General features: G+C 38.2%; 1 long non-coding RNA gene and 2 pseudogenes across 11 annotated transcripts; all 3 read right to left on the reverse strand.

Annotated features, from left to right (window-relative positions):
• Positions 1-27,024: 27,024 nt before the first annotated feature.
• LOC140620566 (peptidyl-prolyl cis-trans isomerase NIMA-interacting 4 pseudogene) lies at positions 27,025-27,477 on the reverse strand (annotated as a pseudogene).
• A 13,701-nt stretch (positions 27,478-41,178) lies between these two features.
• On the reverse strand, positions 41,179-106,753 carry LOC140620897 (uncharacterized). Of its 11 annotated transcripts, none has more exons than XR_012020627.1 (6): positions 106,528-106,753; positions 62,977-63,076; positions 62,329-62,428; positions 59,376-59,621; positions 58,189-58,319; positions 41,179-41,321 (listed from the first exon to the last, which is right to left on the reverse strand). It is a non-coding gene; the product is annotated as an uncharacterized lncRNA (long non-coding RNA). The 11 variants fall into 11 exon arrangements; XR_012020628.1 differs by having other exon boundaries at positions 59,376-59,601; positions 106,528-106,590; XR_012020632.1 differs by lacking the exon at positions 62,977-63,076 and adding an exon at positions 103,408-103,473 and having other exon boundaries at positions 59,376-59,601; positions 106,528-106,542.
• Positions 106,754-116,655: 9,902 nt separating this feature from the next.
• LOC140620899 (probable ATP-dependent RNA helicase DDX43 pseudogene) lies at positions 116,656-118,738 on the reverse strand (annotated as a pseudogene).
• Positions 118,739-144,179: the final 25,441 nt, after the last annotated feature.

Raw genomic sequence — 144,179 nt, forward strand, 5'->3', positions numbered from 1 at the left:
ATTGTTGTATGTTCCCTGGAGTAAAATAAACAATGGTATCCAATTATGACCGTCTATTTATAATAATCACACTGATGTTTAGAATAATATGTGGAGCATAGCAAACACTATATGAGTATATACACACAGATTTGTTATGTAATACTAATATAATACAAGTCTCTGAGGAAGGCACTGTAATTGTCTCCATGTTAAATATATGAAAACCAAAGCACATGTAGTTTAAGAGATTTCCCCATGGTAATGCAGCTAATCCATAGAAAAACCAAGAGGAGAGGCCAAGTAAGCTGGCTCCAGATTCTATAATTCTAACTAGAAGGCTATACTCCTGTATTACTAAGTTGTTTGGAATAGATAATGCTTTAGGACAGTGGTTCTATCAGTAGGAATTAATCAATTACCATCTTTATTGTTCTCTTTACCATCTCATCCCATCAACCCTACTAAGATAATTTGCTGTGAGTAGTATCTGGGAGTTCTATAGCCCCACAGGGCTACACACATAAGATACACAGAGTACGAATTTGTTGATTGTTTAAAATTCAGATACTCTACAGGGACTAATCTTAACAGCTACTTAAGCTATGTCTTTATTGACTCCTGGTTGAGAATAGAATCCTTAAAAAAACAAACCCAGAATAAGCACCTAATTATGGTACAAGAAGAAAGGATATGTGAATATGGAAGGGAAGAGAGAGTACTTAGGGCAAATTTGATATCCTTTACAAGTTTGCTTTTTAGAGTTTCATTTCCTTTTCTCTCTCTCTCTCTCTCTCTCTCAACACAAAATGGGGCAACTTCTCTCTTTTGAGACAAATGTACCTGGAGTCAGAGTTTCTGGAATGGTAGAAAACATTGCAAGTAATTCATATTTATGTATTAGCACCTTCTCATGCTTCTGTGAACTAGGAGTCTGCTTCCATCATGGATTTTCTTCACTATTCCATTTGCCTGTGACAACACCTTGCCAGACATTAACATTATTTGTATCTTCAAAATCTATTCTGAAAGAGTAGTTTTTCATAGAAAATGTTTGCAATAACAAATGCTCAATAATCATTTTCACTCTCTTGCTGAAATATCTAAAACGGTGACATAAATTGAATTAGTCACTTATAATACTATTCAGATTATGTTTTTTGACCTTTCCTATTTGGTATAAGGTTCTTTTATTTGAAAGGAATTGCAATGGCATTTATTGGACAATACAGAGGTCTGTTAGAACTAATTTTAGCCTTTCCTCCTATTTAAGCAGCATAGAAAAAATGTTTCTTCTTGGGAGCTAAAGTATTCCATTAGATTAACTTGCCTTCCTTCTTCTGTGAGCAAATGTTATATTCTGTTTAGGAGGTCATGAGTCAGAGATCCGGAGATCTCAACTAATCCTGATGTGAAAATTTTTGCTATGACCCCAGAAACCTTCCTCAAAATGTCTTGCCTCGATAGTTGCAAAAGATATCCAGGATAAGAACTGAATTCACCAGCAAGGACCTCTTTGGTTGCCCTTAGCTTCTGTGTGATTTGCAGAAGCAATGTGGTTTTTTGTTTGTCTGTTTGTCATGTTTGTTTGTTTTATTTTCCCTGAAGGTTTCTTGTTTCTCTTTTTTTTCTTACCGTATTCACAATCCTAGTCCTTGGCATTTCTCCTCCTGCCTTCCCTTCACTTTCTACCATCTCAAGTAGAATAAACTTTATAAATAGCAATTTGACTCAGTCTCCCCTGGCTTAAGCTGAGGAAATAACAGAATACACCAAGTTTCACCCTGAGAATGTTAAATATGTTTTTAAAATATTGTTATCTCTAAAATAATCAGATAGCTAAGTGCTAAATATTGAGGGAAGATTGGATGTGTGCATATTGTATATGTGTGTGAATATATATAATGAATATATCATATATTATGTATATTATATATGTATCTATATAATGCCATACACACACACATAAAACACACACACACACATACTTATCTTGCCTTGGCTTTGCCTTTGTGAATGTATAAAGCCTAGTCATGTAGTACAATTTAGATAAGCAATGCCCTCTTTAAACACCTGGGGCCTTCTCTAAATGATGCCACCACAAATGTTCAATTGAGTCAATTAAGTGAGAAAATCAGGCAAAACAGCTATTTGGTACCACACAGACAAAATATGGGCTAATTAACTTTTCTCACTTAACTTGTTTGAGGATCATATGGATTTGATCCTGTAGCAACAATCTAGGAGTATAGCCTTTCTGATATTTACCAAATATCTATTTTTAATTCTGTGAAATCCTGTATATTATCACAATACTTTAAACCTATTTTCCAGCGAAAGCTCTATGGCATATCATTGTTTAAAGACTTTCTCCAAGATTAAATGCACAAAATATCAAGTTATGTCTTAAAAAATACATGATTCTCTTGGTATGTACCTGTGGGGATTGCTGTGCCTTCTCCGCTCCATCAGGCTATAAGCTCCATTTTCCTGACTACATATTGAAATAGTCATCTACATTCTCCACCTCATATTTTTCACCTCCCATTTATTCCTTAGCCAACTGAAATCTAGTTTCTTCTTTCATCATCCCTCTAAGACGGCTCTCTCAAAGGTTAGCAATAATCTTTGTATTGTCAGATGCAATGACTTTTGCTCACCCTTTATCTGGTTTCAAGTCTACATAAGTTGACTGTTTTGAGTACCTCCTATTTGAAACTTTGGCATTTATGCAATCACACTCTTCTCTTCTAGTTTTGTAGGCAATCTCTCAGAATCTTTCACCGGTTCATTTATCTCAACCTGTTCCTTAAGAGTAGGTGTCAAGATAAAGTCCTGTTCTTTCACCCTCATCTTTCCTCACACAACACAATTTTTGCTCATAGCTAAGTTTAGCTATTTCTAGATATGAAATCTCTGCCTATGTGGGTAGCCTGACAAATATAAGCCTTCAGCCTGGATCTCTCTGAGAACTATAGTTGAAGTTTTGAACTGCCTGCTAGGCATTGCTATCTGGATCTCATAGGAAGACTAACTAGGAGGCCATATCAAATTCTTTATCTCTTTTCTCCAGATGTGATCTCCTACCTCTTCAGGGTAAATGGATATTAATATGTTCTATATTAATTATACTCTTACGAGTTAACACATACTAAGTTGTCCCACTATTTTAAGAGCTTCAGTATAATGCCATTGAATCCTTGTAGCTACCCTTCAAGGTAAGTACTATCATTATAATTTTTTTAATGAGACACAGAAAATTCTCTAAGGTCAACTACAGAGAGGCGACCTACCTAGAGAGAACAGAGCTCATATTAGGGGAGACCATATGTGCAGTGTGGCTGAAAAATAAGGAGAGAAAAGGAGAGAGAGCTCAAGTTGGCAGCTCTACCTCTTCTATGGCGGAGTCAATCCCAGATGGTGCAGGTACACGGAATGGGCCCTGTCATGCTTGAGGAAAGAGAACCATGCATTAGTAGCTTCTAGCTGACCTGGTATATCTCTGGCTAAGGCACCCATTCTTCAGAGCCTCACATGGGAGCAGTTAACATCCTACATCTTGTATATTCGATAATGACCCACTCTCGCAGAGTCTATGCATTTGACCTGTACAAACTTTAAAACAGGCAACTACCATTAACACCTGATTTTTTTTTAAAACTCTCTACATTGCTTTTAGTGGATCAGTTTTGTGGTATACAGTGCCCTTTTATGAATTTCTTTTCATTTGATCCCTTTAAGAGCCAAAGACTTAAAGTAGAGCATGAGCTATTTTTCCATCTACGGATAAAGAAACTGACTGAGCTCTTGCATTTGCCTGATGGTCAAAAAAGACAGAGCTGATTCTAACTTTACCACTATTTAACTAATTAACTTTAGCAAACCACTTACTCTTTGGAATCACCTCTTCTTTTCAGGGTGCCTTTTTATCCTAACATTCTGAATCTAAGATTCTCAAGTAGATGGTATGGTTGTGATACTCTTACCCATTCCCTCTACTTTTATTGAGGTGGAGGAGGAAGTAAAGACAAATGTCTAACAATCTTCATCACTATTTGACCTTATCTAATTTTTGAGTTCTTGTCCAAAGACAACATTCTCAAAAGATGTGAATATTCCATTCCTCTTCTGAGAAGAAAGTCAGATGGAAGCAGCCATTGTTCTGAAGCTGTACTTAAACTAGGGACAGATTTGCGACCAAGTCTGCAGGCATTTAAAAACATTATATTAAAAAATAAAACATTGTATTTATAGCCTCGACATCATTCTTTGCTTCTCATAACTGGTTTTGGTAGTAGGCACAAAGAATACAGCCATTTTGATAGATCATTTTGATAGATCAGGTTGCCCTGGATGTGCCAAATTCTAGCACTTTCAGGGTGACTTGCTCTCCCAGACAGGAAGAAATGTGTCAGACAGAAAAACAAAAATACAGGTCCCTGTGGTGAGAAGCTATCATGTTGTTCAGGAAATGTCCACTGGAGCTAAAAATAAGATTAGAGAGGGAAGTGGATGTGGGACAGGTTGTGGACAGTGAAGCTACACACCTGGGGGTAAGGACCTTCTGCTAACATTGTTCCACCCAGAGGAAGAATGGATCTAAGGACCATGCTCATTCCTCTGGGAGTTTACCAAGACTAAAGCAAGTCCTAGGAATTGTACCATGGTCAAAAGTATAAGAGCTCTTATGTTATAGAGTTAATATAAATGTAAATATATCAATGGAGCCATGGAGCTGGGAATAAGATTTTGGTTCACTGAATTTTCAAGTTTGACAAAAATACATACATACATAAATAATTCTGGTGTTAACACTTGATGAAAATAGTTTTCTACAGTCTGAGTAGCTTTATTTGTATCAATGAGAATAGTCCGGTAAATGTGAATAAATAGATGTTTGATACTTAGGACTTTGTAAGGCATTAAAATAACCTTTCTGAGAGTTAATTTTCCTGATATATGGGCTAAAGATAAAAAAAAATACATGGGAATCTGAGTTGAATGTAAATTTAGTCCAGGATATACACTGACTTTTTAAAATATCCTTAACAAATCTTCCTTTACTGATTTTTGTTAAATTTTTTTAAAAAAGAAAAATGTACAGACATGAGTAAGGATAACTGAGAAATCATGCTTTTTCATATTGTACTCCTTTAGGTTTTTATCCTGCTGAGTTAATAAAATATGGAAATACTTGGAACTTCAGCTATTCTCTGAGCAGGATTCCAAAGATAAATTAGAACAGTTAGTAGAAACAATGTGAATGAAAGAGGACAGTTTTTTGGCTTGAGCAAATTAGACTAAAAATATGCAACACATTAGAAAAGAGATAACTTTGTCTAATAGAAGGGAGATTAGTCCTAAAATAATTACACAAAAATCATAATCACAAGATAAAAGTTGGCTGTACCTCTCCAAGCTCTATGAGGGCAGAGGGAATTTAGGTCAATGAAATGTGAATATTACATGGCTGTTTAAAAGGCTATCCCTGCTGTGGAGATGGACAGATCAGGCTGTTTTTGTCTCACATCATTAAGCCTAAAATCATCTCACTCACTCTCCTGTCTCTAATTCCATACTAATCAAGCAATCCTTCTGATTATAATTTGGTTTCCCGCATTGGTCTGCCTACAGGGTGAGAATGCATTGGCCATGCTTAAGCAAGTATTCCAGTCAGGGCAACTATACTTCTTATTGCAAAATAATGAATTAGTATCCATTTCCACATAATTTTTATGAAAAAAATGGAGCCGTCTTGTGATTCTATAATCTAGTTTGTATACTCAGAAGATGAAGGCCCATAGATATTGTTTCGTCACAGGGTGGTTTCTCTGTGCAGTTTCTCAGAGCAGAGCAAGTTACCCCCATTCCCTTTAAAAAAATTATTCTATATGTTGGCAAATTGAACACCAATAAAAGATAAATTAAAAAATAAAAAAATAAAATAAAATAATTTGTCAGAGAGAGAGACAGAGACTTAGAAAGAGAGCACAAGCAGGGGGAGGGCCGGAAGGGGGAGAAGAAGACACCCCACTAAGTAGGGAGCCTGATGCGGGACTCAATCCGAGGACTGTGGGATCATGACCTGAGCCAAAGGCAGATGCTCAGTGGACTGAACCACACAGGCACCCCTGAACCCGACTTCCTAAACTTCAACAACACTCTTTGTGAAGTCTTCCCATTTAAGACATTTTTTTGCTATTATTCCTGACGATTAGCCCAAAAATTCTCACAGGTAAAATTTTCTAGTGAGCCCTCAAAACTTCAACTATAAAAGAATCCAAAAGGTTGATGTCTCTCATTATTGCTTATTTCGATACTTCACTGATGAGATGGAAAGAAAGGAAAGGATGATTCCCGCCCCCCCCCCTTACTGAACATCATTTCTGAGATTATTCAGCAATCTCACACAAAACCCAGCTCTAAACTTCCTGAAAAGAGGAAAGATCAGAGACAGAGGGGCATGAGACAGATCATGCTGTAGTTTGGGGTTGTGTTTATTGTCAGAAACTCTGGGCTATCACTACGTACATTTGAATTCTGGCTAAGTTCTATATGATCTACAACAAGATGCATAGGTTTTTCTATGCTTTAGTTTCTACATTTGTAAAATGGGGTCACTGATAACACCTACATCACAGGATTGTCATGGTAGTTTAATTACATAAAAAGTTTAAGTTAAATGACCACATACTCTTTGCACATTAAAAAAAAATTATTGCACTTACCAAATGTGTTAGATGAGTGGCAAAAAAACACTATTTTTAAAAAAAGAATCTATTTATTTGAGAGAGAGAGAGAACATGCATGTGCACAAGCAAAGGAAGGAAGGCGGGGGGAGAGAATCTCAAGCAAATTCTGTGCTGAGCATGGAGCTGGGCATGGGACTCCATCTCACAACCCTGAGATCATAACCTCAGCCAAAGCCAAGAATCTGATGCTTAACCAACTAAGTCACCTAGGAGCTCCTAGAATAAAATTCTAGACCCTGGAAGAGTGGCCTAAAATTCCAGACACTAGTACTTGATCTACAAGATTTATAGACCTTTGGTACCAATCTGCAACTTCTGGGTGTCTGCTGGAACACAGTAGTGAATTTAGGCCCTGTTAAACCCACATTAGAAGTCTCCTCAATTCATTCGCTAGGGTTTCCATGAAGCAAGGGCAGTGTATATGGACAGAGGATTTGTCGCTGTGCAGTGCTGTTAGACATGTTAGTTCTGCCGACATTTTCTTCCTAACTTGTCTTGATCCACAGACACTAGTCTACTCTACTGGGTCCAGCAGAAGAGCCAGAAAGGCAAGTAACAGATGAATGTGTTGATTTCTAAGATTCTTCCAATTCTCAGATATGGACTGTGAATCGTGTCTCTTCATGAACATCCAAGCAGTTGACCTTCCCCCTCACTGATCACTGGTCTCAGAGAAATCCGAATGCTTATGCCAACCAGTTGATATTCTTCCAGACAATGGAAAACCTGATGGCCTGTTGTTGCTCTGTGTTATGATGTCAGTTCCCACAACTTTGGAACAAAAGGCCCAAAGTTTTAGACTTGTGCTATTTAAGCATTTTATTATCTGTGGGCAAGAAAAGCTTGAGATAAGTTTTATCTAATCTGTACAATTTTATTGTCACATACTAGTAGACCATATTTGAAGAGGAAGTGTTCAAAAAATGATAACTTCCTTAGCATTATCTGGACTTGTCTGCATCTTAACATGTCAGCAACTGTTATTTTACACATCTTCAATGAAATAGAGATAGCCTACTTGGGCATTTTCCAGGTGATAGAAGGTGAAATGACCAAAAATAGAAGTATCCTGTCTTTCCAAATTACTACATCTTGCATATAGTCTGTCAGCAGAGTTGCCCTGGTCTTAAATATTAAAATTGGAAGAATGTCAGCTGGACTGGATGTTTGCTAGATTCGGGGTGATGTAAAGTATTTTAAAATTTGTAGTGATAACTCTTGCTGTAATGTGCTATTTTGTCTCAATTGGGGGAAACAATTACATTTCAGTCGTATGTATAAGACTTCAAACGTCTTCTCACGTTACCATAACTCATACTTGTGCACCCATCTTTACAACTTGTAATACTACTTTTGTGTAGTAAAAGTGAATCTCTTCATTATTTCCTGATATACAGGCAGGTCTGGAAGCCCCACTTTAAAAAAATATGCAGTGAATGCCAAAATTGTTTTCAAAAAGGTATTTATTCTTACTACTCGGGTTACAGAAGAGCATCGTGCTTGCTTTCTAGCATGCCCGGCTTTTACACTTGATAAATCTAAGTCATTCTGTAAAATTCACAGGAAGTGCAAATTTATTTTTGGAAGAATAGTGGTTTGGGAGTAAGAAGGTGAGCCAGAGGTATTAGCTCTTCATCCTAAGCATCTGTGATTCTAACATCTTCCCAACTCCTGCCAACCTCCTCAAATTCTTGGTCCTCCAGGATGTCTCTCTTCCATAAATAGAAATGATCTTGCATATAAAAATCTATCTAGCAGTTCAATAACGACATAAGAGCATAGTTCTTGTTTTTATTTGGAGTCAGTGGCCTCTTCAAACAGTGTTGGAATGCACCTGTAGTTTCCAAAAGCATCCGAAAATTCTATTATCCAGATAGTTTCATTTGTCTAAACATTGCTGTTCCTTATCAAAAGCACACATCACCCAAGGGACCAAACACTGCTAGTAACATCTTGGTGAGGGTATTAGTTTATTCAGTTAACACTTGTTGAGTGTTCATTATCTGCCAAGCATTGAACTAGTGGAAAGATGGCTTTCTTAGGTGGTGTATGCATGTCTTTCCCTGAAACATCCTGTTCATATTGCCTGAAGAAGCAGGATTCATAGTCAAGTTTATGCACAGAAGTTTGCTCTGGGATAGTGACAGAGAAGGCCTTATTTAAATCCAACTCATGAACTATTTAACAATCAGCAGTTCCATGAATTTAACTCCTTGACCTCCTTGGCTCATTTATAAATAATTTGCATGGCAGCTTCAGTTCTGTGTTTGGGGAGTAAACTGAAATCTATTTACCAAAATGATTAATGTCCACTCCTATTCAGTGATATAAATATATATTTTAAAAATTTATGTTTTGTAAATAACTTGCTCGCTTGAAAATTCAGGTGGCTGGAACAAGACTGAGAAGATGTGATTTTGTTATCTGTGTTCAATGAGTCCTGAAGTAGAAAGGCCAGTAAAGGTATTCAAGTTCACCCCCTAACTCTATATGTAAGGCTTGAAAAAGAACTGGGGGCTGACACTCCAGGAACTCCTTCAACATCCTCCAACACAAGGTTCTCTAAGATATTTGTAAATATCAGTTTCTCCTAAGATTGTTTCATTCCTAATTTTAGCCAAAGGAGATGGGGTAGGTGATGGGAACAATAACATAGATGTCAAAAATAAGGGAATGGTCTTGTCCAAGTCGAGTTCATTACAAAAAAAAAAGGAAATTTGAAAGTTCCTTAAGTGCAGTGTTAATAATTACTAACATTTGTACTGCTACTTTTGTGTTTTGTTATGATTGCCATATCTGTGTTCTACTTTGCATACTAACGGACAGCTTGTCTTCTCTGCCATGGATATGAAACCCAACAGCTAGAATTTTTATATCATTTTACATTTTTTTTCATTTTTTCATTAATGAGTAAATTGTTTGAACTTTGTGCTAAGTGAAGAACGATGTTTTTGGGACCTGAGTCTTCTCTGTGTCACCAATGGACTTACTGTGTGATCCTAGATATATCCTTCCCCAGCTCTGTGACTCCATATCCTCTTTGGTATAAAGAGAGAGAGAGACAGTGGTCTCTAAAATTCCTTCCACCTTGGACAATTCAGACTTGTGATACTCAGGCACCAAGGCCCCTCATTGGTGGTTTGATACAAGGCTGAGGACAGTCTCAGGGACTTGTATTTATTCATCTCTGTGTGCAAATATCAGTAAGACTTTTTGAGTTGTTTGATAGGGTCAATTCTCTGAAGAAAAAAAAAAAAAGAATTGAAAATAAAGGTTCAAATCCTTCTCCCCTGCCTCCAGCTATGCTGCTGCCAATTCATTTTTAAAATAAAATTTAGATATTCTACTCCTGCTTTAAAAATATTTTTGATTTTTTTGGGGGGGGAAAGTCAAAATTTGTAAACAAGGCCCCTGAGACCCATTGAATGCAGTTTCAGAATATCTTCAGAAGCTCACTTTTTTTGTTAAGAAATTCACATTTTTCAGAGTCCTCTAGTAAATTCTCCCCTTTCTTTTCACATTCCAGATATACTTAAATGTTCTCAGTTCCCTTTTCAGGTTTGCCATGCTGCCTTCTCCATTTTTCCAAGGACTCTCTTGTCCCCTGTACCTGGCCAGGGTGACTCCCACACATCCTCTACATTTCAGTTGCTTTGAGGTATGAATACCTTACTCTCTAGAGAGACTGCTTCAGGTACCTGTCTTACTGTGGTCCTGCAGCTCTCTGTATTCCTGTCCCTTAGGTCCTATCTCTTAGTGCAAGGGTCACCTACATTTATTCATTTCTATTTTATTTTCTGATGCAGCTGTTAGTTCTTAATATAGAACAGGATGTACAACAGGTGTTCTGTAATATGTGTGGCATGAATGAATGAAGGAATGGAAGTAGAAAGACACTTATAAGGCTTCGTAGTCCAAAAGATATCTTTTTCCATATCCCAACCATCCAAGGTGTTCTATGGCCTCCCCTAGACACAAAAACAAGGACACCATCTCCAAAATGGCTCAGATCACCATTTTGGGTACAGCTTCCTGAACACCTCTACTAAACACTGCTTGTATTAGGTCATTCTTCTGTTCCAATATGTTCATTGTCACCCTGTTTCCACCCATTTCTATTGCATTTCTTTTCCTTTGGCTGGCATGAACCATTCTTCATTACAGCCCCTACAGCCCATTCTATAATCCTTTTCTTCTTTTCAGTTTGTACCATTATACTCCAAACATTGGAATACTCTACCATCACATCCACATATTAATGGTTATTCCCATTTCTCTATATTCTCTATATTCAGATATGATCTTCTATTTGGCATGAGAATTCCCTTCCACCAATTCTAACCCTTTTCACTAACAAGAACCATTGTGAAACTTTCGTAGATCATTTTAACTAAGCAGCTTATTAGAATCATTTTGGATGTTAACAATCCAAAATACCTCTACATCTGGGATCTCAAGTATTGTGTTTGTCCAAATTCAGTTTACAAAATTTTTGTTTGACCCATAATATGCTTTTTTAATTTTTATTTTATTATTATTATATATTTTAGAGAAGGAGAGAGAAGAGGGGCAGGGGGAAGGATAGAGGGAGAGGAAGAGAGAAAAAGAGAGAGAGATAGATAATTAAGCAGGCTCTACATCCAGTGTGGAGCCAGACATGGGGCTCGATCTCGTGACCCTGATATCATGGCCTGAGAAGAAATCAAAAGTTGGACACTTAACTGACTGAGCTACTCAGGTACCTCATAATATGCTTTTAGAAAAGTGAGATTACCAAACGATAAATAGAAAAGCATTTGCACAAAAGTAAGGATTTGGTTTAGTAAGGATTAGGGGGTAAGGATCTCTACAAAAACATCAGGACATCTGGCAACAGTGGATAGGACCAGAGTAATAATCATTTGATGCTGAGATGCCTCCGTCCACTGTTAGATGGCCTGTGACCTATTCAGTTTCACCTATCCTCAGATAGCCCTTCTTACTCATGGATGTTAGTTGCCTAGCCCCTGTGAGAGCTTGAGACACTTATATAGGGTAGTTTGGGGAGTGGTGTAAGAAGAGAATTACCCATTGAGTGAAGGACAATGCTCACTATGAACTCCCAGCATAAGTTTATTTCCCCTGACTTTTTTTCTCTTAAGATTATTCAGGGGACACTAGTACCAAAAGAATTTATGATCTGTGTTTTGTTTGTACAGAGAATTCACATACCCTTGGTTGCCACTGAGATAACAGGGAGGTACAATCAGAGAGAACTTTCAAAAGGCTTCAAGCTACTGCCTAACAACATATGTTCTCTTAAAAATACAGGAATTTATAAAAATGCCAACTGTTGGAATTTCAATTTTCTGTTATAAATCATTCTCTCTTTCTTTTAATTTTTTTGACAGCTCAAAGCTAGCACACATAATTATTTCTTGTTAGATACTGAATAGAAAAGCCCAGAAGATATTGGGGGGATGACAGGAGACCCATAAGTAATGAAGGCTTTCCTGCATAATAGCAATATTGTTGTTCATACTATGTGATAATTACTAGTTATTACTTTTTTTCCAAAACACAACACAGTTCTGATCTATCTGTGTACAATTTAGAGTGGCTAGAATTCCCTTTTTTTTTTTTATTGGAGTTCAATTTGCCAACATATAGCATAACTCCCAGTGCTCATTCCATCAAGTGCCCCCCTCAGTGCCTATCACCCAGTCACCCCATCCCCCCCACCCACCTCCCTTTCCACCACCCCTTGTTCGTTTCCCAGAGTTAAGAGTCTCTCATGTTCTGTCTCCCTTTCTGATATTTCCCACTCATTTTCTCTCATTCCTCCTATCATCCCTTTCACTATTTTTTATATTCCCCAAATGAATGAGACCATATAATGTTTGTCCTTCTCCAATTGACTTACTTCACTCAGCATAATACCCTCCAGTTCCATCCACGTCGAAGCAAATGGTGGGTATTTGTCGTTTCTAGTGGCTGAGTAATATTCCATTGTATACATAGACCACATCTTCTTTATCCATTCATCTTTCAATGGACACCGAGGCTCCCTCCACAGTTTGGCTATTGTGGACATTACTGTTATAAACATCGAGGTGCAGGTGTCCCAGCGTTTCACTGCATCTGTATCTTTGGGGTAAATCCCCAGCAGCGCAATTGCTGGGACATAGGGTGGCTCTATTTTTAACTCTTTGAGGAACCTCCACACAGTTTTCCAGAGTGGCTGCACCAGTTCACATTCCCACCAACAGTGCAAGAGGGTTCCTCTTTCTCCACATCCTCTCCAACACTTGTTATTTCCTGTCTTGTTAATTTTCCCCATTCTCACTGTGTGAGGTGGTGTCTCATTGTGGTTTTGATTTGTATATCCCTGATGGCCAGTGATGCGGAGCATTTTCTCATGTGCTTTTTGGCCATGTCTATGTCTTCCTCTGTGAAATTTCTGTTCATATGTTTTGCCCATTTCTTGATTGGATTGTTTGTTCCTTTGCTGTTGAGTCTATAGAATTCCTTTCATCATATGATTGCTGCAAGTCTTATTTGTGAATACTTCCCAGAGTATTCAGTGGACAGTGAACAGTGGCTCAGTCAAGAGACAAAGAAGGGAAAAAAGAAGCCTCATAAACCTCACAGTTGTAAGATTTAATTTATTCTTGGGGCACCCAGAATCAGGGAAATACATGAGAACTGAGAGGTGGAAGATTTAGACAATAGTACATTGAAGCTTTTTCCAAATATATTAAATCTCTGAATATAGTCCGGATTTCCTTAGGAGTTAGTGAGTTCTCCGTCACAGAGATGACTGAGAAGACAATGGATGGCCATTTGTAGGTGAAAAGGTACTGAAGCATTTAATATAGGTTGGAGTATACCTTCTCATGTTACTTCTAGACCATTCATAGTTGTGTAAGGCAATTCTGCCTCTCAGACTCTAAAAATAAATCCATCATATTTATCTAAATTTTAATAGTGGTCTATACAAGCTGGTGGGGTTTGGATTACCTTTAATTTCTCAGACTTGCTGAATTTTTCATATAGGCACTTACAATTTCTAAACAGAAAAAAAAAATACAAGTCCTAAAGAGAAATCCTCACTGTTTTTGTTGGGTTGCTGAAGGAAGCCAGCACCGCTACTTGAACTTAGAACATCAAAAATAAAACTTCAAATTTTGGGAATAGCTAAATGTTACAAAAAATAGATGAGATAACTAATGCAGCCTCCAAACATAATTTAAATACCAGCTTCATCATCCAGTATGTCCTGGTTATCTCACACAAAAACCCAGCTTCGCTCCTTCCAGCATTTTCTATAGCATATCCTTGAGCTACCACCTGCTTAGCTACTTATGACCTAGAATTAATTAGCATCTTCTGTGTATTTATTCTGCCTTCTCAACTAGACTGTAAACTTTGAAAAAGCTTTCCCATGACAGCAATTAGCAGAACACTTAATGGACTTGTACGTATATAATTTAAATGCTTCTAGTGTGTGCATGGCCATTTTCCAAACAAACATGGCCATGTCTTTGTCAGTTTTTTTCATCTTTATAATATAGATCTCATCCAGTTGCAAACAATGCCTAATGACAGATACATTAAAAGGTATTTGCAGAAAGTTTATGCAGATATATTGACATTTTTTCCAACAAAAGCTTTCTGATGTTAAGTCATCTTTCCATAAGGTGTGTTGTCTGTGTGCGTGTGTGCGTGTGTGTGTGTGTTTCCCCAATATACAATAATGGAACAACAACCCCCACACAATAATCAGGAACTTATTTGCATTACCTTTTAGAATTAATTATATTTATTTCTAATTTTCTCTTGCCTCTCTCAAGCTAAACAACTAATTTTTGGTTAAGTTTAATGTTCTTTCTGTCTTTGCTATTATTATTTTCTTTTTCACTTTCCCAGAACACACACTAATGAGAAAAGGAGGCATAATATGTATATCAAGGGTATATTGGAGATCAGGGTTGTCACTCTTCAGAACTGATGATAGACTGATAGATGATAGATCATAGATAGATAGATAGATAGATAGATAGATAGATGATATATACAAATTTAAGGAATGTTTTATGAACTTATGTTTAGGGGTATAGTCAAAAGATACTTAGAAATGTCATTTGTTTCTATTAAAATATCTTTTTCAAAAAGTATATTTTTTAATAAAAAGTTTTAAATCCAGTCTACTTAACATACAGTGTTATATTAGTTTCAGAAGTAGAATATAGTGATTCAACAGTTCTATACAATACTTAGTCTTCATCATGGTGTGAGTGCTCTTTCTTAATCCCATTTACCTACCTACCTAGATTTTAAATGAAGGGCATTGTGCTAGACCAGGGTTAATGCTAATATTGGTCTTTCTTGGTGTGCTTACATCTTCATAATCACATTCATTTTGAGATAAAATAATTGAAGCCAATAAAGCTCATCCAAATTTCTTTGGAGAAAATGTAAAGAGGTATTACAATAGAATCTAGTGGTACAATTCAGTCTAGCCAAGTTTCCACCTTCACCCCAGTGACACTTAGGTAATGACTGACCAGTGTGGGCACAAATGCCCAGTATTTGCTTCAAAGCTGGACTATGCAGGGATCCCTGGGTGGCGCAGCGGTTTGGCGCCTGCCTTTGGCCCAGGGCGTGATCCTGGAGACCCGGGATCGAATCCCACATCGGGCTCCCTGCATGGAGCCCGCTTCTCTCTCTGCCTGTGTCTCTGCCTCTCTCTCTCTCTCTGTGACTATCATGAATAAATAAATAAAATCTTAAAAAAAAAAAAACAAAAAACAAACAAAAAAAAAAACAAAAAAAACAAAGCTGGACTATGCTTATGGTATAATTTATACTTCAGAGCTTCCCAAGGGATCAGCCTAAGGCTAGACCTCATCTGAACCCATATATTTGCTGTTTCTTCCCCTTCTCTAATCTGCTTCCCTCCCTCACAGATATCTCTAGGGAGCAGTCCTTTGATAAATTGCTTGCACACAAATCCCTATTTTGGGCTCTTCTTCCAAGAAATAAAACCTAAGACAAATAACATTAAAATTAGATTGAAAAACTGAACTCTGTTTCTTGACAATCAATCTTTGATAATAACATCCATAGTAGATAAGCATGTTTAGGATAGTCATAATGGAGAGATAATTGAGATTTTTACTTTGGACCGGTGTCTCTCAACCAGAGCAATTTTACCCAACAAGCAACATTTGGCAATGTCTGGAAACATTTTTATTTATGAGAAGTGGGGTGAGGGGAAGGATGCCACTAGCATCTAGTGCACAGAAGTGAGAAATGCTGCTAGATATTCTGCACGGCACATGACATCCTCTTCCAACAAAGAATATTGGGCCCAAAATATCAATAGTATTACTATTCAGAAACCCTGCTATAGATCCAACACACTTTTTAATCCTGTGCACCTGCCTGTGTGCATGTGAATGTGTCTATATAGCCTTTAAGTTACACTACAAATCTAAAGAGAGTGTATCCATTTTTGCTTCCCTTACATCATGGGTTTTTATTAAAGCCCTACAATTTAGAAGTACAAAAAAATCTACCCAGACATAGCTTGGGATGCATTCAAAAAATATATAGGGACATGTGATTGACCAAGTCAAATTTTCTTTTTGAGCAGATACTTAATTTTCTTCACGGAGATAATTGCTACTTTCCTCTTGCTTTGCATTTCCCATCCTGTGTGAAAAAAAGGATTAACTCATATCTAGCCTGCTTTGAATCCTGTACCTATAAGGCAATTATCTGGATGTGGGTTTTGTATTGTTTTTATTTGCAGGGCACAATGAAGTTAGGATATTTTGTTATAAATGTACTTATGTAACTATTATGAATTTATGCATATATATAAATATGCCCACTTATACATATGTGCTTATTTTCTATGATTATGGTCATTAACATTAAAAGTCTTAAATAATTTGAATCCTTTCTTTTGTCAAGAGGAAATGAATTAAGTTTGAAATTCTATTTTGTGATTTCAGAACTGGCACCCTCCTTTTATATACCCTTAGTATGCCAGGGCATATAGACCTCCCTCATGCCCAAAATGCAACAGTGAATGTGATTTCTGCCACCATAATTCTGGTCCATGACAAAGCCCATTCTCATTGTGTTTAAAATATATCCTTCAGCTCATCCCATGCAGGGGTGGTTTGAAAGGGCTGGCTCTTCTTTGTGTTGGTTCTGAATCCATCTGGCACTCCAATGTAACAGATTCCTTAGATTATCTGAATGCCAACTGATAAAGGAGGTGCTGGTGGACCCGCAGCTAACAGCTACCTCATGGCTTTTAGTGGGGCTGCACAGAATCCAGTAAAGACTTGGCTTGTGGGAAACGGGGAACTGCAGATGCAGCTTAGGCAAAGTCAATTTATAAAAATCCAAGTTTACACAAATGCTGAATAATGGACAGATTATAGAAAATAATTCTTCCTTTTGTGGATTTAATGATAGAGTTCCTTTAAATTGCATTATCCAAGTACATTTACAATATAACTTCATTTTTTTGAAAGAAATCATACAGAATATTCCAGGAAATGGTTCCTTTTCTGCACTAAAATTATAAATCATAGAAAGTGTTGAGAGAGACCTTATTGATCATGCAGCTTAAATTTTAACATTTTAACTGTGGAGAGAAGTACTCAGAGAGGTTCAGTACTAAACAGTCCAGATGCCTTCAACCTCATGGAAATTTTGATTTAATAGCATCTGTTTTATAAAGTGGTCACACACATCAAGGGTCTTGGCCTGAGCTAATGCTGACTTTCCTGTGCAGAACTTTTCTTCCTCTGGTGAATTTACACAGCCATTGTTGACTCTGGGAATCATGACTCCCTAAGGGCTCTTTCACAACTCTTGAGTCTGTTATTACCTTCAATGCCACAATTATCAGCCTTTCTAGGGAGATAATCAATCAACTTGATGGTTCAATAAGTGCTTGTTAAATTACACTGCACCAAGTTTGTTCACCCATCCATCCACCTGTGCTAGACTCTGGGGAGCATGGTGAAAAAATATAGAGGTTTAAGTAGATCAGATACTCTCTTGATGAGTTTTTGTGTCACAATTATAATGCAAAAGCTAGCTATGGCCACAGAACTCCAAAACATTGCCTTTATCTGCTCTCTGAAGCTTGAAGCTCTTTAAACAGTAATGAGCATCCTTGAGAGGCAACAAGTTTTTAGGAAAACCAAGTTGTTTAAGCATTTAACTGGAGTGGAGACTGAGGGTTGACTCAAGTACCAGGATAAATTGCTGGTTACACATCCATTGTTCTGGGCCTCAATTATGCTTGTCTGCAATACAGCTCTTTCTCCTTCTTTCTAGCAATAGATCCAGTCTACTTGGTTATGGTGGTTGGCCAGAACCTAGTCTAAGCCAAATTGAATATCTCTACCCTTGGACCATATTGATTGATTAAAAATCAGCTCATTATACATGTTGTACCAGCTCAGGCATTCTCTAAGACTTTTGCAATGGGATCTGGGATTTTTCTCTGAGCCTGGAGGTGCCAGTGGCTCTGCTTCTTGCCAAAAGAAGGAAACAAAATTCCTAATCTCCAAGAAATAGAAAGAGCTTCCATTCATGAGAAAGTCTATGTCTAGAAATGATTAAGGATGATCAAGTGCTTAAAAATACACATTTTAAAACCAGTCTGCCTCATTTCAAATCCATAGTTCTCCATGAATTCTGAAACCTCGAATGTTATGTATCTTCTCCTTAGCTCAGTATGACTCTAGGTGTGATGAGGATACAGTATCCACCTCATAGGACTGTGGTAGATCAAAGATGGCCTCAAATTCTTTGATATTCCTTTCACTGAGAATTGGTAAGACTCTGTGATTGTTTTAGAATCCAGCAAAAGTAGCATTGCACCAGTTTTGTGGCTCAGGCCTTAAGAATCTAGCAACTTCCACCTTGTCTCTCTTGTAACATTCCCTTTCATACTCCTGAGCCACCTTGTAAGAAATTCAACATCTTACTGGAGACATCATGCAGAAAAGTTCTGAAATTGTATGGAAAGTAAAGGGGACCCCACTGAGTCCAGTTCATCACCAAGTGAATGTTCATGGAACCATATTGGATGCTCCAGATTAGCCCTGTTTTAGTGGACAATTACCCATGCCTTATGGAGCCATGACCTACCTGAATTCCTGACCCCTACACACTCAAAATATAATAAGATCGTTGTTGTTTTTAGCTCCCAAGATGACCAAAACAATAATTTTAAGATTAAACAAAGCTCTATGAATAACGCCTGCCAATAGCAATGTTCGATAAACTAATTATCATTGCCATGGTTCTGATCTGTTCTGAATTCGATTAATTCACTCCTTAGTAGTTAGCTATTCTTTTTTTTTTTTTTAAATCCCCCTATTTATCTGTAATCAATTTAGAGTTAGGGTCTTATCATTTGTGTTCAAGTGGGTTCCTACTAATTCAGTATTTAAGATTCCTGAGATTCTCATTCTATGTGGATGATCCATCACACAAGTTACACAGAGATAAATATTTTTTTCACTTTTGTTCTTTTTAAATCACTATTTTTTCTGTTACTGGCTACAGATCTGTGACTTCATAATAAAACCAAACATAAAAACAAACTACCCCCCACCTTACAAGGTCATAAGTTCTGCCTTTTACTTTTGTCTTATTTTTTTCCCATTAGTATATAATTTGTGGGAAACAGAACTGTCCATGTTATCAAGTATGTCAATGAAGACTACATCTTTCACATTCCTCTGTACCAAAACAATGAAACAGAGAAAGAGAAAAAGAGGAAGAAAATAGTAATTTGCTCAATGGAGAACAGATAGTAGTGACGGTGGTACGCTGATGGAACCAAATAGTAGTCCTTAAGGTTTTGAGGAAATTGAGTAAAGTGAGGTTATACACACCTATTATTAGCAGATCTCAGATGGTATGTCCAAACCCTATCCTTGTTCATAAGCAAGAGTAGCAGGGAGAGAGGAGATTTTATCCTACATTTTTAGAGGAATTAAATGCTGTATTTTTCTGGATGGGTTTTTGACAAATGTTTTCTTAAAAATGCATCAACTTGTTTGCTTTGGTTTGTTGTCTTTTCTAAGTGAATCTGAGAGATTGGGGTGAGAAGTGGGGCATGGGGAAAAGGGAAGGTATAAGAGCTGTACTGATTGAGAGTGATTCAGGCCAGAGACTGGCAAAAAAAAAAAAAGTATATATACATATATGTATGTATACTGTCTTTATGTGCCATTTAAACCCATTTAAACCCATATGAAATGGATATTCTTCATGATAGGCACAAAAACTCCTGGTTCTCTGCTAGGCACATGTATACATATCTTGCAAAGGAGGGGACTCTACCATCCTCCCAATTAACCCTATTACTTGTTCACTGGAACATGAAAGCTCTTTCATGGAAATAAGTAATTTTTAGGGGAAGAAGGAGATGTATATTAGACATGAATAGTTATCTAGATAGCATCATTTCCCCATTCTTCCTTCTTAACAAAGTCCCTTAGGTAGCCTGTGTGCCTGGAGGAAGATGATCTCATTCAGAATTCTCAGGGTAGAGCTGATTGGCAGAAAGGAAGGTAATACTTTTAAAACAGTGCTTGTTCTAGAATGGGGCATCTGACTTGGTCCAATAAGGCTGGAAGAAAGATCATTTACTCCTTAATGATGAAAAATGACGTTTAATTTTAAATTTTTAGCTGCTTGATGGGAATAAACAAATAGGTAATCCAAATTATTACTGGCAACTATGTTTCCATAAGTGCAACTATCCCAATGTTTAAGCCAGTAGTGTAATTGGAAGAACAAAGAAACAGGACCCTAATAACACTAGTGAGCTGTAGAATTTACATACCCAAATCCTTCCCTGATACAGGACTTATTATACTTAAAATGTCATTTCCATAATCTTTAAGGCAGTCAAAGAAGGTGCTTCTGATACTTACAAACCAAAATCTTCCTAAACTCGGAAGGAAATGACACTGGAACATTAAGAAATCATTCCTTATTTCCTGCAATTAAATTTATATAAAGAAGAGAAAGTGAAAGAACATGTAAGGACTCAGGATGACAAAAGACAGGACAGAAAAAAGGAGATCTAAAAAGTCACAGAAAGTGGAGACTGGCTGAGCTCAAAGAAAACCTCCATAAATTCACAATTTCCCCACAAGCTGTTTTAAAACTAGCTAACTCTAGACTAGAGGGCTGCTGCTTTTATTCTGTAATAATTTCTTAAATCCCTATCATGCACTTAGAGTAGTCAAAATTATAGAGACAGAAAGTAGGATGGTGGTTGCCAGGAGCTGAGAGGAAATGGAGGGCAAGGAAGTTAGTGTTTAATGGGTATAGAGTTACAGTTGTATGAGACAAAAAGAGTTCTGGAGAATGAAGGTGGTGATGGTTGTACAACATAACGAATGTATTTAATACCACTGACTGCACACTTAGAGATGGTTAAACTTGTAAATATTATGTTATGTGTATTTTACCACAATAAAAAAGTATAAGAAAAAAATCCACACCATGTATTAAGCCAATAGAAATGCAAAAGATACATACTTAGCTGTCAAGAAATTTTCAATATTAAAAAGTCCATAATAACCTCTAAATTTTTTATAGTTTCTTCTACTTACATTATTTCATTTAATGCTTAGAATAACATTGTGGGCATGTATATATTTCCCCATTTTATAGTCAGTGACTCAGTTTCTATAGTCATATAAAAAGGAATCTGTGAAGTTAGGGTTTCAATCCACCTTGTTTTTTACACTGCACTACCATCTTTGGATATTAAGATTCTCTATCACATTGGGTATTGTAATCCATTTTGTAGAGGAAATTTCTGGGCAATACAGTAATAACAGTACTCCCCCAAGACCCAACACTTTGATACCAAGAAAGAGAATGATATTTTGGTATGACCACATTGTTTGTTAGATGGAGGGGTATAATCCAACATATGATCAGCAGTCACAAGAACTGGAAGAGAGAAAATGGTCCAAATTGTGATTGAATCCCTTAGCTTCAGATTCTAAAGACAGTACTACACCAGAACTAGCATCTTAGTGCCTGGAAAGGGACCAGACCAAATCCTTTGCTTTATCATGTGTCACATCTTTTCTCAGAGGAGAAGTAAAAGACACAATTTTGAATCACAATTCCTGAGAGTTATTAGTGCACTAAGTATCAGTGAATGAGCTCTGCTGGTTGCAAATAAGACTGACAGGAAGCTGTACTAATTGCAGCACAATTAGCTAAATAATGGAGGAAAGGCAAGGTAATGAGTTGGAGAGTGAAGAAAAGAGTAGGCAAAGGTACCATGGATCATTATTAGTGGATCATTTGTGATTTTTTTTTTTTTGCATGGTTCCATTTACCTGTCATGCTCCATCTAAGACTTTTGTATAGTTGACAATTGCCCATAGGTTAATATTTAAGCAATATAACATGTGATATATAATCTCTTATAATCTGGCACATATGAAACCTGTCTCTTCTTATCATCTCCTTCTAGCATTATATGTAGTTCCCTACATTTATCAGATCTCTTATATCTTTAAGTTTTCATTAATTACTATTTTTTCTGGCTGGAACATTCTCTTTACATCTCTTGGAAATATTAACTATTAAAATGCTTCAAATTCTTATCATTCAGATAATGGTAAATAATCCACTTCTAGATTTACCTGCTGTCAACATTATCGAAGCTCTTTTAAATATTCTATTCATACTTTTTTTTTAAATTTCTTGTCCATATGGGCAATTCCTGAAGATAGCACTATGTGTTGCTCACTGTTTCATTCCCAGTACCTGATTTGTCATAGTTATTAAATATTTGTTGGATAAATTCTGAATGACTTTATACAGTCCTCTAAATATTTATGCACTTACTTTCTCATGAATAACTTGGCTGTCAGAAAGGACAGAGTTTTCTGCACTGGTTTAAGTTAGAGCTCATATAATTCAAGGAATATTTTTGTATTATAAGTCTATGATTCAGTGTGTTACTAATAAAAAATTAAATTGCATGCACCTTATTGTTAGAGATGGCAGAGTGAATACATATATTTCTATTTAATCCATTCCCTAAGCCACATAAAGATGACAGAAATGTTTTAAAGCATGAAATACTATGGAATAAAACAATGGGGGATAAGACAATAAAAAGATTTCAGAACCTGGAAACAAATGGAAAAGTGAAAACTGACTTAGCAGATCCCAGAAATCTGAATTCTGTGCTTAAAGTGAGAAAACCAAGAAGAAGCCTTATGTATAAACCCCTAAAAGATGTAGGACTTGGGGAAAACAAATAACTTAGAAGTGGGGTTTAGCATGGGAATAAGTGTCTTGTCTGAAGATCTCATTAGGAAAGAGTAAAATCCATAGATAATCTACCTCATAATGTGTAGTGACATGGCTGATGAGTTGATGGCTAGAAGTCTATTTTCTACAGCGGGCGAAGTAGGTAGTGTTTTCATTTGGGATTCCAGACACGTTTTTTTTTTTTTTTGTTTTTTTGTTTTTTTTTTCCAGACACATTTGAATGAAAAAATTCATTTCTGGGAAAATTTTAAAAGAGGGAGAGAGAGAAAATAAGTGAAAGTTTCACAGTAAATGTTGAATGTCTTTTCCAGTCTTCTCCTATATGATTCCCAGAAAAGTAGCAGCCAGTTTATACCCACCAAATGGGAACACTGAAGCAATTCTTGGGGATCTGACCAACTGGAGCTAAAAGACTGAAAAATACTGACATTAATGATTCTCAAAAAAACAGCCAATTCAGATATGCTAGAGTTAGGATCATACTGAATAGCTCCAATCAAATACACAGGGTTTCTGATCAACTCTATTCAAGCAAAGACAAGGCTTACTAGACATTTGAAACAAGCATTGGCTATGGAAAACAGATACCAAAGCTAAATGAACAAGTAACTCTTCTCCATTTTAGTTTCTTTAGTGTATTACTGTCCATAGTTTCTTTATTAATATTCTCAAAAAGATTAAGTAGCTATATTGCATCTGTGCAACAAGAACAGAAAGCTACCTAAAGGAACATGCATAGGATGTACATGAGATCTTAATGATAGAAAAAAAATAGAACATTTAGAACATAAAGTAAGGAAATAACCTTAATTAAGGAGAGCAAAGCAGAAGAAAAGTGACAAAGAATAGAAGGTAAATGATTCAGAAACTGCAATGTCTGAATAAAAAGCAGTCCAGAAAAAAGAGAGAGAAGAAAATAGAGGGATGATATCATCAAAAATGTAAACTTTTTTTTCTAGAACCGAGAGGCATGAATATCTAGAAAAAAAGACACCAAAGAACATTACTGAGAATTTGAAAACATGAGTGATAAAAACAAAGTTCTAGAAGCTTCCAGATAAGGAGAAAAAATATTTACATAAAAATTATGAATAATAATGGCTTGGAATTTCTCCCAAATTAGCAACTTCAGCTGTTAAAATGGGATAGAAAAATGTCTTCAAAATTCTGAGAATTTTTTTTCCAAAAGAACTGTATATTCAGAGCGTCAAGATACTTTCAGTTGTGCCAAAAAATAAAAAAAAAGTTACCTGCTATACACTCTGTCAGGAAGTTACTGGAAAAATCTTATACTAATCTGAGGGAGAAAACTGAGAAAGACCAAATGTAATGCAGGAAATAGAAGAGTCAGCAAAAGAGGTAAAACATTTCCCTATAATGTCTTAAGGGGTTTGCACAATGACATTTGTTCACTAGATTTAGCTATTTTTTTTTAGAATGGAAATGGCTGGAAAGGAGATATTTCTCTAAGAAAATTAAATTCATAAAAATTTAATTTCATTGCAGGTATTGAGAAACAATTAGCTCAGCTAGTAAAGAATTTGGGATTGGATCACTGATTTCCTCTTATACAGGAAAGGAAACCAGCCATATCAAATACTACATGTCTCATTTATGAGCAGTGTTAACATGGTAAGAATAATTTAAATAATAAACATTGACCGATTTTCACTTTACAACTATGTCAGAAGGATGTTGGGGCAGGGATAGTCAGGATAGTGATGAAATAAGTACATTATTATCTTAGTCTACAGACAATTTTTTTAAAAGAACTAACAATATAAGCTTTACTTAGAGATTTTTTTTCCTCGTATGTTGGTAATGACTCTTCTGTGTATTCAATCAGGAAGAAACACTACATTCTTCAACTTGATCTCTCAGCAATGTTTATCACTCTCTGAGTCAGTCAAGGAGCATAGAGGAACACCTATGGGAAGTTCTGAAGGAACATGGCAAGTGTGAGAGAGTCATATCATTTCTGTCCCAACTGGAGTGATAGAATTCAGTCACATGGCCATTTCTAGTTGCCTCAGAGGTTGAAGCCTAGCTGTGTATCAAGGAGAAATAGGAAACAAATTTTGATGAACAGTTAGTATTTCTGTCACAATTTGTGAAACTATTTGATTCTTTAAGTCCATGTACAGCCTACTGTTTCAGCTATGATATTTTTCTTTCTTTCTTTCTTTCTTTCTTTCTTTCTTTCTTTCTTTCTTTCTTTATGATAGTCATACACACACACACAGAGGCAGAGACACAGGCAGAGGGAGAAGCAGGCTCCATGCACCAGGAGCCCGACATGGGATTTGATCCCGGGTCTCCAGGATCGAGCCCTGGGCCAAAGGCAGGCGCCAAACCGCTGCGCCACCCAGGGATCCCAACTATGATATTTTTCTAAAACGATAAGTAGACCAGAAGGAGTCTGGCATTGTTTTAATTATAAAATTTCATGGAAGTTACAAAGTACTTCTTGTCTGGAGTAACTTTGTTCCGTGCTTCCTATAGGGGAAAGTCAATGGTCTTTCCTAAGAAGACAAACTATAAATTAAACAACCTAATCCTAAAATAAAGACAGAGAAGTGGAATTATCTCTATTTTACATAGGGAACAACTGGATTCTTGAATAACTGACAGACACAAAGTTGGTCATTTACTCATTCACTTCTCTGATATTTATTAGAGCGTCTACCATAGGCCAGTCATCATCTATGTGCAACAGATATGGCAGCAAACAATCCAGACAAGCTTTCTGCTCAGATGAAATGTTAATCCTAGAGAGGTTGTCCAGTGGCAGAATGAAGATTCTAATTCAGGTCTTCATTCTGAAAGTTCAAAAGAGCCCCACCAACTCCTGAGGTGCTTCTTTGGCTCATACATTTCCTATATCGCATCTCATCAGTTGCACTGAAATAAATTATCTGCAGCTATACAATCAGAGGGAACTTCTCCTACTTACACAGTCAACAAAAGATGCAAATTCTCTTTGGGAGAATTTCTGTGAGTCAAAATCACACCCCTTTTTTCCCCTTACCAGCTTTTGAATGATGCTTCACACCAGTGAGAAAAAAAAGACATGCACATTCTCTTTCTGGACCTCCATTGCTTTCCTCCAGCAATTACAGAGGCACTTGTGACAGGCACTTTTTTTTTCTGGCTGCCTCTAAGACATGTTAGGCATGTTCTTCTATTCAAACAGACCTGGGATAGTCTAGTTTCCTGTTATGATGTCTGTAACATATTTATCTAGCTGCCTGAAAATTCACCAATTGTTTCTGTTTACTTCATTTGGGAAAACATCACCCTCCAACATCCCTACTTGCACTTACATGGTGTATGCTTAGTGTATTAGTTAGTGTTAAGTTTAGTGAAAGAGAATCTTTTACAGAAGAGTTCTAAACTTGCACTGAACATAAGAACAGTTACAGGAAACACAAAAATTCTAGAAGAGCTGTCCTTAGGGGATAATCATTCAACTCATTGTTCAAAGCAGGATAATTTTGAGAATGAGAGATGATGCTGTTAATGTCAGTGATATTGAGATCACAAATATAAATAGTATCTTGGACCAAAAGGAAATGTGAGCATTCAAGAGTAATTTCACTTTCTTTATCCATTGATGAATGAATGGGTAAACAATATGCGGTACATACATCAATAGAATATTACTTAACCTTAAAAAGGAAGAAAATTCTGATACATGCCACGGCATTATGCCAAGTGAAATAAATCCGTCACAGAAGGGTAAATGCTATATGATCCCATTCACACGAGGGTGGTCAAATTCATAGAAGCAGGGAGAAAAATATGATGGTTGCCAGGCACTGAGAGGAGGGGGAAATATGGACTTAATGTTCAATGAATATAGAGTCTAAGTTTAAAAAGATAAAAATGTTCTGTAGATAGATGGTCGTGATGGTTACACATGTAAATTTATTTCTTTTTTTTTTCAGTCTTTCATACCGTTTTATTTTCTCCCTTCAACCATAATAATATGATATCCAAATTTTGTCCTGATTGGAGGGTCGGTAAACACAGGCTTATCTGGACCACTTACAGGCAAGGCAAATGCTGCTTCTTGAAATGGTCCCACCATGGAACCTCTGGTCATCCAACCCAAGTTTCCCCCTTGCCTGGCTTTATCTTCACTATACTGTGTGGCCACTTCATTGAATCTCATTCCAGACTTTAACTTTTCCATGGCTTCCATGATTTTCCCACGTTTTTCACACAGAATGTGTCCAACTTTTATTGTATTACCACCACCTTTGGGACCCTGGACCTTCTTGTCAGAACTGTCACTCCCAGAGGTGGCTCCCCCTTTCCCCCCTTTCCTGGAACCGCTCTTTCCCTTGGGCGGCATCTCCGAAAACTGAGACCGAACCCTCAATGGCTTCCTTCGCCGCACAAAGTCCCTGTAAATTTATTTCAAGTCACTGAACTATATACTTAAAGATGGTTAAAATGATACATTTTATGTTGCATATATTTCACCACAATAAAAAAATGATTGACTTCACTTTATCTATTGGGAAAATGTTAAAACTAGGACCTTCATCCCAGGCATAACACATCATGATCCTAATTAAGAGTCATAGAAGTTAGGGTGTGGTTGAATTACCCAGTGTTCCCCTCTGTTATCATCATTTGAAGGACAACATGAAAAATCCAATGGAGATTTACTCCTGGCAAAGCTGGTCAGAGAACTCAGACAACCTTCTCACCTCCCTCCTCAACCTAGACTTGAGTACAGACCAGATATTAGTGACCATGGCAGGCAAAAAATCTGTAACTAAGACAGCAGATTTGCTGGCTGCTCCAAAGCAAACTCTTTGGTTTGGCTGCTGGCTCCCCCAAAGCAAACTGCTTGATTTGCTTATTAAAGGAAGCAAGGTGTACTCTCTCTTCCTGAGAGTCAGAGGCCCAAAAAGCCAAGAGGGAAAAGATCTAGGCGATCAAGAGGAAGCTGATCTTACACCATGTGAGTTTCAGATAGTGGCCCAATCTGCCTTTCTATTAATGCCTCACAGATGTCAGGTTCTTCCCAGGCTCAACAATCACCCCAGAAGCCCCCATATGCTATATAGCTATATCAAGTGAAGAGGAAAACATAAAGGGGTGAAAGAGAACTGAAAACAGATTCCTCTCCAACAAAAAACACTTTTAACCTTTGCTTTTCCTGTAGCCTCGTAGACACACAACAAAAACATTTTCTATCCCTTTAACATCCAACATTGGAAAGTATCACATTTTCTTCTTCACCTTGTGGCCCATCATTTTCTACGCATGCCATTCTGTTTCCCATTTACTCCTGAGGTGGTACACAAAAGAAAGAACCATTTGGAGTGCACATCACAAAGAGGGAGGGGGGTCATGGTCCTTAGATGCAAGGTGGACTGTTCTGGCACTGTGTCAATCCTGCAATCTACTTTCCTTTCTCCTGACCTACACTGATTAACTGATTCATATATCTATGACCTCTAATCCTTAAGCCCCAACTTTAGAGCAAGCTAAAGTTGGGGCTGAACACAATGGTGTTAACTTCTGGTTCCTGTTTTCCATAAGAATCCATGCCACCTGCTTCTCCCTCTGCCTGTGTCTCTGCCCCCCTCTCTCTCTCTCTGTGACTATCATAAATAAATAAAAAATTTAAATTTAAAAAAAAAAAAAAAAAAGGGATCCCTGGGTGGCGCAGCGGTTTGGCGCCTGCCTTTGGCCCAGGGCGCGATCCTGGAGACCTGGGATCGAATCCCACGTCGGGCTCCCGGTGCATGGAGCCTGCTTCTCCCTCTGCCTGTGTCTCTGCCCCCCTCTCTCTCTCTCTGTGACTATCATAAATAAATAAAAAATTTAAATTAAAAAAAAAAAAAAAAAAAGAATCCATGCCACCACAGCTTAGGGGTTCCATAAATGCCAGTGCTCCTGAGAATGTCCAGGTTCCTGCCCCAAGGGATCCTATTCTATAATAACAATCTATAGATTCTGGAACAGCTGGTGTCAGGAATGCCTCCTCACAGGCCCTGTGGGGCCTCCGGGAGGAAAGAATTTCAAGAAGATTAGAGGATGAACATGTTCTGAAAGACAGCACACAGTTAGCCTTGACTGCAAATTGGGTATTTTATTGCATTTGTCTGATGGATAATCACAGATAAAGACTTTGATCTTTATCCCCATGGCTGCAATAAGAAAAAAGGCAGGAACTCTGTGTACTACCGTTTATTTCTTTTTTCTGCAGTTCCTGGAAAACAGAACCCATTAAAATGCTCAGAAGAATCTCTCTGTTGTCTTCTTAAGCATCAAATCAAGTGCTGCTGTGTGTTACTGCCCCCACCTCCTTCCACTGCCATGGTAAGAAGGAGAGAAGGAAAGAATATGAGAGTCTTCTCCCTCAGCAGAGAGACTCATGGATAGGGAAGAGGAAGAATGTTAAAGGGGAGAGAAGAGAAAGAATGGAGGATTAGATGCTGAGTATCAGAGAAAAGAGGAGGAAGAGAAATCACTCTGGCCATTGTTGCATGGCAGCTGGAATGCCATGATCAGATCAGGGCTTTATTTCTCGCACACAGGACTCTGAGGGCCTATGGCCTGGAGTGGCAATGTCAGGAAGGTTTTTCCTCCCTCTGTAATTGTACCAAGTGGTGAAACATTCCACAAATTTGAGAACTGAATCCAAATCAATCAATCAATCAGCATGTAGGGAAGCAGTAGCAGAGTTCCAGGAGCCTGATAGCCTAGCACGGTGCTCCTTCCATCCCGCGATGCATTTAACTGAGTCCACTTGTTATCTAATCAATATGATTAGTGATGATGTTCATTAAGGACAAAAGGGTAACTTTCATCATAAAATGAAGATTAATGTTAACTTTTATGTGCCCTCACTAAGAAATCAGCCAAAGACCAAATGCTTCAAAGCTTGAGATAAATTCTGGTGTGCTGGAGCAGATGTGTATGGTTGCACAGGGCACACTGATGTGCTAGCACCCAGGGCCCAACCCCGAGGGAGGGTGTGGGTGCAGGACCACACATATTTCATCCTGTTTTGACAGACTTCAATGTAATCATGTACCATTGTATCCAAAGAGGACAACACACAGAATCATTTAGTTTTAATGTGAGTTTGTGGAATATTTTACATGTTTAACATATTTAAAGTCTTAATTCTGTATCTTAATTTTCTCATGTTTTAATGTACTGGCATACCTCAGAGAGATTATGAGTTTGGTTCTAGACCACTGCAGTAAAGCCAATATCATAATAAGGAGAGTCAAATAAACTTTTTGGCTTCTTAGCATTTATAAAAGTTACATTTACACTATACTGTAGTCTATTAAATGTGTAATAGCATTATGTCTAAAAACAATGTATATACCTTAATTACAAAATACTTTACTGGTAAAAAAATGTTAAGTATCACCTGAGCTTTCAGTGAGTCATAGTCACTGACCATAGATCTCACCTTGTTTTACTGTGTTTCACTTTATTGTGCTACACAGATAGTGCATTTTTTACAAATTGAATCTTTGTGGCAGCCTTGCATTGAGCAAGTCTGTCAGTGCCATTTCTCTGCATGCATTTGCTCACTCCCTGTCTCTGAGACACATTTTGGTAATTCTCAAATTTGAAGCCTTTTCATTATTATTATATTTGTTATGATAATCTGTGATGTTATTATTTTGATTGGGTGCATCACCAACCACACCCATATAAGATGGTGAACTTAAATGATGAATGTTGCATGTGCTCTACTATACTTCTTATTCCCTGAGATATAACTATATTGAAATTGTAAAAACCTTACAATGGTCTCTAAGTGTTCATGTGAAAGAAAGAGTCACACATCTCTCACTTTTAAAGCAAAGGCTAGAAGCGATTAAGTTTAGTGAGAACGACACGTCAAAAACCAAAGCAGGCTGAAAGCTAGGCCTCTTACACTAGTTAGGCAAGCTGTGAATGCAAAAGAAAAGTTCTTGAAGGAAGTTACAAGCGTTATCCTTGTGTACACACAAATGATAAGAAAGTCAAACAGCCCTGTTGCTGATATAGAGAGAGTTTGAGTGGTTCAGATAGAAGATCAAGCCAGCCACAATATTCCCTTAAACCAAAGCCTCATCCAGAGCAAGACCCTGACTCTCTTTAATTCTATGACAGTTGAGGGATAACAGGAAACTGGAGAAAAAAAGCTTGAAGCTAGCAGAGGTGGGGTTCACGAGGGTCGAGGAAAGAAGCCATCTCCACAATGTAAAAGTGCAAGGTGAAGCAGCAAGTGCTGATGTAGATAGAACCTGCAGCATGTCATCCAGAAGATCCAGCTAAAGGTAACTACACTCGACAACAGATTTTCAATGTAGACAAAACATCCTTCTATTAGAGAAGATGCTGTAGGACTTCCATAACTAAAGAGGAGAAGTCAGTGCTTGGTATAAAAAAGGCAGGATGACTGATTCTCATATTAAGTGCTATTGCAGCTGGGGACATTAAATTAAAGCCAGTGTTTGTCTCCAAGTCAGATGAGAAGAGGGAGAGGGAAGGGGAGAGAAGGAGGAAGAGTTTATGTGTGTACACCACATTTTAAAAATAAAGATATAAGAACAAAAACAAAACAAAACAAAACAAAAAGCCAGTGTTCACTGATCATTCTGAAAATCCTAGAACCCTTAAGAATTATGCTAAATCTACTTTGCCTGTGTACTATAAATGGAACAACAAAGCCTGCATGATACCACATCTATTTACAACATGGTTTACTGAATATTTTAAGCCCATTATTGAGACCTCTGCTCAGAAAAAAAGATTCCTTTCACATTCCTACTGCTTACTGACAATGCACCTGATCACCCAAGAACCCTGATGGAGATGGACAATGAGATTAATGTTGTTTTCATGCCTGCTAACACATTATCCATTCTGCAGCTCACAGATCAAGGAGTGTTTTTGAATTTCAGTCTTAATATTTAAGAAATACATTTTGGCTGTAACTGCCAAAGATACTGACTCCTCTGATGGATCTGGATAAAGCAAATTGAAAGCCTCCTGGAAAGGATTCAGCACTTCAGATGTCATTAAGAACACTCGTGATTTGTGAGAAGAGGTCAAAATATCAACATTAACAGGAGTTTGGAACAGGTTGATGCCAATTTGAGAGGTTCAAGACTTCAGTAGGGGAAGTAACTGCAGATGGGGTGGAAATAGTAAGAAAACTAGTATTAGAAGTCCAGTCTGAAGATGGGGCTGAATTTGTGCAATTTCATGATAAAACTTTAATAGATGAGGAGCTGCTTCTTATGGATGAGCAGAGAAAGTGGTTTCTTGAGATGGAAACTACTCTTGGTGAAGATGTTGTGAAGACTGTTGACATGACAACAAAGGATTTAGAGTATTATATAAACTTAGTTGATAAAGCAGCAGCAGGGTTTGAGAGGATTGACTCCAATTTTGGAAGTTCTGCTGTGGGTAAAATGCTATCAAACAGCATCACATGTTACAGAGAAATCATCCGTGAAAGAAGTCAATCGATGCAGCAAACTTCATTGTTGTCTTACTTTACGAAATTGCCATAGCCACCTCAATGTTCAGTAAATGCCACCGTGATCACTCAGCAGTCATCAACGTCCAGGCAACAACCTCCACCAGCAAAAAAATTATGACTTGCTGAAAAGTAGAATAATGGTCAGCATTTTTTTAGGGATAAAGTATTTCTTAATTAAGGTATATACACTGTTTTTTTTAGATGTAATGCTATTGCATATTTGATAGACTCTAGTAGAGTCTATCAAATATGTACTGGGAAACCAAAAAATCATTCAACTTGCTTTTTTTGTCATGGTCTGGAAATGAACTTGTATATCTCAAAGGAATGTCTGTAACCTTAACATTGCATGTACCCTAAACCCCACTTGATTTTTGAAATGCCCTGTGTGTGTGTGTGTGTGTGTGTGTGTGTGTCTTAATGGTAGAGAGGGAAAGTCTTAAGGTGAAAAGAATCCTAGGTTGAAGATTAAATTGCATGAAATGTTAAGAATTGCCAGGTTTGTTCACCAGCCCTTTACTTATTTACTTTTGGATGGCAACATAAGTCCCAGAGCAATTAATTATGGGCCTAGTCACTGGAATCACATATTTACCAGGTACAATTTGTAGAAATAGTTAAAACTTCTGGAAAGGAAATAAACCCTCTAAGGTTGTCTCAGAATCAGGTACATCGGGCATGGTTTTTGAATGACACATGTAAAAGAACGACCCCTAGTGGTAAGAAGCCAAAGCTACAGGATGTAATTAAAGAACCTGCTCTGCCTGGGTTTGAATGGAAACGTATTGAGTTATAAAGCAACGTGAAGCATCCTCGAGGAGAGCACACAGCTGCCTGGATTTATCTCTAATAGTTTAGCAATCCCACTGGAGTAATTCCAAAGGCCCCGTTCCCCATAGAAGCCTAGACTTAGACCATCAGCTTGTAGGGAACTTTTCTTCTAACTTCTCTTTCCAAAGAGCAACACTATGCACAGTATTACTTTCAGTTATCCATCCAACGTTTACCTGAAAGGTTCCAGTCACAAAACACATTGTGGTCAGCATTTATCTTCCCCTTCCTCTCCCCCCCCCCCCCCGCATAACAACAAACTCTATTTCTTGGGGTGGGGGTGAGGCTTCCTTCATGTGCCTAATTTTGGGGAAGGGGTAGGAAGCAGAGATTACTCTACTTCTTAATATAGACATGGGATGTAGAAGATCTTTCCTTTCTCAGCTCCTTTACATCTAGGATCTAAGCATGAACTAAGAGTAGATAGTTGTATATTCCTGCTCAGGAATGTGGAACTAGAATGAGGCAGTGATTTACAGTGGCAGTGGGAGCATGCAGAGTTCATGTCTAGCAGATGGGGTGTGTCTGATGCATTTAACATATCGTGCCATGGCCAGATTATATCATCCCCAAATTTTGTACTCCCTTGATTCCACTCCTTTCCAAACCTCCTCCTCCAAACTTTCAACATCTTATAACATCCTAGTAAACCTCCTGCTTAGGCAAAATTGGTTTCTCTTACTTGCAACCAAGAATCGTAATGTCCCTTGTCTACTTCATCACTGGGATGATGAACAACTTCATGTTATATATTCCCATCAGACCTGGTGCTGCATTCTTCTGCAATTTGATATTCCTTTGGTCTAACGTGAAATTCTTCTTCAAGTGTTCACATTATTTTTTCAAAGCCTTAGTATCTTCATATTAACATTTCTGTAAGGATAGAAAACCATCTATATAAAGTTGAATAACTAGAAGACAATTGCCTAGATATTTTCATTAGTCTGAGGTGGTGGTGCTATTATTGTTGAGACAACGATCTTCCTCATAGTATCTCATAAAACTTGTTGACCTTATGGTGCCCCCTACCATCTTGGAAGTAGACAATGTAGTGGCCTTAGTCAAGCTCAAAGGTATAAGATGTCTTATTTTTCCTTCCTTGAAGGAATCTTCTCTAATTATCCAGTTATCTAACCAACCTTCATCTACCTCCCACCTACCCTTAATCACCATGCATTCCATATTTCACAGCCAAGGACATTAAAAGGAAAGACGGAAAAAGAAAATTTGTCTATTTTTCTTCTAATATATGCCTCCAGAATCCCTGACTTTCTTGTGTCAACTAGAACTTTTAAACTTTCCAGATTCATCAGGACACGTACACTACCTTCGAGAAAGCTTCCCCACCTCAGTTAATGATAGTCCCCTCTAAGTATCTCCACATAAAAATGAGACTGGACAAATTATATAAATCTTCCATAGTAAATAGAATACAAATGGATCATGGAATTATAATTAGATTTCAAACACCAAAAAGGCCCAAAACTCATCTTGGAAATATAGGAAATTAGAGGAGGTACCATACACCAAGAAGGACTTCTAGCCAGGAGAGAAGCAGGCTCTGACCGGCTAATAATCTTTAGTCCTACAAGCTAGAGAGTCAGCATGGCTCATTCCAACTCAATTTGACTCTTTTTTTCTAAGATTTTATTTATTTGAGAAAGAGAGAGAGAGACAGTGTGAGAGCATGAGCAGGGAGGAGCAGCAGAGGGAGAGAGAGAAGCAAACTCCCTGCTGAGCAAGATGCCCAACACCAGGCTCTGTCCTAGAACTCTGAGATCATGACCTGAACCAAAGACAGACACTTAACTGACTGAGCTACCCAGGCACTCCTTTCTCATTTCTCTTTCTTTTTAAACCTCATTAAAATTCTATAAAATTTCTATCCAGAGTGAGACATCTTAAATTCTCGTTATGAGAATTTGCATTCGAAAATCAATAGTACCCAGAATTGTCAGAGAAAGACTCCATGCACAGTTGTATCCTTACTATCTCAAGAAAAAGAACTTGAGCAATGTAAGTTTTTGGTGTTCTACAGCAAGGAGAGGTTAACCAGAAGATGAGTGTAAGCCTAAGTTATTTGCCTGAATTTTCAGATTACCAGTGCTCCCATGTATTTCCTTTTCCAATTCTATAACAGGAAATGAACAGCCTCCAAACATCTTCCTTTGAACAAACAGTGCTTTAATTGCTTCAAATGCATCTTTACGGCAATTACGGTGGATCTGCTAAAAACCTACAACGCATTTAAACAAAGCTTTCAGAAGCAATCAGTTGTCCTATTGAACAAATATGGACAATAACTTTTTTGTAGCTGGTTGTTACTACTGTACATTCATCAGAACACAAAATAGTATATCACACTGAACTATTCTAGAAATTAGCATCAGATTGAGCTATGTGGGGGAAAAAGTTATCAAAAAACTCAAGTGGCCTTATAAGTATAACAACATACTGGAAATTTTGATAGCAAGATATTTCCAAGGAGTCAAATTATCTGTAGAAGGCAAAAAGGAGACAGACTATACATAAATGCTATGCATAAATGGTCCCACAGCTGCTAGACTATGTCTCCCTCCTACAGTGCTTCAAATGCACACATTAACACATAACCTCAAATGATATTTACCTTCATGGTAAATAACCATGACTCAAAACATGCACACACCTACACGTGATTTAATCCTACAATTTAATCCAGTTTAATATGTTCTTTTTTTTTTTTTGCCTTGATATCCTCTACATAATTTCCCCCCTTTTGCTATTATTGAGGAATAAAGTAAATATGTAAATTTGTACATCACACAATCCATCGATTTTGAGTGCACAGTTGGCTCAGGCTTGACAAATGTTTACACCTAGGTCATCACCCGAATCAGGATATGTCCAACATACCAAAGCTTTCTTTGGGCACCTTTTTAGTCAGGCTTCTCTCGTACCCAGACAAATACTGCTCTGATCTCTTTGACCATACATGAGATGTGCCTGTTCATAAACTCAATATAAATAGAAGCATACAGTGTGAGTTCATTTGTGTTATCTGATGCATTCAACTAAATTCATTTTACAGCTCACTAACGGGTTGCAACCTTCAGTTTGGAAAAAAAAATGCTGTAATGCATACCATCAACTGGTGTGCATCTGATTGCTTGGTGTGTTTTTTAAAAAAACAAACCACTCAGGCCTCTCCCACAGAGTTTCTGATTAAAATGTAGATTACCGGGACCTACTCCAGGCCAACTAACGCATACATCCTAGCGTGGTTCTGATGCAGGTTTGTTCAAGGACTACATTCTAATATGTTTTACAACCAGGTTTTTCAATCACTCTAAACAATGCTTTCACCATGTCACCACCTCTATCCCATCTAAGAAAATACAATGACTCCTTGTTTACTGCCTACTGAATCAAACCAAAGTACCTTCACCTGCCACATAAAGCCCTCCATCAAAGGGTCTTGCTTTCCTGGCTGATGCAGCTTCCTATTACACAGCACCGAGGATCTCCATGGTCATCAGTCTCCTTAGTGACCCCTGCTGCCCATTCAGCCCCGCACTGCAAAATCTAATGCTAATTTTTTCCTGCATTCAAGAATCTATCCATGCTCTTTAAATTGAATAACAGTCTCAGATTTGTATTCCCTGGAACCCGTGTTGGTGGTGGGTAGGTCTGTAATAGTCAAGTATGTAAGGCATTGGAGCTTCCTTCAGGCGATTGATTGACTTGTGTTAATTCTCCTCCACAAAACTGTGCTCTGTGTGATTTCTCTGTCAGAGAGAGCATCCTTTGGCCCTATCACCTTGTTAGAACAATGGTGCTATATGGTCTCCTGGGTATATTTGGAAACAGTTTGGTCTCATTTCTCCTTATGCTTTTGTACTCTGCAAATAGAAGAAGTAAAGGCCCTTAAGTTATGGCTAAAACAAAAGCTGTAGAAATCTATCACTAAAGGTAAAAAAAGAAGGAGCAGACTAAAAGAGAGAAGCCTGGGGAAGCTAAAGGCAAATTTCAATTTATGATCCTATGTTCTAGTCTCTGCTCTCTGACTCATATGAAACACAGTACAAATGCATGTTGATACCAGAGTTCAAAGCACTCTCTCAGTTATGTTCATTCATATAGTCATTCATTCATTCATTCTCGCTTTTATTCACCCAACATGTATTCTTGAGAGTACAATCTATGGTCTCTCAGGCACTTGTCTAGGCACTGAGACCCCAGCTATGAGTAAAAGAGTCTTTTACATTCAAAACAAAGGCTCTTACATTCTAGCAGGAACATGCAGAGAATAAACCTGTAAATATATCGAGTGACAGATCATAAATTTAGGTGAGAGGAAAAAAAGAATGCATTATTTACAAATGGTGATAATAGAAATTCTCCTCAATAAGGTAACATTTTAACAGACTTGAAAGAGGTGAGAGAGCAAGCTATCCAACTACCTAGAGAAGAGAAGGTCGGGCAGGAAAAAGAGGAACTGCAAAAGCCTTAAGGTGGAAGCCCTATTAGTGTTTGATGATCACCAATGAAGCTGTTATGAGGGAGCTCAGAAAAATACCATGATGCTAGAACACAAAGATCCTGGTAGGGCCTTGTGAGAACACAGCCACTTACTCTGAGCCAGTTAAGAATGAAATGGAGGGTTTTGAGGTAAGGCACACATGGTACATTTTGTATTTTCATAGATTTACTCCTGCTAGTGTGTTGAGAGAATAGAACACAGGGAAATCAAGGAGTAATCAAGGGAGGCTGTTACAGTAAACCGAGTATACAATGATGATAACTTGCATCAGGATGGCAGGATTGAAGGGGCTAAAAAAATGAGAACTATGAATATATTCTGAAGGCAGCAGTGACAAGATTTGTGAAAGTGTGAGGCACAAGTACAAGAGGGTAATCTAAGATAATTCCAAGGCTTTTGGTCTGAGGGGCATGAGAGATGGGCTCACCATTTCCTAACACTGCTGGAGCAGGTGGCAGAGGGTCTAGAAAGTAATTGTCCAACATGTTAAGTTTGAGGTGCCTTTCAGACATCCAAGTGGTGGTATCCAGAAGGCAGGGTACATAAAAGCATGGAGTTCATGTGATATGTTCAGTTCTGCAGTTCATGTGATATGTTCAGTTCTGCAGTTTATTTGATATGTTCAGTTCAGAGACAGGTCTTGGATTTGTCACTGCATAGATGGTATATAATAGTCATGAAATGGGATGGCTGTACAAAGAGAAGGAATGATATCTATGGAATGAGCCATTACCAATATATGACTGTCAGACAGGTGCGGAGAGGCCAATAAAGGAGATGGAAAAGTAATGTCCAGTGATGGAAGAGGACAAACAGGAAGATGTGGTGTCCCAGGAGCCAAGAAAAAAAAAAAGTAGTTTAACAAGGAACATGTTAATAAGGTCAAATACTCCTATAGGACAGTAGGATGAGGACTGAGAATTAACTACTGAATTTACAAATATAGAGTTCATTAGATTTTAACAAGAGAAGGTTCAGTGAATGTGTAAATACTTACAGAAAGGGGTTGAATAGAGAATTTCAGGAGGTAATTGGAGATAAAAATTATAAATAACTCTCTCAAGGATATTTGACACAAAGCAGATGAAAAAATGGTGGAATGCTTGAACTACCCAAACAAGTAAGTAGGAACAAGATACATACACATATATCTCATCTCTCTGTCTCTCGGTCTCTCTCTCTCTATATATATGTGTGTGTGTGTGTGTGTGTGTGTGTGTATGTATCTGTATATATATATATATACATATATATACAAATATATTTGTAAGCTTAGAAAATCCAGTTGAGGGACGCCTGGGTTGCTCAGTGGTTGAGCATCTGCCTTTGGCTCAGGGTGTGATCCCAGGGTCCTGGGATAGAATCCCACATCGGGTTTCCCACAGGGAGACTGCTTCTTCCTCTGCTTGTGTCTCTGCCTCTCTCTTCTGTGTCCCTCATGAATAAATAAATAAAATCTTAAAAAAAAAAAAAAGAAAATCCATTTGAGAGAAAAAAAAAAAACTGAAGATGCAAGAGAGGAAGAGAGAGAATTCTTGAAGTGGTGTACCTAAGGAGGAGACAGGAAATGGGATCTGGGTAACAAGAGAGTTGCTAGCCTTTGGAGCATGAAGAGCTCACCTATAACATCAGGAAGGAAAAGTAAATGCATGGGTGCTGATGATAGATTTATGGTTGGGGGATTCTATAGAACTTCTCTTCTAATCGTTCCTGTTTTCTCTAGGAAATAAAAATCAAGGCCATCAACTGAGATTGAGCATGAGAAAGAAATGTTGGAGGAGCAAGAGGAAGTGTGTCTCCAACAGGAGAATGACAGAGTAAAAGGATTTCCAGGCAGCCCTGAAGGCCTATAGGACAGTCATGAGTGTGCAATGTCAGTGGTTGCAAGACTGGATGACCTTGTGTCAGTTCATCCTTATCATTCCCATCTTGCAGATAGAATATATTCTATGATGAGATGTAAGTTGCTAGAAGGCATATTGGCATCAGAGGTACCCCAGGTCCCAGTTCACTGCCCCCTGCCTATATACTGTTTTGTTTTGTCTTCAGTTTTGCACATGTTAGTTTTATTTCCCTAAGCAGACTTGAAACTCTTCTGGGATGGTAGTGTGTCTCCAATGCCATTGAGACTTTTATGGGACCTCATACCGTAAATGGCATAACATGTGTAATTCCACTATTTATGTCCTTAGCAAGTTTTTATTTTCTAGCTGTAAAAACTATGGCAGATGGGAAGCTTCCTGGAGCCTATTCCCTTAGAGAATGATATAAAGTGACTATTCCTTAATTATGGAGAAAATCAATTTAGGAAAAGGAGAATCAGTATATGTAAAGGATAGCATGAGTGTTCACCCCTTTCCATCTCTAAGAGTCTGCATCAAAGAAGAAGGAGACTCCAGATGAGCACTCCCTTTGTTTTAGATAGAAATAGCAATGGGGTATTATTTTAGTAAACTTCAAAATGTTGCAGCTGGACTTTATAATTACCTCAAAGGAAAATAAGTCCAAAGGTTTCAGAGTCACTGATAGCAGATCCCATTGGAGCCTATGTGCTTGATTCTAAAAGCAGTATATATTTTTTCTATAATGTCAACTAAAGATCTTCTCCCTCTGCCCCTTTAGTTAAGCCAAACTACTTACCTCTCTCCTTCTCAGGCTTGAGCTTGAAGGAATGGACAGGCTCTTAACTACAGAGAACAGACTGGTGGTGACCAGAGCAGAGGTAGGTGGAAGGATGGGTGAAATATAAGTGATGGGGATGAAAGAAGGCATTTGTCACAATGAGCACTCGCTGGTGTATGGAGGTGTTGACTCACTATATTGTACACTTAAAATGAATATAGCACTGTATGTTAACTATCCTGGAACTAAAATAAAAACTTAATAAAAAAATAATACATTTCTGAAGTCTCTAACTCGGCACACTAACTCTCAATGAACTGGAAAGCAGTTGTTCCTAAGAGATGGTCTTTCAAGGTCCTTAGCATTATAGATGTGATAGGCCTTGCAATAATAATATAAACATTAATTGGAAAAAATAAGAGTCTGAGCTTTTGTCTCCATTGTGAATAAACAATTTACTCATGGGACTGAAGGAAAACCAGATACAACCTCATTGGTATCTCAAAAGAAACTCAAAATTTATAATCTGACTGGCTTTATTTTGAAGTTGATCAAAAACTATTTTTTAAAAAACACATCTAATTCAAGTCACTGGGCTAAAACAGGCAATATATAACAATGAATTTTCATATACTCCATTGTTCAAAAAGCACTGGTTTTGGAAGAAGTAGTTTTAAAACTGAGTCTCTGTGCCACCTACTCATTCCATGCTCCAGCACAATGTAGTTTACTCCTCTGAGCCAAGCTTCATAACCTGTGAAGTAAAGATAATAATATTAGGCTCTGATTTCTGGTCTAGCATGTAAGAAGCCTAAAAGTCTTCATTTTGTCCTAACAACAAGTAAAAGGCTGAACAAATTGAAAAAAAAAATCAATAATTCTTCTTAGCTCTGGCAAAGAAGACAGGTCACAGGGCAATCCACTCACCCCCAAATTGGAAAGACACACAGGCAGATAATAGAGATTTATAATTTATCAAAGCAGAAACCTCTTGCAGAACCAGTATGGGAGTAGAATAACATGAAATGTAATTAACAAATTGCTGGAGGCTTAGCATGAATAAACCTGAGATATAAAAATTTCAGGGGATCCTTTTATTAGGCGGGGGGGGGGGGGGTGGATCTTGGCATTGAGGAGTTTTACCTCCAGGAGTTTCTTGCAGTGAAACAAAGAAAAATCACCTCATGTTTCCATAAAGGGAGGGGTGGGGGGGGAAAGGAACAATTTTGAAATATACAACATTGTATTCTTAACAAGGCCTGTTCCAAGCAAAAACTATTTTACCAGAGTCTAACATGCTGGAGTTTATCAGAGCCTAAACAACTTGGAGAAAGGAAATACCTAAGTCAAGCTCTCTCCAGCCATCCTGTCTCACCTAAAGGTTGGTGGTGGGGTAGTGGGGAGAGGCATGAGAAACAGAAACGAAGTTCACAGTCCAGGGGCACAGACTTACCAAAAGACTGCTAGCACATCAAAGGACCAAAGAAGTCTTCCTCTCCCCCTACACCTTATCACTACATTACTAAAGGTCAATTTACTTCAGTTCATTTTACCCAGCATATCATGTCCACCTTTCAATAAAAAATTACAAGGCAAGCTAAAAGATTTAAAACAAAAAGAAAAACACAGCTTGAAGAGACTGAAGAAGCATCAGAGCCAGAGTGAGATGGCAGGAATGTCGGAAGAATCAGATCAGGATTTTTTTAAAACTATGATTAATATGCTAAGGGATTTAATGGAATAAGTGGAAAACATGAAAGAACAGATGGATAATGTGAGCAGAGAGATGAAAAGTCTAAGAAATAAAAAGAAATGCTGGAGATCAAAAACACTAATAGAAATGAAGAATGTCTTTGATGGGCTCATTAGTGGCTGGACATGGCTTTTTTCAAAAAATAAAATAAAACAAAAACCAGCTCTTTGAAAAGATCCATAAAATCAATAAGCCTCTAGCTAGGCTGTGAAAAAGAGAGAAAACACAATTTACTAATATCACAAATGAAAGAAGGAATTACTACAGATCCCATGGACATTAAAAGGATAAAAAAAGGAATTTATGAAAAACTCTATGCCTAAAAAATTGATAACCTAGATAAAATGGGCCAATTCTTTAAAAGACACATCTTTCAGAACTCACACATAAAAGAAGCCAATCTGAATAGACCTATCACTATTAAAGTAATTGAATAAATAATAATCTTCCAGAACAGAAAGCACTAGCTCTAGATGGGTTCACTGGTGAGTTCTATGAAACATTTAAGGAAAAAATTATATCAATTCTCTACAACCTCTTTCAGAAGATAAAACCAGAGGGAATGCTTTCTAATTCCTTCTATGAGGTCAACATCACCAAAACCAAAACCAGACAAAGACATTACAAGAAAAAAAAAAAAAACCTGCAGATAAATATTTCACAGGAACACAAATAAAAAATACTCATCATAATATTAACAAATTAAACCCAATAATGTACACAAATTATGCAAATCACTGAGTATAATACATTGCAAGTATACAAGACTGGTTCAACATTCAAAAATGAATTACTGTGATATATCATATCAAAAGCCTAAAAAAGAAAAAGACATTCCTGTTTAAATAGCTGCAGAAAGAGCATTTGACCTATTCATGATAACAAAAATAATAAAAAAAAAGACTGTCAGCAAATTAGGAATAGAGAGAAACTTTCTCAACTTGGCAAAGAATACTTATAAACCTATACATAATATCACCCTTATTGGTAAGAACTAGAAACTTTCTGGCTAAGACCAGGAACAAAGAAAGGATGTCCCTTCTCACTACTGCTTTTTAACATTGTACTAGAAATCCTAGCTAATACAATAAGACAAGAAAAGGAAATAAAACCTGTGCCAGTTAGGAAGAAAGAAAACTGATTTTGTTTGCAAATGATACAATCATCTGTGTGGAAAATATGAAAGAATTGAAGAAAAAAAACCTCTTGAAACTAGTAAGTGACTAATAGCAAGTTTTTGAACTATAATGTTAATATACAAGAGTCAATTATTTTCCTATTTACTTGTAATGAACAAGTGTTATTTAAAATACAAAACACAATACCATTTATATTAGCGTCCCCCAAAATAAAATGTTTCAGTATAAATCTAGCAAAATATGTATAAGATCTACATGAGGAAGACTACAAAACTCTGAGGAAAGACATCAAAGAAAAACTAAATAAAATGGAGAGACATTCATATTCATGGATAGAAAGATTCAATATTGTCAAGATGTCAATTCTTCACAATTTGATCTACACATTCAATGCAATTCCAATCAAAATCCAAGTAAGTTATTTTGTGGATACTGACAAATTGATTCTCAAGTTTATTTGGAGAAGAAAAGGACACAGAACATCTAGCGCAATACTGAATGAGAACAAAGTTGAAAGACTAATACTACCCAACCTCAAGACTTAGTATAAAGCTACAAAAATCAAGTCAGTGTGATATTAGTTAAAGAATGGACAAATAGATCAATGAAACAGAATAGGGAGCCAGAAAGAGACCCACATAAATATAGGCAACTGATCTTTAACAAAGCAACCAAGTCAATACAAGATAGTCTTTTCAACAAATGGTGCTGGAACTCTCAACATCCACATGCAAAAAATGAATCGAGATACAGACTTTAAACCCTTAACAAAAATTTACTCAAAATGGATCATAGACTTAAAACTAAAATGTAAAACTATAAGACTCCTAGAAGACATAATAGGAGAAAATCTCAATGATCTTGGATATAACGATAAATGACCTTGGCTATGGTAATGACCTTTTCAATACAACACCAAAGTCAAAATCCATGAAGGAAATAATTGATAAGCTCCACTTCATTAAAATTTTAAAATTCTGCTCTGCAAAAGATGATGTCAAGAGATGAGATGATAAGCTACAGACTGAGAGAAAATACTTACAAAAGAGACATCTGATAAAGGACTATTGCTCAAAATATACAAGGAATCCTTAAAACAATAAGAAAACAACCTAATTTAAAAATAGGCTAAAGATCATAAAAGACACTTTACTAAAGAAGATATAAAGTTACAAGAAAGTGTATTAAACGTTGCTCAACCTCATATGTAATTAGGGAATTGAAACTTAAAAACAATGAGGCACAACTACACACCTACCTATTAGATGACCAAAGCCTTAGACACTGACAATACTAAATGCTGGTGAAGATGTGGAACTCTCATCATTATGCATATGAATACAAAATGGTACAATCACTTGGAAGACAGTTTTACAGTTTCTTACAAAACTAAGCATACTGGGCAGCCCCGGTGGCGCAGCGGTTTAGCGCCACCTGCAGCCCAGGGCGTGATCCTGGGGACCCGAGATCGAGTCCGGCATCGGGCTCTCTGCATGGAGCCTGCTTCTCCCTCTGCCTGTGTCTCTGCCTCTCTCTCTCTGTGTCTCTATGAATAAATAAATAAAATCTTAAAAAAAAAAAACAACTAAGCATACTTTACATAATCCAGCAATCACACTGTAATTACCCAAATGAATTGAAAATATAAGTCCACACAAAAACCTGCATAAGCATGTTTATAGTATATTTACTTGTAATTCCCAACATTTGAAAGCAACCAAAATATCCTTCAGTAGATTAGTGAATAAATGGTACACTAAGACAATGGAATATTACTCAGTACCAAAAATTAATGAGTCATCAAGCCATAAAGAAACATGGAGAAAACCTAAATGCATATTACTAAGTGAAAGAAGCCAATAAAAGGCTACTTACTGTAAGATTCCAAACAGAAGGCATTCTAGAAAAGGTAAAACTATGGCAATTATAAGATTAATGGTAGTCAGTGGTTAGGCAGGAGGGAGGGATAAAACAGAGTGAACAGAGTGTTTTTAGGGTGCAGTGAACAGAGAATTTTTAGGGTAGTGAAACTATTCTGAACAATAGTACAATGATAGATACATGTCCTTATACATTCATCAAAATCCATATAATGCACAACACCAAGATTGAACCTTAATGTAAACTATGAACTTTGGTTGATAATTGGTTCTAGAATTTCTGCTCCAGAATCCCTACTAGGCTAGAGGATCTTGTTTCCAATTAATGATTTAATATGTAATGCCCTAACTAGATTCAAATTCCATGAGGACAGCAATCTAATCTGTTTTGCTCATAGCTGAATACTCATCATCTTGCATAGTATGAACAAAATAGGCATTTGTTAAATAAAACATATGGAAAGTAACAGGCAGATAAAATAAATAATAGCACAATCAGATGTTTTTTTAAAAGAGAATTTAATGAAAGAACCACTAAAAGTGTGGGCAGGTTTAAAGGAGCCACCAAATTATCTTAAGGTACCTAGCAATTAGCAGCAGTGAGAAACCATTGCTACATCTAGACCTGGAAAAGCAGGGGAGAAACAATATGATCAAAGCATAATAATAAGTGAAGCAGTGGAAGAGTTGCCACCTGCAAGGGAATGAAGTTATAGAGGGCAGAAGCCAGTGCCGGAAATGTGTGCCAATGTAGGGAGGAAGTAGGTAAGAAAAACCCTCCTCTCTCCTGCATTAGTATCCTTCTTGTGTATACCAATGGTAAACCAGAAGTCAAGAATGCATAATAGAGTTCATAGAAGTCAGTCTCTCGGGGTCCCAAGGCATGCAGAGAACAAATATTAGTGAACTGGGGGAAGGAGAGGTTGGCGATGGACAATAATCAACACAAGGATGATGTTATTTAGAAAGGATCTTTGATATCTTAATATTGGATAAGAATAAAATGCAAATACATGGAAAAATTTGACAAAGGAGAAGTTTCCATCTGTTCATTATTCAAGCAACTCTGAAAAATAAGATGCTAGTAAATCTGAAAGAGTTGGAACACCATCCGGAATATACAGAATTAATAACATTTTGCTGTAAAGAATTGTCGTTCTAAATTGCTAAAGGTGTGAAGAAGCAGTTTGTCCTTTGGCATCCCCTTTAATCTAAATATACTCAGTAAGAAAATGATACAGCTCAAACTTCCTTCTTCCACCTCAGAAGCCCAGCCCAACCACTGCTCAGTTCAACCAATTAGTAATTTGCAGGGGGAAACATGAACCAATTAATGCTGATGATTGCAGGCCACTAATTGGCTACTGGGCTGTCGGAGCGGCTTTGCAGTTGCTAAATCAAATTGATAGCTAAGGGCCATGAGCTGTTCAGCTGTTTGCTCTTCTCGTTTGGGACTTCAAGGCCAGGGAGGAGGAGTGGTTTCCCATGACATTTCAGTCACTCTGTCATGACCAGCCCATCATCTTCATGGCTGTGCATGGTCAGTATATTTACCCATAATTGTGGGGTTGGTTACAAGACTGTGGCTCTGGAAAGGCACGAGGCTGCCACTCTTGGGGAGATGTTCTCATCCTGTCTGACAGGCAGCAAGGCATGTGAGGTGAACTGTGAAGTCGATGCACTTCTGGAGAAACAGTGTGACTTTTTTGGAGGCCACACAGTTGGAGGCTAGAGCAAAAGTGTAATGGGTCACCAAAGAAGGGGAATCCATCAGGGGAGCTGCTCAGACCCCTTAGAGGCAGGATGCCTGGGGCTGAGTATAGCCAATACGTCCAAGTCACTGCTTGTCTCATGGATACCTTGTGCCATCTCTGATAAATGAGAGGATTCATTAATGAGCACTGCTGGACTTGACAGAAGAATATGTGCTATATGACATTGATGTAAGGATTCCAGTTTTATAAACATATACAAACTCACAAGAAAGTAAACATCAAAATGTGTGCTGTTCCTTTCAAAATAGTCCTCTTTGAAGGCATGTTACTTACTCCAAAGATGCTGTAACGTCTCCAGTTATGTCTGAGCATCTTTTTGGAGCATAAAAAAACAAATATTGGCAGCTCTAAAAACAAATACAAAACAAAAACCAACCAACCAAATAAAACAGCTCTTAATGGTTTACAACAGTGTTTCTTAACCAGGGACCCTGCTCCACCCAGCCCTTTTGTCCCAGCCCTTATTCACCCTGGGACATTTGTCAATGAATGGTGACATTTCTGGTTACTACAACTAGGAGTGTGGAGGGGGAAGATGCTATTGACATCTAAGGAGTAGAGAGACCTAAGGGGTGCTACTAAACATCCTACAATGTACAGAACAACCCCCAAAACAATGAATTATCCAATCCAAGATGTCAATAGTGTCAAGGTTGAGAAGCCCTGATTTACACTGATTTCTTTCAAGAGGAAATTTGGTTGATTTTGTGGAACTATCTAAAGGTCAGTCAGAGATAAGTCTGGTGATTAAGGAGGTCCACCAAGCTGGAAAAGCCATTCCTGGACTAAAATAAGGGTAATTATAGAGTAATGAGACTGATTTTCTTACATGATAATTTCTAACATGGAGTCCACACAAAGAAAGGTTTCAAGCAATATTGCCACTCATTTTTTAATCCTTCAATTCATTAAATATTTATTAAGTATTTAATATGTGCTAGGAACCAATTAGCAAAACAAAATTCTTATGTTGAAAGAACTCTTAGTCTAGAAGCAATACAGGGTAATGTACCAGGCCTGTCTGATAAAGTAAACTCTTTTAACTCTTTCATTATTCTTTCAAAAGGTTGTTTCTTTTTTTTAAGACTTTATTTATTTATTTGAGAGAAAAAGCAAGAGAGAGAGAGAGAGAGAGAGAGAGAGCATGAGCAGGGTGAGGGGGAGAGGAAGAAGCAGATTCTCCACTGAGCAGGGAGCCCAATTTGGGGCTCAGTCTTGGGACTCCCAGATTATGACCTAAGCTGAAGGCAGACACTTAACTGACTGAGCCACCCAGGTGTCCCAAAAGGTTGTTTCTTATGAGGATTATATAAATTAAGAAACACAAAACCTTTCTCACAGTTACTTGGCACATAGTAAATACTCAATATTTGCTAAATACAAATTATTAATATTAAAAATGCAAAAAACATATATGATTTTCCAAATGGATTCCTTTGAGGAATAAATATTCTTTAGAAGCATACCTTCAGTTATCCTTGTAAATACACACATACTGCCAATTGTATTTTTAGGCCATGATTAACAATGTTTTCCACCAAGAGAAATATGACTACATCCTCATTGGATTTGATGTAACAAATCAGAAAACAACAGCAACAAGCATCTTGTAGATACTTGTCTAGCCTTTCTAATCTGGAAGGCGCTATACAGGTAATGTCCTAGATATAAAATAATACATGCAACTATCTCTGCCTTCATCTGACTTTTAATAATCTTGAGGAGACAAACCACAAGATAATTAACCAGGAAAAATTAGCAGGGGCCACAAATGGCAGAGAAGTTCAAAAGAGGGCAGGATCCTTATAGGTTCCTAAGAGGAACATGTCCAGAGGACAGTATCCAAATAAGAATACAACAGACAGACAGACAGACTTTGGCCTCTGTTTTTCTCATCCATAAAGGTCTCAGGAAAATAGAAGTGTATCAAACCATGACTTACAAAGAAGGTGCCAGAAAATTCTGCAATAAGATGATTTTGTAATGGTGTTTTTAAAGGGAGAAGAAAGGAAGGGCCTGAACCAGTTGGAAGCTAAGAAGTCAGTCTCACTATTAAAATTAGTAGTTAAAAATTACTATTTATTTATTTATTTTTCATTTATTTATTTATTTTTAAAAGATTTTATTTATTTATTCATGAGAGACACACAGAGAGAGAGAGAGAGGCAGAGACACAGAGGGAGAAAGAGGCTCCATGCCGGGAGCCTGACGTGGGACTCAATCCTCCAAATCTCCAGGATCACACCCTGGGCTGAAGGTGGCACTAAACCACTGAGCCACCCGGGCTGCCCTAAAAAATTATTTTTTAAATGGTAGTAGTTAAAAATTATTTTAGACTGAGCAGATGGAGTCAGGGAGGGCCCCCAGTGACTCACTGGAGAAGCTCAGGGCTCCACGTGTTATGAACCTCAACATTATCATAAAAAATGCAGCTTCTTTTCTGAGCAAGAAGCACCTTGCTGATACTTTCTGAGACTGGACCTACATTGAATATTCATGAGTGTCTCCTGGAATGCCTGTTTAGTATTAAGCAAAAGAAGGGCTAGAAAAGGTGGTATGTAAATCAAATCTCTGCATACCAAATTCTACTTGAAATGAACGAAGGGGGTTCATTATTCAAAGGAACTTTGTAATAAATCCTTATGAAAAGCAAGTAAGGGATTTTTGGGATTGTCCCAGCTTGACCATCTTCTAACTGTGGGACTCAGAATAAGTCATTTCAACCCACTGAAACCTATTAGGACTCCACATTATAAATGAAGAGACTCTCACCTCAGCCTCTCCCAAAAGGTTGTAGTAAGCCTCAGGGGAGTTAGTTAATGTATGTGACAGTACCTTGTAAACTTTTAAATTGTGAGCCACTTCAATTTCTTGAAGACCTCTGATTTCATCTAACAGGCTGTTTTACAATGACTGCTTCCTACTAAGCTGAGACACGTTTTAGGGTAAGAAAAGTTTGAATTTGCCAACATCATATGATAAACCTAATTATTTCAGCCTTCTCTGTTTATGAAATGGTATCCCTGAACTAATCTTGGATCAGGAGCTTAAGACCTAAACGCTGTGAGCCAGTTGTCTCACCTTGAAAACACCAGGAAAATTACGACAATTTGCTCTATAGAATGTTGGTACAAAAGAACAGGCTAACAAATGGGAAGATATTTTTAAGTGAATAGTATTATGCTCTTAATATATAGGGAAGCAATGTTAATTTCTTGTCTTCTACTGGAGTTATAAATTTGAGTTAAACTTGGTGTTTACATGGAGGAGGCACATCTTGGCAGGAATTCACATTGCTTCAGGAGAACCTCTTCCCATCCCTGACCACACATGCTCCAGGGTGTGTCTCAGGGATTGAGTAGGTCCATTTTAAAGAACCTTGTGGCACATCTTCATGAAAAGCACATAAAAAGTTATGGATTTTCCCACCTTTACTGTTTTCTGAGTATGAGAAAACAGAAACAAAAATATTCTGTGCTGCCATTTATCTATCAGGGACTATGCAGTGATAAAATTCTATAGCTGATAGAAGCCTTATCTGAACAAAACCTGTATGTTTATGCTTTGAGGTTTCCAGGAAGTAAGGAACTCAAATAGTGATTATTCTTAATAGTGTTCTATTAAACTAGACTATTAAACCAGACTATTTGGTCCCTAACAGGAATTGCTTGATGAAAAGGATGAACCCAGGATGGCTCTAGCAGACCAGCAGACTAATTGCTTTATAAGTGTTTTAACGGAGTTTCAAGAGGCAGTGCAAACCAATGGTCCATCAGAGAGAAAAGTAAGACTTTCTCCTCTATCTTCATTCTCACTGATTAAGCTCTCTGCCCATAGGCTAGCTGTAGGCTCCATGTCCAAAATGTACCCAAACTTCTCTCCATTTCATGTCTTAGTAGCTTCCAGACAACAAATGTCTGGAACAACAAATGTCCCAAACAGCATGTCTGGTTCTTCTTCATGATGAATTTCAATGTTTACTTTTTAGTTTCAAATATATGCTTATTTGTGAATCTGTGTTTGATTAAAAAAAAAAAAAAACTTCTATAATCCAAAACTACCAAATACCATAAACTGAAGGAGAAGATATAAAGTCAAGCCAAAATCCAAGTCGATCATGAATACAAGGGACAATGATTAACCACCTCAGCATGTTGAGGAAAATCACAATATCACTGATAATGAAAGAGTATGTTATGCAGAGATCTTGAAATCCATTCCTTCTCTCTTTTGTTCATTCAACCTATGAATCACTCCTGTCTCAGACACTGTTCTAGGTTCTGTGTTGCAGTGGTAGTGAGCACATTAGCAGACTCAGTGCTTTCTGGAAGCTTAAAAATGCAGCTAGAACCAGTTGGGGAGGTGGGGGCAATACACGAATGAACATGCAAGGAAATATGGGTGGCAAGAGCTGTGTTGAACCCAAGCAGGCTAGCAAGAGTTGTTCCTCTATCAAAAGGCCGTGAAACAATGGAATATCACTCAGCCATTAGAGATGACAAATACCCACCATTTGCTTTGACGTGGATGGAGGGTATGTGGAACTGGAGAGTATTATGCTGAGTGAAGTAAGTCAATCGGAGGAGGACAAACATTATATGGTAATTAATTTGGGGAATATAAAGAATAGTGAAAGGGAATAAAAGGGAAAGGAGAAAAAATGAGTGGGAAATATCAGAAAGGGAGACAGAACATGAGAGACTCCTAACTCTGGGAAACGAACAAGGGGTGGTGGAAAGAGAGGTGGGTGGGGGGTGGGGGTGACTGGGTGATGGGCACTGAGGGGGGCACTTGATGGAATGAGCACTGGGTGTTATGCTATATGTTGGCAAATTGAACTCCAATTAAAAAAAAAAAAAAAAAAAAAAAGGCCGTGAAACAGCTCAGTGAGTAGCTGGGTGGCCTACCAGCACAAAGTTCACAAAATATCTGATTTCAGCAAGGTATCATGGCCAGGGAACTCTGAATCAGGGATTGGCACCTGGTCCAAGCCTCTCTCCTCTATGCCATGCTGTGTTGAAGAGTCTTATTTTTGTCATATTCACATGACCAGACACATGCACGTTCTGATGCATAACCTATGGTATCAGCAGGATATTAACAGTGACACTCAGGGCAGCAATTCACCGAAGAAAGATGGAAGGGTCTAGAGCTATATGGAGTCGAATTTGAATTCTAGCTTTTTCTGCTTACTGTCCCTGTGAACACTGATCTCTCTTGTGCCTCTGTTTCCCTTCTGTTAATAATAATCCATAGATGATAGGTTGTTGAAGGGGGTCCAAGGAAGATTTAATTTTTGTTTTTAAAATATTACCTCACACAAGATTGCAGGATTGGTTGAGTAAGGAAAATCCTATTTGGTAGAAAGCAGATTGTGGTAATTTGCAAAGAGTGTTTTCTATTAACCATGATATGAGAGGCAATTAAATCCCAGAAGAAAAATGTTGAAAGCTCAATATCAGCTCTTAATATGCTGGAATGTTAGTTAATGACTTGGTTAATTTGTGGGAATTTTTGTTCTTATTTGTTTTTTAATTCCAGTATGGTTGACATACTGTGTTATATTAGCATGCAATTACTGTGTTATATATTGAGCTGTGCAATATAGCGATTCAACAATTCCATATATTACTCAGTGCTCACCATGCTAAGCATCCTCCTCCCCCTCCTCCCCCTTCTCCTTCTCCCTTCTTCTTCTTCTTCTTCTTCTTCTTCTTCTTCTTCTTCTTCTTCTCCTCCTCCTCCTCCTCCTTCTCCTTCTACATCCTCCTCCTCCTCCTCCTCCTCCTCCTCCTCCTCCTCCTCCAGTGTACTCTTCAATCCCCATCACTGATTTCACCCAGCCTGCCACCTACCTCCCCTCTGGTAACCATCAGATTGTTCTCTATAGTAAAAAGTTTGGTTTTTTGTTTGTCTCTTTTTTTTTTTTTCCTTTTAGTGTGTTTTGTTTCTTAAATTTGATTTGGGGAGAATGTTCAGCTTTGCCTCTCCTTTATAATCTTATGGTCAAATTATAATAAATATGTATAAAAATATTTCTATCTTTAAAAATTGAATTATAAGTGTTTCTGAAGCTATAGCTGAAAAAAAAGAAGCCAGAACTAACACTAATCTTAAAATATCAGTCACACTAATTCTGAATGATAAAAATCTGGTCTCAGGGGATTTTTATAGACCTCCAAATCAGTTTGAAGGTCAGGTCACCTACATCTAAGAAGTACTAAACAAAATCAGCCAAGTTTCCAACATGGTAGAAAGTGTCCTTCCAAGGAAATAGGAAGAAATGAAATTGAGTTTCACCACACAAATGTCTGCTTATTTTTTGGAATTTTATGTATATCCGTTGTCAGCTGAGGTTCTGAAAAATAGTTTATGCATGACTAAATGTTCATGGGGAATCAGTAATTTATTTTAATTTCTATGTTTTAGGCTCTTTAATTAAAGGAAGTCAGCTATAAGCCTCAATTTGTAAGGTTGTTTTGAAGTTTTAGAAAGACACCTTAATTCATGTGTCATAGGACTCGCACATAATAGGCACTCAATAAAACTTAGATATCATTATCATGATTGTTCCTCCCAAGAAATTTAGTTCATAAAATCATAAAATAACACTGGCACTAAAAGAATACTTCATGAAAGCAAGAACTGTTCTGCTCATAGTTTTTAGAACCTTCTTTGGCCAATGCCTGGGAAGTAATGGGAGGGAATCTGTTTCTAATTACAGTATTTTCTGTATGTCATTTGCTTAAAAAAATTACCTCAAACTCATTTACAAGTATTGAAGAAATATTTAAGAAATATAAATTTGGAAAGGAACTCTTGTATTGGCTAGCTTAGGACTGCCATGTGTTCTGGCCAGCCTTGATCACACAGAATGCAAGGTTAAGGTATCCAGCATTTTGCTCATTTTAACTGACGCTGTCTCTCCCAATTCTCCAATTCCTAAATAAAAGGAATATCTTCTAACCATATGGTCAGTGTTTACCAGGAAGCCTGTTCTGGCAATAATTTCTGTATCTATATGGATCCAGGACGTCAAGGAACATTCACCGGAGAAATGAAGACAAGCCTCATGCATGTCCATCACTACCATAGAATGTAGCAGTGTTTCCTCCACATTGTAGGTTTCTTTTTTTTTTTTTTTAAGATTTTATTTATTTATTCATGAGACACAGAGGAACAGAGACAGAGACATAGACAGAGGGAGAAGCAGGCTCCTCACAGGGAGCCCGATGTGGTACTTGATCCCCAGACCCGGGATCACACCCTGAGCCGAAGGCAGATGCTCAATCGCTGAGCCACCCAGGCGTCCCCACCTGGGAAGGTTAAATGAATGCTTGACACAGGAGCAGTTCTGTGTGTTCACTCTCCAGGGAGTGAACAGAGCGAGGAGAAATTATATGGAACTTCAAAAGTATTTTTAGATACCTTTCCTATGCCCTTTTACTGATTCAAAAGTATATGAATTGTTTTTTCTTCCTTGACCACAGGGTCTAGAGAGTTTTTCTGTATTTTACAGTAATACTCCTGACTTGTGAACACACATGTAGGTTTCTGGATGGTGACTCAATAACTGTAGAAATTTTAAATCGGCAAGTCTTTTTGTCCTGAACTTTATTGACCTGGGATCTTGAATGGATATCTCTTGTTTCTCTGAACATGAAGCCAGGAGAGCATCTTCCAGTAGTTTATTCGCTGATTGCTTACGTGTATCACTCAGAAGCAAGCTGAGATACTGCTGAGTGTTTCTTTTTGCTTTGCTACTTCTGTTTCGTTTCTCCTTTCTGTTTATTGTATTTGTTTAATGTGATTCCTACTAACGATATTATGGGATGCAAATTAGCTTTGATTGAAAACTCCTACAGATACACATTTGCCTAAATATATAGTCCATTCCTGTAAGACTCTTCCTCAGAAAGGAAGAGAATGGGAGGATGTATACTGAGTTAATCGCAGCCTTAGTTACCTTTCTGCTTTAAGAGTTAATAACTATGTGGGAGCAGGATTGGGGGTGGGAGGAGTTGTTCTATTTTCAGCACCTTCAAAACACACAGCATAGTGCTGGCTTTGGCAGCACTTATACTAAAACACACAGCATAACCTCCATTCTAACAGCCCCCAGTCCTTGAACCTGCCCACTTCCCTGAACAGGCAGGGCTTTTCCATGCACTGCATTCCTCAAGAACTGCCAGTGGAGTGCAGATTGGTTTTAATACCCTATTAGCAGTTAGGGCAAAGCCAGCCTCTCTTCTCAGCCTACACACTCCATACCTCTAGACTCGTTTTTAATCAATTACATTTTACCTTAAACTTTGCAATTTTCCAGCAAAGCTGCCGCGTAGAGTCAGAAGCTAAGGGGTTTACATCATGAATGTTAGTCAGAAATCGATGTCCTGTACAGATACTATCAGCCCTGTTAATATCTACTAGCATCATATAAATCTTAGTTAATGGGTTGTCTAATCTGTATACTTTTTGCAGTGTGTTCTACTCTAAAGTGGTGCCCTGGCAGCATTTTCTCTGGTCATTGGAGCAATGTCACCCATATAGAACAGTAGGACAACCCCCACCTGCACCCCACCCCACCCCACAGACTGTTATACACAGAGCGTGGCCACCACCATCTAAAATGGTTTGGATTAATAGTTTTTTCGTTAAGAGTCAATAAACAAGCTCCTATGTCCACGCAAGCTTCTTACAGCAAAAGCTCAATGTTGCCATTCATCATTGCCACCAGAGAACCAGAAATTCCATTTGTTTTCTCTGCTGCTGACAAATGTAATTTATAGGCTTTAAAGACCTAATTATTTTCTGCGACGCAGGATTAAATCTGAACACTTCTTACTGGAGGGGTGAAAGAGGTAGTGGATATCTTAGAAATCTGGAGCCTCCAAATTCTAGGTCTCAGATTCTCAGGTGAGAGGAATTAATGGTGATAAAATTGCAAGTTAAGACCAATAATACAAAAAGAGGGCAAAAAATAATGTTCTCATACAACCAGTACTCTGGAAGCATTTACTGCTGGTGTCCATCCCAGGCCCCTTATACCTTTTCGGGGCATCCATCCCCTGATGTCCGTGTTCTTTTGAATCTTGTCTCTGGCTCCTTTTCAGGGGGGCTGCTTTATCTTCCAGCACAGAGCTAGAAGTACCTGGAAGTTTACTTTCTTACTTCTTCCCCAGGCATTCCTTAGCCAATGACTACTTGGCATAAGGAAATTAAAACCCATCTCCCTTGCCTTGATGAATTCACAATGAGCTCAGGTGTAATTTACACCCCAGAGTTCCTCTGCAGGATGACTGGGGCTGGTTCTTTGCCTGAAATAGATTCCTTACTTGGCTTCTTCCCTTTCCTTGTTTTTGATTCTCCACTTTGACCAGTATCTCTGGAGAGCATTTCCTTAATAAAGCACTTGACTATCTCTCATAGTCTCAGAAACCTGCTTCTGGGCCACCCGTCCTAAGACACCCCCCAACTAACCCCATTATGAACAGAGTACCAGTGGGATGCTGAAAAGGAATGTTAGAAGAAGCTATTATTGTCCAAGAAGATAGCAATGACAATAAGCCCTCACAATCTGTGTTTATCCTATTTAGAATTTCAATTTGGCCAATTATCTTCAAAGTTGGTTTGATATGTGAAAGCTTCCTAGAGAAGCAGACTTTGGTCTATATCTCCTGTATCTGAGCTATTGCCTAAGTGGGCTGGCTAGCACAGCACTGCTTAAACACAATTTCTGGCACCACCTGGGTCCCCACCAGAGCAAGTATAAGCATCATTCCCTGGCCTTGAAGATCTCCCGATATCCTCTTACCTCCCACCTAGCTAATTTCGATTTCTACATGTTTCAGCTTATGTCTTCTATGCCCCAGTCTATTCTGACTCTTTGCCCCCAAAATGTTTCAGCTTCATTCCAACCTCAGTACCTTTGTTCATAGTCTTTGTCTACTTAGAATGCTTTCCCTTCTACCAGCTACTAATCTACCATAATTTAATTTTGATCTTCAGCTCTTGAATTCTTCTAGAATATATATATCTCCTTTCTCATTGGCAAAAACTCCTTTGCCAATTTCTTTCTTTCCAAGATTGTAAGCTTCTCGAGTGTATTAAACACCTATCTTTTTTCTTTCCTTTACTGACTAGCAGAAGGCTATTAGCACTAGTCATATTTTTAAAGTACAGTTACATCTATAATATTATTTATAAATTATACTAAATGATGTAAAAACTTACATCTGTATTTGTATAAAATAATTACACACATAGGATGAAACAAAATTTTAGGCTTCTGTGGGTTTTTGTTTCCAGAAATGTCCATAATCTTAGGATATAACCCTGATCCCACTAAATTATCTTCTACTCCACTTTATCCTGAATCTGATGCCTAAAAATCTACCCCCCTCATTCATGACTTGGGGTTAAGCATGGTGTTCTGCTGATTTTCTGTCAGGTGCAGCGTTTCTGAGTTGGGTAACACATTGAGCCACCTACATTAATAATGACTCTCTTATATGTTTGTCATTCTATGATATGAGGTGTACGGAGTCATGTGGGATGACTTGTGCCTTAAAGATTGAGACAAGGAAATAAGTAAATGGGAACAAGGAGAACACAATACGATAATGTCAGATTACAGAAACCTCACATTACAAAACCACCTACCAAATTAATAGAGTTGACATTCAAGCACACTAGTCTTGTAATATGAGGTTTTTCTCCCCACCAAATGTTGCATACATTCTTGGTGTTATTTACTTGGAAAACACTTTACTTAAGTTTTCCTTTGATTTTAGATTAGCTCAATTTCAGAAAACCAAGTTAGGAATGAGTGTGCTAATTTAAGATGTCAAGCCAGTGGGGAATTCACTGGAGACCAGGAAACGGACTCAGACAATATCAAATACTTGATTTTCTCCACCTCTGCAACTGCAGAAAATAAAAGTCTAGCTAAATCCCTTTGTTGGTCACTTGAACTTAAACTGCAAAGGTATAAGAGAAACGTACCATAAGCCTTAATAAGCAGGTAACATTTATCTACAAACAAATTGAGAAAAAGGAAATAGATCAAACTCACCATTCAAATCCCCTGTCACTCTATTCACATTGATAGTACTGGTTTGCAATTTTAGGGGTGCATCACTATACCATGAAAAGTTTGTATCTTGTTTGGGTTGGATAACTTTACCATGTCTCCAACATTCTTGTCTGGAAAAGTGGGGGAAATCATATTCGATTAATTCCTTTCCTTCTCAATTCTATTAAGAGAGACTAATTTTTAAAGGTTTCATTTTAAGCAATAAAATATGTTATAAATTTAAATATAATAAAAATCTTAAGGAATTATGGTACTCTGATAGTCTTGGATGACAACTACTCTTTAAATACTAATTTCCTGTCTTAGATTTTCTGTATCTTTATATTGTGGAGAAATATATTTCTCATGTAGGAGACTGGCATATATGCTTGCTTTTTATATGTGAGGAGAAACAATTAAGAATGTCTTTTATCTTTCTGAAAAAATATATGGATACGGTGAGCTCATTGCATCATTTTAAATGACAACAACTATCTCTCAGTAACTTGTTTTGGGGAAGCTAAGTAATACCTTAAATGTTAAATATGCTCTTTGGCAAAGTGAGCTGATGTCCACAGTGACTCGAGCACTAGTTATGATCACAGACTAAGCTGCTTACACCTCACTCCAGTTATGGAGATATAGGGATGTTAAAAAAAAAATGGCACTCCCAGCTTCAAAATCAAAAAGAGCCAATATTTACTGAGCACCTGCTGTATGCCAGCTTTTATAGCTTATCTCATTTGATTCCTACAATGCCCCTCTATACAATCATGATGATTGTCTCCATTTTATGTAAGAGGAAATGAGGCCTCCAAAATTAATTACTTGTTTAAAGAGTCATTGCCAGCAAAGGTCTGAGTGAGAATCCAAACTAAGCAGTAATGACACCACAGAGTTCTCACCCCTTACCACTGGATGGCACAGCCTCTCCTGAGCAGCTGCCTTCACCTGCCCACAGGGTAAAGGAGTCAGATGTTCTACACAAAGGACTGTCTTATACAAAAACATGTATCCAGTCATGTCTTAGTTTAGGGGAGAGCAAACTAAAAATAATGGGATTGGACAGAAAAGGATCTATTACTCAGAATGTCAAAGAGTAGGTTTGTGGGAAGTAAGAACAAGTCAGAATATATGGAGAGGGGGAGAAAGACTAGTATGAGAGTATCTCATGGCCAATTACTTACCTGGAAGAAGAGAAGTCAGTTTGAGGTATTTACGAGACAAACTTTCCAGAACATAATGATCCAATTAGGAGAAGGAGAATCCATAACTATTGGATGATTTGCCTTATCAAGTTCAATAATTATATCTGAGAAACTTCCAAATCCTCAAGATTCTCTCCTGGTCATGTTCCTTTCACATTATGATTAGATGTAGATATGGCAGAGGTAACCATTTTTGAAGTAAGCCCTGAAAGATATTAATAAGATCTGCCAAAAAGGATTATTTATTGTTTTATCATTTACTCTTTAAGGAAGGAAAACTTCTATTTAAAATGAGTGGTCCATTAGATGAGCTCTGGATTTAAGTTACGCTGTGTTTAGAATCACCTGGACAGTGTAGGATGCCACTACTTTGAGATATAGACGAGGTACGTGATAGTTTAAGAGCAGATATGCCTTGAGGTAATGTGGGGAGAGAGCAAGATGAAGTCTGGCTTCACATAATTTTATTCCACTTCTCGGTACAGGGTAGCGATATAGAATGGGAAGGCTATACAAAGGAAGGGACATTTAATTGAACATGTACATGTTTGCCCTAGGCTGAATATGCTCCCCTCCCCCAAATATGTCCATGTCCTAAACCTCGGAACTGGCACATGTTGCATTATGGGGGAAAAACAAGGAATTTGCAGATGTGGATTGAGCTGAAGATTTTGAGATTTTGAGATGAGATTATCCTGGGTTATGCAGGTGAGTCCAGTGTAGAAGAGAAACATAGGCGAAGTCAGATTCAGAGAAAGAGATGTGCTGCAAGCAGAGAAAGAGTTTAAGGAGATGCCTTTTGAGATGAAGTAAGAACCCCAAGTCAAGGAATCCTTGTAGCTGGTTGCTAGATTCAGGAAAAGGCAAGGACATGGCTTCTCTTCTCAGATCCTCAGAAGGAACCAGTCCTGCAGACACCTTGACTTCAGTCCTGTGAAACAGATTTTGGTCTTCTGACCTCCAGAATAGTTAGGGCATAAATTGATGTTGTGCTTATTTATTTTTTAAAGGTTTTATTTATTTTTTATTCATGAGAGACACAGAGAGGCAGAGACACAGGTGGAGGGAGAAGCAAGGCTCCCTACAGGGAGCCCCACATGGGACTCGATCCGGAACCCTGGGATCAGGCCATGAGCCGAAGGCAGACGCTCAACCACTGAGCCACCCAGGTGTCCCTGATGTTGTATTTAACCCACTAGGTTTTGGTCATTTGTTACAGCAATACTAGGAAACTAATACAGTGTTCAAGGGGTTGCCTAGTCTTTACTCCTTACCAGCCCCTTTGCCTCTCTGGCCACCTTTTTAATCACCTCCTTAAATCAAACCCTTTTAAATCAGCAACTTCTGCTTCTGCTCACAACAATCTCCTTCCAGCCCACAACTTCCCTTTCCTAGACCCTTGCTACATGAAGCTGATCCTTGGATCAGCATCACTTGAGAACTTGTTAGAAAAACAAATTCCCTGGTCCTCATTAAATGTATTGGAAGTCTAAGTGCTTTTTATAACATGACAGGCTGTAGCCAGCCTTCTCCGTAGAGTGCCTGGTGTGGGAAAGACAGGCAGGCAGGACTCCATTTTTAGAGTAAGAAATATTCCACTCAGGATTGGTGGTATTACCAGCCTCCACCCTCACTGATCTCTTTCCCTTCACCATGGTTTTATTTTGTTTTATTTTTTTAATATTTTATTTATTTATTTATGAGACACAGAGAGAGAGAGAGGCAGAGGGAGAAGCAGGCTCCATGCAGGGAGCCCGACATGGGACTCGATCCAGGGACTCGATCCCGGGACTCCAGGATCACCCCCTGGGCGGAAGGCAGGTGCTAAACTGCTGAGCCACCCAGGGATCCCCTCACCGTGGTTTTATATGAAGGACTAGATTGTTTGCTGAGACATCATCACCCACCCTTGGACTCTCCTCCAGAAGATCACACGTTTTCCTTTGGCAAATAATGTTAAAGATTTCTCTCCAAGGGCCCACTTTCTCTGTGCAGGAGCACACAAGTAGTGAAAGGAGGTAGTTGGGAGTGAGCTACCCAACTAGCTCAGCTGTTTTGGAAATAGTTCACAGGGCACCTGGGCGCTCAGTGGTTGAGAGTCTCCTTTGGCTCAGGTTGTGATCCAGGGGTCCTGGGATCTAGTCCTGCATTGGGTTCCCTGCAGGGAACATGCTTCTCCCTCTGCCTACATCTCTGCCTCCCTCTCTGTGTGTGTCTCTCATGCATAAATAGATAAAATCTTTAAAAAAGAAAGAAAGAAGAAGAAAGAAAGAAAGAAAGAAGAAGAAGAAGAAAAGAAAGAAAGAAAGAAAGAAAGAAAGAAAGAAAGAAAGAAAGAAGAAAGAAAGAAAGAAAGAAAGAAAGAAAGAAAGAAAGAAAGAAAAGAAGGAAGGAAGGAAGGAAGGAAGGAAGGAAGGAAGGAAGGAAGGAAGGAAGAAAGAAAGAAAGAAAGAAAGAAAGAAAGAAAGAAAGAAAGAAAGAAAGAAAGAAAGAAAGAAAGAAAGAAGTTCACAATCAGTTACTCTGAGCATGGCCCCAGGCCCTGCCTCCACATTTCACTCTCCCTGAGGGTTAATCTCATCTCATCAGGGCATCTCATCAGGTGACCATGAGCTGTTCCTGCTTTATTTTACCTTTCAGGCTGACACCATTGGCTCTCTGTCTTCCAATATTTACTCAAAGTAATCTGCTGCTGGCTGCCTCTCTTGATTTGTGGCACTATTATAGGGTCATTATTTTTACATGTATCTTCTTACTTTAATATCTTCTCTTTTCACATGTAATAGTCATCACTAGACCTTCATCCGCATCCCCCAAACCCTATAAGAGAGGTAGCCCAGTATGCTTTCCTTTGGTGGTGAAACCTTTCTAGCTTCAGCTTTGTCCTGTTGAGGAACCCTAAATATAAATTCATGGTGTGGCCAGCTCTTACCCAAACTCCACATCTATTCATCCAGTTTCTGTTCCACAGCCCTGCATGCATCCAGAGGGTCTTTCCTCATATCTCCCCTTCTTCCCATAACCTCCATTTCCTGACCACAAGGATGAGTGAGTAAGAAAGGATTATTAATAAATCTTGGAAATTATGTCATATCCTTCCCTCCCTCTTCTCTCTGAACTTTCAGTCACCAAAACAGTGTTTTTTCTCCTTCGCCATGTCTCCATTCCCATATTATTCCTAAGCTTTGACCACCAGTCCTTCTTGCCTGAAATACTATATGTGCACTTGACTGCTAAGACATCCTATCTCTAGCTCCCATGTTCTCTTCTCACGGTCAAGCTCTGATCTCACTTACATCTTTAAGTTTTCTCATCTCTTGCTGGCCTCAGGTGAATATACACTGCTTAGTCCACCATTCATTATCAAATCTCTACCTGGATGGTCTTAAATGTGGCCATTATATGCAGCACACTGGAATTTTTTAATTAAAATATATCATCGTTTCACTTTCATACCTGTGGTGTTCCCATCTGAGAATTTCTTATACATTCCTCCCCTGTTCCACCCGGAACAACCCACACTCTTCTTTCAAAGCCCCTAAAATATCTTATCTTTCATTTTATATTTTTTTAATCTTACCAGCTGGAAGCCATGTTTCCTTTCTTTTCATTTCCAGAGCTCTCTACACGTCTTGTTTAGTTCTGATTCTATTTTTCCTTGAATTATATGTATACATACCCTAGGGAATAAATTTCTTTAGGACAGGGACCATTCTTTCACACTTCAGTACATTGCACATTTATAAGAGTTCAATAAATTTAGACTGAATTAATTAGAATCGACAGTGCTTTTTAGGGTTCCTGAAAGTACAATTTAGAATAGTAGCTAGTATGTGCTTCCTTTTCACAGGTCATGAGCATATGGGAGTTAACACATTACTTAATACATTCAGCAACAAGAAAGTTATAATGACAAATTAAAAATACATTCCCAGAGTTAACATATGTACTGAAGGGAGTGAATTGTTATTCCAAAAGTGAGCTTGTGTCTTTTCCTCTGCAAATTGTCCACTGTACATATTCTAGATTATTTATGTTAGATCAGCATTTGAATTTATAAGTTGGAAGTTCTAGATGATCCAACATATCATCTAAGTCCCTGAAGGTACAAGTTATTAAAATAGGGTTGATTTAAATTATTGTATTCTCAGTATAAGTGTCATTTATTTTAATATAAATAAGATAGATTTTCATCTTAATTCCTGGTGGATGCTTAAGGCTCAAATTTGAGGGTTTTCATTTAATCTCCCCAAAATTAGCCCCCAAATTTCATCACCGTCAACAGCATATATACACTTTTCTAATAAGCAAGGGGCTGATTGTTTTATAGGCATTAGCTTATTTAGTTCTTAAAACAGTCCAACTTTATAGATGAGGAAACCAGGACTTCCAGAAGTTTGGGTATTACCCGAGATATCAGAGCTAATAAATTTTAAAGCCAGGATTCAAAGTGATGTTGTGGTTTGTTTTCTTTTTTTTTTTTTTTTTTTTTTTTTTATCTGTTTGCAGAGCACATAATCTATAAAATTGGACTTAATTCACTAGAATTCCCTTCCTTCTTTGATGTCCCCTTATAATTTTAGAGACTTCTCAGGTAGTTGTAAGCCTACCACTGTCTAGGAAAATTTAAAAGCACTGTTAGAATTTCAGTTGATTGACCTGGAGAATCAATGAATCAAACAGACACACATCTCCATGTTCTATTTATGTGATATGGAAATATATCTGGATTCTCTTTCTCTCCTCTCATCATTAGAATAGTTTCAAATACCTAGTGAAAGGAACCATATATGGTGCAATTCTGTTAGATTTTTGCTTTTGCTTCTATTCTTCAAAAGGAGACCCAGGGGGCTCTTGAAATGTCTACACCTGCAGCTTGAAGAAAGCATCTCAGCCTGGATGAGTTCCTCTGAGAGATTATGCTCACCCATCTGTTTTCATAAAATTTTAACAGCAGACAGCAAATTCATATATTGTTTTAACTTAATTTTTATTCAATCTGTTGTCAGAAATCTGACTTCTACAATCTGGTGGCAGGTGCGTAGTAACAAACACACAATGTGGTCTCCCCATGCTTCCCCAAGGAACCGTTCATGAACACACTGACTCTACATGTGGCAGTAATTAGGACTCTTGCTCAATGCAGGCATTGATTCCTGGAGCTTCCCTTTTATTCTGCAAGAGCCCAGAGGTGAAATATTCCCTTCCTAAACACCACAGTTCTCATTACTCAACCCAGGCCAACAATCAGGGGTTTGGCCTCCCATTGGCTTCTAAAATCTAGAGCCCAGGAGGCTACGGCCTTATACCACCACTTCACTGCCCCCAGCCAACAACAAGAACAACATCTAGAGTTCTAGTCCTTGCAGTTAAAGCCCCTGTAGTGAACTCTTGAAATTGATAGTAACTATAGTAACTATTCCATTATCATTATAATTCATTTTAAGCAGGAGGTAGGGATGCCACTAGCTCACATAGGAGACCAAGATTACCATAGAGGTAGAAGTTACATGATCCTAGTTGTAAAGGTTAGAGAAATAGTTTTCAATGCTGGGAAGTCTTTAAAAAAAAAAAAAAAAAGTGCCCAGACTCAGACTCTACCAGTACCAATATTTCTAAATAACAGTGAATGGCAAAGAAACAGAGCAACCCATGGTTCTCCTGCTGTGGTTCTCAAACTTCACTGTGCCTCCAAATGACCAAATGGACATGAATTTCTGGGTCCAATCCCTAGAGTTTCTGATTCAGCAGGTCTGGAGTGGAACACAATAATTTTTCTGGACAAGTTCCCAGGTGGTACCCATACTCCTTGTCAAGGCCCACACTATTCTTGGGGTCCTCCAATTCAGTTGCACATTGGAATCCTCCAGGAAAACAATGAAAAGACATAGATCCCACCCCAGGGCAATTGAATCACAATGTCCATGGCTGGATTTAAAAATTTAGTGTCTTGAAGAGCTTCTTGGGTGACTCTAAAGTGAACCAAGGTTTGAGAACCACTACCATTGAATCATATAGCTCCCACTTACTGTTGGACCTATTCTCACCCTGTTCCTTCCATTTCCAAGGAACAGGGCAGGCCACTTTACTCAAGCTTGGATCTTACCAGGTCAGGCACCTGCTCTAATCAACTTTTCAACTTCTAGGCAAGAATTTTAGAGAAATATAGCACTGTACATGGTGTTTCACGCAATGGATAGTGTAAAAAGACATCAATCTCTCTTAGGAAGAGAAATATCTTCTCTATCTATCCCCATAGCACTATCTTCCTCTCCTCCAGCCGTTCCCTTGGAGATACTATGTCCTTTGGAGCTCAGTGATGGATCTGTCAGAGATCAGGCAAAGACTGAAGTCGCTGCTGTGTGACACACAGAGGAGTGCATTCACAGCCCTCCCAGCAGCAAAGGGCTTCAGCTAATTGCTCTATACTAAAGAGGTACCTCGAGTCAAAAATTCCACTGAATTAATTGGCAACTCCATTATTTCTGCTGAAAATAATGGCTTGTTGTGGTGCTGAGACTCAGCTGGAGAGAACATACCACAACAGAGTAATTAACTGTGTCCCAGCACTCACTGTTGTGCCTTCCCCTCTGTAGCTACGCAACGCTTCTTACCTGCCCACTTAGTGTGTCTGAAATAGAAGTAAGCAGCACTGGTGACATTGCTTGAGCAATGCTCCTTATATATTTTCAAATGAGATGAGAAATGGCTTGAGCTTGGGCATGTGGATGGTCAACCAAATAAGCAAAATAAATCATGTTGTCCAAAGGACTCAAGAGATTCCCCTGTTTTCTTCAAAAGCCTAAGAGCTAGAAATTAAAGATTAGAGGACTACAGAACTTCTGGGGAAAGTTGGTTTTGGAGACTTCCTCATTCTCTGGCTGATTATGAAGATCATTTAACTTAAACTACATATTCCCTGAGTTCATTTTGGGTATCCATGCAATTTAAATTTTTCTGACTCTGAATGTGTTAGCTTGACACAGTTCTCTTATTTACTTTGGAAAGGAATTGGAGAGGAGTGGAAATGAGATAAAACTCGTTAGAAGGGTTTTCTCTCTCTCTCTCTCTCTCTCTCTCTCTCTCTCTATTTTCTAGCCTATTTGTCTAAACCAGGGATTTCCAACCTCATAACTTTTGACACTTTGAACCATGTAATTCTTTATTTGGGGGGTTTGTCTTGTGCATTATAGGATGTTTAGCAACATTCTTGCTCTCTACCCACTAGATCCAGTAGCAGACAATACCTGCCCACTCCCACTCCTCTCACCATCCCCCACCAGTCTGACAGCCAAAAATGTCTCCAAGGTTGGAGGGAGGTGGGCAATGGGAAATTGTCACTGTTGTGAATCAATGATCTGAAACACCACCTATCCTTGACAAGTTTCTTGTGGGTTTGTAAGTGCTGGCACTCGTAAAGAGTTTTATACTTTAAATGTGCTCTTGTGTGCATTGGTCTAGTTGAGCCTTACAAAGTGATATTCAAGGTTGAGAAGAGAACAGATGATTCTGAAAATCATACCTCAGATTCATGACAGAGATGGGATAAGAACTTGAGTCTCTATATTTACAACTCCACACTCTGTTACTGCTATCATTATAAGTGGGGCACAAAACTAACCTGTGATGTCAAATTGACATTGAGGATTGTGACTCTTCAGACCCTCTAAGCTGCAATAACATTCTGTATGACACAACTGATCTCATTCCTATGGACTTTCATACTAACTAGAATCTGCAGTGGGTAGTCAATTTCTCTGGCCATGTTGCCCTTGTGGCCTGGCAAGTATTGGAAAGAAAAACATAAGCTGAAGGGAAGTGATGATACATTATCCAGTCTTTACTAGCAGGTCTGTGTCAAATTTAAGTGCTTTCTGAAGTTATTACTAGTATAGTCTCAAGAGTCAAAGCACATTCCCATACCCATGATCTCTGAACCTTAGTTTCCTCATCACATAGCTATTTTATTTTAAAGATTTATTTATTTATATCAGAGAAAGAGTACACCCATGTGCAAAAGTAGGGAGGTGGGCAGATTTCTGCTGAGTGAGGATCCCAATGTGGGGCTTGATCTCAGGATCCTGATATCATGACCTGAGCTGAAACCAAGAGTCAGACACTTAACCCACTGTGCCACCCAGGAGCCCCTCAGATAGCTATTTTAAAGATTAAGTATGATTGAGACACTTATCCAAAAGCCCTGATTTCATCAGATTAGTTGTTCACTCTGGGCTTGTCAACAATCAACCCTAAGGCTATAAAAGTTAAGTGAGTTGCCTAAGGTCACAAAAGCAGTCAGGAAAGTTACTGACTTCCTACACAACCTACATAAAGCTCTAGTTCCTCTCTGCTCAGGCTTTTCCCATGCTATCATTTTAATGAACTAATATAGAACTTAAATCAGGTCTCCTCTCTTTCCTAGAGAAGACAGTACCAATGAATGGAATAAGCCCAGTTAAATGGGTTACTTACTGTATTCAATAAACTAGTATTGGGCGTCTTCATTGGGCAAGTCATTGTACAATGCTGCCTCTCTCTCGAGTTCTCTTTTATAAACGACTTCTAGATGATACCCAAAGTTTACAAATGTATCTGGGGAGGCAGGGAGGAATCTGGTACATGTGTGCCCACGATGTGCATTTACATTCCTACATTTGAATTGTTATGCTATTACATGTGTAAGCTTTATTTTATTAACTGTCCAGACTATGCAGACACACACCCAACCACAGCTCTCATTTTTCTAATTTTCAAGTAGTCTGTTCAGTGCTTTAGTCAATTTACAGAGACTGATAACACCAAAAGAGTTGAACTTTCTTTTAACTTCAAAGATATAGCTTTTGGCTTCATTACTATGATTGGTTACTTCTCCAAGTGAAAGAAAGAGAGTAGCTGATTATGTTGATGAGTAGGAGTTTTTGGTTTTTGAAATAAAAATCTAGGATTTTATGTGAAAGAATTATTTATTCTCATTGGATGTGGCTTGCCTAGATCTAAAAAATGCACAATGCTTTCACTTTCCAGAGGCTATAAGGAGGCCTCCTTAAACTTGCCTTATATTGATTGGAAGAGACTTGAATAATGCCAGGATAGGTCATTAGAGAGGTGGCTTTAATTTATGAAGAGATAGCGATCAATGGGTCAACTGTCAGCCCCAAGTCTGATTTACATGTCCCAGCTATTTGGGACCATTATGTTGATCAAGCTGTACATTTAGACTTATGCAGATTTTTCTATCTTTTACTATCAGAGTTGTCTGTTACACTGTTTCATTTATTATTTGTCCTTCAAGCCTTCACCTAATCCCTCATCCCAAGTGGAAATATCAGTCAACAAGCCACTAAATATTACATCATCTTAAAAATTTTTTTCAAACTTCAAACACATCTGTTGAACCTGAATTTTAAAAGCCACAGTCCTCTGAAAAGAGTGTTGGTGTTGGCAGGAGTGAAATCTTTTCTTTTTGAAGAGGTATTTGTTTTGCTGTTGTTGTTTTTATAACCCAAATGAAAACATGGGCAACAGTCTCTGTGTTACTCAGCAAATAAAACTTTCATTCTTCAGCGTTAGCTACAAACTAGAAATGAAGAAAATTCGTATTTACCTTCTTCCTCTGGTTATTATAGACCAACAGGGTTTTCACTTTGAGAAATGTCAAACTGTTCTAATCCCTCATTGCATATTTTAATTTACAAATCTTTTATTTATTTGCATGTTTTTCTTACCTTTCTTTAGACTACTAGACTACTGTAAGCTTTGAGGTTTGTATTTACCTACTTAGCCCCAAATCTTTTTCTGTCTTTCTTTTTTTTCTTTAAGAACTTCACTGGTGCTTTTTACCATTTTTAGTTGGGAAAACAAACAAAGCCTTTGTAGATTGTGTCAGCCCCATGTTAAGCTTTAATTTATAGAGTGACTTTGAGATTTGAAACAAGGTAATTGGCAGAGTACTGAACACTGTGGGAAATGTTTTACATGAATAAAAAGAAGGGAAAGTTAGTTAACAAATATTTGTTTAACAACTGCTGTGTTCAGAACCTTGTGTTCAGCAGCTCAGAGGTGGTGCAAAGAAAACAGAAGTGCTGAGAGGCCTACTGCATAAGTGGGAGCCTGAGGACTGAAAAGACATGGGGAAATGATTTACAAAGACACATAGCAGAAGTCCTGAGTTATTTAAAACAAGCAGAACAAAAGAAACAAAATATAATGGTAGGATGAGTATCAGATTTATGCCCCTACACCTGTGCTCAGAACATGGCTTCATCATCTAATAGCCACATGAACTTGGGAAATACACTTAGACTCAAAAAATATCACTTTCTCATAAGTAATATGGGCTTCATATTCTTTATGTAACAGGGTCAGAGGTAATATCTGTAATGTATTGTGCATAGTGTGCTGGCACACAGGCAAAGAGAGCATGGTACCTGGTAGTGGCCATGGTGGGTATAATCTCTGTCACTGTTGTTGGCGCTGCTACTACCAGTGCCATCACTGCTTTCATTACTACAATTGTGATTTTAACTGCTTTATCCTTCCAATCATTGCCCATTCATGTAGAAGGAACTAGAATACTTCACTTTTGGCTAAGGGATATGCAACCACACATGTGGGTTTTTTAAATTAATTAATTAATTAATTAATTAATTAAATTTTAAAGATAGCAGACTTTTAAAAAAGATTTTATTTATTTATTCATTAGAGACACACAGAGAGAAAGGCAGAGGGAGAAGCAAGCTCCATGCAGGGAGCCGGATGTGGGACTCAATCCCAGGTCTCCAGGATCAAGCCCTGAGCCAAAGGCAGGTGCTTAACCACTAAGCCACCCAGGCATTCTGCACATGTGGGTTTTAAACTCCACCTAAGAACCAATCTGAAGATTTAAGTTTACAGTGTTCCATTCTGTAATTCTAGAAGTCCTACGTAGAAAAGTGGTCTGGCTTTCTAAGTAAAGGAGGAAAAAAGAAAGCCAACACACAAAAATTCAAACTAAGCTTGTTGCAGGTACAATGCCAAGGGTGTCAGTAGTAGTGTCTCCTATGGAGCATCAGGATAGTCACCATTATTGAGACCTTTGAATGTGACATGCTCTCTGTTAAGCAATTTACAGAAACCATCTCAGGTATCTCAGAGCAATCTTCTTCTTCTTCTTCTTCTTCTTCTTCTTCTTCTTCTTCTTCTTCTTCTTCTTTCTTCCTCTTTTTAAGATTTTATTTATTTATTTATTTATTTATTTATTTATTTATTTATTCATGAGAGACACAGAGAGGGAGAATGGCAGAGACACAAGCAGAAGGAGAAGCAGGCTCCTTGCAAGGAGCCTGATTTGGAACTCCATCCCAGGACCCTGAGAACATGTCCTGAGCCGAAGGCAGATGCTCAACCACTTGAGCCACACAGACATCCCATCAGAACAATCTTCTAAGGCAGAAATTATAGTTTTTCCCATTTACTAATAAGAAACTACGACTGGGAAAGCCTACTCTACTGAGGTCATTATACTGACCCACAGAGCCAGAATTTTAAAATCAGTATCCATCCACAAAATATTTAAATGCTACTCTAGCACCCCCATGACTAATCTCCAATCTCTCTTAAATAAATAATAAATATAGTGTTATGTGAATTACTTCTGAAGAAAGCCAGTTTCATTCTTCTCTATTGATTTGTCTTGTTTTACATTCATGATATGGCTTTCTCTGGACTTTATCCTCAAATCCCTGAAGTTTTTGTCATCTCACAAGAATCAAAGGGATCTAAAGCAGGGTCCTAGACCACTGCTTCTTTATTATTCTGAAGAACCTAGTCATTGGATTGCTCCCTAGCAAAGAGAGTTACACAAACAGCATCTAGGATGTTTTCGATGGCCCTTCCTTAACGGCTGAATGCTTGATTTTGCACTAACAGCAACTACCATCAAATCACCCAAGTGGTATTATATCCCCAAGCTATGGTAGAAAGGGAGATTTCACTGGGCTTTTTACATCATGGAGAATTGTATGGTTTGTCTTCACAAGAAGAGATATATTTTTTAAATTGGTTATTCCTTTCCTGCCTGCCATGCTTCTGTCGACATTATTTTCCATGAGATTTCAGGATACTTCACTCACCGTGACAGTATCCAACACTACACAGGTTCTGACCAAGAAAACTACAAACAGTGAAAGATGCAAGACATTGGGTACAGTCTCTCATGAACAGAATACAAGTGTAGAAGAGAGAGTGCAGTTCTTACTATTTTAGATGAAGATGTGCTTACAATGTATATTTTTAAGTTATTCCTGTTCTTTAATTGGACTCTGTTGGCTTAAAAATATCCATAGTCAAGAAAGAACACTTCCACCATGAGAAAGAAGGAACAAAACAAAACAATATCCCATTGAAATGAAGCTGAGACTGCCCCAGTCCAGGTACTCTCAACCAAGGGAAATGGAAGTAGCGGAGGGGTTGCAGTATTGCCTAGAACGGTTGACTCTCACTATCAAGGGAGATAGATACATAGTGGAAACAAGAAAGAGTATGGCAAATCTTAGAGGATCCCCTTACACATTAGAACTGTTTTTTTCAAGGATAAATATTAAGGGAAGACTGCAGGAATCCCATATAAACACCACCATCACAAGCTCACATCCCTCAGGAAAACTTCCAGTTGCTGTACTTGCTGAGGGCAAGTTGAATGTGGACTCAGGAGTGGAGAAAGTTATCATAAATACCAATTATGCCCTCGGTGCCAATGACAGAAACAAAAATTATAGCACTGACCTATTTATTTTGTTTTGGTGTTTGCCATGTATATACGTACCTATATATCCATCAATTTTTGTAGTCATCTTATAAACGAATTTTCCTCTTCATTCTTCCTTGGCCCCATTATTTGACATGTGATGGTATACTGATGGTTGACTATACAATATAGCCCACAGGTTACAGAACATTAAGACAGGATCATTATAATGGCCGTGAGAACACTCCCCACAGATCCCTAACCACGAGGTGTGTAATTGACCAAGGTCCTCAGCTACTGTGCTCTAAAATCCAAAGCTGCATTAGTGCTGAGGCCATGCCTTGCATGAAGTGTTCCAATCCAATGACTGAACATGACAGCAGTGCTAAAATAGGTTCTTTCCTAGGCGACATGCAGAATTTTGGCTCAGGACTCGTCATAGGCCTCCTGAACTTTCCTTGGACAGCACAGCAGCTCAGGGTGCTCCCACTCAACTTCCCTTCCCCCTGTCCTTCACTGAGGTGTGGGACAGGATTCATACCTCCATCATATCCTGACACCACTCCCAAGTTCTCCTAGCTCCTTCATATTGTTTTACAGGGGTTTCCTGGGAAATCTCTTGAAAATATAATCTATAAATGGTTTAATACGCATAGAATTATTGCATATTTAATCCCATCTTGTTTTCTGCTTTCTAGACTAACACAATCATCATAAAATAAGAATAAACATCATGTAGCAAGTCTGGGTTTAGAATAGGATAAAATAGCCATGAATTTCTGGGCTAAACTTTTTTGATAAGGAAGTAAAAGAGGCATATGAGGAATGGGATATTAAGTTAGGAAAGAACTACCGTTCCTTACATTTCTTTTAAGAACTAGAAGTTAGAAAGAAAGCAGTTGTGGGTAGTCAAAGTGGTAGATTTTACAGATGACTGTGAACATCTTTCACCTATTTTCCCTCGGTCTTGTCCATGGTCAGTGGTACAGAGGGTCTGACGTTGGTGGTGTCATCAGTACAAACTGTGTGTATGTGCTTAGCAATAGCAGCTTGAGAGTTTTCAGCGACCATTTGTCAGCAGCAGAGTTGGTATCATTCGTGCTACCTAGCCAGTATCCCCGGCCTTCCAGCATTCTCAGATTGTGTGAGCTTTCATAATTCCTGCTTTGCTTCCGACTTCTATCATTACTTCTTCCTATTCACAAGTAAGACCATATCAGTCTAGGTTTTTATAGGAAACAGATGATGGGATCAGTAGGATGGATAATCAAGGGTAGTTTAGAGAAACACTGTTGACAAAGTGTGGGCAGCATTAAGAAAAAAACTGCAAAGAACAGAGGAGTGCTCTGCAGCGAGCAACAGCAGAGTCAGCATCTCTACTCTTCTGAGGAAGCGAGGGTAGGAAAGATCACCAGGAGTCAGAAAGAAGGCTTTAACTACTGGAGACAGCTCCAGCAAGAAGCATCAACACGCGTGGAGGAATATAGCCAGTGCAACTCACAGCTTATCTGGGAAGGAGCAGGGGCTTTAAACAGTGATATTTTCTTCTCAACTTCTACCCTCCTTCTAGTACTGTCCATTGACTGAACTCAGCTGGAAATCGAAAAGCAAGTGAGACTGTTGATGTATCCCACAGCAAAAAGGATGAAAAATGGTAGACAACAGGTCTGAAGAAAGAGACCAAATTCACCCAGTACACTGACTGAGGAGGGCAAATGTTACTGCTTTTGGTTGAGCTTCATTTAAAACGTGAACATATTTTCCTTGACACATCTACAAGCAAAACCCTCTGGCAGCTTTGACCTGGTTCATTGATTATGAAATGGGCTTTTTAAAATGTTTAATAATGTATAGTTTATACCATAGTATTCAGAAAGATGAGTGAGGCTATTACTTTTACCATTACTTTGAAAAATATGTTCACCAGACAGAGAATTCTGTATTGACTGTTTTTCTAGCACGTTAAAGATGTCATTCTTGGGTCTTTGGTCTGCAGAGTTTCTGAGGACAAGTCAGCTATTTTTCATATCATCATTCTTCTGTATGTAATATATTTTTTCCTGTTTGCTTTTAATATATTCTATTTATCTTTGGTATATGTAGAAATATATATAATTAAATATATATAAAATAAATGTATTGAAATATATAATTAAATATATATTGAAATATATTTATTGTAATATGTGTGTATACATATATTATATATAATTTCAATTTTAAAGCTGTGTTTTAAAGTTCAATTTTAAAGTCGTTTTTGGAAGAAACACATATCCAGAGCAAGTTACTTCTTTATGCAGAAAGTGGAATATCCATTTGTAATTTATTTTGTAAGAATACAAATTCTTGCCAAGTGTTTTAGGAATTGTTCCAACATTGCTTTTGAATAAACCATTCTTCTAAATCTAGAAGTTCATTTTATCATATAAACAAAAAAATTTATTTGAATCTCTTTCTTATATCTAAACTTTGCCATTGGTATAATATACGTGACTACATTCTTTTAGTTACTACCTGTAACTACCTGTGCTACCTGTGTTTTTAATATCTGGTACTAGGTATCATTACTGCACTTTTACTAATTAATGCATGTATATATAACATATTTCTTCACAAATTTACTTCTAGATAGTATATTTTGTTCTTATACATTACATATTCTGTTACATTATATAACAAGGTGTTCATTGTAGTCAGAAAGCTACGGAATATTTACATTAAGTGTGGGTGATATGAAATTATGATTTCATTTTTAATATCTTTAGTTGTATCATCCAGTTTTCCATGTATATTATCATATCATCTGCAGGAAATGATGGTTCTTAATTCCTGTTTTCCAATTTTAACACCTCTTATTTCTTTATAAAAATGTAATCTACAGGGCAGCCCTGGTGGCTCAGCGGTTTAGCGCCACCTTCAGCCCAGGGCCTGATCCTGGAGACCCGGGATTGAGTCCCATGTTGGGCTCCCTGCATGGAGCCCGCTTCTCCCTCTGCCTGTGTCTCTGCCTCTCTCTCTCTCTCTCTCTCTCTCTCTCTCATGAATAAATAAATAAAATCTAAAAAAATGTAATCTACAGAATGGGAAGAAATAGTTGCAAATTATATATCTGATAATTCATACCCAAAATGTATAAGGAATTCCTACAACTCAGTAAAAAGAAACTGATTAAAAAAAAAAAAAAAAGAAACTGATTAAAAAATGAGTAAAACAAGTAAACAGATATTTCTCTAAAGACATATAGATAGCCAACAGATAAATGAAAAGGTGCTCAACATCACTAATCATGAGGGAAATGGTAATCCAAAACACAGTGAGTGACCATTCCACCTGTCAGGATGGCTATTTTCAAAATAACAAAAAATAACATGTTGGTGTAGATGTGCAAAAAAGGAAACCCTTATGCATTACTAGTAGGAAGGTATATTAGAGCAGGCACTATGGAAAATAATATGAAGTTTCCTCAAAAAATTAAAAATGCAACTACCATATGATCCAGCAATTTCACTTCTCGGTATATATCCAAAAGAATTGAAATCAGGATCCTGAAGAGATCATCTGCACATCCATATTCATTTGTGAAGAAATATGTTATTTACAATATCAGGGACATGGAAACAACCGAAATGTCTGCGAACAGATTAATAGATACAGAAAATGTGGTATATACATACAATGGAATATTTCTGTCTTTTTTTTTTTTAATTTCTCAGTCTTAAAAGAAAGAGATGCCACTGTTTGCAACAACATGGATAAAGCTGGAAAACATTATGCTAAACTAATAAGCCAGGCACTGAAGTACAAATACTGCATGATACCATTACACGAGGAATCCAAAATAGTCAAACTCCTAGAAGTAGAGACAGAATGGCAGTTGCACACACCTCATGTGGAGGGGAAACAGGCAGGTATAAAGTTCTGGTTACACAAAACGAATTAAGTCTTAGACATCTACCATATTGCCTATAGTTAACAGTGTATTGTGTAGCTTAAAATTTGCTAAGAAGGTAGATATTATGTTAAGTGTCTAAGGTATAGACTGTAGAGATGATTTCATGGGTGTACCCTTATCTCCAGGTTCATCAAGTTGTATACATTAACTATAGATAGCTTTTTGCATGTCAAAAAATTTTAATTAAAAAACTACACTGGTTATTTAAATATTTTCTGATAGTATGCTTTAAATTATTTTGATAACTTGGTATTCATTAATTCTCCTCTTCTATTCATATGAAAAACTGCCCTTTGTTTTCCATGTTTTGTGTGATATCTTTGTGGGGTTTTAGTATCTATATTATACTAGGCTTCAGCAAAAGATTAGGAAACTCTTCTTTTTCTGTGCTCTGAAACAGGGAATCAGGGAAGCACAGTTAAAAAATACTGCAAAACATTTCACACATATCAGATAGGAACAGTAATTAAAATGTTAACAGTAATTAAAAATATCAATTCTGTACTTGGAGAAAGATGTGGAACCTTGTTCTCTGCTAGTAGGAATATAAATTTATAGCACCAATTTGGAGAAGTTAGTCAATCCTAGTAAATATTAAGATGCACATGCACTCCAAGCAATCAATTACACTCTCAGGAATACAACAGAGGACTTTTTACATTTGCTTGTAAAAAAGACTTTATAAAGGCATGTTTTTAGCACTATTGTCATAAAAGAAGTTCCTGAAACAAATGTCTATCAATAAGGGAGTGGATAAATCAATGGTACCATAGTTATAGTTGAAATAATTAAGGTAAAGCTCTGAGTAGCAACATAGTTAAATATCATAATGTGGAAAATTTTTAAAATGTTACAAAAAGATATGCACAGTTTAATTTTATTTACATAAATTATTTAAAATATGCAAAAATCATATATTTTTGGAATAAAAATGTAGTTAATCTATAAAGACATGCACTGAATTAGGAATAGATGTTGGGATTTAATGCCTTGTTGAATTTTTAATGCCTTTCAAACATTTATGGAAATAGCTTTCTTCTTTTTTGGACTACAATTGTGAAATATACCATTTGATCTGATTTTGAAAGATCATTACATTCTTGTTCTGAAACACATTTTAATTGCAAGTGTTATTTTAACACGTTTCTATATTTTACTTATTTGGAATTTTTGCACTGACATTCATAAGAACAAATAGACTATATTGTTGCTTTTTTTAACATTTGTTTTAGCAATAAATATTATACCAACTTTATTTTATTTTATACCAACTTTATTTTAAAGAGTATTGAAATACTCCTTCTCATCTATGTTTCAGTGAGTTTAAATAATATTTCTCTATCTCTTCCTAATGTTTCGGTAGTATATACCTAAAAAGCCATTGACTCTGGTACTCTTTTAAGGATAGCATTTGAATAATTGTCCACTATTTCTCTCTTTAGCTATTTTGTCATTCTCTTCTGCAGGTAGATTTACTAATTTATATTTGCTAAGAACAGCACTTCTTCTACGTGGATTTTGAATCTATTTGCACAGTCTTGTGCTAAGACATTTCAGTTTAGTAACATTGTTTGTCTCAATATTAATTTCCCTATGCCCATTTCTTATTTTATATGTGTGCTTTTTCCCTACTTTATTTTTAATTCAATGTATAATTTATTTTATTTTCTTTGGGTTTTTCAAGTGACAAGTGAATAGATTTATTATTTTCACTACTTTCTCTTTTCTAATTCATTTTTGTTACACCCTTATTATAGTTCTTCAACTTTTTATAGGTCTTTATTATTGGTCATTTTCTAACTTATTGATATGGGTTAAACTTAATTTGGGTTAAACTTAATTTGGGTTAAAACTTCATTTGTTTTTACTTTTGTTTGAATAAATATATTTTTGCATTTGCTTTAGCTATATCTCATAGATTAGAATATAAGCATTTTAAAATTTTGCTTTCTATAAATTCTGTGATTTCAGTTTTTTTCTCTGTTGTTTTGTAGTTTTATTAATTTATTAATAGTTGATTAATTAATTTTGACTAAAGATGGTCAGTCTTCTGTGCCATCTCCACTTTTTTGGAAAGCATTGAGATATTCTTTATTACTCATTATAAGATCAATTTTACTAGTACTCCAGGGCACTTGGAATGTGGTATATTTTCTTTTTCCATAAAATATATCAGATGAAAGTAGCTAGATTCTTTAAGACCATACTAATCTTTTCCCCTTTTTTAACTACAATCTCTAGTGGATATAGATGTGATTTGACCTTATGTTGGCTATGCCCTCTAAATAGTGTTTATTGATAAAAGAGTTTTAAAGAATTATATAATAAATATTATGGTAAGAGGAAATAATGTGTTCTTCTTTTTAGAGCATCTGAGATCAGTCAATAGATTTACTCCTTGTTTGTCACCTGTGGAGAGTTGTGTTTAGAGAAAATCTGGGAGACCGGCATATTCAGTAATTCCTAGTACTTACTCCAATGAGAATGAGCAGACTTGTTAAAAATAATAAACAGCACACAATTATACCCATATGCATACAATTATCCTATTCCCTGGATCCGTTCCCATTTGTATAAAGCAGTCTGTAAAGGGTAGTAAATGCCATCATTATTTATAAGACTAGCTTATATGCTGTTTTAAGTCAGAATAAGCAAGCTTTAAAAAATTCCTTTCTATTTTGGTATTGTGTATATAAAATGAAATGAAATGTACATTTTTAGACTCACAATACATTTCTTTTTCAAGATGTGCTCATTTGATCTGGAAAGGGCTCAAATGTGATTGCATATTTCAAATATTCCTGGAGCACCAACACATATTTAACTACCATTTGGAGAGTGTAAGTGTGGAAAATAAGACATTTGGTGTTTAAAGAGGAAAACCCTTGAACTCAGAGTCTGCAGAGCAGGGCTGTATCTCATCACTATAACTATCTGAGTGACATTGCAAAAATGAGACACTGTCTTGGTTTTGCCATCTGTATAACAGGAGTGATTGCCATTTCCCTATATACCTTAATGAACTAGTTCACAAACAGAATGAGATTAATTTTGACAACTCTGAAGCCAAAAAAAACTTCTAAATTCAAAATGGTGGTATTGATGTTTTCCCAAACCCCTTTCCTCAGAAGAGATGAATTTGTCTTCTGCTCTGCTTCCAAATTCTTTATGAATGAGAATTTCTAGTGAAATAAATGTGTATTTATCTTTTATACATATTTAGAGGCTTTTCCTTAACATTTTGGTTACCCACTCAAAATCAGAAAGTTTACATTCCAAGTTTATCTTCATGGAACTACAAATGCATCCTGTGATAGCTAAAGTCAGGTTGTCTGTACATGTATTTCCATTCATTTCAGCAGGAATGCACTCCTCACATGTTATTTTAAAAAATATAACTTGTGTTATGTCCCAGGGGTATTCAAAGTTAAACTGTGTCCTCCAAGAGCTTCCAGTCTAATGTAGCTAATCTTGATATTTTTCTCTTCACAGAAATACCCTATAATAAGCACAGGCATGCAGGGTCCCCATATGAGAGCCAAGAAGAAAATGGAGTCTTCTAGGGTAACATTCATGGTATATTAGCCTTAAGTTAAAATAATTTTAAAAACTACTGAGACATGATGAGCCCATATGATGGGAGAAGCCTCAATTCTCAGAATTAACTGCCTTAAAGAAATGGAAAGGCAGTTTCTGTCAAGCCTTCTCCAAGGTAGTGACTGGGATATAGGAAACGTGCAGGCAAATAAAGCCAACATTAGGCATGAAGGAACGATCTGCCGAGGACACACTAACACGTATTAATCTTTCTGAGTGATTAGCTTACAAATACAGGGTGAGAAAAGCATTTTATTTCCTTTCCTATGTTTAAGTTTATTTGCTTTGTAAAATGCAACACAACCATATCCAAGAGCTGAGGTTCTGCTTTAAAGCAATCTCCTGTATATCGTATTATTGTAACGTGTTTATTTTAATATAAAAGTTTCCTGCTGAGTGTGTGTGGCTAGGGCTGTGTTTATCCAGGATTTACATTAAACCTTCATGTCATAAACAAAACACAAAGCAGATTGCTATATGCTAACAGCACAGACATCACTCTTTTCATGTTTTTTTTTTTTTTTTTTTTTTTTTAATCTCTCACAGCCAAGTTACAAATGGTAGAGTTTTAATTCCCCTTCCTTGGTTGGGATCACCATCAAGCTATAGGACCCTCCTGAGTGCGCCCTCGTGGTGTTCATCAGCAGGAGAGCTTATAAATATCAATGCATTTTCAGCTACTGTGTCTGAGCAAAAAGGATCTGGAAATATTTAGGTGTCCAAATGCACAGTACAATAGCATTCTCCATCTCTGTCAATTATGATTTGGGAAAATAAATCCCTTCTAATTCTGAGCAGCTTCAGAAAAGCTATTTATTGTTAACAATTATTCTGGGGCTCCAGAATATCTAGGCAGCTGCACTGTCCTCATATGCCTCTCCCATGTGCCAGTATCTGTGACGTGGGTGCTACAATTGGGTTCTTAATACCAAGTCTCATTAGATCCACTTTTTGTTTGGGGAGTTATTGTATTCATAAGACTATTTTCTTTAACATGCATTCACTCATACCCAAACCTGAGTGTTTAATGGAACACAGGTGACTCTGTTAACTATCATACTCATTAAATGGAATAATCCATAAATAAATAACATGAAAACAAGTCATTTTTACACTCAGATGCTTTTTTCCCCTAACCTCTTTCTCCCATTTCTGTTCATAGTTGCTGTTGAACATTACCCTGTCAACTCTTCAAGTATTTGACTACAAAATATGCTTGGTAAATAATGTAGGGAGATTAACTAAATGGTACATAATTACCACAAATTTAGAGTCCTGTAAAAGAATATATTTTATCCATGATTAGAAGGCTTACAGACTTTCCAAATCCATTTTAATATATTTGACAGTAAGCCATGGGAAATTTTAAACAGCAGACAACGCTTATTCAGAATTCATAATAACTCAGCCTTAAATTATTGTATTATTAAAGACCGCAGCACATGAAGCTACTAATTTGTTTCCTTTTCCTGAACACACATTCTTCCTCCTAGCACATTGTCACCACCCCCCACCACCACCAACTATAAACTTTCCTATGCCGAAAGCTGCATGAAATTGGAATTTAAGTTGATTTTCAAACTTTGCCACTCTAACAAGATATATCCAGTTCTGGCACACAAACAGGTCAATTAAGTAAAGCAATGAAGCAGTACAGGAAACTCTAAATTTTTTTTTTTCGTCTTTACTTAATTGGTACCAAGGAAGGCTGGGTACACTATCTCTAGCGGGGAAAAATGTCCATGCAGTAATTGTCTGAACAGCTTTGAAATGTCACTAGGAAAAAATAGAAAACAAAAAACAACTTGATCTTCTCATAACAGGGCCAAGACCCACAAAACTGATAAGGAAACTGGGGAAATTTGAACTATTCTTTTAAAAACTGATCATCAAAAGGATCAGAATTGATGAATATATTGTATCTCTAACCACTCTTTTTGTCCAAAAATGTATGTTCATTTTGGAGCAGCAGATACCATCCCTACCCCACTCATGACTCCTTCTTGATGCAGATGCTTCCACTAATAATTTGTGGCAGTGATCCCCTGGGACTCTCTGCTGAGCACTTCCTCTGGCCATGGGGTTGTGCTCAGTCTCCACGCAGGGAAAACTAGGCCTGCTGCAGAGTTGACATCCCAGGAGCTGCGCTCAACAAGTGAATCAGCCTCCTTGCTAATTGAGTGATACAGCTCTGACCGTGTCCAATATCATCTCCCAAAGAGCCCCAGCAGTGTGCTACTCATTCATGTATCCTATCTTTGGCTTCCTCCCCTTTCCTGCCTCATTCTCCACTTCTCCTACCAGTACTTCCTGGATCATTCCTCGAATAAACTATTATTTGCAATCAAACAGATCTCAGTATTAGGGAATCTTCTTCGGGAATCCCCTATACATGAGAAGAACAAGAGTATGGATTCTGGAGTCAAAATATCTGGGTTCAAATCTTTGTTTCCATCAGAATAGTTGTGCGATTTGGAGAAATATATCTATCCTTGCTATGTTTTACATCAGTTTGTTCATTGTTGTGGTTATCACATGGAATGATGCACGTAAAGCACATCTAGAAAAGGACCTGGCACATAGCAAATATCAAACAAGTTTTTAATATTAACTACTTTTATTACTATTACGTTATAGCCAAGCATTGGGCTAAATGCTAAAAATAAAACACACAAACAATGATAAATAAGATAGGTATTCTGACTTCCATTCTCATGTTGCTCACAATCTAAAGGAAAGGCAGAAAAAAAAAAATTAAAAAAAAAAAAAAAAGGAAAGGTAGACACACAAGAGACTAAAATCAGTTAGACCTTTTTAATAGTTGTTTATAAAATATCATTTCCTTTTATCTTCTGTGAATATTTAGATGAATTTCTATTTGACATGCACATATGCTAATCTCAAGGGATGGCTGAGTATAAATATAATCTTTGTTATTCAAGTAATATACTCTACAACCTTTACAAAACTAACACTTAAAGAATCTCTACTTTAAATTAAATTTAGGAAATGTAGATGCCCTGATTAGGTGATTTACATATTTTATGTGTCAGATTTCCTTAAAATAGAGCTAGCCCAGATTGAAACAAGTTTTCTAAGCACCCGTTGTAGCCTCTATTCATGTCGTGGTCTTCCATTCATCTAGTAAGTAAAGATGCTCTAAGGGGAAAATGACAAGGATGCTATCTATTAGATTAATTGCTAAGCTAATTCTATCATTCTATTCTATCAGAACATTTTCCTCATTTATTCCTGGAAATACTGAAAGACAATTCTCAAAGGAACCCTTCATATCCCCACGGACAGCACTGTTACAGGATGACAAGGAAGAGATGGACAGAGGAGCAGGACTGCTGACATCAACGCAGATAAAGCAGTGCACCGGCTACGCCTCCGCATGTGCCCCATTTTCTCTTTTCTTATTTAGAGAGAAACACACCTAGTGCAAAAATCTTAATGAGGAGACTTTGTTATCCATTGGGCCAGGACCCAATCGGCTTCATGCTGAACCTATGCTCGTTTCTGGGATGGAGTCCAGCGTCAGATGCCATGTCAGTATTTTAGGAGAAAAGTATAACTGGTCCCTGGCCCAGATCCAGAAATGAGTCAATGACAATAAGAGCACCAGCTCTAATTAGAAGGGAAAGCTGTTTGTTCCCCCTCTGTGCTGTCTCCTTCACTTCCTCCAGTCCCCTTAAATAACGATAACATTAATAATAAATTTTAAAAGAAAAACAAAGGTTTTATGACCCTGGTTCTCACCAACATCTTGGAGCTGAGTGCCTATAAGGCATCAGACACCAAAAAAGGACAGGGTGCTTGCCCCTTATGAGGTGCCTTTCTTTTCTAAAGCATGTTTATAGACCGACTAAAGCTAGTGTGAACTCACAGGTGTGACTGGCTCTATAGATGATCAGTCCCTTTAGTCCCTTTGAAAAACATATGCATTTGAAGCTTTTCTTCCCTTTGAACATGGAACGCTGATAAAAGAAATTTTGTTGTTGGTAACACGGAGACCTGCCGTTCTAGAACTTGAAAGCCCACCTGCACTTTAAAGTTGAAACCTCAGCCTAGCCCCTGGGGGGAAAAATAATAAATTAAAAAGAGCAGTTCTGTTCTGCTTTGAGAAAAATCTCAAGTTTCAAGAGTGAATAATTAGAGAAAATCACAGTTCTGCCTTGCTGCTTTTTCCATTTCTGTGTTCTCCTTGCAAGACCTTGACATTATTGGAAACCATGGTCTATTCTTTCCTTCTAAGATTATGCAATTCAGCTTGTGGACACTCCCTCACGGCTGTGGCTCAAAAACCTCTGAGCATGGCATCTGTGACACATGGCTCTAGAAACTCATGGTTAGACCATTCATTCTCAATTTATGTTACCTCCCACGTGCATCCTAAGGTGACTTTGTCAGGACTTAAGGCGACTCACAAAATCGTTTTTCCTTCAAATTATGACAGTATTTATTTCTCAAACTTCTCATTTTGAAAAATAATTAACTCATCTTGGATCCAACCCAGACAGAACAGTTCAGCATTCATTGACCATGTGCCCTGGGCCCTTCTCTCTTTGATTCTACTCTTTTTTTTTTTTTAATTTTTATTTATTTATGATAGTCACAGAGAGAGAGAGAGAGGCAGAGACACAGGCAGAGGGAGAAGCAGGCTCCATGCACCGGGAGCCCAACGTGGGATTCGATCCCAGGTCTCCAGGATCGTGCCCTGGGCCAAAGGCAGGCGCCAAACCGCTGTGCCACCCAGGGATCCCTCTACTCTTCTTTCCACTTAGAGTACTTGACCCAAATATCCATTCTTTTGTTTCAGTAATGTTATAGTTTTGTCCTTCAAAATCCAAATCATCTGATTCTTTTTTTTAAATATTTTATTTATTTGAGAGAGGGAGAGAGAGCACCAACAGGAGTGGGAGCAGGGCTGGGGGCAGGGCAATGGGAGTAGACTCCCCACTGAGCAGGGAGCCCTTCTTGGGTCTCAATCCCAAGACCTGAGATCATGAACTGAGCCAAAGGCAGGTGCTTAAGTGACTAAGTCCCCTAGGCATCCCCAAATCATCTGATTCTTATTCCAGGAAGCCTTCCTGATTTTCCCACCTAGTGGGATCTTTGCCTCCTCACTGAACTCTAGCACACTCTCTTTTCTTTCTTTTACACTGAACCCCATTCCCTTTCCTATTTGTAGAAGCCTCCCTGTTGAGGATCTCTCAGGGACAGACTGTCCTGAAATACTTCTATTGTGATCTGAAAACCAATCATTATTGTTGCACTCGCTTATTAGAATATTTATGTATGAGGAAGCTGTTTACCTATGGTCATATTTCCCAAGGTTAAGAGATATGCAAAACCTCAGTGAAGAGCAGCTTGGTATCTCTATGATTTATGGGATATTCATGATTTATCTTTTTTGTTTGTTTATTGGTTGTTTTGTTGTTTGTGTGTTTCTTTTCCTTTTGGAGGACTGAAAACATTGTAATGTGCGTGTGGTGTCCAGTATCACACCCACCCAGCCCATATCTGGTTTGTGTCCTGGGGTTGTGAACCATTCTGTGCAGGGTGATAATGCTATCCTTCAAGGCCCCACTGTGGATCTCTCTCTCTCTGCCACATAGTCTCTAGCATCTAGCTCAACCCAAGTGAAGGCAGAACCTGCAACTGTAGGCCTACTAAAACCTTTGAGGATAAATCTCAAAAAATGGGGGATGGGAGCCAATGGATAAATATCTGAGCCTCTTATTCTCTGTCAGGTAACTCTAGGAGGTACCTGTAATAACTCTTAGAGTTCTCTGTGGAATCAAGTCTTCATTTCCTATAGAAGCAACCTTGACAATGACAATCTTACTTGTTTTCCTCACTTTTTTGTCTCATTCTTCTCTATTCCTTTACTCCTGCTTAAAAGGATTTCTATCCAAATGAAATACCTATAACCAATCCTTTGTATAAGGGAAAGCCAAACTTGGAATGTAGAAATGGCCCTAGGAAACAGACCATCATAATAGAATTCTGATACCAGATCAATTTGATGCCCACAGAGACCCCACTGCTGATGGTAGTGTAATGATAACATCTGATGTGTTGAAATATCGCAACTATTGAGCTTCTAACTCTTGGTAGAATGGTATATATCACAGATATAAAGGCAAACATTAGTTTAAGCAGTAGTTTTAGCATTTGGACAGTTTGGGTAAATTAGCAATTTACAGCATAGTGGAACTGGTTGGCTTTTAATACCTTAAAGAATGAAAATGGTAGGATCCCTTCAGATAACTATAGCCTCAGGGTATGCTGTGAAAGCAGGAAGTTTTCTTGGCAACATTAAAAAAAAAAAAAAAAAAAAAAAAAAGAAGGAAAACAAAAGAAAAATATTTCCTGCAGCTGGTGAGCAGCTGATTTTAAAAATCATGCCAGAAGTGGGGCACCCAGATAGCTCAGTTGGTTAAGTGTCCGGCTCTTGATTTCAGCTTGGGTCATGATCTCAGGGTCCTGAAATTGAGCCCTGTGTTGGGCTCTGTGCTGGGTATGGAACCTGCTTAAGCTTCCTCTCTCCCTCTGCCCTTCCCTGCTTTCCCTCTCTTTCTTTCTCATAAAAAAAAAAAAAAAAATCATGACAGGTAATAAATGTAGTCCTGGCCTAAATTTTTTTCCACATGTGTTCTTTTCCAATGCCTTTGTGGACTCATCAAGTGAACATTTTCCTGGTTCATTATGTTGTTCATCAACTTGATATGGAAGGAAAAACAGACTTGAGTAAGGATTCCATTGACTCCATCTCCCAGCTGAACCAAGGACCTGGAATAAGCAACTCCAGAAGACAGAAAAAGAAAGGTCTAGGGGATAGGCATACGGATGAATCTAAAGATATGGCACAGAGTATGCCAAATTTTGTGTCTTACTTCAATGTCCAACAGAGAATTTCAACTGTGGATGAGGCACTCAAGAATCAGGTGGATTAAATAGCTCATCCAGTAGATGTCAGCCAGCTTCTGTCCTCAGCCATTCTAGAGCTTATGCAACAGTGCTATGAGGGGAGCAGCCGTGGTGGAAGGCGTGGGGGCTCTGCATGAGCTCTCCCATCAAAGCTGATCTACGCACAGCTGCTGATAAATGCCCAACCTGTAAACAATAGTAGCTGAAGCTGTGTGCTTAATATGGGACTATAACTCGAGAAGGCCAGACAGTCTCTTGGTAGCCAGTTGATTTCACTGAACTTATTCAACCTTGAAGAAGCAGTAATTCTTCCTTATTAAGAATGACAATTACTGGGGCACTTGGCTGGCTCCATTGGAAGAGCATGTGATTCTAGATCTCTGGATCATGAGTTGGAGCCCCACACTGGGTGTAGAGATTACTTACAAATAAATAAATAAACTTTTAAAAATGACAACTACTTCGTGTATGGGTTTGGCATCCTATCCTACACTATTCCACCAGCCGCATCATCAATGGGCTTATAGATTAGCCTAATTTCGTGACATGATCCAATAAAATATTGCTTTGAACCAAGTGACTCATTTTATTTTATTTTATTTTATTTTATTTTATTTTATTTTTATTTATTTATGATAGTCACACAGAGAGAGAAAGAGAGAGAGAGGCAGAGACACAGGCAGAGGGAGAAGCAGGCTCCATGCACCGGGAGCCCAAGGTGGGATTTGATCCCGTGTCTCCAGGATCGCGCCCTGGGCCAAAGACAGGCGCCAAACCGCTGCGCCACCCAGAGATCCCCATCATTTTAAAGCAGATGAGATGTGACAATGGACTCATGACTAGAATATTAACTCTTCCCACTATATACTTTGTCACCTCAAAGCAGATGTCCTGATAGAATTTTAGTAAATTATTTTTTTAAAGATTTTATTTATTTACTCATGAGAGACAGAGAGGGAGACAGAGAGAGGCAGAGACTCAGGCAGAGGGAGAAGCAGGCTCCATGCAGGGAGCCCGATATGGGACTCGATCCCAGGACTCCAGGATCACACCCTGAGTTGAAGGCAGTCGCTCAACCACTGAGCCACCCAAACATTCCAGAATTTTAATAAACTATTAAAGGTTCAGCCAAGGCACCAGCTAAGGGATGATGCATTATGGGGTAGAAGTAGTCCTCAAGGAGGCTCTGTATGCACTATACTAATAGCAGAAACCATAGCTAGACTATATCAGATAGGAAACTTCAAGATGGGTATATAATTGGCCCTTCTTATTATTCTCAGAAACCAATTACAGAATTTGTTCTTTCTGGCACCACAATGTTACACTTTGCTGGATTAAAATTCCTGTTTTCTGGCAAAGAATATTTCCACTGAGAAACACAATGAGAATTCTATTGAACCCGAAGTTACAAATATTGCCAGATCCCCTTGGGCACCACACTCAAGTAGCACAGAAGGCAAAGAAAGATTGGGGTTATCAACCCTGCATATCATGAGAAGCTGGCGCTGCTATTATAAGATGAGAACTTACTAAAATATAATTTCAGGCATTACGCTTGGTCTTAACAGTGAGTAGGAAATTACAACAAACACAGTCTGACAAGTGCAAGAGAATCAAGGGATTATCTCTCAAGGATGAAGGATTGGTCATCATAGCATGTAAGCAATCCTTATGGACAGATTTTCTCCTTGGAGGTGAGGAAAATGTAGAATGGATAGTGAAGGAGGTACATCATGAATATCAATTTCACTTTCAGAACCACGGAGCAGGAAAGCTTGTAACATATTCAATTAAATTCTTTGCCTTTCTTTTCTTTTTCTATTTTCTTTCTTTCTTTCTTTCTTTCTTTCTTTCTTTCTTTCTTTCTTTCTTTCTTTCTTTCTTTTTTCTTTCTTTCTTTCTTTCTTTCTTTCTTTCTTTCTTTCTTTCTTTTCTTTCTTTTTCTTTCTTCTTTTTCTTTCTCTTTCTTTCTTTCTTTCTTTTCTTTCTTTCTTTCTCTCTCTCTCTTTCTTTTCTTCCTTTCTTTCTTTCTTTCTTTCTTTCTTTCTTTCTTTCTTTCTTTCTTTCTTTCTTGTTTCTTCTTTTTTTTTCTTCCTCCTCTTAGAGGTCCTTGCCAAATTCAGCTCTCGTTGCTGTGAGAACACAGCAACTCAATAGTGAATTTTCATAACATGCCTCTATTGAAATGTTTACCTTTTCTGCCTCACTGCTCTTACTCTCACTGTTGCTTCCTGAAATTATTTTCCAAAGAAATCATCCCAAATCAAGTCTTGATCTCAGGTTCTGCTCTTAGCAGCATCGTAACCAAGGCAAAGATGTTTACATTTGATAAGCACATATATTTTGAAATATGACACACATGTGATTTCAAAATAAAATTTTCTTCCTGGAAAATCTATTGTGCTTGTGGCAGGTTCCCTCTAACAATGCTCTAATCAAGTTGTCTTTAACATTTTCCTCAGCTTAACCAAACTTTAGACAGGCTTCTGCCTGTCTCTAGGCCCCTGACCTCCCTTTCTTTAGATTATTTACTACAGAAAACTTGTAATTTCAAATTATTTATCTGTTCCTTGGAGATATATATATATATATATATATATATATATATATATATATATCTTATATCTTATATATTACATATGAGTATGTATATTATATATATTTTTAATATTTTATTTATTTATTATGAGAGACACAGAGAGAGAGAGGCAGAGACACAGGCAGAGAGAGAAGCAGGCTCCATGCAGCGAGCCCAATGTGGAACTCAATCCCAGGACCCCAGGATCACGACCTGGGCCAGAAGGCAGACGTTCAACCGCTGAGCCACCCAGGCATCCTGAATATCTATATCTATATCTATATCTATATCTACTCTTTCTTAAAATATATGCTACACTCAGAAAGGTAGTTGCACAAATTCCTTGTCTTAGCACATATTGCTCTTTCCATCTTGAAAACTTTCCCTTTCCAGTTTTCATTTGAGTCTCATCCTTTAGGTCTCAATAAAGACATTACTTCCTTTGAGAAGTCTTTTAAATGGCAAGTCTGAATTAAATGTTCTCTATGTATTGTACTTCCCTGTGTATCTGTTTGTCTCCCTACCTCTACCACCCTTCCTTCAAACTGTGAGGATCACAGTTCCCAAACTACCTAGACAAGAAATAAATAGCTGCCAAATGAGTGATTAAAACATCTGTCTCCTTATCATAGTCATATATTACCTTCAGCTGATTAATATTTTATCAAAAATAACAGAGGATAAAAAGAAGATTTACTTTATAAAATATATTTCTGATCTAAAGGAAACTTAAGAATTTGAGGAGGCTTTATTTTTGTTCCATTGCTATGCCTTTCAAGAAATTACCACAAACATGGACATCCACTTTCTGGTCTCTGATTTATGTCTTTTCTCTTAATACAGGAAAAAATAGTCCTCAAAGGATAAATTACCCAATGATTCAGAATGATAGCCAAGGCTCTGAAAATACAGCAATCTGTTAAGGTCAAATGTCATAAAAATGATTTCCATTGGCACACTCATATACCTAATGTCTTCATGCCTCAACACCATGAGATTTACATTATCATTCCCATTATACAGATGAGGAAATGAGGCTCAAAGACCTGTGAAGTATGGCCCTGAGTCAGCTAGCTGCTCTGCAAGTCTCATTATTTAATGTCATTATGTTGCCTTTTATTTAATAACAATTGCTCACCCTGGTGTAGGGTGAAGGCTGAGGAACTGCCATACCATAGTAGGCTACAAGGGTATTATATTTTCCCACAAATGAGTGTATACACATATATGCATGTATAGTCAGAAGAACCCAATATGTCCAAAGCTAAGATAAATTAAAAATCCACATTTCATCTCTTTTTAAAGCTGTATTGAAATATAATTGATATTTTAAAAATCACACACATTTAATATGTACACATTGATGAATTTGAATATAATGCTTAGAACTGATACCATCACCACAATCAACATAATAAACACAACCATTATCTCCAAAAATGTTCTTTATTGTGTCTACATGTGTTAAGAACACTTAATCTTAACATGTGTTAAAATCGATCCTCTTCACATATTTTAAGGTGCACAAAAGCAGAGGCACTGAGGTGGCTCAGTTGGTTAAGCATCCTAGCTCTTGGTTTCAGCTCAGGTCATGATCTCAGGGTCATGAAGTCAAGCCCCACAACAGGCTCCACACTCAGTGTGGAGTCTGCTTGGGATTCTTTCTTCCTCCCCTTCTACTCCTCTCCCTACTCATTCTCTCTCTCTCTCTCTCTCTCTCTCTCTCTCTCAAATAAATAAATAAAATATTTTCAAAATTAAAAAAATTAAAAACATAAAGTACACAATACCATATTGTTAACTATAAGCACTACATTATATAGCAGATCTCTAGAACTTATTCATCTTGCATTACTGAAGCTTTATATCCATTGAGCAACAATTCTCCATTTCCCTCTTCCCCAGGCCCTAGCAACCACCATTCTCTTCTCTGTTCCTGTGCATTTGACTATTTTAGATACTTCATATAAATGTAATCATATAGTATTTGTCCTTCTGTGGCTGGCTTATTTCATTTGGTATAATATCCTACAGGTCTATATCTATGTTGTCACAAATGGTGAGATGCCCTCTTTTCTTTTTAAGGATAAATGATATTCCTTTTTTTTGATAAATAATATTCCATTGTAAGTATATGCAACACTTTATTCATTCATCTGTTGATGGATATTTAGGTTACTTCAAGGTCTTGGCTATAGTGAATAATATTGCAATAAACATAGGAGTGCAGATATCTCCTCAAGATCCTGATTTCTACTCTTTTAGCTGTATGCCCAGAAATAGGTTTGCTAGATCCTACGGTTGTACTATTTTTCATTTTTTGAGGAACTTCCATTCTGCTTTCCATAGTGGCTGCACTCAATATACATTGTCACTAACAGAAAATAAAGGTTTCAGTTTCTCCACATCTTCTCCAACACCTGTTATCCTTTGTTGTTGTTGTTGTTGTTTTTTATAATAGCCATCCTAATAGGTGTGAGGTGATATCTCATTATGGTTTTGATCTTCATTTTCCTTCTGGTTAGTGATATTGAACACACCTATTCAAAAACCTGATAGCTATTTATATGTCTTGTTTGAAGAAATGTCTGGGTTTTTTAAAAGATTTTATTTATTTATTCATGAGAGACACAGAAAGAAAGGCAGAGACATAGGCAAAGGGAGAAGCAGGCTCCCCATGGGGAGCCCAATGTGGGACTCAATCCCAGGACCTCGGAATCATGACCTCAGCCAAAGGCAGACACTCAGCCACAGAGTCGCCCAGGTGCCCCAGGAGAGATCTATTCTTTTTCCCATTTTTAATTGGATTATTTGTGGCCTTTGTTTTGTTTTTGGTTCACTATTGAGTTGTAGGAGACTCTTACACATTTTGGAAATTAAACCCTATCAAAAAGATGATTTGCAAACATTTTCTCCAATTCATAAATTGACTTTTAACTCCTTTGATTGTTTCCCTTGCCGTGCACAAGCTTTTAGTTTGATATAATTCCACCTATCTTTTTTGCTTTTGTTCCCTGTGCTTTTGGTGTCAAATCCAAGAAATTATTGCCAAGATCAATATCACGATTTTTTTTTAATTTTTAAAAATTTTTTATTTATTTATGATAGTCACACAGGGAGAGAGAGAGAGAGAGAGGCAGAGACACAGACAGAGGGAGAAGCAGGCTCCATGCACCGGGAGCCCGACGTGGGATTTGATCCCTGGTCTCCAGGATCGCGCCCTGGGCCAAAGACAGGTGCCAAACCGCTGCGCCACCCAGGGATCCCAATATCAAGATTATTATCCCCTGCATTTTTTTAGGAGTTTTACACTTTCATGTCTTATGTTTAAGTTTTCAATACATTTTGAGTAGATATTTCCATCCAACAATTTCTTTGATGGCTTTCTACTGTGTCTTATATTTATATCCCCTTTTTCCCTTTCTCCTTGCTTCCTACAAATTCTTATTATATACAAACTTTCTTGAAAATTAAAAATGCTATATCATTTATTGGATTCTCAGTGTGTGCTGGGCACTCTGATAAATATTATATATGTGAGATATATATATATATATATATGATAAATACATTGTATTTGGTAAGTATACAATGTATATGTGACATATATATGTACATTTCCAATTAAATCCTCCACAATCTTAGTGGGTATTAATAAACCCCTCACTTTATAGAAAAGGAAATTGAGGTTTAAGATGTTTGGAAAACTTGGTTATGATATATAATTATGTAAATATTAGAGAAGGGTTAAAAGAAGCAAATTCTGGCTAGGATATTAGTGATTACAAATGATGTGTTTTTCCAACAAAATAGGATTTCATTTTAATAGATGAAAATTAATTTCCCTCCCAGAAAAATATTTATATTGGTTAGAATCTAGGCATTGTAGTATTAGAGGCAGGAACTCTGTCTGGTTTCCTTCAACATAACGCTAGAGCATACTGATGCCTCTTTGTATGGTGGAGGTCTAATGCTCAAGTTGTGATGGTTCAAAGCACCCATCACCAAAGCTGGATCTAGAACTGTTACTTAGACCTCAGTTCAGTGCTGATGCACAACAATGAACTGCATCTTATAAAGAGCAGTGAATTTTCAGGGAAAAGTAGTCCTACTTTTGAAGCCATGTTTGTAATCAGTGAAGCACTGGTTTGAGAACTATACTGATCTTAAAATCACTCCAGGATCCTCAACCTACAGTTTATGTAAAGTAAAACAAGTTACTTAATCTCATTGTGCTACTATCTCCCTATCTATAAATTGGAGATAAAATTCATTCTTTATGTTGGAAATATTTATTAAAATCATTATATACATCTACTATGCCTAGAGCATAATAATAATATATACAAATCTAGCGTGGCCCATGGCATACTGTTAGAACTCTGTAAACAGTGCTTCCTTTCCAACTGTGATATAAGGGAAGAGGCTATGGAGAAATAGCAGACTCAGGAGGGTAGAAAGATTGGGAGAATTTGTTAGAGCTGCTATGTGTTCGTTATGTGAGAAGAGGAAGGGAAGCTGGATCTAGGCAAAGTGAAAATTATAAAGAATGGTAACAGACAAAAAAATGTGAGTCACATAGGTGGGTCAAGTTTTTGTTACAGTTGAATGCTATAAAGGAAAATCCAGTAGGAAATATAGTTTAGGGCCAGATAAGGGAAGACCTGTCACTTGCCTAAGGAGTTTAGAAATACTTGTGTGTATAACATGAGGGGCTACCGATGGAGCACAGGGATGTCATAGTGTCATGACTATGCATTTTCTTCAGGAAAACTAGTAGAAAAGCAGTACTGAAGACTGATCAAAAGAGCAAATAGGTTGTAGGCCAGAAGATCATAAAATTATTCAGAGCAATGTTCCAGGCAAAACTACTGAATAACTAAATTTTGGCAATGACTGTGTAGGTAAGGTCACTAGGACATTACAAGATAGTGGTTAGCAACAGTATAGAAATCAGATCGATTATGACATTGGCATTTTGACACTAAGATTGGGAACAGAGTGGCATCATTAGTAGAAATAACTGTGTTAGAATATACTATAAGGTTTGGAGTAATGGTTGGTTTCTGGATGTGAGCTTTCAAGTTCCAGAAAAATTTATAAACATAAGTTTATAAAAGGAAGGCAGGAAGAAACACAATCCTTAGTTGGGGAGAGAAGCTGAATATTAGATCCCATTTACATATGATGAAGGATAGTTGGAAGAAAGAGACGCAGGGGCAAGGACCCCCCTCTTCCCCAAACTTCCCCCAACCTGTCCTAAGAGGAAACCACCATTAAAACAATTTTACACCACCCTGGAAGGAGCCCTCCACCTTTTCCCATGACAAAACAGATTGGATGACATGTGCATGGAGGGTTAATCAGATTAAAACAGCTCCCCAACAAGCCCATAAAAAATGCTAAACTTAGAAACTCTGGTGGCAACACTTTTGGATCTCCTCCCGCTTTGGGAGCTTGGTACTGTCACTTAATAAACTTTACTTTACTATCACTCAGTAAGCCTTGATTTGCTGCCCACCTACATTCTTCAAAGTGGTATGACCAAGAACTATGGGCACCAGAAGAAAAGAAATCCTGTAACACATAGAGGTTGTAATGAAATCTGTGGGGATTAAGTGAGGGGATAATAGAAATAGATTTACTTAAGGGCAGGTCCACAGAGATTATATCTGAAGTAGAGGAGAAAAGATTTGAGATTGAGAATAGTTTTAGTACTAAGATGAATAACAGAAGATATGGAAGCCAGAGTAAAAAAAGTAGTTACAGGAGAGATTTTCCAAGTTGGATAGGAAACAAAAGTGATGATGAGCCAAGTGGTCACTGACTTTTTTGGTGACCCAACTTCACAGAAAGAGAACTATTATGGACTAGTAATATAGAAGCCAAATTGTAGAATTTAGTTATAAGTGGGTGGAGAGCATATGAAGGCAATTAGTGTAGAACAATAGTTTCCAACCAGAGGCAATTTGGCTCCCAAGGGACATTTGGCAATATCAGAAGATTATTTAGTTGTCACAATGGGGGTAAGGGGCTGCTACATCTAGTGGGTAGAAGCCAAGGATGCAGCTAATCATCCTACAAAGCACAGGGCAGCCAGCCCTACACAACAACTGTCACTAATGAAGAGGGTAAGAAAAAATGGCATAGAATTAGAGACTTATTGTGCATTTGAAAGAACAAGACCAAAACTATGTTTCTTTCTGTGCCATTAGGTAATATTTGCAGATATAGGTAAAGTAGAACTTGAAAAGTAAACATTAAATGTTTAGTTGAGAGGTTTTACTGATAGAACAATATCTCATGTGAGATGGATTGAGATCAAGTCAAGGACAGGTGTCAAGGATTTCCCATTCTGGAGCTTTACTGTCTTTTGTATGCCCACTCAAACAATTATTTGACCCATCCATTTGCCTACTCCCTTGACTACCATGTTCTTGTTCCCATTTTCCTCTCACTCAATTTAATCCTATAGTCATCATTATAACCACTCTTTCAAATGATCATAACTCCTTGGATCTTCACTTTTTCCATTATATTCACCTATAATTCCACCAAATATTAGTAAAACCCTAACAGCCCCACTTTTGATTTATAATATCAAATCTTAAAATGGACCCTAAACATTATCTAAAACCTCTTCAATAGCATGTTTACGCTTCAGTTTACAAAATTATTTCATACATCTTACTTACCTCTTTAAACTTTCTTTACCATTTCCCTTATTCAATCTCAGTTGAAGGCATAGACTCAAATTTCACTTAGAAAATAGAAACAGAAAAAACTCCCTCAAATTTCTACCACCTAGTCTCCCATCTAGCTGCATTTACTTTGAAATCTTTGCCTCTCATCCATTTGCAACAAAATAAGTACCGACTCTCATCAAAGGTCAACCCCTTTACTTGTACCCTATATATTTTCTATCTCTCCTCCCCTCTTCTTCTTCTCTTCTCTTCTCTTCTCTTCTCTTCTCTTCTCTTCTCTTCTCTTCTCTTCTCTTCTCTTCTCTTCTCTTCTTTCTCTTCTCTTCTCTTCTCAACTCCTTTTCCTTCTCTTCTTCTCTCTTCTTCTACCTCTCTCTCCCCTTTGCTCATTCGTATACTTTTTCTCTCCTTAAATATTTATCTAATATGGACACCTGGGTGGCTCAGTGGTTTAGCATCTGCCTTTGGCTTAGGTCATGATCCCAGGGTCCTGGGATTGAGTCCCGCATTGGGTTCCCTGTGGGGAACCTGCTTCAACCTCTAATTGAATTGTATTTATGTAATACAATTTTCTGCCTTGTTTTTTACATAATTACTTTTATTCTCTACTGAAATATTCCCATCAGGGTATTTACATACTACAGTCATTTCATATATATATATATATATATATATATATATATATATATATATATATTTATAAAAAGTCTTTAATTTACATATCCCTTCTTTTACTGTCTTACTACCTCTCTTTGCTCCTGAAGATCAAAGTGAATGAATTTTCTATACTTACTGCTACACCACCTCTCTGGTTTCTATTAAACCCACTCCAAGTAGGCTTCATGACCACCATTCTACTGAAGCTGTTTTTGTCAAGATCAATGACATTTCCATCTTACCCAGTCCAATGGTCCTCAAATATTCTCTTACTATACAATGTATGTGATTATATTCACGATTACTCCTTGAAATGTGTTCTGCTGAGTATCAGAACATCACACAAACCTCCATCCTCAGATCATTGCAACTTGGTCTTTCAGTTTGGGTCATCCTCCTCTGCTCAATTTCTAAAAGTTTTTGTCTTCTATTCTATTTGCTCCTTTGTCAATACGCTCTCTATTCTTCTTTGGCCAATCTCATTCAGCCAAATACTACTTGTATATCAAGTAGTATTAATGTAGCTCAAATGCCATTTCTGAGCACTTTACTGAGCTCAAAACTCAAACTTACTGATTACTGATTGTTTGACACCTTTAATATTTAGTGGGTATCTCAGAATTACAATGTCCAAAGCCAAGCTATACATTTCATCACTGTCAAATGTGTTTCTCCTGTCTTTCATTTTTCAGAAAAAGGCATCAATATTAAGGGATATAATCCTGGGAACCATTCTTTATTTATGTCTGTTTTTCATCTCTCCATCTAAAGTATCAATGAGGGGGATCCCTGGGTGGCGCAGCGGTTTGGCGCCTGACTTTGGCTCAGGGCGCGATCCTGGAGACGCGGGATCGAATCCCACGTCGGGCTCCCAGTGCATGCAGCCTGCTTCTCCCTCTGCCTGTGTCTCTGCCTCTCTCTCTCTCTCTCTCTCTGTGACTATCGTAAATAAATAAATAAAATAAAAAAAAGAACTGCTTTAAAAATAAATAAATAAATAAAGTATCAGTGAATTCCATCAGTACTACATCCAACATAGATCTTGAGACTTTCTACCTTCATTGCTAACATGCTAGGCTATACCAAATGATTTGTCTCATGAACAATTTTTATAATCTCATAATTGGTTCTCTGTATCCCCTTCTTTCTCCATGATAACAATACATTCTTCTTCAGAAATTAAGAAAAAGTGTTGAGATTTAAATCCAATAATTTAATCTCATTATCTTGACAAAGCCCTCTATTGGCTTCCCACTGTCTTATAACCAAATCCAAACTCCTTACCACAATCTTAAAAGGTCTCCATGCTTCTGCCCTCCTTTCCAATCCTTTTTCTTCTCTCATCTCTTTCTCCCTCACCTCATTCTTATTCTCTGATTCTTATGCTTATAACTTTGGTTTTGTTCACCAGAACATGCTAGGCTTAAGGTCTTTATGCTCATTGATTTAATTATCTAGGATATTCAGTCTCAATATCTTTGCATGCTTGTTCTTTAAAATTAGCTCAAGTGGCACTTTCCTGATAACTCTCTATGAAGGAACACTACACATACACACACGCATTCTCTGTCATAATGTAATTTATTTTCTTCAAAATGCTTATCATTATCCAGAATTATCCAGCTGTTTTTTAATACAATGTATGTTTTTACAATTAGAATTCGATGTCTACAAAAAGGACATTGCCTTTCTTATTCCTTGTATCCCAAAAACCTAGAGCAGTGTCTAACATATTGGTATTGAGGACATATTGTCATAATGTGTGTATTTCATTTTAAAAACACCAAATAATGAAGAAAAATTATTTCTTTCTCTTAATTGGAGGTGAGACTGACAGGATGTTTTTTAGTAAGATTTAGGTAAAGTTGTAAACGTGCAGATTTTTTTTATCTTTACCTTGGAACTGTATCCTATTCATCTGGCTCCTTTCTATCTGTCACAATGCCTAATTTATGATAGGTACTCATTAGTTATATCTTTAAGCATGGAAACTAGGGGGCAAGAAGTCAGGGTTGAAGCAGGAGAGTTAAGGGCTCAAGAACAAGTGTCATGGATAATTTGAGAGACCTCTTGCAGTTGAGGTTAGATATCACAGATTTGTAATAAAATCCCAGCACCAGGTCACCAGTCCAAGGACGCTTTGCTCTCTCCAAACAATACCAGTATACCTTACATAAGGGAGTTCTTAATAAGAAACCGCAGCCTAAGAAAATTAAATATTAACAGATTTACTTTCTCCATTAGCAGTCTATTGTTCCCTGAGCACCATTTAAAGTCTTCAAATTAAACAGAACCATCTTTGTCTCTGGAGCCAATCTCAGCCTGGTAATCATTTTCCAGGTGTAGGACTGGAGGCCTCTGTGAGATGTCTATATGTATCAGCATCAAACATGGTTCTCACATATGTCCACACAAGAGTTGGCAGTAATTGGCATGTGGGGAGGAAGCACTGGCCCTAAGGACTGAATAACCCCTAGTCAAACATGTACCTGCCAGAAAGAATTGAGGCCTGGCTACAAAAACTGGAAAAAAAGAAAGCATCTTTTGTCTCTTTCAGCATTTCAGAAAAAGGAGACTTCTTATCTGTTGGCAAAGTTACCCCCAGGATTCTCAATTCTTTGGACATCAGAGAGCAGTGAGCTGGGTAGAGCAGACTCTTGAAACTATATTTGTCATCATTCTATATTTCCTACCCAGAGGCTTAAACACACACACACACACAGTTTGGGTGACCTCCATGTGTTTGGCATTATCCTTATTGCCCTCTATAATTTGAAGAATCCAGAGAAAATAGAAGATATACTGTGTTCTCTAATTATGATGGAATTTGTTCCCTAGGAAAGGGCTAGAAATAAATGCATTAAAGCATAGCACTCAGGTATTCCAGAGTGGAAAAATTGTAAGAAAATTAGCTATAATGAGGGACAAAATGGGGAAGAACCAATAGCCTCTGGGATTAATCCAAGTCAAAAATGGCAAATTCAGCCTAGTTCTCAGACAGGTATCCAGGCCTACGGAAACATGGTTGAGAACACAGTAGAGTGAGGAACTATACAATAAAGCTCGTGGAAGTGCCAGAGTCCAATCATTCCATCCAAGTCTCTGTTGGAAGGCACCCTGTAGAAGAGCAAAGCAGGATCCAGACCCTAGATAGTATAGCCTATAGAGAAAAGGAAGGTCAAATGGGATTCAATCAGCCTATACTACTTTTCCACATATTTTGTCCTTCATGGAAAATATGTCTGGGATAAATAAAGTAACAGAAAAGAAAGGATTCTGTCATAATAGTAATAGATAGGTTATCTGTTTATCCACGAAGGCATAATAAGATGGCACCTACAATGACCTGACTCTACCATACCCAGTTCAATAGGAAAGTAGAGTCTTCCAGAGTGGTTGGGATGCTACTTAGCTAGATGTGGGAGATACCGGCAGAGATTCACTGAGATGACAAGTTAGAGAAGAAGATGCCTTGGTTAGTCCTAATCACTGAGGCTTTTAGTCAATGCTTTGCTGACTATTAGAAATAGCTATCCCCACTTCTCTGGAAGAAATAGGATAAACAACTTTTCCAAATCTGTAGCTGATCTAGAGTCATTTAATCAATAGAGTCATAATTAACCCGCACTTTGTGAAAAGCACTTTACCATGATCTAGGGATGCAGCAAGGAACAATAAGTACAATAAATTTTCCCTGTGGAATTCTACAGTGAAAATGTAGCAAGTAAAGTAGTTACAATGTGAAATGATACTAAGGCAGCAGATATCAGGGAGGCTTCCTAGAGAAAGTCCTGTCTGCATTGATTCCTAAAACTTGATAGGAGTCAGTTGGCTGCAGAGAAAATGGGAGAAATGATGTTCTGTACAGGAGAGAGAAGGAACATATGCAAAGCCTTAGAAACAGAATGGAAGTATAGAACATTTGAGGGATGGAAGGAAGTTGAGTATGACTGAGTTGTGGCATGCAATGTGGTTTTGGGGGAGGGAAATTGAAAGAAAGGAGATAGGAGAGGTAAGTGGTTATAGATCATGCAGAGAACCTAGAAGCCTCTTCAAGGAGCTTTATCACAAGGCCCTTTTCCTCCTCAGAGTTCTTTCAATATTTACTAATGGCACTAAGATCTTGGTACTTGATATTCTAAGCTGTGTGGGTATGTGTGTCCATGTGTGTACATGTCTCCAGCTAATATATAAGCACCTAGAAGAAAACAATCAGTATTTCACTTCTTTAGGGATATTTGAATGCCCTCCAAGAAAGAGTTTGATCAATATTTTTAATTGATTGGTTAATACAATGAGTGTTTCATGACATTGAACTCATGACTGAGAACCAGATGGATCAAGTCTCCATGCAGATTAAACCATAAAGCTTGGAGGGAGTACCCACAAGAAGAGATAAAATAATAAAAAGAGCAAACAAGGTTCAAGAGAGAATATGACAACATATATAATTAAATGTGAACAAACATAGCATTAATGTTTTTAGCCCTTACCATGTGCTGCTCAGTGTAGTGGTAAGAGAAGGCTCTCTGAAAAGTGATATATTAACACAAGCCTTGTGAAGAGCCAAGGAAAGGGCACCCCAGGTGGAACAACTAACATGGTAAGCCTCCACTCTGAGACATGTCTGTGGGTGAGCAAGGGGCCCAGTAAGAGAGGGAAAGAACCTTAGACAATGCATTGGGAGAATAGCCAAAAGCCAGATCTGGTAGGATGTGGTAAGAGGATGTTCTGAGTAGGTTGGGAAGACACCAAAGGGTTTGAAACAGGCGTGATCTGATTTGATTTTTATTTTACAGAGAACATTCTGGTGGTTGTGTGAAAAGGTGATGGTAACATGGACTTCGGTGGAATAGGGGTAGAAATGGTGAAAAGTAGTTAGATTTGCTCAAAGAATGGATGAAAAATATTAGTCTATTTCTCTAATATTTCAGTGAAGGGTGACATTGAGGTTTGGGGCCTGAGTAAGTAGACATTGAAGACAGAATTTAAATCTGACCTAGGGCTCTTGACTTTTCAACAGGTCTCTTTTTATTACTTCATGATAGTAGAGGCCATGAAGGGATTCTTATCATCTCATCTCAGAGGAAAACAGTGCATTTACAGTTAATATTATGCTTTTAAGTTTTATTTATTTATTTATTTATTTTTGCTTTTAAGTTTTAAAAAGCAAAAGAAGAAGAAGCAGCAACAGCAAAAAGCATTAAAGAGATTTCTTATTTCCCTATTGCCCCCCCTTCCCTTAGAATTCAGGGTAAAAATAATTATAGCCTAAAAGCCTTAGAGAGGCGATAACTATTTCATACATAAATTGAAGCTTTGCAATGTATGTTTTTGGCTAAGCAGTGGCAGCCATTTTAAATCCCTTTGTTTCTGGGTTAAGAATGGCAACATTTTGCTTATTTAAACTCATGGCTTGGTAAACTCAGGTTTTAGCAGAAACATAATGCATCAGCTGTAGTTTGGGTGTGAACAGAGCAATCTGGAGAGCGATTGCTTTCCGATTCCCGAAATAGCTTTTGGACAGCGTGCTCATTCAGGCTAGACAGATTTCATTTGTTCACCTTGTCTTCATCTAGCACCGTCTTTCTTCCCTGTCCTCTAAGATTCTGGCAAGCACAGAAACCTCCTCTCTCTCAGCTGGGATTTTCAGAGTGGATTTGGGGAGGAATTGTTGTTGCAATAAGAGACTACATCAGGGTCCCCAGGTTGGAACACGGTCCCTAGATGCCCTCCCGGGCCCAGAGGCTCCACTTGGATTCACCCGGCATGTGACTTCCAATGGAAAACCATCACCAAGCCAAATGCATCCAATTCAAGCCCACAATCATTTTGCATGTTAGAATGTGAATTTATTACCTGTAATAACCTTTTGAATCTTCATTTCTTATGGGTTCAAGAGTGATGATGATTTTTTTGTCCCAGTTCCTTCTAATGCCACCTTTATTAATGCCATTACTGAGGTAATAGCCAGTGGAAAAGAATGGGAGCATTTTATTTCTCATCTTCCACTCACTCTCCTTGATAGAGAGCATGGGGTTCAATTAAAAGAACATTGTTATGTAGAGGACAATGAGGTTGTTAAGACCCCCCTCAGTGAAAAAGCAAGACTGGGCCTTAACTCTTCCCTTCATCAGAAAAATCCTCACTAAGACTCTGTTGCATTTTTCCATATCACCATTCTGGGACCCCTCTCAGACTTGGTTAGTTTTCTAAGGGAAATAGAAATGCAGCTTCTAAATATCAGTCATCAAGTGACTGTTTCTAGCATATTCCACCTAACCCAGTGAGTCCTAACATTTGAGATGGGGGAGGGAGAAAGGGGGATGTACACTGTCAAAGGCTATACTATTTGGCAGTATGTTTTGAGAGATTATAAAAAAATAAAGCAAATTTTTAACAATAGGTGGAATGTCACCAGTCACTTGTCTAGTCACATGAGACCCTCCCCATCTTTCTGCTACTGTCAGGTTGGACTCAGTTTCCTTGGGCAAAGTTCACATATGGGTGAAGTTGAAGTGATCAGGTCCCTATTCTTTGGAATGGCTGTGTTCAACCAGCTGCTCTGAGGAAAGAGGAGTGCTGATGGACTTGGAGCAGAAAGAATGGGGGAAGAAGATGCTGGGATGATTTGGAAATGCCCGACCTCTGCCCAAAGGGGTGGACCACATTGGGGAGCTGCAGTGGAGTTTAGAGTAAAAACAACAACAACAACAAAAAAACAAACATGTATGTATTTTAGGCAGCAACAGAATGGTGATATTTCTTACAAGTGGATGGGAGAGAAAGTCATTCTTAAAAAAAGCACATGAGCTTTCAAATGAGATAGACTTTAGTTAATTATCGATTCCAGTACTTACTAACATTGTGACCTTGGGTGAGTTAACCTCTCTGAGTTTCAGAATCCTGGTCAATGATGAAAGCACCTAAGTCACAGAGTTGTTGTGAGACTTATTATTTTTTTTTAAATAAATTAATTTTTTATTGGTGTTCAATTTACCAACATACAGAATAACACCCAGTGCTCATCCCGTCAAGTGTCCCCCTCAGTGCCCGTCACCCATTCACCCCCACCCCCCACCCTCCTCCCCTCCCACCATCCCTAGTTCGTTTCCCAGAGTTAGGAGTCTTTATGTTCAGTCTCCCTTTCTGATATTTCCCACACATTTCTTCTCCCTTCCCTTATATTCCCTTTCACTATTATTTATATTCCCCAAATGAATGAGAACATACACTGTTGTAAGAATTAGAAATTGTTCATGCGAGAATATTTAGCTTTGCGTCTAGTGTTTAGTAAGCATTCAATGAATGTTAGATGCCACAACCATCACCCATACTAAAAATAGATTCATAGTAATTGTACTTTAGGGCCGACCATGAAGGAGGGAGGATAGTAAGGATAACTCTAACTAAAATGGAGACAAAATCCTAGAAGGAGAAAAACAAGTCCATTTAAATATAACAGGAAAATGCTCCCATAAATATTATCAAAAATGTGATACTGACTCAAACCTCTCAAAAGATTCTTTTCCTCATCCGGCTCTCAGGGACCTTAGAGGTCACCTAGTAAATGGGTTTTTCAACATGATATTTTTGTCTCTCTGATTCTATTTCCATCCAGCAAGAATCAATAGTAGTAGACCACTAAAAGTTCCAAGAAGCCTCATCCCCAAGCATTTCTAAGTCAACCACACATCATAATTAGAGTCATGGCCATACTGGTATTTTATGCAGTAAAATACACAGAAGGAAAGGAATTCCTTGCCTCCTGTTCATTGTAAAGGGGGAAGGTCCAATTCAAGGAACTGTTTTAGGCCTGAAAAGACCATCAGCTTTGGAAGCAGGGAGAAAGGATTGTATCAGAGAGTCTATTACTCGCAGTGATGCTTCCTTAAGAAAACTATGCTGAAGGGTGCATGGATGGCTCAGTTGGTTAAGCATCTGCCTTCAGCTCAGGTCATGATCCTGGGGTCCTTGGATCCAGCCCCAGGCACTGGCATTTTGCTCCCTGCTCAGTGGGAGCCTGCTCCTCCCTCTCCCTCTGTCCCTCTCCACCTTTCTCTCTGTCTCTTAAAAGAATGAATAAAATATTAAAGCAAAAACAAAAACAACTCTGCTGCTTTCTAAAGCTCAGTTTCCACATCTGTAAAATAGAAGATGGTAATATAAGAAGAGAAAAACAAAGATGTGTTATCAATAGTAGATGGAAATTGACCAAAAATGGACTTTTCCAGCAGGTTGGAACTACATGGAGATGGTATTGGAAGTTCTTTCCACAAAACAGCTTGTATTAGTTTCCTATCAATGCTATTTAAAAAAATAAATAAATAGACTAAAGTAGAGTTTAAAACAATATGAATTTATTCCCTTACCATTCTGGAGACCAGAAGTCCAAGTTTGCTAGGAGAAAGCCAAGATGTTGGTAGTGCACGTCCCTCTGGAAGCTCTGTTTCCTTGCCCCTTCTAGCTTTTGAAGGCTACCTGTATTCTGTGGTTGTGACTTCTTCCTCACACCACTCCTACCTCTTGCTTCCATTTTTTGTTTGTTTGTTTAAAGATTTAATTTATTTTTTCATGAGAGACTCAGAGAGAGAGAGGCAGAGACATAGACAGAGGGAGAAGCAGGCTCCCTATGAGGAGCCCCATATGGGACTCGATCCCAGGACCCCAGGATCACTACTCAAGCCAAAGGCAGATATTGAACCACTGAGCCACCCAGGTGCCCCTCCTACCTCTTGCTTCCATCTTTATATCTATTTCCTCTTTTTTTTTTTTTAGATTTTTAAAAATTTATTTATTCATGAGAGACACACAGAGAGAGAGACAGAGACAGAGACAGAGATAGAGAGGCAGAGACACAGGCAGAGGGAGAAGCAGGCTCCATGCAGGGAGCCTGACGTGGGACTCGATTCTGGGTCCCCAGGATCAGGCCCTGGGCCGAAGGAGGAGCTGAACTGCCAAGCCACCCGACCTGCCCTCTATTTCCTCTTCTATATTTAAATCTCTCTCTCCCTCTTCTGAGAATACTTGTGATTCCCTGTAGGACCCATTCAGAAAATCCAGAATAACCTCCCCATCTCAAGATTCGTGATTTTTCTACCTCTGCATGTACCCTTGGTCCCATAAGGTAACATTCACAGATTCCAGGGATTAGAATATGCACATTTGTCAGCCTATCTCAGAAGCCATTTCCTTATTTCTTCCCCTGTCTGGTCAAAGTAACTGTGGGCAAACCTGCAGCCCAGCATGCTGGGAGGTAGGAATAAGGAGACTTGTGAATTGTGGGATAAGGAGGGGGATACAGAGCCACCGCATAGTTGAACTTTAACAAAGACTTTGAGTAGCCTGGATTTGAGAGGACAGAGATGAGGAGAATGGATATATCATGAAGTGGAAACTGAACTTTAGCCTCACAAAACACACCAGAAGCTGCTTGAAGCGAGCAGGTCATCTCTCAAATTGTATCAGCTCTGAATGGTTTAATCTGCGTCGGTGACTGGCAGCTATGCCCTGAGTAAACCCATCATGACAGGCCCCAGGATGTCTTGAAGACAAGCACAGACATAAATATAACTAATCAATAGTTGGAATTGAACCTTCTGCCGGAAGATAACACCATGAGGGTTAGGACTCTTTCTATAGAGCTTATTTTAAAAACACAAAAAAACCAAGGCGTAGAAGATGAAAACAAGCAAAGACTACCATGTTGTATGAGCTATGCTATCATTATCAATTTCTATGGATTACTGCATATAACTTGATAATTGGATCCCTAATAATCAATATCAGATACGGAGAGTCAGGACCCTTGAAAAGCAGCAAGGTGACTTGGCTTGTCAGAATATATCATTCCTGGAATTCTGTTCTTTTGTTGTATGCTCTTCTTTCTATTCTGACTGTAATTCAATGTTTGTGTGTATGTGTGTGAGAGTGTTGTCAATATTCTTATTTCTACTTTAATAAGGGATTGGCTTACTTACCTAATGAGCTATATGACTGTGGGGAAAGTCTTTCAACCTCTCTGCCAGTTATCCTTTTTAAAAAAAAAAAAAAAAAAAAAAAAGAGACCACACAAAATGGTCTCTTCAGGGCTCCCATTATTTTTCACCTCACAGCTCACACAGAATAAATGTCATATTGGGGTAAACAGATGAGGCAGTCCATTGCCAGGGGTTCCTGGCCCAGGGGCTCTGCTGTCTCAAGCCTTGTATGTCCACCAGAAGGCTGAAGGAGCCACAGACCCGCACACCTGTAACCTACTGTGATTCAACAATAGGACTCGGCACACAGAGGGTAACACTGCCTGGAAGAATTAAAATCTGTGGGATCACAGCTCTGCTATCTCCTGAACAGATGATCTTTCTCAGCTTGAACCATACTATTTCCTTAAATCACGCTGTCACCAAAGGCATCAGGTCTATGTATAAAAAGATATTGCCCATATTGGTGCTAATTTTTTTTTCTATGCCTCATCCTAACAGATCTATTTTATAATCCTTTTGTTTCATATTTAAGTTGTCTGGTCCTCCAAGCTTGCTTCTTTCTTTCTTTTTTTTTTTAATACCTGAATTTCTGGGATACATGTCTATTATCAAAATACAAACTTTAAAGAGAAGTAAAGAGAGAAACTAAAACTCCCCCTAAATTCTACTACCTGGAGATGACTACTTTTAACATGTTCTGAAACCTTTCCAGCTTATTCTTTATGCCTATATCATACTCTTGCGTGGTTTTATATACACCAGGTCATCTTTACCTCTCTTTGCCACTTAGTGATTGGTTGTGGATGTGTGTCCATCTTCACTTGTAATGAGTGGATTGTATTACTTTGTACAAGTTAGGCCATTACATATTTATACAATGTCTACTTTTCTCTAATTCAAAATAATATTTCACATAAGCATTTTTGAGCATGTTTCTCTCTCCCTTTTGCAGTTAGTGAAATTACAGAATCAAAAGACATAGACCATTTACGTTTTGATAAAGGGTGATTGAGCCTGCTACCAAAAAGGCATAAATGTGCCCTATTGAAATTTTGTATATTTTTCTGGCATTGTAGTCCTCAAGATTCAGCTGTAGTGTCATTCCTCCAGGAAACTTTTCTCTCCTCAGTCAGAAACGTACTTGTTTTCTTCTCTGTCGTCTGACAGACTCTTCTATATACCTCTACTGCAGTTCACATCACATGTGTGGAACATATTCTCCACGTCTATCTCTTCCAGGGCTGCTGGTCCCTAAAGCACAGAGATCACAGGAGGCCATACACAACACCCTGGCCTCTGGTTTCCTACTATCTGGGCTCAGACACCAGCTCTTACTAGCTATGTGGTGTAGAACATGTAATTTATTTTGTTTAATTTTCATTTCCTCATCTGTAAGATGGAGACAGATGCAATACCTACTTCATAGGATAGATGTGAGAACACAGATAGTGTGTTGTATAAGTCAAGGTTCTCCTAAAAAACAGAACCAATAGGACATCTATCTCTAACATCATCTACCTCCACATCCACATCTGTATCTACCTACCTACCTTCCTACCCAGAGAAACATAATGAGAAGAATTGAATCACATAGTTATAGAGGCTGAGAAATCTCAACATCTGCCCTCTGCAAGCTAAAGACCCAGGAAAGCCAGGGATGTCATTCAGTCTAAGCCTGAAGGCCCAAGAACCAGGGAGGCTAATGGGGTGAATCCCAACCCAAGGGCAGAAAAAAATGAGATAAGAAGTCCCAGCTCAAGCAAGGAGGCAGGAAAAAAGGAAGAAATCCTCCTTCTTTCACCCTTGTATTCCATTTGTGCCTTCAAGAGATCATCTGATAACGCCTACCCACAATAAGAAGGTGATCTACTTTGCTGAGTATGCCAGTTCAAATCTAATTTTATCCAGAAATCCCTTCACAGACATACCCAGAAATAATGTTTAATCTGGGCACGCCACGGCCAGCCAATTATCACAGAAAAGTAACCGTCTCATATGTTTCAACTGTAAATTAGTTAAACTCAGTGACAAAAGGAAGTAAACAACAGAGTGCTCATTTTGTGCCAGACACTGTGCCCACCGTATTTTTGATGAATTACATTCATAACGCTTCACTTTTAGGTTATTTTAACAACACCTTACTGGTTTCTTAATTTCTGAAGTTAACATTTTATAATCCTTTGCTGCTTATTTGATCTGGAATACATTTTTGCTCATATTTTCTCTTGAAAAAAAAAAAAAATGTGTGTAAAAGGTGACTCCCCAGACCACAGCAACTTGGAGTAGCGGAGAATGATAAACCTACAGTTCCCAAAGATTGACTTTCCCACTTTCTCATGCTGCCTAGACCTCTGACCTGTAGGCTAAGTTGCTCATAACAATAATGTTGCATGTTGCTAGTAGGTCTGAGTCAATTTTTAAGCTGGGATTTGGCTGACCACCCATGTGGCTGGCTCAGGAACCTGGAGCATGCAGCCTCCACTCACATCACACAGTGGGGTGGGCTACTGAGAGAGTTTGACTCACCTGCTCCCCTGGAGGCTACCTTCTGGATTCAGGCCACCACACATAACAGTTTTAGGTGTGTCTGATGGCTCTTTTTGTGCTGCTTCTGTATGAAGTCAGATCATCTTCCTCTTTTCTTGGGCATCCTGCCAGCCACCACCTCCCCTCTCTTCATTGGCAGATTCAACCTTGGTGTTTTTCGCTAAAACTATCACTACACCTCCTATAGCTCTCCATTTCCAGTTCTAATTTCTGTATCCTTCTATTTCAGTCTCTAGAACAGAAAAAACCGGAGTGCCTAAGAATCAACTGTGAGAACACAAGGATTGAGGTACCAGTATGTGAAACAGAGGGAATGATGGGAACCGTGGCACAATGGAAAACTCAAATACTTTCTAAGTAAGGTCATGGCCATGGACACATAGGAATACAAGCCTAAATAAAATTGGAATGCATATTGCTAGACTTCTCATTTTTATTTTTCAATAAAGGTAGAACTCTAAACCAAAAATAAATAAATTCCAACTTAAAAATGTTATCAACTAATTCCATTCTCTTTAAGTAGTCCATGATCCAAATGAAGTATGCATAAACCTATCCTCACAGTTATTTTATTCAGAAATAATTAGCCCCATCCAACTGAATATTCACTCTGCGTTGTCATGTCTAGTGGCTCCAGTCTTTCTGACTAAAGTCCCATCCCCATTTCTGTTCCACTGGTCATCACTGTACATCTAAATTGTATCCATCCTTGAGAACTTCTTCCATTGATAGTCCCTTGACATTCACTCAAATTTCTGTTTCCCTTCTATAATTTAAAGCACTAATGTCTGACTTGTATTTTTAGTTATTATATGCAGGTCATACCTTCCCCCACACACATTAGATATGAACTCCATGAGACCAGAGAGAAACACTACATCTCACATTTTATCTTCCTACATGATTATCAGTTACTAAAACACAGCAGGTGCTCCCCTCACAATATAAACTATTTTATAGAGGTAGGGTCTACCATAATACAAGCTAATACTTTTTGAAGACTTATTATACAGAAGATACAATTACAGACTGCACATAAATAGTTTTTTTATTGTTCTCAGTTTGACTCCCTGATGTTCTTAAAAAGAAGTTAAAGATTTCCACCCCGAAGGAGCTATCACAGGGTAAAACCCTCATCTTTATGAGTATTCATAGTTTATTCCTAATTCAGTATGCTGAATTAGGAAACTCTGGCACAGAGGGGTTAGGTTGCTTGTCCAAAGTCACACAGCTATGAATCAGAAAACACCAGTATCTGAACAAGTCAGTATGTCTCCAGAGACTACATTTAAGATACCATGCAGCCTTGAAGGGTAGCAGAATTAGAATGCTGCTGACTAGAGATGATGTGTCCTTGGGGTTAGTGTATCAAGGCCAAACAAGATATGTACATCAGGAAATGAAAAATAGATCTTTAGAGAACTTACTGCAGGGGAAATTTACCTCAACAGAAAGGGCAAATAAGCCAAAAAGACTGCTCCCCAAAAAGATGCCACCATTCTTGGAGTTCCAATGTTTACCTACTTGGCTGCTCTAATCATGTGATAGAAGAAACAGTGCTCCTTATAAATAATCTTTAAATGTGGACTCTTTTAAAAAAATTAGTTCACATCACAGCTGCTACATTTATTGAAAGCACAAAGGAATCACTGCACTTAACTCTATAGAGAAATAAAAAGTACTAGAGTTTGTTTCTACTGTTCTTTTACTGACTAATGAACAGAATGACAGAGGATAACTGTGATGCCCATAAGGGCACTGCTACCCCAAACTAGTCCTAGGGTTGACTGCCTTCAACCTGTATGCAGCTTAAATCCACAGTCATATCCCATGTTATGCATTAGATGGAAGGTGAGAGACAGTAATATATAACTCTGCTACTGGTTTTAGGAAACATGATATTATTACTCTTAATCTGTGGTGATTTGATCCCAAAACCTAGAATTATCAAAGTACTTTACAATGGCTGGTTGGAAGGCTCCCCCAGGACTATTTACCTGACATAAAAGATGGTAGCAGATGTGCTAGAAATTAGCTTGGCCAAACTCAGGAATTACTCTATCAATACATGTTTATTCAGTCCCTGTGGTGTGACTATACCTGGTTTGGGCACTATATTAATAAATTAATTCTTCGTGGACCAAGTACTAGAGTATTGGCCCTGGTGCTTTGCACTATGAAATAAAGAAGGAATTTAGTATTTATGGAGTTCTGGGAGCTATGTCAGGTACTTTACATGCATTATTTTATTCATTTCTCACAATACCTTATTGGGTGGGCATATTTTAATCTAGGTTTTGCTAATGAGGGATTGAGGCTTTGTGTCCTTCAGGGTTTGGTCAAGAAAACTAAAGATCCTCCAGGAAGTCCTAGTAAAAAATGTTTTTAAACAGGGATTAGAGGCTTGCACCACTGTTGAGATGTCTACCTAGAGAAAGGGAATGAAGAAGCCATTGGTTGGAATTCCAAAATCAGCAAATCTGTGTGTGGAATCCCTTGTAACAGTAAATTGGGAAGTTAAAGATTTCCACCCTGTAGGAGCAATCACAGCAAACATCAGCAATCACAGGGAAGAAGGCTACTGAAGATTTCTCTGTTTTCATCACCTCCATGAGTGCCCCTACAACCACCATACAATGCTGCCAGAACATTCACATCTGCCCATGTCTCTACCTGTAGCTGCCCCAGAGATTAATCATTCTCTTTCTCATTCAGTGTTCAAATCTCACCAATGTAATGAAATCTAACTTGGAATCATGTAGGAATAAGGCTTCCAGATGACATTGTTCCAAACTTTCCCCTGCTACACAGAGGACAATGTAGAAGGGGCTGGTAATGATGCTGAGCTAACAACAAAAACTCAGAAAGATGCTTATAAAACTGAACATTTTCAAAGACATCTACTTTGTCATAAGCAGGAATGTCAGGAATTGGGCTGGTAACAGGCTCATTCTCACATTGTGTTGTGCTGAAGCACCTAGCTCCACAAGAAACTTGGTAGCTTAGGTCACCACAGAAATCATCAAGCAGGAGACACGGTTCCAGTTGGTCTGTAGGGTTCTGATGGATACATGGGCATACCAGGTACATTCCTGAAATGGCTTAAGCAGAAAGGAGTGTGCTGGTAAATGGCAACTTCACTGCAGGACTATAATTCTAAATGTGCTTCTTTGGCATTTCTTGTCCCTGCCTCCAGTCCCTAGCCCACCCTGGATAGTGAATGAGTAATCACCGAAATAATGATAATGACCTGTAACCGACCATGTTTAGAGACATCTGGATCCCTTTGGGCAGGGACAGTGGACTGGAAAGGGCATGTGGTACACTTCTGCCTTCTGTTACACCTGGTGAAAAAACAAGGGGAGCCACAAAGAAAAGTCTAAGAGCTGCAAGAGTTAATGAGTTGCTTCCAGTCTCAAAAATCACTTGTTTAGATGAGGTGGAGTATTTTACTGTTTTCTTTTTAAATGCAATATTTCTTCCTTTTTATCCTATGTCTTCAAAGCTATGTCAGGGAAGGAGAGGGAGGGGGCAAACTGGTAAGTAAACCAGATATTTAGATGTAAATATGAAACTCATTGCTGTTCTGCATTCAAGAGGAACAGGAGTTGACAGTCATTACCCTGAAAACAGCTTTAGCTCACTACAGATTTCCTCTCTTCTCTGCCCATTTCCAGTGACAGAGCCATCATGAAGAAGGATGTTCAAAGACATCACATCTATAACCTTTGCCAAAGGCACACACAATCTTTGGAAGGAAGACTTTTATTTTCCCTGTCACCTTTAATGCTGGATATACCAGCTGAAAGCTGAATTCCAAGTATAAGGTCACTGCATGGAGGCTTCCTAAAGACACAGAGCTTGAAAAGAAATCTTTTCTGAATGTCACTCTTATTTCAGCTCACATTTTTCTGATGTAGCCTAGATGCACTAATTGGCCTTGCTGTAGACAACAGAAGGAAGGAAAGAAAGAAAGAAAGAAAGAAAGAAAGAAAGAAAGAAAGAAAGAAAGAAAGAAAGAAAGAAACATTATTTGCCAGCATCCCTCACTGAAGCATCCATGCCTGTGATGAGCCCAGGGCTCAACACAGAGGGGCTGAGAAACAAACAGGAAATGCCCACTGAGCAGTATCCTTGTTCACATGCTCTATGAATGTCCATGTTCTTTCCCTGGAAATGAATCCTGTGCATTTTGTCTCACTTGGATTTTGAAAGAGCCATTGGAGATCTAAAGCATGAGAATCGGATGAAGATGTATACATTCTGTGCCTTTAGCATTGGGTGGCTTTATTTTTCTCTCTCTCATATTTGACAGCATCATATTTGCCCCATCTCCAGGACACATAACAAAGCCAGCTCTTTCAAATCGGTGACCTACTGACCATACCTATCTGATAGATAGGTCTTACTTTTTCATGAGCAGAATTTTAAAAGAAAAAAGGCTAATTAATTGCTCACAGTGGAAGATTTCATTAAAATTCAGATGATGCATCAACAGGAACCCTCCATCCCAGCATAAAGTTATTCAGCTTCTTCTTCCAGTTAGTGAAGCAGACTCTATCCAGTATCCTCCAGCCCTGCCCATTAGACATGTGTGTGGACTCACCAGATGGTCCACAGACACAAGCAGATGGCATTACCTGGGAGTTTGGTAGAAATGCAAATTAACTGGCCTCACCCTAACTGTCCAATCAGAATCTCTGGTGGAGAGGCCTTTGACCTGAATTTTAACAAGATCCCTGGGTGATTCTTAATGCACATTAGATCTTTAAAAACCTTGTACTGTACTAAGTCATTTGCGTGCCCAGCCTTGGTTAGCATGTAGGTTTGTACCTACTAACCTGGCCTGGCAAACAATGTTATTTCCCAGGTTTTATTTAATTACCTTACAAATATGAAATTGATGATGTTTTATTTTCTACCAGGTCAGGCTATATCTGAAGCACCCAGTTGTTTTGTGACCTGCCAGAAAATGCTGACTTGATTAAAAGTCATTGACACATTTAGTTATTAGTCATTGAAGTATCCCTGATTTGTTTTGCTTCAGAGGATCACTGAAAACTGCTAGATTTGTTTCTTTGTTCACTGGAGCTCAGTTATTTCAACACAGTGATTTTATCTCCTCCTCAAAGGGCAGCAAATTGGTCTCAGGCTAAAGTCAATGTTAGAGCAAAAGGCAGTGGTCCATGCTTGCCCAGCCATGCTCCATCACAGGAGGTCCTTTGGCCAGAGCCACTTGCCTACCGTAGTATAAAGTGAGACTTCTCCCAGTAGTAACAAAAGCTTAGCATCCTCCCATCATCTTTCAAAGCCAGACCCTCTCTGCCTCAAGAGAGTAGCTTTAAATAGCAGACCTCAGGCTGATTATAGCTCTGCTAGATGCCACGTAAAGCATCTTGGTGAAACTCTCCATTACCATTTGAAAACATCAAATGTTTTAGAAATGCTTCAGGTCTTTAAAAATCTCATCTTCCAATTCTGCCAGGACATTCAGTAAACTAGAATCAAGCCTCAACCCAAAGATTCAGAATCACGATGCCATGTAATGGCATTTCACATCTCTCTTTAGATCACCCAGAGCAGAATAGTCTAATTGTTCATGCTCAATTTATTTGTGCTCCTCGGTTGCACTCACACGGGCAGCGTGGACAGTCTAACGGGAGCACAGAGTGTAAAAAGCATTCCAATTAGCAACTGGTAGTTACAGTAATTGAAGAATCAGGCTCGAGGTTAAGGTATTGATTCATTTTGATAACATTATATATGCTGTGAAATTCTCTAATAGTTAAACCGCCACTGAGATCTACTGAGGTAATAATACACGCTTCATCATGTTTCACACGACACCGCTGATGTGAGAATGCTTTGTGCTTTTCAGCTCCACTGTTGAGTCAGCCTGTTGGGATTCCGTGGATGCTGGTATCTGCTCAGAATTTGAGTGTGGGGCCAAGGAAATTTTCCAATCGATGACTTCAGGATGAATCTGCCTGTGGGCTTGTCCCCTTTCATCAAAACTGGGCTTAATACAGGCACCCTCCTCAGGACGCAGGCCAGAGCTGCTAGGGTCCTCTCTGAGCTGGACAGAGAAACTATCAAATGTTAGCAAAAACTATGGCTCCTGTCTAGATACTCAGCACCAGAAATTGCCTTGGACTATTAAAGAGAAGGTCCAGCCCATAGCAATTACTGGCGTTTGTTCCTTAAAAGTGACCACCTGGGGAGGGATGCATAAAGGGCTCATTCTTAAAGAAAAGGCATCTCAGAAGAATATATTCCTGTAATGTATCCCAGCACAACCAAGAGAGTCCAGCTCAGAAAGGGCACGGGGACTTAAAAGATTAGCATTGGTAAAGTCCAAATGTTCACCTTGGCATTCCAGGCCTCCCAATGCTGGTCTGCATCTGACTTTGTCTCACCTTGCTCTGCAGCAGGAACACATGGTCCACGTCCTCCTGGCAACACCATGTGCGTGCCTGCCAGCCAGCCAGCCTACCAAGCTTGCTCATAGACCTAGCGCCTTCCTGGAGCACCATCTCATCACTCTTTCTCTGTGGATCTGGAGAAAATACATCATCTACTTCATGGTGTTTCTGTACACAATGGTTATTAAAATGGTGCACCAGGAAAAAATAAAATTAAATTAAATTAAAATAAAATACAATAAAATAAAATGGTGCACCGATAGGTTTGCTTACGGTAGTGTGCAGGGTAAATATTTTATTTTCCGATGAGTGCTTGGGTTTTATTTGCCAGCAAGAAGACTCGGGTAGAGTGGCTGGAGCGAGGAATCTAGATATTTACCAGCACAAGGAGATGATACGCAGATGCTAATGAAAGCTCTGGGGGTAGTTTTCCGGGCTGTTGAGTGTAATTTCTCACATCTCCAAATGGCTATAATAGGGAAACACCCTGAAAAGAATTCTCTAACGGCTGTGCGAATGCGGCAGAGGATCGTTGGAAAGTTAATGGGCCATGCCAAGCGGAGCTTTCTTCATTCATTCAGTTGGTTCGGTGTAAGGTGGCGGACTGAACATCGGACGCTCTGCACCTCGTTCTTTTTGGTCCTTTTATTCCTCTGCCACCAACCCTCCACCTCTGCCAAGTTACTTTCCCCTCAAAGATCAAGGCTGATGCTCTTAAGGGACCTCTCCTTAACACGTTCACAAACCAGCTCTACCTCCTGTGTTCATATAGCACCACTGATGGACCTCTGTTACCCAAATTAACACATTTTATTTTATTTTATTTTATTTTATTTTATTTTATTTTTTTTTTATTTTCTCATGAAATCCTTTTATTGTTTCATTTAGGAGGTGAAATGTAATCCCTTAAGAAAAGTACACCCCAAAAAATACTGTAAACAAAATGAAAGGATTCATTTTCATAAGACAGATCAGCTTATCTTTTTATCATATAAAAAAATTCGTTACCAGTATCTTTTCCACTGCATTGACATCAGAACAGGCTAAACTCTTTAAAGACTGACCTTAATACAACATTATGGAAGATTTACTTTTTAAATAAGGATAAGTGAAATATAATGCTACTTTCCTTAATATCCATGAAAAAAAATTTAACTCGTGTTTAAACGCTTTTGATTTTATTAAAGAAAAGTATAAAATGTCAAATTCTATTTTTAAACACTTATTCTTTTACGAATCCATTGTCTCTTCATAGTGCCAGCCAGCATTTTTCCAGTATTTCTGGATATTCTAAATAGTGTAGCTCTAAAAAAATCTTGATATCTTTGAATAGGCTGGCACCACTTTTCAAGGAGACTAATAAAACTTCTTGGGTTTTCCTTGGGGTTTCCCCAACTTTCTTTCCGTTTCTTTTCTTAGTCTATGTGCCTCATACCTCTCGGCCATTGCCACAAGTTCCTCTGGGACGCTCTGATGTGCTCTTTCCAGAATATTGATTAACTCGCCAGCAACTCTCCAGTCATTTCTGGTGATGAGCGTAATAGATATCCCTGTCCTCCCTGCTCTTCCAGTACGCCCCACTCTGTGTACATATTCTTCGATGTTCCGGGGGAAATCGTAATTATAGACATGTGTGATATCGTTGACGTCGAGACCTCTTGATGCCAAATCGGTGGCAATCAATATTCTTACTTTACCTGTTTTAAAGTTTTCTAATGCTCTCTCTCGGTCACACTGCTCTCGATTGCCATGAAGAGATTCTACTGATACATGTTGCAGAATCAGGTCACTTGATAAATGGTCAGCAATGGCTTTTCGGCTGACAAACACTATGACTTTGTCCTGAGAAGATATGCTTTCCAGAAAACGTTGGATATGAGAGCGTTTCTCCTCTTCCGTGGTGACAATTATATTCTGTTTTACAGTACTTACAGCAACTAAATCCAAAGTGCCAACATATACAATCATTGGTGCTTTCAAATATGACTGTGCAAGTCGGCGGACAGCATATGGCCAGGTTGCACTTGTCATAATGGTTTGCCTATCTGGGCGCACATCTAACAAAATCTTCATTATCTGGGGTTCAAATCCCATATCTAGCATCTTGTCAGCTTCATCTAATACCAAGTAGGTTATACTTCTGAGGTTGACGAAGTTATTCATTTGTAGATCATTCAGCCTCCCAGGAGTTGCAATAATAATATCTACTCCTTTTTTCAGGTCTTGTATTTGTCCATTTCTATCTCCACCACCATATATACACACACTTTTAAGGCCTTTATACGAATACTTAGAACATTCAGCTTCTACCTGAAGCGCTAATTCCCTCGTGGGTGTGAGGACTAACATGCCGGGGCCGTTCCTTTTTTCTCTAATTACAGGCTGTGAGTCAAGATGGATGAATCCTGGCATTAAATAAGACAACGTCTTCCCCGTTCCGGTTTGAGCTACTCCAATGAGATCTATTCCTTGTAGAACTATTGGCCATGCCTGTGACTGGATTGGCGTTGGTTTTTGAAACCCTGCCCTTTTAAAGTTTTCCATAACTTCTGGATAATATTGAAAAGCATCCTCAAATTTACAAGTAGGATTGGGTATACGGCGCTTTTCGCCTTCTTTTAAGTCATCGCACATTATATTATTATTTTCTTTCCTCCATGAGTCTACTTGCTCTTGTGACATTGAACTTGTTGTTTCTGATTGCCTATAAAAGTTTTTCTTAATTGGAGGTAAGTCAATTCTGGATTTCGAATTGTAATTTTCTTGTTTTTTAACAAGATTATCTATCGCTGTTTTGGCCTTTGCTTGCATCACCTTGTTCCCAAAAATTCTGACCTCTGCTTCTGGATAAGCTTTTATTATCTGTATTTTCGTGTTTGTTGTAGTTTGGAGGTCTTTTATTTTGGACCCCCCACGACCGATCACAGCGCCGACCCACACGTTCTTCAACCCAAAGCAGAGCGGCGGTTCCCGGGGACCGGCGGCCACAGGCTGCTGGAGGCCGGAGTTCTTCCAGACGCCGCCCCTGCCGCCCCTACTGGCCTCCCTACTTCTTCGATTCGGGTCCTCCGCCGGCCTCCTCTCTGGAGCCCGGGACACTGCCGAGCTTCGCCGAGAAGCAACGACCCATGAGGAGGCGTTGGCGCCTGCTTCTTGTCTCGACATGGTTCCGAAGGAAGATCCGGCGTGTCCGACGTCGCTCCGCTCCGGGCCCGCACCTCTCCACCGTGCCGTCGTGCCTTTCTCAAATTAACACATTTTAAATTAACTCTGTGTTTACCTCCTCCGATAGTTCACCAGATTGTGATTGTTCAAAAGCAGAGAGCATATGTTATTCTCCGTTGTATTTATTGCACAGCACCTTGCAAATGGGCCCTGAAAAAACAAAGAATCCTAGTCTATTCATCTACCTTTTCATTCTTTCTGGTACTTAAAACATGTTTGTGTAATGAACAAATGAATCCACAAGGCAGGAGACGTTGGTTGACTCTAAGAAAGTCGCCTCATTTTTTCCTGTGTTCTCAGGGCAGGGATTCAGTGACGAGTGTGTTTTGACAGAGAAGTCACATCTGTATTCACGAATGTTTACCATTGTCCTTAATGAGCAGGACACTGGGGAGAAGCAAGAGCCTCCTTTCTTCCAGAGAATCCTCCCGGAGGAAGCTGGGAGGAGCCAAGGCCAAGAAAATATAAAAGTATGTTGCCAAAGCTGTTGCTAGAAAATTCAGAGAAAATACAGTAAGGGCATGATTAAGACAGTATAATTTTGCTTCTGACTTCCCAGGACCACCCACTGACTCGAGGAAAGGCTTGGCTAAAGAAATCAGGACTCAGAATACAAAATGTGCTTCCCAATCCCCAAATCTGGCACCAAGACAGTGTTCTGTATAGAGGAGAAGCTAACCCAGCAAAATCTCAATTGGTCAGCCCACCCTGAGGCTGAGGTTCCAGCCAGAAATCTGGTCCCGATCAGTCGCTAGACCTAGGTCTCTCAGACTCCTGCCTCTGTCTGTGTATTTACCTGAGGCGCTTCTTCCCCATCAAACAGCGCTTCCACCCACCCTACACTGGACGGGGTCAGTCTTCTTGAGCAAACTTCTATCTGAACATGTGTAACTCTTGCAACACACCACACTCTCCACAAAGAACCTCATATACGATGCCTCTTTAAGAAGAATCACTTTTGGTAAACTCCACCAAGAGAATACCTAACCTAACTGCAGTTGCAGCCTCTTCCAGGAGTGGAATTCTTAACCAGTAAGTCTGGAATTTTCTAATCAGTACTGGTGAGGTCATTTGACTAAGACACCCCCCCCCCCCCCCCCCCCGCCTTCCCCTTAAGCAAGGATAACCTTGCCTGAAAAAATTCACTCTTTTAAGTCCCTTGTCCCATCTACCTTCTGCTTATAAAAGTCTTGTATTTAGCACAGCTCCTCAGCCTTCCTCTCTTCTTGCTGGATGTGATGCTGCCCAATTAAGGACTTGTTGAAAGAAAAACCACTCAATTAGATCTTTTAAAGTCACTCAGTTGAATTCTGTTTTTGTTTTACACTAATCACATGGTCTCAGTACAAACACTATGGCTGCTAACTACAGAGGAAAAGAGCAGGGTAACTGATAACACAACCCCAAGAAAATTAATCATCCCTCTATGATTTTCCCTGAGAACAAAGTATGCAGCAACCTGACGGTTTATACTCTGCCCCAACCTTCAAGTAGCTACATCCCCAGCAGCTCCTTACTGAATGAGCAATTAGTGGAACTGTATACTGCAAGCTGAGCAAATCCTGTCTGATAAAAGAAGTGGTTTCATGTTATCTTTAACTTTGCATGTCAAAGATTAGAAAATACAAATTCAAGTGACTGAAGTATCTACAATACAAACTGCTGGTAATTTCTGGATGGGCCCCCACCCCATGCAAGAAAGAGAACAGTAAGGAAGCTGGAAATTAGTGCCTTATCACAAAGACCCAAAATCTACATGTTTGATGAGAGAAAAATAAGATGACATGATTTTGAAAACAGACTGATGAGATGCCTAGAATTAATTTGGGGCTTGGAAAAAGAGTAAATGTCAAATCATCTCTAACAAAGGTCGACCTAAAGAGCAAGTGTGCAGAATTGCCTGCCTCCTGGCTTTCTCAACGGGGAGGCCTTCATCATGGCAGGGTGGCTGTGAGTCTTAAAAAGAAAGAAAAAAAAAGATAGAAGGAAGAAGAAACCTACTGGATCAAAACGACTGGGAGCTCTATGACAGAAATGAAATGTGTAACCACTGCTGTCACTTTGTTTTGCCTTTGCACTAACTGAGCCAGAAGTGCTGGGAAGACCATTCTTCCATTCTTGCTCAGAACAGTCTGAGCAAACAGAAAAGTGGAGCCCATCCTTTCGATTTCCTCCTAGTCCCTTCACTTGGAGAAAAGTCCTTATCTTTCTATCAAGCATAGCCTCCCAGGCCCTGCTTCCTGGCATCTAGTAGCTCAAATATGATTTTGGCATGATGTTATCCATAGATCTTTTCTCCCCGTTCACTCTCTCTCAGGATCCTTGGCCTTCTTCTGCTGTCTTTGTAGGGGCCTTATATCCCTCCATCCATCACTGACCTTGTCAACACTTTTTGTCTCTATCACACTGCCTTCTCAATAGCCCTTTGAATAATATTTTAAGTTACAGTTTAATAATAATTTTCTAATCCCAGGGCTTTCTCTTTCTGTCATTATGATGTAAAGTCATGTCTAATACCCAAATGTTACTCACTTTATATTCCCCGCAATAGCTCATGCAAAATATGTTGCCAATGTTTGGTACATGCACTTTGGAGAATCAATGGCTGTAGGCACAGTTTTATTTTGGTTGCAGAGTAGAGATGAGCATCACTCAGTTCACTTCTGGAAAACACATGCTTGTCATGCCTGATGAAGAACTAGCTACAATATCTTACATATGGCTTAATTTACTCCTTACTAATTTTACAGATGAGCGAAATGACATTCAGAGATAGGGTAAAAGATTTGCCCAGAAGTATATTTCTGGCAAATGTCTGAACTGGGTTTCAAATTTAGTTGTCTTCATTATTGATAGATGTCTACATAATATGAATTCGGGAGGAACAGTGGAGGATAGCGGGGTGGCAAAAAGAACCCTTGCCTCCTCCTGGACACAGACTCCTCACAAACTCTCCAAGACTTAAAATTCCAGGATCAAAGTTTCAGTCCCTTTATTTAAAACATTGTTCCCATTAAAATGCAAATATAAGTAGGAGTAGAAAGATTAACTATGAGCCTTCAGTCATTGTCACAATCCTGACAATTACCCTTGCTCTTTTCCTGAAAGTTGACTTTGATAAGAACCAGTGTGCCAGAGGGAACAAGGACTCTCATAAAGAGCCTCAGGCTTAGGAGGAGGTCGGGAGCTACTCTGGTCTTTGGTCCTGGTAATGTGTGATTTCCTCCAAGTCCCCCCTCCAACCCACAAGTGCCACAAATTTAAGGAAATCTAATTCTAAAGAGAATTAGAAAAGGATAAAGATTGAAATACCTCTGTCCTACTCAGTATAAATTTTAACACTGATCTCTAACTTCTAAGGAGATGTTTATGCCATTTGTTTAATGCTGCCTACCTGGCCAGCTTGGAAATAATTGATTTTTGGTTTCTTTGTATATACTGTATTTCATTTTCTTTCTGTTTTTCTTTTTTTAAGATTTTATTTATTTATTCATGAGAGAGCGACACAGAGAGAGAGAGAGAGAGAGAGAGAGAGGTGCCCAAGATTGCGAATCCGAGAAACCACCAAGGAGCTGACACCGATGCAAGCCCACGAGAGTTTATTTACAAGCTCAAGCTTGGGTCCAAGTATACTCGACACAGTGGAGCAGGGACTTGGACCCCGAAGTGGCTTACAGCTGGGGTTTTTATGGGCTGGTCTAGGGGATTTTCAGAAGGGGTGGAGGAATTTCTCAAGTTCTGTTTACATTCTGATATGGGGCTTTCAAGGGCATTGAGCTCTGTTCTCATTCTAATATGGGACTTACAAGGGCATTGGGCTCTGTTCTCATTCTAATATGGGGCTTTCAAGGGCATTGAGCTCCATTCTCATTCTAATATGGGACTTTCTACCACAGGCGTGGGCTCTGTTGTCTTTCTGATATGGGATTTTCTGCCGAGGACATTCTGCAGTTTTTCCTATAAAGTTCAGCTCTTATTCACAGGGGCCAAAGTGCTAATGCTAAACTTGAGGTGGAATGGCCTTATTTTTTCTCGTCCTCCACAAGAGGCAGAGACACAGGCAGAGGGAGAAGCAGGCTCCATGCAGGGAGCCAGATGCAGAACTCCATCCCTTGACTCCAGGGTCATGCCCTGGGCTGAAAGCAGGTGCTAAACCACCGAGCCACCCAGGGATCCCCTATACTTTATTTCTTGAGGTTTATTAATGGGGAGAGGCCTTTTGCCTCTAGGTAGGGCTCCTGGTTTATAACAAACAATTCAATAGCAAACAGACCCATTGTATTGAGTTTAAAGGACTACCCATCCTAAAAGGAAACAAGATACCAGCCAAAGGTCACAGAGAAGGTCCAGGGACTTTAAATAGCTGTGTCATAGAAACAAAAGGAAAGAAAAGGGGGGGGGGGGAGGGAGAGAAGAGGAGAATACGAAAAAGAGTGAAAGAGAAAAAATAGGTAAACCTTGTCTCTAAAACTCTATCTTTAATTCTATAGATTGGCTTTTTCCTGCCTATTTCCCCAGACTTCAAACAATCTACTTACTTGGCCCCTGTAGCGGGGCTAACGGATGCTTAAAGCTCTATATTCTTATTAGGAGGATCTAGATCCCTATTCACTGTCACCAACTTAATGACAGACTGAAATTTACTTCCTCAAATAGTTGGATTTTGTCTCTGTAAGACCACCAACACTCAAAACTGACTTTCAACATGTCTATTGCCTACAAAAGAGCAATAAATTAGAGAAAAATTAAAAACAATGAATGACCAATAAATGTCAACTATGAGGATAATAATGATTGATTATGATAATCACACCCATTTTTTGCTAACAAGTATTTGAAAGACATAATTAATGTTGGGTGACTTAACGTTTCATGTATATGTATCTTTTGCCAATTAATTTTACAGTCATTGCATAATTGTGTGTCTATGTGTACCAAACATACACAGACTACTGATATTTTCAGTTTCACATTACCCAAAAGACTTAAAAGTGAATATTTCTTTTAGTTTCCATTTTTGCCAATTCTACCCTTCTATCTCAAAGAGAGATGTAAATAATACTGCCTCCAAAGAGTCAGGATTCACCAAATCTCATATCTCAGGCTTCCTTCCACTGCAAACCCAAGGCCTCCCAGTATGGCAGTGCCTTCCTGCTCTCAAGCTCAGGAACTCCATGTTTATGAGGACTGTGAATAGAATTTTCATTCTCCCAAAGAGGAGAGCTGATAAAAACCACACATTAGGGCAGAGAAGAACATCGTTATCAAGACTTTGCTTATATGAGATTGTGCTGATTTAGGTGTTTGGGAGTAGCTTATGGAAAACTAGTGCCCTCTTTTTAAGACAGACTATTTTGGACTATTTTGAAACAACACAAAGTTGTCTCAGAACATTATAAAAACCATCTACTCGATTCTATTGTTGTGGTTGTTGTTTATTAGTTTTTTTTTTTTTTTTTTTAAAGCATACGCAAAAGTCAAGTAGGGAAATGTATCAAACAAAATACCTTTCAGCTTTCTCTGCATCTGCCGATCCTAGTATGGTGTATGTAATACACCAGGCAATAATAATAATAGGCATTCAATAGTAATAGACATTCAATACATTATGTTCAATTATTAATTGATGAGCTTTTGGCCTTAAAGAATATAATGGACTAATGATACCAGGTTTTTTTAGAAGAAAAAAAGTAAAGTTCTTTATGGTGAGTATTGTTAAAAGACAAGTGAAGCAGAATATTAAGTCTATTTGAGCAGAATATTAAGTCTATTTGAGCAACTGGAATTGGCATTGCCGGATTCCAACTGATTGGAATCCGGCAATGCCCAACAGGAAGTGTCAGGAGTACTCCACTGACAGAAGCTTTAGGAGATTTTTATAGAGAAAAGGCAGAAATGAGCCAGGGAAACTGAAGGACTCCATAAAAATATGCTTTTTGCTCCTTCTCCCACTTCTATTCTTGCTAGGACCTGCCTTCCAACTCCAGTTTACACATGCCTCATAATGCACACAATGTATGCTCTCCTTATAAGGGACAAGGAGTTAGTGATCTCTTTAGATAGATAACATCTAAGGCAGGACCCAGTGAGAATGACCAGACAAGCCATCATATGCACATTCTGACTACCAGCGCTAGACATCTCAGTGTCATGGGCCCCTGGCTCCAAGGAATAACACTTGGACCCTTGTCTTCACCAGTTCCTGTGTGCCTGAGGGCTCACCGGACCACCACTCTCAATAAAAACCCCAGTCCCTGAACAAAGCCAAGACTCACACTTTGGTTCCTTACCTTTCCCAGTCTCCCAGATGTTCATCTGTATCTACTCTCTCAGAGTTTATCTTCAATAAACTCTGCTCTCACTTCCTGCTGGCTTGCATTTGATTTCCATTCTGCATAAAGCCAAGGGCCGTCTTGGCCAGTCCTGCAGGCTCCCTCTGCCTGTTGGCATCAGAAGCAAAATAAGAAAACTATTTATTAGCAATAGCTTAAAGTCTAGTTGATTGTTTGTGATTGTTGTCCTTAGGTTTCGATTCTATAACCTTGAAGCATGTGTATAGGTTTGGATTTTTGGATTGCCCATGTAGGCTACCACAGTGCTGGAGCCACTTCAGTTTAATGGCCTCCTTGTTTAATTAATTTAACAGCATGGACTCAATCCCAAATCTTCATAATGGGTTAAGGCAGAGTTCAGTTTGAAACAGAGAATCCACATAGGCTTCTGAGTCAGAGCAGGGGTAGGATTTTGAGTTAATAGAGTGTGATCAAGAACCCAAAAAAAGGATGGTTAAGTCTTCCTGCTTATGGTATACATAATAAATCTAGAAAATCCACCCAGTAGAGGGGGCTGTAGGCCTAAGAGTTCTACCTACCATGATATGCAAATGAGGCAAATCTTAAGATTCCATTTTTTCCTCACATCTCCAGATGTTTGCTATGACAAGAGATGTATCAAACATATCTCTATACCCAATATCTACATATCTCTTTATCTCATTATCTATACTTCTACAGTCATCATAATGTAGAAATCAGATTTTAAGTTGGAACATGGGTATGGAGTGTAAAAAAAGAAAAAGGTGTATTTAACTCCAGAAACTGATATGGGGGAAAAATATTTGAAGTATTTTTCCAGAAGTTTGAAAAATTCTGAAGCTCACAAATCATTAGAGTGAGTTTGTTTTCTTGATCCAAGTGGGATTGTTAGGAAACTCACATTGTACTTAAAAAGTTCTGCCTTGGGGCACTTGTGTGGCTCAGCCCCTCAGCCCGTTAGGCATCTGACCCTTGGTTTTGACTCAGGTCATGATCTCAGTGTCAAGAGATGGATCCCCTGGTCAGGCTCCATGCTCGCTGTGGAGCCTGAGATTTTCTTGAGATTTTCTGCCTCGCCTTCTCCATTCTTCCTCCCCCTACTTGCACACATACACTTTCTCTTTCTCTCCCTATTTCTCTCTCTCTCTCTCTCTCTCTCTCAAATAAATACATAATATATATATATATTTTAAAAGTTCTTCTTTACTATACAATTTGGTCTCCAGGGGTTGGGGTGGACTGGAGGGAGGTGGGACCTAATCTGCACATCTATTTTTGAAAGTCTGGCCCTGGAAAGTGCTGTTCAGGGTGTTTTGAAGATGGGAAAAATGTTGAGGCTAGTGATGAAGTATTCAGGGCACAGGAATAAAGAATCTAAACAAATAAGGAGACAAAGGAACTTAGCCAAAGATTGGCAAGATACTCGAAGGAAGTTCTAATAGATGGTTTTCAGTGGGACAGATATTCTTGGTAGAGGGAAATCATTTGTCTTTTGACTCACACAATGGAGCTGTTAATCCCAGTTCACCAAGAATATAGAAAAATACAACATTAAGACTATCTAATAGGAAAGTCATTAATAGTCTCAGTAATGATGGGAAAATGTCCTTTTTATCTCCTCACTGCAGCCCCAGAATTGAGCTTGACTAGGATTTAAAGACTGGAGATGTGAAATGCTGGAGCTGCATTAATGGAGAAGACCAGGAGGTGTCAGGACAGAGATGGGAGCAACTCCAACTTAACTATTTTAATGGCTCCCAAGGAGATTGTATAACTGCTCTGCAGGTTTCCACCACAGGATAGAATTTTAAGTCCTGGTAATTCTAGTGGTGGTAGCTCAAAACCAAACAACAACACGTTCCAATCACCGTCCATGATATTATTCATACCTTTTTTTTTTTTTAATTCTCCCCAGGCTATATCTAACTAAAATAAAATGCCCCACAATGAGAAATCAGATTGTTACAGGTACATGGGTTGTTGTTGCCAGTGAAGACGAATTGCCAGTGTACTCTTTAAACCTTCCACAAGGGAAGTGGCTATTTCAAAATATCTTCATTAGGTTGGTCATTATAGAATATCTCACCAACATGAGATTTCCAATGACTTTTCATTTGTCCTTAAGAGGTTTCTTGTATTAATAAACTACCAAAAAAGCAGACACTTGCTGTATTATTCAATGTGACTACTTCCACTCAGTGTAAGATCCACCTTCTTGCTCTCTGCCCTTAATGTGACAACAGATTTCATTACATCCACAAATAGCCAGCATTTGGCAAAATAATTTTAACTTAAACCTTTAATCCCTTACATATGTAGAGCATAAAAAGATCATGTAATAGATAGGATTATTTTAGAGCTAATACAGACTTTTGAAAATATATAGTTAATAAAACCATTTTATAGTTTGAAAACAGGATAAGAGATATTACTCAACGTTTCTAAAGTAACTCAGCAGAGCTAGAAGTACATTTTAATTTCTTGATTCCAAGTTTTCTATTTTTTTAAGATTAATCATAACAACAATGTCAGTAATGATTCCAATTATTTGGTTACTTACATTTTTGAGTATTTTCAGATATTAAGGTCTTAAAAAAATGTTTCAACCATAGGCTAAGCTTCCGGTTCTAGGCTAACATTTATTCAAAATATCACTGGGTCTCTGACAAGATATTTAATGATTTGGATGAAGTTGTTTGAATTTATAAAGACCAACAACAGCGAGGAAAGAAATTTAATAATTTGGATTATTTAAATGAAGTTTCATAGCTCACTTCAGAAAGGCTTACTTGAAAAGAAGAACAGCTGTATATTTCTTCATATTATTAATAGATACATAGATGGGAGACAAATAAAAAAAACTTTGGGCTCTTAACAAAGGTTTACCACTACTTTTCCACAGACTGAAGAGTATGGTAGTGAGGGTCAGTCCACCAGATCATTGACTAGAACCCAATACAGAAATAAATTAGACAAAACACAGCACACAATGCAGTGCACACACTTTGCTTTCTCTGCATCAGCCCCATGATTGAGTGAGGCTAGAAGTGCAGCCAGCCTATTCAGATTGAAAATAGCTGCCTTTGACCCAGAGGAAGAAAAATGAAGTCCTTTATAAGGTAAGGCAGCAAAAACTAAAAAGGAATGTTACGCTATATCTCTACAGTGCACAGCCAATGAGCATTGTGGCACAAGAACGGTGTGGCGGGGGAGAGGGATGGAGATGTCAGAGAACATATGGGAAGAGTCTCTTCTGTGCAATTGTGGTCAGAAATAGAAATCTTTTTAGTTCTCAGTATTTTTTCTTCCTTCTTTTCTCTTTTTCCTCCCCCAATTCATTTAATGCCAAACTAAAGAAAAGATATATATTCCCGTTAGTTCTGTAAATATAATTGCGGAGTAATTGTAACCCCTGAATAGGCTATGTAGAACCGTTCTTTATATGTTATTTATTCATATATTTGTTAATTGGTACACAATATAATGAAGATCTGCTAAGTATAAGTCTGTACTCCTTACTGGTAATAGAGATAATGATGACTATTTTTGCTCTCTTTAAGTTGGCCATCAAGAAGGATGACCCAGATAAATCTCAAACTGCAATAAATATCTTTTTTTTTTTTTTTTAGTTCATAAAATCTGGAAAATAGGAGAAAATCAGCAAACCAAAAATAGTTAAGACTTTCTGAAAAATAGAACATGGATAAATTGGATGAAGGGAAAAGATCACAGACCAGACCAAAACATGCAAATTAAGATGGTTACAAAGTTAGGCTAATTCCAGAGGTTGTTCAGGCTCAGGTTTGATTAAGTTAGAGAAAATGAAAGGGCTCTGGGGAAATCATCAAGGTGCTTAACTGAGAAACTTTTTTTAGAGCAGCAGGCTGCTTGGAACCTTCTCTATTTTATGCTTTTTTACTGACCAGGGATTTTACATCGGGAATAAAAAGTAGGGCAATGTCTCAGGTGACTGGCTACTCCAGGAAAAACAGATTCTTTGCCACAAATACAAAGCATGAGGCACCCCTTCGGTAGCATATATAGTCAAACTCCTAAAGATGCTAGAAATAGGCTTCTGCAATCAGAAGTGGCATCCACAGAAAGGAGAGCTGCGATTATAAATGGCAAACAAAACCATCATTTGAAGAGAATCAATAACTGGAAGAAATGGCAATCCATTCAACAACTGGAAGAACACTCAAGGGTTTAAGATACAGTGATGCATATGTAATGAAATTAAACCTTTGAGTAAATAGATCCAGGATAATGAAAGCCAGGGTTCTCACTACTGTATGGAAGATTACAGATAAGAAAGGTGAAGAGGTTAAAACAATCCTTGTGGTAATGGATTGGAGTTGGAAACATCAGTATGAACTCATGTTTAGATTAATATAGACACAGATGGATATCATATATCTATAGATATATAGACATAGATGAATATAGATTATATATATTATTTTATCTATAGATACACATATTAGTATACATACATATAACTCCTTGTTCCTTCAGCCAAGAAGCAGTAGAGGCAAGGACTCTACTGCTCCAGTAGAATGAACAAACATTGTCTCAGATCTTGGTTTCTGATACCATTCTCAAATAAAGGAACTAGGGCTCCTTGGAGAAATAGCTGATTATAGGTCTGAAGCATCAGTACATTTACAAAATGAGCCTGGAGCATCCTGTAGTGTCAGAAAGTAAGGCTGTGCCAAGAAAAATATTTTTAAAATGATGGGAATGTGTCAAAGGACACAGGAGCTCTAACTGAATGAACTTCCAATAAACAAACTTGAAAGTAGTGTCAGAAAATAAGGCAGTGCTAAGAAAAAGATAAACAAAGCTGAACAAATTTGAGCAAAAAATAAACAACGTACTATTGGATTACAAACCAACATATAAAATAAATATCCATGAGTCCATATTGATATAAATAAAGGATTGGGTGAATAAATAAATGGGGAGAAGAGACACATCTTGTGTGAGGAATCCCAAATAATTTATGTACTTCCTCCACCCTCAAGGATGTGGAACATAATTCCGTATTCTTTAAGTGAGGGCTATAAATGGTGACTTCCTTCCAAAGAGTACATTATTCAAGGGCAGTAGAGAGAGTTATTTTACAAATGAAGAAACTTGACAAACATACACCACTGCAGCCAGTGATCAAGGTCATTCTCACTTGTAATAAGTTATGTTGATAGCATGAACTCTTGATATATTCAAGAATCACACTTTACCTCTGCAGTCTTCCTCCCCAAAATCTAGAATCCTAGTCCAATCCTGAGAATAATATCAGACAAATTTCAATAGAGGGACATCCTATAATATATTTGACTATACTGTTCAAAACTGTCAATATCATCAAAATCAGAAAAAGTCTAAGAAATTGCCCCAGCCAAGAGGAACCTAAAGAAACATGATTAGAAAATGTAATGTGGTATCTTGGATAGTATTCCAGAACAGGGAAAGAACCTTAGCTATAAAAAATAAGGAAATCTGAATAAATATGGAGTTAGTTGTTAATAATGTATCCATACATGTTCATTGATTTATAATAAATGTATCATATTAATCTAAGATGTTAATAATAAGGGAAACTAAGCACAGGTTATATCGAAACTGTACTATGTTCATGATTTTCTGTAAATCTAAAAATGCTCTAAAAAGTAAACTTTACTCTTAAAAGAATTAAAACTTAGAGGTATACTAAGACAATGCAAATACCTGGTTACTACCCTTGAGCTCATTAAAAAAAAATCAAGATATTCTGCAACAAACTTAAAAAAGAATCTAAAAAAGAAAAAACCCACGTATCATTGTATCACTGATACTTCTGTATTTTTGTACCTTGTGATATAGGAAATGCTGGTGAGCAAAGTAAAATTTCCAATTAAAGAAAGATTTTGTTATGTTGCATAATATAAAGATATTACAGTAATCTATCAGTAAAATCTTACATGCTACCTATGTCCTGGAAAAGGGATAGAGGGAGAATGAAAAGATTCTTACCATTTTGCAGGGGAGGTAAAAAAGGATTAAACATAGATGTTTATAGGAAATATAAAGTGATTTTGTATTAAAAATTTAAGAGTACTCACTAGAGCAGCAGTTCTCAAAGTGGTCTGCAAAGTGTTGTGCAACATCATGATTAGGATTACTAATAATGCAAATTATGGGGCCCACCCCAGAACTAATGAATCAGAAACTCTGAAAGTAGGGCCTGGCAGCAAACCCTCCAGCTAACTTTGAGGCACTCTAAAATTTGAGAACCATCACACTTGAGTAACAGAAAGAGAATTTACAACTTGAAAAATACTAATTAAAAAAAAAGAACTTTAAAAAGTGGTAAACAATTCAGCATATGGCAGGTTAGGGAAAAAGAAGGAAACATTAAGAACATAAAGTAAACAGGAAAAAATGATTGCAAGAATTAAGTCAATCATAGAAAAGTGATCATAATAAGGAGGTAGAGTAAAACTGACTAAAATTGATTTACTCTTAGATTAAGTAAAATTTCAAAATAAAATCAGATGCATGCTAGTTGCAGATGACACAGAAAATGACATAAAGAGTCAAAATCAGAGAATGGATAGAAAGTGATCAGGAAAACTTAAAAAAAAAAGCAAGCATAGAATCATTACTATCACAATAGAATTTTAGGTAAAAAATGAAATGGAACAAAGTGAGATATCCCATGATAAAAAATTGAATTTGTCAAAAAGATGAGAAAATGAGGATTTTTTTGCACCTCATAATATAGATTTAAAATATAGAAAGTAAACAGTAATAGAAATGTAAGGAGAAATAAAACTAAAATTATACCTGCAGATTTTTGCATATGTCTCGAGAATAAGTGGGATTCTAGGGTGACAAGCAGGACTTTCACTTTTGACATGATTCATTTTAAATTTGCATATTAGAAGTGGATTGTTCTCACTATGAGAAAAATGAAAATCTAACTAGTAATAAAACTAAATTTCTCCTTGATTGGTACACCAATCCCAATCTTTCTCCAGAGTTACCCATTCTATGAATTTAGTACTATCCTTGTAAACATTTTAGTTTCTTGGTTTTTTTTTATTTTTTTAAAGATTTTATTTGTTGAGAGAGAGCATGCACAAAACAAGAGAGAGAATCCCAAACAGACTCCCTACTGAATGTGGAGCCCTCTGTGGGGCTTGATCCCGGACTCTAAGATCATGACCTAAGCTAAAGTCAGATACTTAACCAACTGAGCCACTCAGGTGCCTCTAAACATTTTAGTTTTAATAGCATTTATGTAATATATGAATCTATCAAAATACATAGTTTGTCTCATTCATTTTCCTTTATCTGGGTTTGACTAGTTTCACATAAATGATATGATTTGTACATATCAATCTGTGTTTTTTTTTTTTTTCATTCAGTGTGTGGAGTGAAAATCTCTCACTTGGAGCATTTCCATGTTCAGATATAAATCTATCTCATTTTATTTGTTACATATCCCAAATACTACTGTAGATCTTACCACTATCTTATTACTGAATATATAAGCTGTTTCTAAACTTTCAGCTGTGTCTTGATGCATGCTACCTCGTGTACATGTATGGTTTATTTCTTTGGAATCACAGGTACCTCGAAGTGAGATTGTTAAAAAGTATGCTCATTTAAAATATTGATAGGTAATGACAGATTGCTTTTCACAATGGCTACATACATGCACCAATGTAAAGCAAGAATTCCAGTTTTCCTATAGGCAAAATCAATATTTGATATTAAAATTAATTTTTGCCAAATGAGTGAAATGCTATCTCATTATTGGGATAATTTTCATTTTTCTTGCTGTCCATTTAGATTTGTCCTTTTGTGAATTGCCTATTTTATATCAAATTTCTCTGTGTTTTTTTTTGGTTTATTTAATTTTTGTCTTATAAACTAAAACTAAATTTTTGTCTTCTAGGGATTATTATGTACATTACCCCTTTGCATATTACATTTATGGTGAACATTTTTTTTCCAAACATGGTATTTGTCTTTTAACTTTATTAATGATACATGGATGTTTTCTTTCAAACTATAGCATTTGGACTTTTGCACATTTTTATTCATGTAGTACAGGTGTTTTAAAGTTGTCTTTGCAAAAAAACTGTAAACCCAATGACAAGGGAATAGAGACAGAGAATTTAACTTTTCCCAAGAGAGTAGGAGAAACTTTGAAAGGAAAAGAGTGCTGGAGCTTTCCAGGTAGACAAGAAAGGAATACTTTTCCCTTACACCCCTACCCCTAGAAAGGGGGCATCTCTATTCAGGAAACCAATGTGAGTTGACTATTCAAGTCATGCAAGGATATGAAGAGAAATGGAGTGGAGGAAAGGCAGGATGCCCTGTTGAGCATTTGGACTCTTTTCAATAACCAGAAATAGCAGGTGGTGTTTGACAATGTCACCTTAAGAATAAAGCAACCATACTGTTCCAGGGGAAAACACTGACCTCCAATGGAAATTTGCCCCATAAGGGAGAGAAGACAAACTCACAAAAGGTTTTGTGGAATAAATGAAGCCAAAGGATCTCGTGTTCACCTGATAGGCCTAACCTGTGGCAGTTTGGACTGGGTTAATACAGTGATCCTATTGTAAATATTCACTATATTGAGCTTTGGCCTTTATTTCCTGGCCCTATATTTATCTGGCTTTAGATGGTCTGGGAAAGAGCCTTGGATTTCTAATTCCAGCTTGGATGCTGACTAGGTCACTCTCCAGACATCAACTTCCCATTCATCTATTAGATGCCTGATTTAGAGGATTTTGTGATGTGGTCCACAGTTTTACCCCTATTCTATTAAAGCACAATTTTATATTTCAGATTTGGAATGTTGAATAAAACCAACTCATAAAATAAGAACACTTTGAAAATAATAAAAACGCTATAAAAATTGAAGGCGTTGTTAGTTGTTAGGCTGCCAACCTTCTCTTACTAAACAGGGAGAGAAGTGGAGAGAAGTGTTTATTAATAGGTCTGATTCACTACCTGAAGCTCAGACACAGAAGATATAAAAGTGAATACGGCATTTTAAAATTATTTTGGCAGTGAAAGTATGAGAAGAAAACAGGAAGTGATTAAAACTACGGATCAGCCAACATAAGGCAGAAAGAAGAAATGCACATGCGCACATGCACACACACACCCACAATTGTAAAATGCTTCAAAATAACCACAAAGGGGAAAAAAGGAAGGACAAGAACACTGACTTGGAAACAGAGGCAGGCAGGGGAACAGGGCTAAAAAGCGGTGAAGCTCATATACAGGGTTGCCAGATTTACACATTAAAAAGCAGGACACCCAGTTATTATTGAATTTCAGATAAGCTACTGATAAATTTTTAATGAAAGTATGTCCCAAACACCAGAAGGTGCCCCCTAAATATTCATTGTTTATCTAAAATTCAAATGTAACTGGATATCCTGCATTTTATTGGGCAGTCCTACTCCTATTTCTATCTCAGTATTGATCTAAGGACAAAGCCAGCAATGAATACTTGGAGTTCCAGTTCAAGTTGGAGAAATATCCAGCTCTCTACTGGACATCTCTTAAATGACTCATAGACTCTCCAACATAATATATATATATATAATAAGCTGAACTCCTGAGTTTCTCAAGCCAGAAACCTTTTCCGGTAGGGACTTCTACCTTACAGCCAAAATCTGTTTCATCACAAGTGCTGACAAATCCATCCTCAGGACATATCTCAAACCCTTCATACTTCACTCCATTCTCACTTCCACCAGCTTCATTGAGAACCCCATGATCTTTGGCCTGGATTAATCCAATTGTCTAGAGTGGACTCATACAGCCCTTTAAACTTTTCTTCACCCCACAACCAGAGTAGGTCATTTTATTTTATTTTTTAATTTGAACTTAGTTGGTGCACGATGTTATAGTAGTTTCAGGTATAAGAGTGGACCATTTTGTTTCCCTCCTTATAAACCCTCAATTGCTTCTCCTTAAATTTCACACATAATTATATTTCTTCCCATGGCCTACAAGGCTGAATGTGACCCTTCCTCTTGCATGAACTCCCCCGTGCCCTTGTGACAGACACTCCTCCACACAGTCCACTGGCTCCAGCAGCTATGGTCTTCCTTTCTTGAATGGGATGACCTTTCCTCCCTTGTTAACACATTAGCATGCCAGGCTGCTGTTAGCTTTCTCTTAGGTTTTATCTAAATATTGTCTCTGCAGAGATTCCTTATCCAAAGCTGGTCTAGCAAGCTGGGCACAGATTTGACTTACTCTAGGGACAACAGCCTTGCAAAAAGACAGGTGTGACATATTTTTGAGCCCTGCAAAAATGAATGACAGAAGCATGACCTAGTCTGTAGTCTCTCTTACCCTATGCTTCCTATGACAGTTCTCTTCCAACTCAACTACTTTACTCACTTTCTCAGCTCATTTTACAGCTGTGAATTTGCAAACATCCTTTCCCTTATTACATCATCTTCCCTGGCTTTTGAATTGCCCATTTACCACTTTTCTTTCAAGTCTCATTGAAGTTCTACCGCCCTCTTGAAATTCTGGGGCACCCTTCCCTCCTTCTCTAATCTCTGGGTGCCACATGGTGAGGCAGAGAGAACCCCCAGTCACACATTCTTGGTTTCAGTCCCACCTTCACCACTGACACACTTAGCTATTTAACTTCTTAGAGCTTTAGGTTCTTTAGCTATGAAAAACAGATTACTGGGTGATGCTTATTGTTTTAGAGGAAATAAAACAAGATATAATAACAGTTCCTGGAATACAGCAGACAATTTACATTAGATTCCATTTTCCCTTTTCCTTACTTCATGCTTAGACTATGCCACCACAGGATATTATAATTAATATAGATAAGAGCAAAATGTTAAAGATGTAAATTAATAGAATCCTAGGACCAACGGAAATCTTGACAGTCATCAAGCCCCTCACTAGTACCTGCCTAGGCCATTCCAGATCACTCCAGAAAAGCAGGTTTCCTTTTTCTTGAAAACCTCTGGGCATTAATGCTAGGAACTCGGCTCCAAGAGACTGCAGAAGAAATTAGAAGCTGAGATTTATTACTGTCTCATGGAGATCTTTGAAACTGGATGCCCTTCTCTCCCTTATTCTCTAAAGATCTACCTGCTGCATATAGACTGACTAAATCTGTTCTACATATTAAAGATTTTGGTGAATGGGGAGTACTTTGTTCTGTTTATGCTTTAAGATGGGTATTTTTAAACTAATGATAGTATCAATTGATATTCACACTTGCTTCCAAATTACTTTCCTGTTAATTTAGAATGAATAGCTTCAACTCCCAAAATGTTTTACTGTCAATGTCTACAAATTATTTTGAATATAATTTAACCAGAAGAAAGAAAAAAAAAAAGCTTACCCTTTTCTCTTTGGACCATAGTGAGAAAGGATTCTCAATGAAGGGGAAGGACGAGATGATTTCTTTTTTCTTTTCCAGAGTTATCTGCATTCTGCAAATGAAAAAGAGCATTTTAATTCTGAAGAAGACAAAAATCACAAGCTGGAGCAGATATAAATTTATGATGTGAAGTGACTAGAAAGCACAGTTCAATTGCAGTTTAATTGGTGTGAAGTATCTATTTCTTATTATTGTTTTAGGTAATCACAAAATGAAATCTGATCAGAGGATTTGCCGTTCTACCTTAGTGTATCCTTCATCTCAGAAATTCTTTGGGAAGTGAGCATCTTCTTCCAATCTCTGTATGAGTCTGTACAAGATCCAAAGTCTTCTCTTCGCAAACCAGATTTTTCCTGGTGCCAGTTGTAAGATGAGCAGACTGGACTCTCTAGCAATCTTCCTTCTTCTAAGCAAAGATTCTTCTTCAGCTATAGAGCAGCAGAACCAAAATCACCTTTCAGGTAGTTTGGTAAGCAGCAAGGCTTGCCATGTAAGCTTGAAAGAGGAAACCCAATTTTGCAAGGTGATTTGGTTCTACAGTTTGTTTCTGCAAAGAATTCTTTAAGTGGAGAGAAGGGGATGACTGGATCAGCGAGGCTAGGGTACTCTGGAGGCCTATCAAAGAGTTTAATTTATTTGTATTTATTTTACATTTATGCTCAGCAGGGGAACCTCTTGAGGAAAGTACACTGTGCATACATACTAAATGGAGCTACATCGGTTTCCACGTTCACTCTCCTCATAAAACACGATTAGAGCACAATAAATATGGAAATATAAAATGCATTAAATTAAAATGTTATTAGTTAAAGCAGTTGTAGGAACTTCTTATACATAATCATAAGGCCATAGCTCCCATGGGAACGTCAGGCAGGATGTTTCAGGCAATAGCTCCAATGGGGAGACTTAGGAGGCATCAGGCATTATAAAACCCCTGTTCATTAAAATAGATTCATATCCACCACCAAAAAGATCTAAACTATCATTACCTCACATGTCTTGTCTTATATGATAGACTTGGAAGGTAGGGAAAAAACAACATAGGCCAATAGAGAAATTAGGCCCTCCATTTTAGATTAGAGTTCACCAACATAAATGCAGAAGGTAGGGATTTTCTAGTTTTTATCATCTAGGTATAATATAATTATATATGACAATAAAAAATGTATACATTTTTGTCTATTTCTTCAATCAATTGCTTCAGTGTGACACTGGGTGAATCCTAAGGTACTTCCAGGACTGTGGTGGAGGCATGAGGAAGGAACTCTCCATAAAGTTAGATCAGACCAAGTTTATAATCCCACAACCACCAATTAACAGCTCTATTCCTTTAAGCAGGTTCCCTAACTTCTCTGGATCTTTTCCTTAAGTTTTAGATAAAAGGGTTGGTGGATGGGATGGGAAGATAATAGATATCCAATGACAACAGGATAACAGGTAGAGCAACAGATTGAGTAGCCAGTGTTATTACAGCATTTATTATACATCACATGCATGCAAAAACATTGGAGAAGGAATACAGGAGTATGAATTCAAAGGAGTCAACTAATTATAAATGTTTTTCGGGCATCTACCAAAAAGACAAAGAGCAAAACAAAACTTGGTTAAGCCATGAAAGATGTATGAGATAAAATCCTGGCCCGTAGGCTTCTTTTAGAAGGAGACAAGTCTACCACACTCAACAAAATCCAAGAAATATACATAATGTTGGCAGCACACATATGGTATCTAGCAAAGAACAAACTTGGATCAGTGGGTTGTGGCAGTAAATAAGACTTCATGAAGTAGATGACACCAGAGGGAGGGTGGGTAGAGAAACTGGGAAGGTTCAAAGAGATATTTCAGGTGGCACAAAGAGCATGAATAAATGCCTTGAATCAAGAAGTACACAGCAGTGTATTTGGGGCTCAGGGGAGATGTCAGCAAGACTAACGTAGAGGCTTTCTCTAGACATCTAGAAAGCCAGGCAGCAGAGGCTGGGCTTGAAGTCACATAAATTCTGGAGCCCCAGGAAGTCCCTAAAACAGGGGGTAGCTAAGAAATTAGAGTCTGGAGTCTAGATAAATCATGTTTAATAGTTGTCCTTAGTGTGGCGAAGATTCTAGTAAAAAACCAACTAGGCTGGTGGCTAGAGAAGTCCAGATGCCCTGAGTGGGGGAGGGCCTGGAGGGGCCAGGCCTGTGGATCTATCCCTTAATGATTCTGTTTCATTTCCAGAGGGGAGTGTACACAGCACATTCGTTGGCAAACCATTCTCCACAATACTTTATGGGTTCAACGATTAGCTTACATTATTCAAGAAGCAAGTGAGGGCTCTTCTTGCATCACTAACCAGGCACAGTGTTTCTTTCTTTCCTATTTCTTTCCCCAGCCTCTTCCCCCTGGAAGATTTACCCTTTCTTTGCCCAGGACCATTTAAACTAGCTGTTCTTTTCCTGGAGAGCTTGAGAAAATAGGCTTTGCAGAAGCCCTTAAGAGCGAACTGGTGAAAGTCCCCTGAGAGTAAAGGTGTTACCCAGCTAATAGCCAGATGACTCACCATGTCCAGGTGAGGAGGTCTGAGCCCAGAGCCTTCCCGGGAGGCCAAAGAGAGGGCATTGAACAGAGTGGAGCACCAGAGGCAAACTCTCAGGTGTAGGTACTGCTCAGCACTCCTCTCCGCCAGGCCTGTCAGCTAACTTAGGGTGCTGATGTTCCGCGGAGCGGTGGAGAGCAGTTGAAGGTGGCTCCAGGGATTTTGAGGCTTCGTTATCAGGAAAGGAAGACAGGAGCTGGGCCTGTGGTTACTGCTGTTTGCACCAGGGGTTCCTGACGGGGAGCAGCCCTCAGAGAGACACCAAGTGTGCAATCTGGGCAGGCCCAGAAGTGTGAAGGAGGAGAAGAGAGTGCCAGGGAAGCACGTGGTCCCTTCTGCTAAGGCCATGGTTCTCAAAGTGAGATTGCCAGGTCAGCAGCACCAGGTTGCACCTGGGAACCCCTTGGAAATATAAATTTTCTCCCCTACCCCAGGTACACTAAATCAGAGACTCTGGAGGTGGAGCCCAGTGATCAGTGTTCACAGACCCTCCCAGGTGATTCTGATACACTCTGAAGCCTGAGGACCCCTACCCTGGGGGAATGAACACCCCTAAAAGCTACTTCCTCTGCCAAGGGTCTGTGACTTAACCCATTTGCCCAGCTTATGGGCTACAGAGCCAAAATTAAAATTCAAGCTTCTACTTCTCATCCAGTAATCTTTTTTTACAATGACTTGACGAGTCTAATCCAGCATTAATGAAAACCAATGTTAAAATGATGTTATTTCAAAACTGCCCAAAGGGGTTGATATGAAAATTTAGAAAAATCCGTCTAAAATTTCTCATCTGTTATGGAAACCTCCTTGTCCTTTAAAATACAATTAGAGATTCCATTTCATTTTGTTACTGGATTTTTGTCCTCTTAGTGCCCAGGTTCTTGGTTGTGCCACTTTCAAGAATGAAGAGGTAGACCAGACAACGATTGGTGGCAGCAAAGCAAAGTTTATTGAGCAGTAGTATAAAGTTCCCGGAGAGGGAGGGGGCCTGAGACGGTTGCCCCAGAGGTTTTTTTTTTTTTTTTTTTTTTTTTTAGGTTTTATTTATTTATTCATGAGAGACACACAGAGAGAGGCACAGATATAGACAGAAGGAGAAGCAGGCTCCCTATAGGGAGCCAGAGTGGGATTCAATCCCAGGACCCCAGAATCACGACCTGAGCCAAAAGCAGATGTTCAACCACTGAGCAACCCAGGTGCCCTGGAATGAATAATTAATTAAATGTTTAGAATAACATAGTCACCCATACTGGCCTGCTACTAAATAACTATTTCCAGTTTTGATTTGTGATAGATTAGGAGTCAGTCAGCATTAGTTTATTAGGAGCATTCAGTTGGTCCAGGAATGTGGCGCATTAAGAATATACTGAGCTACACAAAGGCCCCCGCTGGCAAACTTGGATTTATTTAAAGGAAAAATGTCAGAAGATACGCCAAACTATATTCAAGGGTAACTGATACGGTGCAGACTAGAAATCCAACAGGAGGCCCCACTATTCCCTCTTTTCATTTAGTCCTAATTGGAGAACTAGCACTCTGAGTTTTCCTTTATTTTTCTGTGATACAAATACTGCCTTCTGAAACGAGTGTTCTTCCAACGCTCTATTATGTTATTCATGCCTTTTCTCACCTGCTTCTGCCTGAATGTCTTGATTCAAGTCGACCATTTATTGAAATTACATTTCAGAAATCAAAGGAGCAGCTCTTGTAGGGAAAAAAAGACAAAAAAAAAACAAAAAACAAAAAACAAAACTGAAGGGGGGCTTGAGGGTGGGGCCGACAAGTGGTGTATGCAGGTAATTTCACAGAAACAATTGATGCTCTTCTACAATAGGAAATGAATGAGATGAGTTTTTCCCCAGTCCTCTGGGGAAATCATTCAAATATACACTCTTATCAAACTCTAATAATGTTCTTGCTTCTGCCTGTTTGCTTTGATGAAGCTGATAATAACAGAAATCTACATTTATTTGCATTTTTCTACTAGAAGCCACTGGAGCATCCCAGAACATAATTTTAAAGTGCATATGCCTATAAGTGGCAAAAACATGAAATGTCATACAAATGCAGGCAGAGGGGGAGGGGTTCAGAAGCAGAATTCATTTCATTTCATTCTCATTTCAGGAATGAGCTGTGAGCTTGCATCCCTCTTCTTGGTATCCTTGACCTGAGAAGCACAGAAGGAAGTATCTTTTTGTAAGTCTTCCTCAGGCTGAAGACTAAGCATTTCTCCCCCAGTAGCGCAACTAATGCTCTCCCACTTCCATTTCCAGCCACGCTTTCCCTGCAAACACTGACAGAAATCATGTAGGGACACACAATGACAGTATTTAAAGAATTCAATGAAAAATAAGCTCAGAAAGGATTTTACGGATCGTCTACTCCATTCATTCCCCTGTACAGATTTGACAAATGTATCCCAGAGAGTGTAAATGACTTTTCCAAGACCACAAACCATAGTGAGACAGAGTCAAGGAAAGAAGGAAAGCTGCCCAACCCCTGCTGCTGCCGCCGCCAACTCCATCCCCCCAACAACCTTAAGGCACTGCCTTAGGCTCAGAACTCACCTTGGGGAATCCATCTGCTGTTTAATTTTTTTAAATTCCATTTTTGATTTTATACTTCTTGATACAAGGTGTCATTTTTACTTTGATTGAATACAGATGAAAGAGCACTGGTCCTTTCTAGCCCTGCAGTGTGGGGATTCTGTGATTCAAGTTAATTTACGTGAGTCAATCCTAAAGCCATCTGCAGGAGTTGAAGCAGAACAAAACTAGACACTGGCAGTTTCAGAGTTAGTTACTCTCTCCGTATACATTTGTGATTCTGTGATTTATTTCCGAGGGGTTGCACTGTGCATGGGTGGTTGTAGGAAGAAATAATTTTGAAGATAAGTTAGAGCAGAAACTTTAGAAAACTTGCAAGGAAGAAAGGTAAAATCTCAGTTAATTCAAGAAACAAAACTTTCTTCCACTATGAGGCACAGAAAGTCCCCATTAGGTTTTCAGCTGAGTTCATTTAGAGCCTCGCTTTTCGAATGCCATAAAGTGTGGCTGACTTTGTGTCTATGAATTCCAGCACCACAGGGTAGTAGCTGTGTGACCTTAGGCAAGTTACTTAACCTCTCCATACCTGAACATCTTTAGCCATGAAAGGGATAATCATAATGCACAGGTATTTGTTTGTGTGAGTACTGAGTTTATCCATGTAAAACCCTCAAAACAGCATGTGGAATATTAAGTGCTCAAAGATGTTAGGAATTCCTTTATGTCATTATTCACCTTACATACAGTGCACATCAAGTTGAAACAACCGGTTTTCTACCAAACAATGATTAGTTCTATGGTACTTTCCAGCGCTCAATACCTTTGCCTCTACCTGAATATGTTTCCTCATTGCACCAAAGTATGAGGGAGGAGAAAAGATCATTATTACTCCCATTTTGCATATCACATAACTGAAATAAAGGGAACTATGTTCAGATTTTATGTGGGGAAAAGGGATTAGAACCCCTGACTTTAATTCCATTGAAACTGCTATAGAAACCTAAAGATGGGGGACACTGGGGTGGCTCGGTGGTTGAGCATCTGCCTTCTACTCAGGGTATGATCCGGGGGGCCCGGGATCAAGTCCCACACCAGGTTCCTTGCATGGAGCCTGCTTCTCCCTCTGCCTGTGTCTCTGCTTCTCTCTGTGCGTCTCTCATGAATAAATAAAATCTTTAAAAAAAAGTAAAACCTAAAGATGGACGGAAATTAAGATGGGCACATTAGTGCCTCAGCAAGGGTTGACTTTAAACTGAACAATTTTTTTCTGTTCTTCATTCTTGAAGCCCACCCCCCTTCACTTGCTTTTCTGTAGATATCACTGTTCCAGGAACTAGGTATCCATGTTGACATCCCACTGACCTCAATGCATATTTAGTAATGAGACTCAGATGACTGGTGCCAGTGCTAGTCCTGAGGCCACCCCGAAGACAGGACCACCCTAGCTAGAAGCTGCCTGGATCATCTGTTTTCCTATAAAGACCCTCAGCCTCTCATTCCAGGCAGGCTTGCAATTTTGGAGGCATCAACCTGATGCAGACTCCTATGCCTGGCAAAGTAATAATTTATCTTCCTTCTTTACCCTCAAACTTCGTCTTCATGTTACAGATTTCTGTTCTGGAGCACAGAGGTCAGTTCTCTGCTGGTATATGTGTAGTTATTTCACAGAAAATGCCCCAATTTCATCCTTATTCTCAGATCGAAGTTGCAGTGAGAGTTCCAAAACTAAGGTGGGAGGTGCTGATCACATGAACTAATATAATGTATTAATTGTATATTATTGACTTATTATTTTCCCATTATAAACATTGAAAATAACATGAATATAAATGATACAAAATAAATCTGGTCCCATGGACCATTCTGTTTTGGATCCATGTTAAATCCATTGAAAATGTTAAGGATTTTTAAAATTGAGAGTTGCAACCCACATATGCATTAGAGTGTTGTGGAATTTAGACTAACTCAATGGGAATCTGAATAAATAGAAACCTATGAGCAACCTTGTGTATTTTTAGAGGTGGATGGGGAATAGCTGTGGCTTTCTTTTGACTGTTCTCAATTACATAAGACTTCCCATTGTGCAGAAAATTCTTTTCACTGACCCCAAGGAAAGCTCATCTAATGATTTGTCATCATTAGACTTGACCAAGAGAAAGACAGACAGAGAGAGAGAGAGAGAGAGATTGGATAGATACATAGATAGGTAGACATCAATTAGATACATAGATACATAGATGATAGAGAAATTTGGCCCTTCATGCTAGAACTCAAGTCTCAGAGCCACTGCTGAAAAGCAACCAAAGTTAGTCCCTTAACCAGTTCAAGTAGGGATGAGTATATCACACACACGGTTCTGTGGCAGGTCATGTGTTCTTGGCTTGGTTGTTTGTTTTGTTTTTTGTTTTCTGTTTAGCTTAGCACTATGTCTTGAACATACCATAGCAGCATACTTGTTTATCTTTCATTATTTTCAGTGATAGAGAGTACAGCAGGATGGGCAGTATTTTCAACAGTCTCTTCCTTAGTCTTTTGCTATAACACAAAATGCTGCAAATGTACAGAGTTTTGGAAACCCGAGTATCTTTCATT

The sequence above is a fragment of the Canis lupus genome, chromosome 29 (genome assembly GCF_048164855.1).
Source record: "Canis lupus baileyi chromosome 29, mCanLup2.hap1, whole genome shotgun sequence".
Taxonomy (NCBI): domain Eukaryota; kingdom Metazoa; phylum Chordata; class Mammalia; order Carnivora; family Canidae; genus Canis; species Canis lupus.